The 114,968-nt window shown below is 38.2% G+C and overlaps 1 protein-coding gene across 1 annotated transcript; it reads left to right on the forward strand.

Moving 5' to 3' along the window:
* Positions 1-6,134: 6,134 nt before the first annotated feature.
* On the forward strand, positions 6,135-106,127 carry MLIP (muscular LMNA interacting protein). Its single transcript, XM_062488544.1, has 14 exons — positions 6,135-6,197; positions 48,355-48,513; positions 50,436-50,801; positions 56,950-58,566; positions 64,059-64,130; positions 73,069-73,134; positions 73,217-73,300; positions 73,396-73,455; positions 75,155-75,199; positions 77,688-77,732; positions 83,511-83,636; positions 90,276-90,278; positions 98,543-98,596; positions 106,101-106,127. Exons 1-14 carry the CDS (start codon positions 6,135-6,137, stop codon positions 106,125-106,127), a joined length of 2,787 nt encoding a protein of 928 aa, XP_062344528.1.
* Positions 106,128-114,968: the final 8,841 nt, after the last annotated feature.

A 114,968-nucleotide genomic window follows, 5' to 3' on the forward strand; every position in this document is an offset into this window, starting at 1 on the left:
TACAACAGTTTTCAGTTTACTGCTATTCAGGTTTCTAATGCATCTTAAGCTGTTTAAGAAGAACCATTTGGGAATATTTGTTCTTTATTTGGAATTCCATGGTGCTACCATAATTCAGAGGTGGAGTGTCTGGCCCTGCTGGACTTGAATGCCATGACTTTCTTTTTATGAACATTAAATATGCATTGATGGTTTTTATAATGTTATACAGTTTATTTTTCCTGTAAATGTAATATAGCACAACCCAGTGACCTGGTAAATCCTTATCTTTTATTCACATTCTTGAGAAATATTTCTCAGGTGATCCTTCATCTATAACTTCAATGAAAGCTGGTAGCTGGCTTTTACAGAATTAGGAAGTTCCCAGGAGGGTATGGCTGTCACAAAGAAAATGATATCTCCTACTAACAAAAGGGATATTTTATTTTGAAAAGATGGATTCACACTAAGACTATGATATCAAGTCAATGGCATCCACTTTGTTTTTTATCTTGTACATCTGCATTTTATTTGATGATAGCAATAGAAATATTAAGCAAACTTTATTCACTTGCAAAATAGACATTATCTAATTATCTGCTACGACTGTAATATTAGAGTCTATATAATGTGCGGAAGCATAGGCTTAAATTATATTGATAAATGAAATTATATTTAAAGTATTTGTTTCCCATCTCTTTTCTTCCTGCAAAATATACAGGGTTCTTACACCAGAACTTAATGTTTGATCCATGCATGTTGTAAAACTATCAGTGCCAGAACCCACAAATGCTTTGACACTCTAGCTAGCAATGAACTGTTCACTACTACTTTGTGTCTTACTAGACTGCAAAAAAAGAAAAAAAACCAAAACCAACAAACCCTCAAGTTGTTATAAATCAGCCCTAGATTGCAGAACAAGTTGTGGTTGAAAGCTAGTAAAATAAGAGTTCTGTTGAGAACTTGGTATTTTCTTCCTTTTTACTTCCCTTGCACAAGTGTTTGTTTTAGATTCTTCATTAGATCTTGGAAATCAATACATTTGCTATCAAAATTATAAGCTTTTAACCAAATGCTGTTTTCATTCAGGCAACTTTTAAGCACTGAGATTTTTATCTGTCCTTTTTCACTGATTTTCAAGGCAGATTTCGTACTGCAGTGTTGAGAATTTTGCTGGGAGTATAAACTTACAGTAGTGACGCTCTCTATGGACATGCAGCTTTACACAATGTATCAAAGCCTATGCTTATTCAAGCTTCGATTAAGAAAAAAAAAAAAAGCCAGTGGCAGGATTATGTTTTGCTTTTGCTCTATAAAAGAGGGACAGAGGTAAAGGTCAGATGCTGGTGTCCTTATCAGCACTAAGTAATATCTCTCTTGAGGTTTGATGTTTGATAAGAAAGGGCAGAGACAGAAGGTGGAGAGGCTCAGTGGGAGTTGGTCTGTTAAGGACAGCTCATATCCTGTGCCCTCATTTCCTGCTGACCTGGGAGTGACTAGAAAAAGCTACTGCCTGGCTATGGAGCAGTCACTTGTTTTCTGTGGAGAATGGGCTTCTCATTTTCAGCTGCCACATCATTTAAAATATAGCTGTGAAGGTACATAATACTTTATTAATGTATTTCATTAGCCCCATCTCATCATTGTTGCATCCATCTTTGTGGAGGAAGGCATGGCAATCAATATGGGAGGGAAGATTTATTTTTTTTGTGTAACTAATCTATTGATGTATATTTTACAGCCCAGGATAATTTGGTTTGCTGGGATATAGCAGTAATATTCAGGGACATCATGTATACAGCTGAAGCGATGGATATCTGACAGAAAAGAAGTCTGGTTTTCCATTCCTGTCTGTACTCCTGGAGGACAGTAGATGTAAGACCTTGCCAGCACAAGGATAGTCCACTTTCAAACAACTGACTTAAAAGAATTGCAAAGAGAAGAACACACATACAGCTTCCATGGACTGCCATGTCAGAAAAGGCTTTGAGCTCTTGGACTCTATTGTAATGTTGAAATAACCTTCTTTGTTTTCGTCCTCAAATAAACAAACTTCTCCCTTTGGAGAATATTTGTCAAGGAGCCTCCTGCTCCCTGTACATGGCAGGCAGGACTCTGCTTCCCTGTGTGCAGAGCAGAGACTGGTGGTGTCTGTGCTATTTTCCTTCTTGCACGCCCCTTATCTCCTGCTCTGAATATTTGCAGAGCCAGCGGGGTGGACCAGGGAGTGACAGCAGCAGCTGTCGGGTGCTGCCGCAGGAATGTGCACCCATCTCTCCTAAGGATCAGCTTCCCGCCCTTGGCTCCTGGCTGCCTGGAAGGTAAGCCTGCTTCATACGCTGTCTCTGCAGCTCTGCCACGCTCTTCGTTTCTGCAGGGAACCTGCCGTGGAATAGCAGCTGGAAATGCTGCTGGAGTCCTGTCGTTTCCAGGCGTGTGCGTGTGACCTTGGGTGCCTGTGACCTGGGTTAACACAGGGAATGCTTGTTGGCAGGGCACGATGGGGCTGAGAGAAGGGTGAGCACCAGAAATAACCTGGAAAGCTCAGCTTGTGCCATCTGCTGGACTGGCAGTTCCAAGTAGTGAGGCAGTCTACCGAGTTTTGTGCTTGTTATTCCTTTCAACTTTTTGATTGAAGTGTGAGACAGTAATGCTCTCCACATTAGAGATTTAAAAATCACTGTGAGAGTAATTTCTGTAATAGTCTTAGGGTTTTTTAACTGGTAAATGTGACTTAAGTAGATGGTTTTCAACTGAGCATAGTCTCACTGACCACATCAGGGGGGAATTAACACTTCTGTTGAATTGTTATGATGTGTCTAATGCTGAGCAAATAAAAGCTACAGGCTTAGGAGAGCAGTAGTGCAAATGTGTGACGTGTGGTGCAGCCACTGGCTGGCAGCCCTGGGCTACCTCTGAGCCAGGCTGAAAATGAAAATGTGCAAGTTTAAAGAATTGCAGGAGCCACAAGAGTGAAAACACAGCTGAGAGTAACACCCAACCATCGTGATACTCGCTTCCTTCTCCAGGAGCAACAGATCAAATGAGCACAGAAAACACATCTGCTTAAATGCCTTATTTATACAATACTGTTATTTGGGATATTCAGCACTTAAATCTTACAAGAAAGCCCACTGCCCTCTCCTCCATCAGCTTCTCTTGGCCTCTTGTTTCTCTTCTGCTCTGAGAAGAGAAACAGGTGTCAAGAGATGAGTAACTGTAATAAAAAGAAGCAATTGGAAATAGCACAGTAATTTAGGCAATGTCTAGAACATGCTTTTTACTTAGCACTTGTTTGCTATGTTTCCCCTTGCAAAGTAAAATAGGAAATATACAGTTACTAACAGTATCTCACAAAGGTTTTGGAGTAGAATAACCATTATTTCTCTGTAGGAATAAGAAATGTACTCTCATGATTATATGAAATCAAATTCTCAGATGGTTAGGATCATGGTCTTTCCTCAAGTTTGGTGATGAAATGCCATGCTAAGCAAATTGTGGTAGATAATAAGGTGATGTCAGGTTTTCTAAGCTATCTCCAGGGTCCTTATATAATAGCATTCGCTGCAGAAGAGCTCTGCATCCAGTGTTTCCCAGGCTCCTTGATTTTAGTGTGATGGCATGAAGTTTGGTATCATACTCTCTTGTATTTGTAGCCTTTTTTTCATGTTCCCATCTTCAATGCAGCTTGCTCCAACTGCCTTGCAGTTGCACGGTGAACAGCATGATGCATTCAGAATAGAAATTTCCATTCATGAGAAGTGGAGATTCTCAAGTGAATGATGTTAGATGCTGTTACAAGAATGTTAATGGTAAACCCACTCGTGAAACACTGTCATCACTATCTTATGTTAAATTATTGAGTACAGTTCACTCCATAATAAATTCCTTGTGTCTTTCTATAGTGATTATTTTTTCATATCGGAGGGTGACCTGACACATGGAAACAGTATCAGACCCTGCGAATAAAGACTATAAACGTGGTTGAAGATTAAGTTTTAGGGTAGTTAGGATGAGTGCTAAGTTACAGGCAGCATAAACGCCAGATAAATATCTGCCATTGTTTGCTTGTGTACATCTGGAGTCCTGCATTACTGGTTTCCTGCACCACTCAGAGCCTGCTCTTTTCCTGGCATGGATATCTGTTCCCCAGCCCAAGGAGGAAGTGACTCCCCTGGGAGCTGCTGTTTGGAAGCCTGCTGACATCCAGGGGCTCCCAGCTACCAGAGGGACAGGGCTGGGATGGCACTGAGCCACACAGCTGACTGTGCCCACCTGGAGTGCTCCTGTCCTTGTCTGTCATTTAGAACCATTGCAAATGGACAGATTAAGGGGACTGGAAGGGTTTCAGGTTCTTCACCTACAGGGCAGGAATGGTCAGTAATGTAAGCAGCAGCATAGCTGCTGTTTGGAGCCCACTGAAGACCTCCTTTGAGGTCTTTAAGTGGTGCAAAGCCATTATGAAGTCCCTTGCCACAAAGATGCTTGAGCCTCACAAAAAAGATTATGGTGATATGAACTTATTATTGTTTGCCTTCCCACTGAAGAGTGGAGAACTGGAGCTTTCCTCTGGGTATTATGTCACTTTTGCTCCTTTTGTCCCAGCATTTCCAGGAGACACAGTGGGGTGTATTTTTACTTAATGACATCAAGCTCATATTTATGACCTCTGCTACAGCAGCCCTTGCAGATTTGACTAGTTCTTTGCATTGGCCTTGCCAGATTTACTCTTTGATGGCTGTCTTACACTTCTAAAAACACAGGTAAGAGAAAGGCTAAAGAAAAACAATTGTCACTGAAGTAACTTTTCATTTTTCCTGAAGAGTGTTCCAGAGCAGGAACAGTTTAGCAGCTTTTCATGTATAAGGTATATAGACTGTTGGGAATGACTGGCTACGTTTTCTTCCTATCCAAAGCCTTAAAGATCATGTGGGTATAGCATCTGTCAAGAAACTTGAAGAAAGGAGTGTGCCCAGTTAGTGCTGTTGAAAAATGCTGGATGAAAAAGGGTTCAATATTTATTTATTCATTTATCCTATCTGCTTATTTATCTATTTTATGAGAGTCCTCTGTTACCAATGTGTTGACAGGAAGAGGTGGAAAGGATGTGTGTTTACTAGGGATGAAGTGAGATGCTTGAACAGCCAGATTTACAGCATGTCTAATGAACCATAGATTAGCAGAGAGCACGTTCTTGTTTAACAGTAGCGGACATTTTCTGTGCTACTCTGTGTCTTCATGCTTCCCCTTCCCTTGCTGGTACTTGCAGAGCCAGCCCTGTGTGTGGATCACACCGTAGACGACATGAGCCCAGTGGATGTGGCAGCAGAAGGGTGTGTTGTAAACCTTGGCATCCTCAGCAGAGCCGCCGAGAGGTTCCTCCAGCCCTGCAGTTTCTAATATTGGCCTCCTGACTTTATCACTGTGAACCAGAGCCAGGCTGTTCTTCAACAGTCTGCTCACAAACTACACAGCCACCCTCAGCTTCATGTCAGTTGTTCACTGGACATTTCTTCACAGTACCTGCTGGAAATTTAGCAATTCTTCCTGCATTTCAAAGGTGCAAGATGTCATTCTGATATTAGGATAGGAAAGTAGTCTCTGCTTGAAGAAGTATGGGAATAGCTCCCGTATAGTCCCAAACACTCAACAGGGAAAGACCAATAGTTATGGCAAAACACTTTTTTAAAGTGTTTTTCTGTATGCTTTTGTCTTGACTGGCACATGTGGTGCCAGTGAATTATATTTGTTATTTTTGTTTGCTTAATAATTCTGTGAACTCTGGTTGGTGCTACTAAGAGTTGGTCCTACTGAGACATGGCTATTAATTTTCATGGACTTTTTCAGTATGAGCTTTTGGGATAGAGGGGAACAAGGAGAGAGTGAATGGGGCTGGTAACAAAAATCCACCCTGAACAATTTGCTGTGATACCAAACCAATGTTTATTGTTATCAGAGGCAGCTGTCTGCCTTCTCTCCACGCTTCTATTTGTGGATTTTCGATGGCTATAAATGGAAACACATGCTGACCAGAAATCACCACAGAGCTCCTGATACTTTTCTCTCCTGACTCCAAAAGTACAAGGATATCTAACATGTAGTCAGGTTGAATCACTTCTGCTCAGGATATTAGGTGGTTTTTATTCCCCTGGGAAATGGAGTTAGAAAAACATGAAAGCAAAGCCTCAGGAAGAGAAGCTTTAGAGGAAAAGCAAATGGTAAGATATGTTGAGAAATGTTGATATTTTAAAATTTTTAAATGTAATTGTAAGCAGGAAAAATAAATACCCATTGTACTTTATAGAGTATTTCCCATCTTCCTTAACCACTGATCTTGAAGATTAAAACTTCATTTGTGTATATTAAAATGATTATGACAGTACATTTCTGTGGTAGTTATGGAAATTTGTGAATGCATTTTGTGTGCATGTGAAATGCCAAAACTGAAATCTGGTTAAACTTTGCTTTGTTTGTCATAACCCAAACTGATAGCTAATATCAGTGGTTTTCTTGTATTTTTCTCAAGGGACTATGTTTTTCCACATTATGTTCCATAACTTTAGATCAGGAAATGGCAGAAGAAATTGTTTGTGTCTGGAATGAGTCTGAAACTTACTGAAAAGAGGTGTGACCAAAACAAATTATTAAGAGAAAGTGAGAACCGTCAAAACACAACTTATTCCTAATTAGCTGAAGCTTGCAATGCAATTTATAATTTGCCTTGCATTAATGAGATTTTTTTCTTGATATCACAAAAAGGGCAGTTTATTCTTGACTTTGCTGTGAAGCTGTGAAGAAAAGCGGTCATCACTCTTACTAAGAAACAAATTAGCACTGAATTTTTTTAGCACTTAAATGGTGGTGTTGGATTCGTTTGGTTTCCTAGTGGGCCAACTTTTACTCCTGTTTAATCACAATTTTGGCCTCTACCAGCCTCAGATAAGTTAGTTTCAGCAAGCTTGTTGTGTTAGTAAAGTTTTCAATACAACTTCACCAAGGCAAGAAGCATTGGGTAGGAAATAAGGAAAGCACTGAAACTGATAGTAATTACATGGTTTTACAGTACTTTTTATTTAAAAAAAGCAGTATTTGTCTAAAGAGTAATACCTGAAAGAGCATTGCTAAAGCTTCAGCATTAAGTTCTAATGGGAATATTATTTATTGTTTTAATGGTTCATTTCCTCATTAATGAACAAATTAATTCTTTAGACTGTGACCTCATATTCACTTTTTGGTTGATATATAAAATATGAGGAAAACTTTTCAGAATTAAGAAAGTATAAAATTCACTTGATCTTCAGGGAAGGTTTCAAAGGAACCCTTTGAAATTTTGTTCTAGCTCATGCATAGAGAAAATACATAGCAGGTAATCAGCCAGTATGGTTATCTAATTGCAGACCATATTCTCATGCACAAAGAATTGAGCAGCCAACCTTAAGTAAGGCTTTTCCAAAATGCAGAGTGCTTCATTTGGAACACTAATGATCTGCTGATGACCTTTTGTGCGTGCATCATTTACTAATTTTAAGAGTAGCAAACTGGAGGAAGGAGGGACCCCATGCTGGGAGCCATGCTAACGCCCATGTCAGGTCACACACTGTTCTGTAGTTTCAAAACTAAATCCTCCCAACACGTTTTGCTGTGAGTGTCCCTTAGCAGTGGCAGGTCACATTCCCGTGGATGCTCAGTGAAGGGACAGAGATTCCTTGGTCAGGGGGTTTGGTAGCACTCTGTTGACAGTGGAGGAATGCCTCGACTCTGTTATGGTCCTCCCAGCCCCTTCCCTGTCCCCTTCCAGCTGAGCCCCAGCCTCCTCTGCACCCCACCTCAAACTGTCTCTGCCTGTTTAGTCTTAATGCCTTTCTTGATGTTTGCTAGATTGATTTCCCTTTGCCCCCACATTTTTTCCCTAGTTTTGTATCTCCTTGATTTTTATTGATTCTGCCCTTTACCCTTTGTTACATGCAGGTCAGGTCAACTGACTGCATGGGAGCAGTGTAAATCTGTGGTACAGATACTATTTGTACATGCTGTTGTTGATGTCTGTTCACATATTTAACTTCAGTAGACCAAACACATGCACTATTTCATATTCTCCTTCCACCTCCTGTGCTGCCTTTTTGTACTTCATCTCAGTTGCAAACTCTCTTGTTTTGCCACATGAGTGTCCTGATAAGTCTGCTTATATTCCTGAATCATGAACAGTCTTGTAAGAGGTTGTTTTCAAGGACACGGTGGCTTTCCCAAGTTCACTGTGTTTCCAAGCTGCCTTCTACAGTATCCCACTTACCAGCTCCTGGATAGGCTGAACTCAGTTTTCCTAAAGCCTAGGGTGTGTGTTTTGGTACTTGTCTTCCTCAGTTCCCCACAGGGTCTTAGGCCTCACTATTTCACAGTCACTACAGCCAAGCCTGCCACTGAGTACAACATCCACAGCCACTTCTTCCTTGTTTATGAATAACAGCTCCAGCTGTGTATGACACTGCTTGGCCTGTCCTGTGCCCGCATCAAGAAGCAGTCCTTGACGCCCTGCAGAAATTGTCTGGATTGCTTGTGCTGTGCCATTTTATCCTCTGGAGGTGTCACAAAAAGTTAAGTCTCATGAGTAAAAGCCCAAACAGGGTGTGCAGTCCAGATACTTCCTTTAGTTGTTTAAAGAAATTGTTGTGAGGAGCACTCTCCACTTTCTCAGCCCTTCTGTGCTGTCTATAGCCCACCCTCACTGACCTCTCCTCTGATCCTGACCCACAAGTACTCACCCAGCCCTGTTATTTAACCTGTACAAATGTTATTCACATTTTAGCTGCTGCTTCACAGATAGTGTCTTCTTTTCCCTGCCTTTCTAAAGAGCCTGTGTCCTTTGCAGCACTATAGCCATGTGAGCTGCCCCACCACATTTGTTATTTCTGTAATGTTGTAGTTCTATGACCTATACGTATTTGTGTGTCTAAGACCAATCTTGGATTTGTGTGCCTTGTTAGAAATATTTATAGCTATTTTCAAAAGAAGAAAATCTGTGTCATCCTGAAAATACTCTGATTGTAGCATGTTAAATAGAGACCAGTTCATGCTCAGAATCAAACATAGAAGACAACCTCACAAACAGTTTTATGAAGTGGTATTGTACGTGTACATTCACTCCTTACTGTAGATGAGATAAATAATATAAAATTCTCTACCACTTCAGGCTACTTCATGTAATATTTATGAAATTTATTGTTAAAGAATTCTTGTCCTAGCTTCCAGGAGGAAGACTCCTTGGCAGCCAGAATCCTGAAGAGACTTTGTGTGGAGCTGACTTTGGGAATGGAAGATAATGAAGGGCCCATTTTGTGAAGGGAAAATAGAATGACTCACTATGAAATAAATTGGATGAAGTAGATGGACATACTTTTCCTTTTCATAGCTTTGATAGCTCAGAAGGTCACAGTGATTCTGAAGTTTTCCTACTGAAATGATGGCTCACCTCAAAATAATCTCTTTTCATTCTGAAGTCCTCATCCCATAATGCATATTGCCTTATTTCAATTTATTTTAATTATATTTCACACTTGTGTTTCTCCTATTTGATCTGATTTCTCTTAATGAAAAACAGCACTATTGCATATTATGAACTATTGCATTTAAAATAATGTTTACACTAGTATGTTTAACAGGGCACATTTACTCTTTGTACTTAAGTTTGCATTACAAGGGTTTTTCCTTACTTTCTTCTTACATAGAGTAGCAATAAAGAACAGTTCTATAGAGAAAATAAATCAACCAAATGGAAATATGAATCAGAAAGGATGCCATGCCGTCCTTGAAATGCACTAAGGTTAGGTTTTGATTGACAGGGTTGCAGGACTTCATTCAGAGAATTAGCATTTGCTTTTCACAAACAGTATGTGTATACAGCTTATAAAGAGCAAGGCATTTTGGATCAAGCCCACCCAAGTGAAACAGTGGTTAGTCTTTGGTAGCAACATCAGGAGTCCTGTCAAAATCAGGCCTTCTCCATGGGAAGTGTGGGAAATAGAGATTCCTTGAAGAAGGCAGCCTGTTTCCTGAAGTTTGCCCCCTAAGGGAGCCCAGACAGAATGGAGGATAGTGACTAATGAGGGGATGGCAGGTGCTGCTTGCAGGTTTTGTTGATTTAGCAATGTGTAAACCAGGTGAGACGTGAGTATGAGATGGGAGGGTTGTTTGAAAAGTAAAGATAAGACAGCTGGGTGGAGGCTGGTGGGAGTGGGCAGGAAGCTCTGGGTACAGCCATGCCTCCATGGAAAGTCTTGTGCCAGGTCACCCTGGCTCTTGTGCCGTGAGGGCTGGTGTCAGAGATGGCAGCACTCCTTCTGGGCTGCGGCTGTCGCCTCTTTGAGGGGAGCAGGACCCCACGGCCAGTGCTCTGACATGCTCCCTCTGGGTATGCACCAGGCAGGTCCTGCTGTGACCAGAGAGGTGTGCCAAGGCCTCCTTCCAAGGAAGAGGAGCCGAGGGAAGAGCGTTCCTTTGTGCAGATACAGGGAGTTGAACACCTGGACAACGGGATCATCTTTGGCACAGCAGAAATCTGCGTGGCTGAGTGCCAGCAGAATGGCTGTGTCTGCTCGTAGGGATGAGCCCAGCCTGTGTGCCCACCAGCACCTGAGCTACTCCTGCTGAGGAGACAGCGAGCCTGCAAAGGTCGAGGTGGGGGGAGGTGGTTGTTGCTCCAGGGAAGAACCTTGGAGCCTCTGACAGGGGCAGGTCTTTGAGTTCCTTGTGTATCATGTGTTTGTGCAGAGCTCAGGGTGCCCACCCTTGTACACATCCAGCCGGGATGGTGGTATAGGATCACGGAACAGCACTGCTAAGGTCATATCTTTCTGGGAGAGAGGAGGTGATGGTCATTGCATGTGAGGATGGCAGGGATTCCAAAGGGAGAAGCACAGTGGTACGGCCCAGAGCACAGAACATGCAGGTGCCTCAGCAGGTTGCATGCCATGAGGAAACCAGTGCACAGAAAGCCAACACAAACCTCTCTCCTGCCTCCTCCTCTCTGCCTGTTCTCTCCCCTGGCAAAGAACAGGCTGGTGGCTGCTGGACTGCCAATTTACATCCAGGTGAGAGAGTAAAGGTGAAGGGTAAAGTGAATTTTTGTTTAAGTCCACTTTCTTCACTGGTTTATTTTGCACTTTGACTTTTCTACTTCTGTCTCCTGTAAGAACACCCCTACCCATGAAAGAAAGTCCTAAAAATACATTGCCTGCCTGAATCCTTTCCTCAATTTGATAATTCAGTACTGAAGTTTGAGTATCGTGCTCATCTCATGACATATGAAATTAAAGAAACACAAAAGTATAGAGTTGGAAAAGGTTTTATATGTGATATTTAAATGATTCCTGTTTCTCTAAGAGGAAGGTTGTAGTTCTTGCTGTAGAGGATGTGTGTGACCTCCTCTGGGACGTTTTGTCATGTAGCTGAGTTCAGGTGAGTGAGTTGACACACTTAAGTAATTTTGTACTTTGTCCCAAATCACAGCAGCTTTGGCAAAAAGGCTAGCTCCAGAAGAGCCATTTTCAAATAACCCAGAGCTTTGTAGATCAGAACTGACATTTTGTAGTTGCTACAGCAATAAAATCCTAACATGGTGGCAATTGCATCTTGCTGTACAGGTGTAGGAAAGTGACCAAGGTAGAGTTCCAGCCAGACCAGCATTTCCTTTTGTGTACCTGGAGTTGTATTCCTGACTAGCTGTGTGGAGGCATGGATTACTTCAGCAATCACCCAGAAGGAGGAGGAGGGAATAAACTTGGAGGCTGCACATAGCAGCATATTTTTAGTACTGTTGATGGGACATTAAACAGGACAAAAGAAAGTGGGAAGCACTGAATCTTGGCCTGCACTTCTTTCTAATCCTGTCACTGAACATAAAAATGCAATGAGGCAAGAGCTGCCTTTTCTTTAGGCTAATGCCAGTCTTAGAGACACTCCTGGAACATTTGAGGTAGACTTTGGTTGTATCAGTGGGAAAAGAGCTATCTTGAAGTGTCATCAGTGCATTTTTGGTTGGAGGTTATGTGAAACAATACCATACAATATCACACAGGGGTTCAGAAGAGGAGTGCAGCAGATTCCTCTATGGTCTTGAATGCTGTGGTAAAAAAGGCTTTCCATGAACAAGTAGCAATTGCCTGTTTTAATGTTTTGGGGGGAGGAAAGATAAATAATCCCTGTAACAGTTGTAACAGATCAATTGCTGCTGAAAAATTCAAGTGATTGAATTTTGGATGAGGCATCAAGAAAAAGAATGTTAGGATGGAGAGACAGCCCATGCTGATTAATTAAAGCAGTTCTGGGAAACAGTTCTAGGCATGAAAATCTCTAGAAATCAGTTAAATGGAAAGATTTTTCTGTAGTATGCTATTGGTTTGATACTTCCAAATGAGTGATGCCCAGGGTATAACTTGAGAGTCATAATGAGTGAGAGATCATTTCCAAAAATTAGTCTGGCAATGGAGACTCTTACTTAGAAAAAAACCCTATTTTTTTTCCAAAGATATTCCTCAGGAATGTGTGAGTTACGGACGATACTCGTGAAGCGATTCACTGTCCACTGCTGCTGTTAACACTGAAATTCAGAATGAATTCTAGGAAAAGCTTCTTTATTAGAGGTATTAGGGCAGCACTGGAACAACCAGGGAATTTGTGGACTATCCACTCTGGGAAATTTTCAGGGTTTAACCAAATGAAAACATGGTCTTGCTTTGGCAGTAGTCTGAACTTGAATCCATATGCTGGAGTAGATGATTTTTGGAGGTCCCTTCCAAACATTAATTTAATTTTGAAGCTACACTACAGCATTTGGCATGAAACATGCTAATAGCTTTTCCCATCTGCAAATCTCCTTTAACACATTTAGTATGGATACAAAATGAGACTGTGCTCATCATTAAGGCATCCTCATTCCAACATTTTAAGCCTAATGTTTTCAATTCACTGATCTTTGAATTCTGAAATAATATAAATAATTACAATATAATAATATCAATAATAGAGTGGCAGCATTAAATCTTTTGCCTTTTTTTATGAATTCCTGAAAACAGAGATTTTTGTGGTTTAACCCCAGACAGCAATTAAGTACCACACAGTTGCACCCCTCCTTCCCCTTCCCCACCCCACACAGTGGAAGAGGATAAAAAAACCCCAAAAACTTCTGGGCTGAGATAAGAACAGTTTATTAATTGGAACAAAATGAAACAATAATAGTAATTATAATGACAATAATGAGAAAAAGAGAGGAATAAAAGCTAACAAAGACATGTGATGCACAATACAACTGCCCATCACCTGCTGACCAATGCCCAGACTGTACCTGAACAGCAATCAGCTCCTCCTGACCAGCTCCTCCCAGTTCATATACTGAGCATGGTGTTCCCCTGTATGGCTCATAGCTTTGGGTGGTCCAGGTCAGCTCTCCTGACCATGCTCACTCCCAGCTTCTTGTGTACCTGCTCAGCAAGGGAAACTGAAAAGTCCTTGATTTAGAGTAAACACTAGTTAGGAAAAATGGAAACATCAGTGTGTTACTTAGAACTGTATCCCAGCTGAAAGCAGGACAAACTACGTGACAATGCACAGAAAAAAAAGGAGAGAAGTGGTTAATGAAAGGGATGAAGAAGGCAGATGTTAATGAAGCTGGGCTTGGAGGACAACATGTATGTGGTGTCCCACCCTTAAGGGGAAGAGAGCACCCAAATTTTACAGATGCCTGTGGTTGAAAACGAATGACAAGAGTCAGAGGGTCTACAAAAACTTGCAAACTTATTAGTAAATTATACACATGGCATGGAAACTGGAGTGTTAGTCCCTTATGGCATAAACACACTGCGGTGGATTTTGAATAAGGAGTAGGGTGAAAGAAGAAGAGATCAAAGAGAGGGACAAAGAAGGAAAGAAAGATCACCAGTCCTGGCTCCAGCATCAGTCCTCCGGAGGGAGTGTCCAGGGTCCTGGATGACATGTGTGCCTGGGTTTTGTGGGGGTATATTTTTATTGATAATTTTTGCCTGTTCTGGAGATGTCTCACTCCCTGTGCAAATTAGTTGCCAAATGCAGTTAATTCTTCTAGATCCTTCTGGAAACAGGTTGGAGGGCATTGGGGATCTTTGGTGGTTTTGATCCCCCTCTACTGGGTTGGCCTTTTGTTGGCAGCTCATTCCTGCTTCCAGACCTCATTCCTGCTCTTGTGCTGGGCTATGTTTGCTTGTCTCCAGAAACCAGAACAAGGAAGTTTGTCCCAGAAAAGTGCTGCCCTACCTCAGCATGGCCTGTCTCCAGTTACATCAAGTGAGGTCGCAAGCCTCCTTTAAGTGATAGTTGCCTATTTTCATCTCTCCTTGAGAAGAAGATTCCACTGGATGAGGAGAAGTAGGACTAGGATAGCTTCTATTCCACTTTTAAGTATATAGTCTGCTGCACTGATGTTTGCAAAGGCAGGCTGAAGAAACTATGTGTGGAATGAGTTTGTGCTGCAGACAAATGATGAGGCACTGGTGAGTACCTGTCATTTCCTAACAGGATGGAAAATGGAGCAATGCCTGGTGGTTCTTAGTTTCTAGGACCAACAAAACCTTTCCTTCCTGTTGCTTCTCCTTTAGAGGGAAGCACTACCCTAACCCCTGAGTTCTCTGTATCAAGGGAGCAGAGCTTCAGCTCATCATTGAGCATGAAGGTCAGGCAGGAAACCTTTCTGCACTTAATGCTTCGTTGTTGAAAGTTAACTGCTACCTTTTTTGAAAGGACTGATGGTGACTTGTAGTACATATTGCAAAATACTTTCTGACAGAAATTGTACCATATTAATACCTTCCTAGTAACAAAGATCAGTTCTTGAGGAAAATGAGCAAAAACAGATTTCCTGAACGTAGGTGAAAAATTAATTTTGCTTAACTACTTTTAATTTGTTCAGATTTCTGGAAAGTAGAAAATAACTGGTTGAAGCTTTTCATATCTTGTACTGTACACAAATGCATGTATTCATACCCCAGAACTGACTGAAATCCCCAAAGCAATTTCACATTTTTCCCTATGAGACAGAAAGTGAATCATTGCCATTCTCTCTGCTCTATCATGTTTCTTGATCTTGAAGAACATTTGGAAACCCTACATGGAAAAATTATAGTGTTTTTTTAAAATGTTATGTTTTTAAATTATGTGAAATGAACCAGCAGGATTTGTTTTAAACATTTAAAATTGGAGATTCAGGGAAGAGCCATCAAAATTTTTCCCCTGTTGAATAGAGTTGAAGTTGTTTTCATAGAAACTCCATACATCTCAGAAAATGTTACTGATAGTACATTTATTACCATTTTACTGCTTCTTAAAATACAACTGTTGGTGATGATTTTATATAACAAGAATGTTTGAAAAAGATCATTAGATTTTTCAGCCTCAAGCAAGAATGAAATGGTTTAATATTCTTCTTTAGAAAAGCACTTTAAAATATATCCAGATCAAACCCAAAACATCAATTAAGTGATAATCAGACAGAGTAATTCTTAGCAAAGTTCCTGAGCCAAAACTCAACTCTTTCAGTCTGAGACAACAAAATCAAAATGCAAAGTATTTGTACTTGAAATTCCAGCAACGAAAGGATATGATTTGTCTTTCTCTCTGCTTTTCTTTAATATATCATGTTTTCACTAATGTGATGGAACAGATCTCAGTTAAAAATATGGCAGTTTTCCTTACAGCAATATTATTTGCAATCTTTTAGGTGAATTGACACTGATACATATTAAAAAAAATTCCAAAGAAAATGTCAGTGTTGTGGGTTTTTTTTTTTTTTTTTTTTTTGGGGGAGGGGGGGGAGAGAAGTAGCTATATCTGACAAGAAAGATTTTCTTTTTTTTAATTTAATTTTATTCTTAATAACAATATATTCTAGTTTACAGTGTCTTTTTCTGAGAAAGAAAGTGTATGTGCTGAAGGATTATAATGATAAATGATTCCTGCAATGACTTTCAGTTCTTTCCCAGTTTCTAAGGCTTAGAATTCTGTCAGAGCTGTGAGCCTCCAATCTTGCCAATGACTTGTGGTGACACAGTGCTGCATCATGTGATGGATTACCTGGGGTTTTCAGAGGCTCCAGTGCACTTTAAAGTTTGGGAAATAGAATTATCAGAGCAAATTTAATTTTCACTTTGTTTTATTTGCTTTGTTTTATTCATAAGTGTTATGATGAAAGCGTCGGTAACGAGATTATTACAGGCTGTTTCTTTGTTCTCCAATGGTGATTTTGCTTAGGAGTCACCATGACCAACAACATCAGGATACAATGAGATCTGAAAAAAATAGTAGTTACCCCCAGTGCTATTATAAGTACAATGTGGTTAAATAAAACCTAATATTTCATCCTTCTGTTTCCAATTGAATATTTCTTGCATTTTTTCAGAACATGTGCTTCTTGACATATGCAGAAAATCTAAGTCAAATTGTTGAGATTCCCAAAGAAAGGGAAAGGTGCCATTTTCACCCTTCCACATAATGGCAATCAAAGGAATGTGTCCAGAAAATGGTTCTGCATATTGCAAAGTGCTCTTAGAAATTATCCCCGACAGCAAGTGTGTGGGTAACACTCTCCAAATTGATAGGGACCAGTTAAATCAGTTTCTTAAAAGCAGCTAAATTCCTGGATATTAGTTATTTTTAAGAAGTGTAAATGATCAGACAACTTGACTTCTAGGTGTATGGCCTCTGTGAAGTGCTCAAATACTGCAGATATGGGTGACATGTAAAAGTATGGAAATAATTTTCATGATGCTCTGAGCAGTGTAAATCTTGAAAGGGGTGTGAGATGGGGCATTACAGAATTAGGATATACTTTGACACATGCTGATGTAGATTTTCAGAATATACTCTGGTGTAGCAATATTATATTTTCCTCAAAATTCAAATATTTTTTTAAATATTGTCCCCAGTATTCTGAAGGAATCTCTTTGCTCTTCCTATGTTGGTGTTTCTTGTTAGGAAATTCTATTAAGAACAGAATTACTTAATATGCTCTTGTATTTATTGTGTACTGTAGATTTCTTGTAAAACATTATTTGTCTATGAAGTTGTATATTAAAATTTTCTAATTAATATTCTTGTATTCTGTATTTACAATTTCTCATACAAAATCTTACAGGTTTAGATATTCCTACATTATTGCAGGAGATAGTTCCCTTCTTTCAGATTCCTTAAACAAAAACAATTTGTTCCAATGATGGAATTATATATGAAATAATGGCTTTTTATATAAAACATAAATAGTTGCAGTAGTTACCTCACTGAGCTATCTCAGGGGCTGCCCTGAGTGATTCTCAGGGTGGCAGTGGTTTGAGAGTTATTTGTCTTCCTTTGTAAGTACAGAGATTGTCTTATATTGTAGCTACCCTATTTTTGATGTCTGTGAGAGGATACAATTCTAAATGGATATCCAGCAGCTTACATGTGTAGTCCAAGAATTTATCAAATTTTCATGACATATAAATGATTTAGAGGGCTAGTCACTGACATGAAATACATTTAGGTCCCTTCAAAAGGAGATAGCCACTTTCAGTCAACGTGTGAGTGAGCAGATGATGATTTACCAGTGAATCTGTTGTTACTTACATGTGTATGTCTTCTTGCAAACAGACTGTACTATATGTAAAGTGATGATCTGTGTGGCATGTCTAAAACACTGCCCTACAGTAGAACAGATGAGGAATGAGGAACAGTGTTTTTGAATTTGCAGGTGTGGGACCTGAGGTATTGGACAGAATTTGCAGCGTGAATTGTGAAGGGTGTTGATAGAGTGTTTTGTAAAACCAGCTTTCACTTTTGAAGCAGAATGCAAAGGTATTTTTAGCATTATTGGATGCTTCTGAGTTCAGTGCATCAGCTTTTGCCCTCAAAAGAAGAGACCAGGACTTGTTCAGGGTTTGACTGTGCCTGCTTCTGAGAGAATCAGGCCATTCTGGGAAGTATCCCAACCAATTTTTTTTTTTTTTAATCTGGGAAGTGGAGGAAATTATGAGAGCAATTTTAGTACTCCAGCTTAATAACATAAAAGGAATCAGATAATATTTGAATTCCAAACTATTGTTCTGGAAACCAGTGGAGAATCTAAATCATTGCATAAGTATTAATAATTTTTGCATTGTCATTAGCATTACTAATATTATAATTTTCTATGATGTATGTTACAATTTTACCCACGAATCATCTACATCAAAGCCTTTTTAGCTCAAGGTTAGGAGTAACCAATGGCTACTCACCTGCAGAACACACTGCACATGCTATTGTATGCTAAATTCTTCATATTAATTCTTTGTATGAATTCAGATGTTCGTTTTAAGCTGCTAGTGAATGTGTGGAAAAAGCATGAATTCAAGTGATCTTGAAGCAATCTTCTTCTGAAGTGACCAACTTATTTTTTCCCATCTGATGCATGAATAAACATTCCAAACTGTTATATCCTTGAATTCAACAGATAGTTCTCTTATTAAATGTGTGTGATTTAAAATATGTAGATTTCATAAACAGAAAGTTATTTCCATAATATACAATGTTTTTGTGCTGGAAAGTGAGGCATGTTTTAAAGCAGTTTTAGTGAAGTTTTAAAACCATAATTATATAATAAATTAAAAATGCTTTTTGTGTGGTTGCTTTTATTTGAGAGGAATGAACGTATCTGACAGAAAAATAATCAGAAAGTACATTTGTGTCTGTTAGCTGTGTGCTGAAATCAGTTATTTAGAATTCTGCTGAAATGACTGGTGATGAATTATGTGGAATGGCAAGCACTCAAGGTGTTTGGGGCTATCAACCCACAAAGAAATTGAAAGGCACTTTTAAAATAGACACAGAACAATTAATTCTATCTCAGTAGAGTTTATTTGCACCAACCAGTTACTTCTCAAATCTCTTTTACTATGTTATAACCTCTTAATTTCACTTTTTTGGCCTGTTACTGTGGTGTGTCTTCCCTGCCTGTCTTCCTCCAGCTGAACAGCAGCACTCCACTGTCAGAAACGCCTCTGGTGTGTGGTTTTGTAATGCGGCTTTTCCTGAGCACTGCGTGCTGCCTGTCAGGAGATGTGGTCTGTGACACCTGAGCAATAAATTCCAGTCTGATGTTGGCTGTGAAATGAAAATCCAGGTGGATGCTGAGCTAAGCCAAGGCAGTAACAGCTTTGGATGGGTACTTAAGGATGTTTTATCCCCATAGTTAGGCTCATTGGAGTTTATGGATGTGGAAAAGGGATGAACAGTGAATGGAGGAGCAATAGGTGTTGAAAATCTGAACCTGGGAGAACTTTTGAAGCATAAATGCTATTTTGAGTTATGAAATTGGTTTTGGTATGGAGCTTCAGCCCTTCATTGTTTCCTGAAGAAAGGACTTAGCAAAATCGTTCTGCTCTTTGTTGCATGTGTCAATAAAATCAGTGCTGCTGGGAAAAGTACTGGTGAAGTAAAAAGTGGGGTGAATCTGGGGGCTCTTTCCACTCACTGGTGCTCTGGCAAAATGTGGCATGCACCACAAACCTTTTTAGTACTGCACCCCATAGACATGGTTGTAATAGACACATTAGACAAGACTTGAGAAGAAAGCTGATAGTAAGACAGGAAGTCCTAAAAATTATTAAAAGAAGATGGAGAAAAAGCAGTAAGAGTCTGAAATGGGAGAAATGAAAGAAAAGGGAATAAAGGTAATTATTTTGAAAAATAAAGTAAAAAAATACTACAAGATGGTGGGACTGAGAATTAAATAGATATGTGCAAATTAAAAAAGTTCAAGAAACATGGAAATAGAGGTGGAGAATGAAAAATAGGGGATGTGGTGGGCTGAACTTTCAACAAGCTTATTTTTTAATAATTGATATGTGACTAGGTGTATTTTATTTGTCAATGTAATAATTCCATCATTTGTAACTACTATTAAGTTTCCTCACACTTTTGGTAAATAATTGTGTAGAATTCACAGGTTACTTGGGAGAACACCTGTAAATAGCTTCTAAGTGTGGCTCAACAGCAGAAACTCCCTCTGCTAATACATTTATAGCAACCCTTAGCACTGGTGAAGGGATTCTCCCAACATCTGTTATTTCCCCACTAGACACTAATAAGCCTCTTCCATGAAAAGGTTGAATTGTGGTTTTTTTTCACACATTACAGGATAAGGGATTTCAGTAAGGAGACTAAAACCTTGTTGCTGTTGCATTTTTCTTGCTGGCTTCATCAGCACAGCTTTCCACGTGGGTTGATGCTGACACTAGGGAAAACTCTTCTTTCTGTACCAACACGTTTTGCCATTGATTTCCATACCTGAGCCTAGCTGAACCATGAACAAGATTTCCCTCCTTACCCTCCGGCACTTCACATAAAGCACTCTACTGCACCTGCAACTCATTCTTAACCAATTGTTTTTGTGCTAATCTATAGAAATAGATGTAGATAGGCATACAGAAGACTTTTATATCCTGGGACTGCTGTATAAGTAGAAGATACATTTCTGCTCAGAAAGCTGGGAGTGATACTTTGCATCATATCTTCAAGTGAGACTGCTTCCGCTCTTAGCTTGATTTAATTTCTGTTACTATTTCTATGGTTAATAACTCTCCAGCATTGCAGACAATCCTCCTCTGCTGCTACTCTTTCAGTGATGTGGTTGCCTTCTCACTCGACAGCACTAGGCAATGTGTCACATTTTTGGTTGACCTCTTGTTCTCCTGTATTTTCTGAAGTGTTTACAGGATTTGTGGCACTCCTGCTTGCTGCACTCCAGGCATGTGAGGCAGCTGTTAAGGAAACAGCTCCAGCCTGGCAGGAGCTTTGGGCATTATAACAAGAATTGCCCTTTTACAGCTTTGCAGTGCTCTACAGTCCCATGGTTGGTTCTTTATTTGAGTCTAGAGATAACCTTGTATTTTTTTCAGCATTAGGAAAAGCCTGAAGTCATAAATTAGGTTGTGCAGTTGCCTTTGTTGTTTGTGGGCTCTTACAAGGTTGTATTTTGGTTCCTTTATTTTCATTTTGGTTGTCTTCTGTCACTTACAGGAACAACAGACTGACTGCTATTAATTTCTGACATATTATTTATTTTTTTTGGCATCTGGTTGGCACCTGTTCCTCTCTGATAAGTACTTAGGGCTACGACTTTGTGTGGATCTGTGCGCACACTTCATTAGCAGCACTCCTCCACTGATTTTGTTTGGATTGCTTCTGTGATTTAATATCCATAGGGACCAGAGTTTGCAGTTGAAAATTTTGATAACTCCATGGAAATGATTGTTGTAAGCACTGTGTGTCTGGCTGCTAATACTGAGATGAATGCAAGCACTGACTATATTTCCCTTTAGGAAAAGCACTGTTAATTACTAGTGCTCAGCTTCATGTGGTTCCTTTTCTACAAATGCAGCCAGTTTTGATTATATACCATTTTGTTTTGATTGAAAAAAAAAACAGTAACAAGGCCCCAAACACAACTTTTTTTTTTTTTTTTTAAAGCTTGCCACCACAGAAGGCAGGTTTATCCAGATAGCTGGCTTGCATATTGATATAGTCCCTGTTCCTGCCTGTTATTATGGGCTCTCTGTACAGGCTTGGCTGAAATAAACATAGGTAGAATTTGGGGTAAAAATTGGGGTAAACCCCTCAAACACACACAAACCTTTTTTTTCAAGGATTTTCTTGAAAACACTTGTAACTATTTCCTGGTTTTAGCAGCATTTCAATATTTCTGTTAGGGTGTGTGCGTGTCTATGTCTATTTATCTATTTCTACCCAGTTTTGAAATAACTAATTTACACTGATTGTATTGGAAGATAACAGTAATTCATTTTTCTCTGGACTAGAATGGGATGAAGGGAACGGTGTTACTTAGTGCAAATAATATTTATGATTCCTGTGTTTATTTGGATTTTTCACTTCTTTTTTTTTTCTGTAGTGTGGATTTAAAAGTGCTCAAAAAGAATATGACTTAGCATAATATGGCAGTTTTTATTCCCTAACATAATTCTTTCAGTCATGTAGAAGATATATTTAGTATAAGGGATATATGTCTCCTTCAGCTTGGCATAAGAGTGCATATTTGGTTATGCATAGCAGCAGTGACTGCTGAAATACAGTAGTTAGACCGATGGCTAATTTAAAAGTAAAAGGAAAATGGGATGTTTGGACAGAAGGAAAAAGAATGCCATATGTTAAGTATTTTTTATCACAAACAGGTCAGAGTTTATTTTGTGTTGCAATGATAGCTTACTACTGAGCTCCAAAATATTAGTGGGAAACCCCCATGTGTCTGATTCTTCAGAAAATAGCTAAGGTGTTTAAGAAGGGGGTTTTGAGCCATAGTTTGGTGTTTCACTGCCAAAAATAAAGGGAAAAGGGACAATGTAGTAAAAAGAAACATTACAAAAAGCAACCTTATCTCTTACTCTTTGTGTTTTCCCCTAAAAAGAGGGAGGTAAAAATTCAATTAGCAGCATTGGTTACAGGCTAAGATTTGAGTTCCCCAGAAAAACACTCTGCAGTCAAATTCTGCTGCCATTCTTAGCAATTTTCTGACTTTGCTCAAAAGGATGGAAGATGAGACCACCACTGATGAGTCACGTTGGTGACAGAATGCATAATATCTAGTAGGTGCTTAACTCCAACGCTAACTCTCCTCACCAGTAAATATCTCTACTGAAGTAATGTATCAGGAATGGAGGATTGGACCAAGCACAAATGTTTTGAAGTAATGTGAAAGAAGGTAAGGTGATGGCTTGCATTTTATGTTTGTGCTTCTGGTGCTTCCTGGTGTAAAATAGAGGCTTAACCTGCATTTGTTAATCCTAGAAAAAAAAACGGTATAAGAGAGGGAGGACTACAATATTTCTTGCTTGGCTCACGGCTGTAGGAACAGTGTTGGCAACATGAGATCAGAAAACAAGAATGGATGACTGAATTGGAGGTCCAGTCCATCTAGCTCAGTGTCCTGCCCTCAACTGTTACTTGAGGTTCATGTTTATGGAAAAAATAGGATAGTGAAAAGGATAGATATTCTTGTGTCTTCCTGTTCCCCCTGAGCTTAGTGTAAGTTAAGTGGATCTGTACACCGTGGATGTATTTTCTTGGGTTTTGATCTGTTTTTCTTTTTGGCATCTGAAACGTCCTGATGCAGCAAGTTTCATAATAATTACATGTTATATGAACTGCTACTTTTGTTTGTATGATAAATTAATGTGGTGCCTCATGGCAATTTTGTTCTTATCCAAAATTCATGACATTGTGGTAGAAATTTAGCTTTATACAGATCTGTTTTTCTCTACAGTATTGTAGTGGTCATTGTTCTAAGTACCCACTGGCTCATATTTACAGGGAATCTTGTGCATGAATGGTCTAACTGATGTTGCTTAGACAGGGATCATATCCCCTCTTTGAGATGTCTATAATGTGCATCTGACTGAGAAACTGTAGTGGGCTTAGGTTTTTTTTATATCTGTTAAAAAAATGAGAGTATGATTAATCTGACTCATATTAAACATTTACTTTTGAGTAGGATGGATTCTCAGTTAGCATCTCAGAAGTGCCAATTCTGCTCTATTGCATGTAAAGAGAACATGACTTAGACGTAGAGTTCTCTTCTGGATACCTCTGCATTTGGTCAGATGAATATTGCTTTTGGGGAGTCATTCACTATGGAAGAAGAAATATACGTTATCCTGGGAAAAATCTGCTTTATGAAATCATTCACCATATAATAGGCTGGTAAAATGCATTTTACTTGCTGTCGTTCCTCAGACACTCTTTGGGCAAGTGGTAGCTAGACCCTTTGGGCACTAGCTAAGGTATTTTGCAGTACAGAAGGAAATGGCAAGGAGATTTTATACAATGAATATTCTTAAAGCAGTGTTTTTTTTCCTTAATGCTTGATGTCATTGTGTGCCCACGCTTTTTTTGGTGAAATTGTCTGTAACCTCAAGGGAACCCATTCCTTGGATGATGTAAGTGTTTCATTTAGATTGTAAAAAGGGCTCCCAACAGAGTGTCTCTTCAAAGGTCATCCAGAACATTTTGATTAATGCTATCCTGTGTCTGTTTGGCAGCTAGAAAAAGGGAGGAAAAGAGAACATACAAAAAAAAAGCAAGGCAAGGTGAAAAAAGCACTTTGCTCCTTTAAGTAAAGCAAGGTGGCAGGTAAATGTTATCCTCCCAAGCACATGGTGTGCAGTGGGTTGAGGAAAAAGAGATGATCCCAGGGCCAAGGGAGGAGGAGAGCTGGTCTCTGCACCCAGGAGATAGTGAGCCTCAGCTTGCAGGGGCCTTGGTGGGGTGCCTTTAATTGAGAGCTGGCCATCTTAAATCCATTCCAAAAATTTGATCTCCCTGATGGCTGAGGAATTTGTTCTGCAATACTGAACCTTGGCACAAACATATTGCCTTGCAATTGATGTTGCCCTTCTGATGTCAAGCCTTTCCTGATCCTGATGCCAAATCCATGTAGTTTGATTCAACTAGGTAATTGGAAATTATATTTTTATTTTAACCATTTTCCAATAGGAAAATATGAGAGAAAAATTTATTCAAAGACATAAGCAACCCTAACCAGAGCCAATAAGTAAGCTTCAAGAACCTCTGGCATTTGACTTACCCAGTTATGCAGTTTCTGTAACTAACAGGAAATGGTATTTAGTTCCTAGTTGTGCTTTCTGGCATTCTAGCACTATACTTTCTTAAAAAAAACCCAAAAAATACCTTTAGACCTATTTCTTGATTGTTCTGGTATTCCAGCATTCATTCCCACAAAAATTTATGGTGATATTTCAATACAGAAATTGTAAAGAAAATATCAGAGTACTCTTTAAAGTTTATTCACTACCTATGCTATGAACCTTGGATGTGGAAGGCAGGTTCTAGGTGTTTGAGACCTACAGAAGATTTCAGTATTTTGCTTGCTAGTCTTCAGTAATTGAAGACCACAGGTTACAGTAATTTTTCTCCTACTAATTCAGAATCTGACCTTGCTTCAATTACCTGATTTTTATTCCCTAAAATAAGAAATGTAGAAATTCTTATTTTAGCTACCAGGGCTAGTCAACAGGCTGTGAACCATCTCTCCTGAGTTTAGACACCTGCATTTATATCTGAAGAGGTTGTCCAGGCTCCTGTTGCAGTCAATGGAAGGAAGTAGTGACTTCTTGGGCATTATTCTCTGATTTAGTTTAGATGCCTGTCTTCACTCTAAGAAGTGTCTATTCTCTCTCCTTTAGCCATAATGGAGCCTTGAACAAGCTCACTTGTAGATTTGGTAAATACTTATGTTTCCTTAACTGTCTGTAAGGAAACGTCACTTTAAGTTTGCAGAGACTTTGGCTTTTCATATTATTGCAATGATAAATTTTGTCTGTCAATTCATTTAATTAATTGCTCAGAGTTATATTTGATGTGATGAGAGGTATCAGCAGGCACACCAAAACTTTATGTGAATTTCAAGATATACACAAGTGAAAATGCGGGAAAAAAAAAAGTAGACTGGAATCTGGGCATGGTCCCAAGAAACAGCCGTTGACATTCCTACTCCTGTGGAATGTGTTAAGCTAAATTAAGAACCACTGTTTTTGATTGATAGCAGAGGGGATTCCAGTCTGAAAGAGTATTTTCAGCATGTTAAGTATGTCAGGCATTTATTATCTTACACACTCTTGTCTTTTCTTCATGTTTTCTGAAGCTGTTTTTTCCCACAGCCTCTTTTAATATTCTACTACACCCTATATATTCTTTCTACTATATTGGATGAGCTAACAAGGCTCTGCTCATGTTTCTCTCTTGAAAAATAATGGATCAAATGGTCAGAAGAGCATTCAATTTGTACTGTTAATTATGTGAATTTAAGTACAGTAGTTTCCAGGTTGTAATAACCATAACTCCTTCCTCTTAGGCAATGTTGCCATTTAGACATCACCACTGCACTGGGATTGATCCACAAGACTTGTAGATTCCTTTATTGGATTGTCAAGGAGAATAGTCCTGGAAGGTTACTCTCCTTGCCGTGTTTGTGAATTCAGGATGGCCTCTGATTTAGTAGTTACTAGTCAGGAAAGAAAAAATTGTGAAGGTCATCACATGCCCTGAGAGTGGGCAATCACACCTGCAGAAAATAATGGCTATAGGATAAATGTAATTATCCGTACTTTTCTTGGCAACTCTATTGTGTTTTGGGAAGATAGAATTAAGAGATGTGGAGAAAAAAATCTACTCATGGGATGATTTATATATACTTAACAGAAGCTTTTCACCCAGTATTAATTTGTCAAAAGGAGATGGAACTAGTGTGCATTCCGTTATCATCACAGATGCAGTCAGTGTATCTGCCTTCAAATAATCAATGAAAGCTTCACTTAGACTGCAGAGAAATTTTCTATGCATTTGTCATGAAATTGCAAGACAAATATGTGGAAATATCTCACTTGCATTGCTTGAATCTAGCTTAATTTCATATTATAAATACTCTGTTGAGTATGAATTAAAGCAGTAAAATTATACAGGAGCTCTGCAAAAATTCTTGCAAGAATTAAATGAAATTATAGTGACAGATGAACCAGTTTATTGTTATCATCTAGTTTTCCATTTCTGTTACAAAATCATAATGCAGAAAAATTCAGTTCTAGGAAAAAAACATGCCTTGCAATATAAAATCTTTACAGACAAAACAGCTTTTCTCATCTAAACAAGAGTAACTTTACAAAGGACACTCTGTCTACAAATAAAGCAGGACATTTGTAGGAAGAGAGAGGGTTATATGTCACCTGGTAAACCTTTTTAATTAACAGCCAAGCTGTGCTGCATCACCAAGAGTGATGTACTCAATAACAAAATAATAATCAAACCTGTTTTTTTTGCAATGGTGAGCTGAAGTGTGATGCACATGTACCTATAGACACAGTGACACAGGCAGAAATGAAATCCATGATATTTTTCAAAGACAGTGACCATGGTACCCATCACAGGTAAACCCACTAAGCAGCTCTATGCCTGAACCAGATACTGTGACTCACTGCACCTGGTGTCAGATTAACCTAATTTCCTCTGTCCTTGCACTTATTGGACTGAAATCAGAAGTCATTTGCAGTAGTTTTTTTAAACTATTTTTTCTTAGGCTTTGTACAGAGAAAACTTAATTCTCTGGGGAAAAATTCTGCATTGCCTCAGATAAAGTGAAAATCTGGATGGTTTAAATAAGGAGACAAAGAACATCACTTGCAGGATGGAGCTGAGCTGGAGGAGAGCTGGAAAGGGTGCTGCTCTTTTCCTCAGTCACATTGCTCACTGGATTGCAGCCTCTTCAAATCAAGCTGGCTTAAGTGAGCAATTGCTTGAAGTTGAGTAGTATGAAGTGGAAATTTTTACTGAAACTTGATGTGGAGTTATTCCAGGCTCCCTAGAAGATTTCTGTACCTCCACTTGACCCCAGACATGCATGAGACCATGGAGCTGGCTGCCTTCTTTTTGTTGTGGGCACCCACCCTGCATTTGTAAGAAGATCTTCACATTTGCTTAATTTACAGACCCAGAGGAGTGTATTGGAAGGACATATTAAGTTTTGTCTCCTTTCCCACCAACAAGCCCACTGTTCTAAAGATACTGTAAATCTTAAGAGAGAAGGTAGCATATCAGCACTGAGACAGAGCAGTCCTCTTCCTATTTATTTTCCAGATTTATACCACAATTCTTGAGCTAGAGATAACAGAAGACAAAAAAAAAATAAATGGCTCTTACTGGCCATATTTGCCTGCTAGTTTACTATAGTGCAGGGCAAGGAAGAAATCTTTCCTGGGACCTGAGATGAAAAGCTTTTCCCACCTAAGATTCAGACATAATTCAAATACCTGAGTTGAAATTCTGGAATAGCGATGTTTAGTTCCCTTCAAGTCATGGGCTTTCAAGGTTTTCTTATATGAAAATTTCCCAAGTACATCCATTTCAGCTTCAATGGCTTCCTTTTACAGTATACTCTGATTATTTTGGTGCTGGTCTGAAACCATATCTCTATCACAAATGCAGAAAGCAGAAGTTATTTTGATAAGTCCTTTAATGCTATGAATTTGATCTGAGCCTCCCTCACAAAGCAGACATCCACAGGGTGGTCATTTCTGTTTAATACAAAGGGAAATGAAAAAAAAAAATCCCTTTTAAAAGTCTCCTTTTAAAAGGCATCCTACTGGAGTGGGGCAGGGGAATGTGGGTTTCTCCAGCACCCTGGAGACCCAGTTTTGAATAATTTCTTTAAACCAACCTTAAGATGCATCCCAACTCCCAAATCTCACCTTCTATTAATAATGTCCCTTAACTGTTGGTGGCCAATAAGCAATCAAAAATACTGAATATTTTCTGAATATAAAGCAGTATAATAGAAGAGGGAATCAGATTACCTCTTGCAAGAATGGTTTCTTGCCTGATGGTTGGAGAATACAAAGGTTTAAGTTTCTTCAGGCAGGCTTTATGCAGAAAATGAATGGTTTGAAAAGGAAAAATAACTGCCCATATTACACACCTGCACTTGTTTTTAGTGTAACCATCTCTATATTACCAGCCTTTTCCTAGTGTAATAGAAAGAATATTTGAGCATTTCAAATACTTATTAAATCAAACTACTTATAAATAGCTTCTGTAGGATACAAATTGGATGCTAAACAATATTTAGGAAGGTATTTAGAAATTAGTTATATGCTAATGGAAAACATTGTAACAAATAATAGTCCATACGATAGATTTATGATAATATTAGATAATATTTGATATAGGAAATATTTTTTTGAGCCTTACCTGTTTTCCTGTGCTACTAAAAGCCTGATCACTGAAGTTTGGCACAGAATTTGCATTACTGTCCTGAGGGCTTGTTTCAGAGTGATAGATGGCACTGGAAAATGTTTCCTAATCCCTAGATGAAAATATCTTCCTGCTCTGTTTTTTTTTTTCCCCACTAGTTCTGTAGTGTGGATCAGTGAAGCCACAGGGAGATACAAGGAGTACTGGCAGTGCTCATCAGCTGAAGAAGAAACCCACAGCACTTTAACACACCTTCAGATGAGTTTTACTTCTTTAATGAACTCCTCAGATACTTCAGATTTTTTTATGCTTTCCTGAAACTGCAGGATTCATTCTTTACTATTGCACAATTTTAGCTCTTTTTAAACTTTGCTTCATCATTATTGTAATCCTTTCTCATAGGCAGTGGTGTCAGATTTTTTTGCTTTGCTTACTATTACCAACATATGTAGACAGCTTTAAAGAAAAAGAAGAGACCCACAATGGTTTAATGATGTTGAAGTGCTGCTCTGCAGCACTATGTTCTACAGGAATCGTGCAATATGGTATGTAATGTTTTGTATGGAATGATGCATCAACAGATAGTGTAGATGATAAGTCTGAAGTTGATCACTAGGTGATCTCTGTTTTAGCCAAGACCTGTGTTAATGAACAAAGCTTTACTTTTCTTAAGAGATTCTCCACTCCAAAGGAACAAATATCGTGGTGACTTTGTGGTTAGAAAGCTATTTGCTACTTTCTTTGTCATGTTTGAGGTATAGTTTAGGATTTACCTACAGGTTGTGGGGACTATATTAAAGAATATGGTATCATTAGCTTTCCCCTTTCTCATTGTCATATCCTTGTCAATTCTAAAGCTATTTGGTTTAATTTAAAATGTTTTAGTGTGTAAAGTGTTTTACTGTGGTACTTACTGCATAGATCAAGTATGTTTTTTGGGAATACTTTTAGAGATTTAGGGTTTGACAAGGTGCAGTGATGTTTATACATATTTATGTACATTTAAAATGAAATTGGTTCTTTTTGAAGATAATGGATAGACAGATCCCTGAGGCCATTGGTTTATACCATTGGTTTTCTCTGTCACTGGAAATGAACTTGGCTGGCTGTCATAAAAAAAACTTCACTTCCATAACAGGCAGACAAATGTAATTGCTTTTGTGGAATTGCATGCCATCAGCTCAAGGACTCTTAGTGTGTTTTATTACAGTTGCAGTTGACTGATGGAGATTAACCTCAAGCTAATTATGTAAATGGAAAACCTTCTGTCTCAGATGGTGCTTACTACAAAGATTACTGATGTAATTTATTCATAGAAACAACAATATTTTCTTAAATTTCTTTAGAAGCCATTTTAAAATCTAAAACTAATTCATTATTTCTGACCATCTATAATATTTATGGTGCACTTTCAGTCATACAAGATATACTGCTCCTGAATTTGGACAGAAAAGAGGAAATATCTTCCAAGTTCACAGCATTTAAATCCTTTAAAGCATCAACTTTGTGAAGTAATAATACTGTTAGCATTTTTGTAAGTGATTCTTCAAATATTTTAGTCTCTGTCATGTGTCTTGCTTAACAAGATGGATATTCAATCCAAAAAAGAATAATAACAAGAAAACACTGTTATTCTGGAGGCTCATATAAACGGTACTCTAATGTATATTTTACATTTAGTTCTGAATTTTACATAGTAACAATATCTAGCCATGTTAATGGTGTGGTCTTCTGTCTCATATTTTGGGAGGACCTAGCACAGGATTAGACTAGGTTTTCATGACAGAATAAAACCCAAGTCCACCCTTGCTTTCTTTTCTCATTAGAGAAAGTAAGAGCAGCACATTTGACCTCACATAAACATTTTCATTAAAATAGTCTGGACAAAATTTGATGGCCTTTCTTCACTGAAGGCAATAGTGAAAATCTCAGAGGCCCCTCTAGTGCCAGAATTTCCATCCTACATCTCTCCACCTCAGCACTCACTAATTGGTTTGGGCATGTCCAACACTTCATTGGCCCCCTTTGGTCTCAGTGTGCCATGGACATGCTGGTCAGTGGCTCTGACCTGAGCATCTGCTACCACCACTGCCAGGCTGCCAGTGTTCACCAGAGCCTGTGCAAGTGGGAGTGAGCTACAAAGGACTAGTTCCAAGTCGCTAGAGATTTAGGGATTAGTCTTTCCTGAAGGTGATACTCGGGCCCAGAAAAGCTGCTGTCATGCATATGAGTGTTTCTAAGGGGTATTTTTATTTATGAAGGCTGTCACAGCTGGAAAACAGTAGTCAGGCTAAAAGGATGCTTAGAAAGGTTTCTTTGTCTCCTTTATTGACCATGTAATATGCACTGTATCTCTTGCATATATTTATGGCACGGTCTTTAATAAAATCTTCACTGAGAGCAAACCTGTAAAATTATTTCAAGGTCTTCTGTAGGTAATCAGACATGTTTATTATACAGCCATTATTGTATTACTAGATGGTATATGGGGTACTAAAAAAAAAGATATATTTTCATAATATAAAAGCTATTAGGATATCCAACTGCAATCACTGTCAGTCTTTTATAGTATCTACATTGACAGAACCTTAGTTTGCTCATAATGTTTGAAAGTTTATTACTTATTCATCAGCATCTTAAATTAGACAGGCTCAGCATCTCAGCTCTCTGTAGCAGGGCATGTTGATTAGTGTTTCTAGAAAGATTTGGCATAAGTTAGGTTGATGCTGGCAGAGAGAGGTGGGCAGCATATGTAGTTCATTATCACTATATGTTTTCAGTGTTGACAGGAGCAGAAGCAAGCTGACATAACACATCTTGATAAGTAATACTGTTATTACCAATGTCACTTTTATCACCAGCTACGCAAAACATTGGCCTAGGACTCTGATTTGATGTTAAAATAACATTGGCATGTATTGACATATATATCATATTGATTTTGTCATGACATTCCTTGGCAGGAGTAAGGTTATTGTGTATTGCTTCAGTTTATTGTCAGCAGTGCCCTTAATATCTCCTTCAGAAGGCAGTAGTTATTTTTGTGCCTTTTTTTCCCCCTAGCGACAAAGCTAGCATTTATTGGTTTGGATATGAAATGCTTATAAGGTAATATTTTTGTATGAGAGTCTGTCATACAATTAATTTCATTGCCAGCAATTCAAGTAGTGAACTGATTCAATGTCATGCCAAGATTTTTTTTTTTTCAGAATATAAATCAATTTTTGATATTTCCATCAAAATTTGATGTCTGGAACAGCATACTTTTTCTGTTAAAAATGATTTATGCATCTTTAAGATGTGCCAATAATTTGATTGCAATTTAAAGTTGATTAGAGCTTGCTAACTTCTGAATGTGAATGACTGGTATCAAAATACTAGGCTGATCTAGTGGAGGTAGTCTGGAAAACAGCATGCTGCAAATTGCATAACGCTTCAAAGTACAGGAATTCTAGGGTGATATAACTGGCATGGACTCTGAATGGGTGGCGGGAACTTGAGCTTTGAGGCATTTACTTGCACAAGTTCATGATGACTTAGCACTCTAGATCTCAATGGAGTTGATTTGGCCATGGACTTTTATTTTCACCATGTAGGTACTGTGGAAGGGTACAGAAAGTATGGGGTTTTGTCTAGTGCACAAACAGCTCAGCAGTGCACATTTGGACAAAAAAGATATTTTTTGAGAACTGAGAGGTGCATGCTGGAGCCTGTGAGTCATGAGAGGTGGGATCATGGCTCTTAGTCCTGCGTTGCCTTTGCGTGACTCATCTGCAGGTGCTGTGCGGTGTTTTATCCATGCACACTGGCACATCCCCTCTAAAGCTTGGAAGGCCATGTTTAAAGCAAAGGAGGCCCCTCCATGCTGTGACCATCTGGATGGGAGCCACTTTGGTGTGGAGGATGAGTCATTTGGTTAGCACAGAGCCGTGCTCTGCTTATTAAATTAGGTGACGTGTTACACAATTAGCCTGTATTTGTGTGGTTGGTGACCCAGACTGGCTCAGGTCTGCCTAGCTCTGGAGCTTAAGGAGGGATAATTTGGATCTCTCTGTAGTAATCACCCAAGAAAGTGACGACCCTGGAGTTGTGAAGCTGCCTCGAGGAGCCATCAGGAGAAGCTGTCTGTAGGAAAGAGCCCCAGCCCTGGGCCTTGAAAGCGGTAAGGATCAGATGCGGAGCCACGGGGGAGCAGCTCGCCTTGCTCGGCATTCTCAGCTGTGATTCTTTCCAAATTTAGGCTTCTAAACCAGGGATCAGTTTCTTACAAGAACAAGACTATAAAAACTGCCACACTAGATCATCCAGGGTCCTGGCTTGTGCAGTGTCCTGTCCCAGGCTGTGTCTGAGAGCTGACACCTAAACAGTGTGAGAAAGGGGCCAGCATTATGAACTGAGCTCACATCTCTCCATTTGTGAGGCAATTACAACACTTCATCATTAGGCACAGATTATGTCAGTGAGTTTCTCCTAATGAAAGTCTTTCATGTTATTTAACTAATTGAATATTCACTGGGACAGAGCAGGGGACCTAAATTGTCCTTTCCATTCCCATGTCCTGATCAACAGCTAATCCTTAGCTGCTTCTTCATCTCACTAAATATTAATTATTTATATGGGTTTTTTTGGGTGGAATTTCTATGTATTTGTTAACTGAATCCCTATTTGTTGCCTTACACAACCTAGTGTTTTAACTTCTTTTCCTTAAACATTATTATGGGCTTCCCCCCCCACCCCCAATGATTTGGTTTTCCTTTCCAAGAAGCTTTTAATGATTCTCTGCATTCTGAACAGAATTTAATTGAGTGTTTGAAAATCTCTTACATTTGATATCAAAATCTAACAGCAAACCAATTCTTAATGACTTTTTTGTGCACCTTCCTTTGCTAATACAAGAATAAATGACATTCTTTGCGTATTCTTCAAAGATATCATGCCTCTGTTTTATTTAAGATTTCATTTTTCAATAATTGTCATTTTATAATATTAATAATTATGAAAAAGCTTTTGCATTTAAGTAGCTCTCATTAGGCTCTCAAAAGTTGTGTTTGATAATTTAGTGAGTGCATTTTTACAATTCCTGGAAAAGTGTGCAGTCATTCTGAACAGAAAAGAAACATGAAGTTTTACCAGAGGGTTTACCTTACTGATCAGTTGCAATGATGGATGCAATGTATAAGAATTCTTTCCAAGCATGTACTTTCTAAAGAGTGTATTTGTGTACCAGATGTTTTAAAGTGATGACAAACAGCAAAGAAAAATAAAGAAACAACAAAGAAGTTAAATATCTTAGAAGGGATGTAGAATTCAATGCTGCTGACTAAGAAATACTGCAGAAGAGTTTTTTATGATGTTTCAGGCTAGTTTTGCCAGGTACGAAAGGCTGCATGTCTGCAAATGCTTGACTAACACATTCGGATGAGTTAGCAGAGAGACATTCTCATGCTATCCAGGGAAGAAGTTATGGTAAGCTATTAAATAAATCCACTTACACCACAGTAATTTTTTTTTATTATGCAGTTGTGGATGTCCCTAGATTATTGGTTTACTATCTGTACCTGACAGATAATAACCTTTAAAAATAGTCTTGCAATCAGGTGCACATGCTCCAAGAGAGATAAACTAAGTTTGGATGAGAGAACAATTTCTGAAGTGTGCCACATGCACTTGATTAGGTTTGAAACAAGCTGATGATTTAGAATGTGGTCTTCTGAAGTGATACAGCATAATTCTTATGGAACTATTCCTTTCCTTAGTCTTCATGGAACAAAGTGTGTTTTTAAGTAGCAGGTGCAAAGGTATGAAAGCCTATTTTATTTTTATTTTGATGTGATCTCAAAAGAATAATAAAATCTTGCTCAAGTATAATTTTTTTCATTTAAAAAAAATCCATTAAAATCTGTACAGTTCCATGTGAGCAAGGCCTAGTGTGTTGTAATAGGACAAGTATATAGTCTGCTGACCTAGCTATGTGCAAAAGCAAATCCCAAATTCTTGACACTTCACCTCCGCCCACATAGCATTCTCCTGTCTTTCATTTTATGAGCAAACACACACACAAATACATACACTTTCTACAGAAACCATGCCAAAGCCTCTTAATCCTGAATGCTCTATTGAATGTTTGAGGTTCTAGTAAATTGGAGTGAAAATGCAATGACTAAGAATTTGTTTGTGTCTTATGTAGTAGACAGAGAGTTCTTAAGCAGACCTGATTTTGATTTTGTAGCACAAATCACTCTCTATGAACCTTTTTTGCTGTTTAATTTTGCCAAGAACAGCTGTGGGTCAGTATAACCTTAAATCTTGTGTTTATTTAGCATTGGTGAGGAACCAAACAAAAGTGTATGCCAATTGCTTCAAATCTGTGACCATGTGCATTTCTCAGATGTGTTGTTTTGGAAGAAGAATAAAGGCTGATGACAGATCAGATGTGCAGATCCTTTACCTGCAGCCTTCTGGCTTGTTTGTGACCGTCAGGTGCTGCAGTGGCTCTTGGCTGCTTGCAAAAGGCAGGTTCCAGTGAATGCTGCAGAGCAAAACCTCTCACTCACAGTTACCTAAAGCTCCTTGCTCCTCAAATCCTTCTTCCAAGGCCTTAGAGTCAGGATTTTTTAGTCAAATTCTTCCCCAACTCCGGAAAGTTGTAACACCATTATAACAGTCAAAAACCGAATCTGACAATTCTGACAAGGAAAAGACTTTATGAAAAGGAAGGTTTCAACCTTTGGCAATCTATTTTTTTGATGCTAATGGTGGAAGACCTCTTTCAAAGCCTATGCTGAAAAACAAATCGGAGAAGCAGACATCTGAAAATAGACTGGTAACTGGGTCACTCATCAGCACTCTAGGAAACGTGGGGTGAGTTTCCTTCTTGTCATTCAAAGAGAGACATATTCAAAAGCAGTTCTGTCTATCCATTCTGGTGCTTCCACTAATCATTCCCTGCTGGATTCAAGGCACCATCCTGATAAAATGAATGAAGCCAAATATGTTTTGTTAAAAGGTTTTGTTCAAGAGAACTGACATTGTTAATATGGAAGAAAATACTTAAATGAAATATTCCTGGTCCACTGCAGAACTGCAAAGGAGATGGGATTTCCTATATACAATGGCAGTATAGAGTCTGTTAAAGCTACATGCAGCAAAACACAGCATCTGACTTCTACTGAAATTAAAGGCAACCTTTTAAATTAGTGGAATTTCATCCTCTACTAGTATATTTGGTAATTTTCGAAAGAATCTTTCTTGAAAAGCGGAGAAAAAGTAATTTTTTTGGTATAAGAGGGGTTTTAAGTTACTTCCAAAAATAGCTTTATTAATTTCCTTAACCTTTAAATTCTAGCCAATTTATGGCTAGTTAGCAAACAAGACCTAATAGGCAGGGCAGATGCAAAGTCAGAGGCTGGAGCTGTGAGACAAATACTGCATGAGGGAATGACTTTTTGGTAGAACCTATGTCACTGATCACACTAGCTTTTCAGAGAATGGAGGACTGGGTATATCTGGGTATATCTGCCTTTTGCTTTTGCCTGAGCACTCCCCTTGACCTCTAGTCTCTGCTATAATGAAAACCTCACCTTTATTTGCTAGCCATGGCATGACTGAGCTCCTCATCACATTTTTTCCTGAACAAAGAGCTGTAGTCAATAGGAACATAAAGTCTAACACTGAAAAAGAATTTGACATAAGTAGTACAGCAGTGCCTTTTTTGCAAAAACTGAGTTAAGAATATTTTAAAGTAATCCAAAGGTTTAGTCTAAAGTGTGCATAATTAATATTTTATTGGATCGCCAATACATTGCTGTTGGGATGGTCTCGATACATGACCTTGAGTTCTAGGTAATTTTTAAAGTTTGAGCCTAGATATACTTCTGTGTTATGTAAACTAATTAAGCTGTTCAGAAGACATTGATTATGAACCTTTCACAGACTGCTTGGTGCCTTGTGCAGGCAGATAGGGGAGCTTTATTAAAAATGCTTGTCATTTCTTAATATTGTTCACAGGACATATAATCTCTGGAATAAAGAATACTTGCAAGAGTCATTTGCTGATGCAGAACAAGGACTTTTATTAAGTCCAAATCTGTTTATTATCTGTAAATCTTCTAACTTGTCAAACATTGGATGAAAAGGTAATGCATGAGTTATAGGATTTTCTCTGTTGAATTTAAATGAAGGATATATATTTGATGTCTGGTTTAATGATCCCTGCTCTTGAAAATTAAAACTATAAGTGATATCTCTAACTAACAAAATGATAACTGAAATGCTTTCATTTGTTAAACTTTATATTAACCTCCTATTTTACTTAATTTGAATTTCTATTTCAGTCTTCATCGAAGATACCTTTCTTCCCTTTTCAAAGTTAAGACCAAGTTCAGAAACTCAGAATCATACTCGTTTATACTCAGTTCTTGGGTAAAATTTGACTTATTTCAAATAATCTTAAGAAAAAAAGGTCCAAAGCAATTAAAAAAAATAAATAACCATTTCTTCTGAAATCTTGCATGATTCTCTTCGATCCATGCATTTTAGAGCACTGCAATGAGCAAGTGATGTTTTTATTGGAATTACTGCCAGGGTCAACCTTGATTGTACTGAATTTGGGGTATTATAGGACATACAGGCTTTGAACTATTTTAAAGTGATAAAAATATTTGTAAATTCTCTGGTGTTGTATTTCTGTCAGTACATTGATTCAATTGCTTCTTTCATCTAAAGCTATGATTATTACATTTATGCCTTCCTCCAATGTCTTAGAATGAAGATGCAATATGACAGTACAAATACACAGGAACTGAGTACTGAATCGACATTGTTTCCTACTACATGCCAGTGTTTTACATTGCATTGTCACCTATATTCTAACAGGAACTTAGAAGAAGATCTTAGAAGATCTTAGGAACTTCTGAAGAAAGTATCAGCAGACAGCATGTAGATTTTTGTTCATTTCAATAAGGTCCCCTCCCCCTTTTTATAATCCTTTGATCCTCTGATCCTTTTAGTTAGTTCCGAGCATCTCTGGAGTGTTATTTATACATTTTCAACTGAAACTCCAAAGTAGTCTTTATAAAACTGACTGGTTTTGCTTAAATTTGGAAGACTCTTCTTTAGAACCTTAACATTAGTAGCATACTTGGTCATGAAGTGTTTTCTCACTACCCAGATTTGTTGGCTAAAGAAATTATGCTTGTTCTTGGTTCAAAATGTACAGTCTGCTGTTCTCCTACAGTTCTTCTATTCTTTCTCCTACACTCTGAAATATCTGAGGAATGGTACATGACTGTATTTAGTGAATTATTATGCTAGAGTGGAAAAAAACCCAATTTTTAGTGAGACAAAGTCAAGTTTGTATATAGAGTGTAAGATTATTGAGTAAGTAAAAAAAAAATGTTATTTAATTGGAGCAAGTGTAGCTATTCTTCCCAACAGATAAAATAATAGGAAAATGACCCCAGTACTGTTAGACATGCAGTAGTCTTGATATCTGGGAAAGCTCAAGTGAAATGTTTAAAGACAGCTGCTTTTCAATGATTGGCACAGAGAAGAAAACAAGATTCTAAGTTTATTATCTTGCCCTCCTGTGAACGTGCAGAAGAAGCCAACAGCCATTCAGCTTCACCTTATTGTTTGCTAGTAGCTGAGTGCCAGAATAATTACTCTTTGTAGCCAGCATTCTTCTGGGCCCACACAGACCTACTCAGAAAATAGCTCATTAAAAGGGCCTCTGAAAATCCTTGCTGAGAAGGGGAAAATATGACCTCTTCTTCAGTTTTATCACAGACATTTTGCTGCTGCTTTTTTTAATGTTCACATTTTATTTATCTTCCAACTGTGCTCTACGTACTACAGGTAGCAGTCTGCAGAAGGAGGAATCTGAATTACCAGCCCTCTGAGTTTTATTAGTAAGGGACAGGTAAGAATGCTTGTAGATGAGCTTGTATTGATTATTGTTAAATGCCTGGCACAGAGGACTGTAAAGAGTGCAGCTTCTGATGGGAAGACTATTACTAATAATACAAGATGAAATAATAGATTTCTTAGAGATTAAAATAGTAACTGCCTTCCCCTCTGTGTGCTTTGTTTAAAAGCTGGTATTTCCAAAGTATTCTATGTATCCCTGATGTACCATCAGTGAGAACTCTGTTCTCTTCTTTATGGAAAGGAGCTGAGGAATATGGGCTAGCTGGTATTGCAAGACTTTCACTGCTTTCTGCTGGAATGACAGCAGGAAACAAATGGTGGCAGATTAACTAGAAGCCCTCAGTCTGGTCATATACGAGTAGATAAAGACTAAGGTTTTAATCTGACTGTGTTGAAATCTATGACAGCATTGCTTTTCCTTTTTTTAAAATACCCTTTTCTGATTGATAAAAAAACTTGTTAAATCCAGAGGCCAGATGGCTTTTTGAATCTTGAAAAACATATTTGAGAGTGTGTCACAATCATTTAGCAAGATAACTCCAAAACATGAAAGATGTCCTATTATCTGTCATTGGCATGTGGGTGGCAGCTGTATGGCCTTTTGAAAATCTAACACAACCCTTTCTTAATATTCTTTGGATCCCCTCCAAAGGTATAGTTCCTCAGCTGTACTAGTTCCCAGACACAAGTTGTAGCAGTTTGGGAAAGGAGATATCCATTGAATATGTGATTCTTATTTTAAAATAATAGTAATAGCAGAGTCCAAACACAGGAAAGGACTTTATAGAATCTATGCTGCCAGAAGCCAATCACATCAGCCTTTACATTCCTCCAGGCAGATGAGCTATTTTTAAACTAAAACTTACTTTCCAATTAAACAAAACTTGTCCAAAACCTTTCAACTCTCAAAATCCCTTACTTTCTAAAGTTTTAAAAAATGAAAATATTTTAGTAAACGGAACCGAAAAGGCCATCAAAAACTTAAATGTACTTTTAACAAGTTTTGTTTAGCTGAGAACAGACAGCAGTAATAAAAGAGGAAAATTGGAGGAAAAGGAAACTTCTAGGAAATCAGAAAATCAAAATGAGGAAACAGCTGTCAGTGGAGACATTCATGTAGTAGCTGCAGGTCGTGCATGAGCATATCAGTGCATTGTGGTGTTTTGATGACAGCAGGTGGAACTGGTTGTTTGTATCAGGGGCAGGAGGTAATGACAGGATCTGTTAACCTGGGGCATAGGAATGGGCACATTAAATCTTACAGAGGTAGCTGCAGTCTCTGAGTGGGGACTGTTGGAAACTGTCTTTTATCCTCTCCTGGAAAGAATTTTCTTTGCTGAAAGTGCTGGCAGTGAGAATGAATTTGAACCTGAAGCTGTAGTCCTTCGGGTGAGGACAATTTTTCTCGGAGTAAATGCTACAATTAGCAGGTGACCGTGGTACAAAGGGTCATAGTTGTTCATTTCTTCCTGTCAGACCTGGATGACTGGGGTGCTCACACTGTGTTGAAGTGTTTTGGATAGGGTTATACCTGGGGAAACAGAGAGAAAATGATGTTGCGAAACAAATGATGTTGTGTTTGCCAAAATATTGCTGAAGCACTCTTGCTAACAGCAGGTTTGCCCTGAAGCACTGAGAGCACTGACATCCAACATATCCTCATAAGGGTCCAGGAGGGATTTCACACACAACTGTTAACCTGGGGAAGTTTGAGATGCAACTCATCTGCTAAAGTGAGGCTGTACCAGTCCTCCTTCAGTTGCATCTCAGCAAACCAGCAAGTGCTTCAAAACTGAGCAGAAACCTTGTACAGGTGGGAAATGCTTGATCCCATCTGCTGCAGCCAAATCACTACCAAACCTCAAGAGTGGTCAGACCAGATACCTTGTGCAACCTAGGCAAGCTAGAGAAGCACATATAGAGATGCAAAAATTTGTAGTTACTCTAATTGAAAAATTAGCAGTCTAATCACAGTTTTATAATGTTGTTAATTCCCTTTTCCCTGACAGGAACAAGTTGACGGAAGCACTTCTCAAAAACAGCATGTACATGAACCCTTTTGCTATTCAAGATATTATAATTATGATAATGAGTCTGTTGTTATTAAAGCAGATCATTTTTCATGGGGTGCATTTGGTTACTCAAGCAGCTTTCTCAAACCCTCATGCACTAATGTATGCCCAGCTGAAGCCACAGCTGGCAAGACAGTCCTTTGTGCAGAAGTAAAGTGGGATTCAACTTGTTTGTTGCTGATTCCAGTGGTCTTGGGCTGACGCTTGATATTCTGAATTTATAATTTATTTTGTGTTAACTGGACCACTAATCCACTGAGTTTATCCATTTGGGAAAGACTTTTGTGCACTACCTCTCACACTTGCCCTCTCTTCAATCTGTTTTCTCTTAGCAGCTCCTCATTGTACTGTTCACTCAAGTGCACACAAACTCTCACATACAAGGGACTTCTATTATCATATAGTCTAGGTACTGCCATACTCACACCTAAAGTCCAACTGGTCCTATTGTTGCAGCTCATTCCCAATGATCACACAGCTGAAAACAACCTGGACAACTTTCTTATTTCTACCACTTCTATTTTCTATGCATTGTTATGGAAGCTGCCAGCATCTCCACTTGTTTGCAGGAAGGTAGATCATGTTGATGGTGGGGCTTACCCCGTGCTTTGGGCCCACTAGAAGCTACTTTACTGTCTTTGTTAATAGTTTACTTGTTCCTCCTTCATTGGCCAGCACATCCTATTCTATATCTAAATTTGTTGGTGTTTGATATGTTTTATGTATGCCAGACACTGGTTCTTTGCTTGCTCTGTTATCTTTAATACCAGCACACAAGGTTGCATTCCTGTAATGAGTAACAGCTTGTTATTAATGATTTGTGCTTGTAACCCTAGGGCTCCTATTCCACATTTGCACTTCCAAGGCTTCTGCTATTATCTTGTGCATATACTTCTAGAAGCATCTTTTAAAATTCCTTGTTTTTCTTCAACAGCCTTCAAGCTATGATAGCATGAGATGTAGTATCAGCACATATGTATCCTTTTTCTGGAGTCACTCTGTACAAAATTAATGGTCTGCTAGGAGATTAGCTCAATTGATTAAAACATAAGAATGCCAAGGTTGGAGGTTCAATCCTTGGCTATTCAAGAGTTGGACTAGTTGATCCTTATGGGTCCCTTCCAACTCAGAGTGTTGTGTCATTCTGTCAATAAGAATGTGCAGTTTTCAACACATGGAGGGATATGTGCAGGCACAGCTGTGATGCTGGGCATCACCTGCTTCCAAAAGGTATTGCTTGCAAAATGTCACCAGTGTCTTACCAAACTTGCTCTGCAGTGTGTTTTTCAAAGGAGAGCAGTGGAGATGCTCACCTGTGGTGGCACCACCACTGGGCTTGGATCCCCTCTGGTGTGGGCAGGACTGGCAGTGCCCAGTGTGCTCACTGCAGGTGAGCCTCACCTCTGTGGAGAGGGAGCTGCTCTGGCTGAAATCCCTCTGGCCCTCAGCTGCTCAGACATTTCGTGACACAAAAGGCAAATGGCTGATGTGTGATGCTATATTAAAGTTCCTTGCTAGCATCACCCTGCAAGACTGATGTCTCAGCTCTGACAGGTGTAAGTAGGGATTTATTTATCCTCCCAGTGTTTGATTTAAAAACTACACCTTCTTATTGATTGGCACGGCTTTTGGGAAAAGACAATGAAGGGAATGATGTCATATAGATTAATGAGAACGTGCTTCAAGGTTGCTGTGAGGGTGACAGCAGCATTTTGGGACTCTCTTACAGGGTTGAAATTGCAAGAAACTCTTACAGGAAAAAGAATAAATTCTAACTTTCAATTTCTCACTGAGTAATCAAGACAGAATTGTTCAAAAGTGGACTGGAAAATATTGGGATCTGTTTTGCCTCACTGCTATACTAATGTGACTAACCAGTGTGCAGACTTTTTTGTTGGGCAGAGGTATCATGACATTGCATGTTATGGACACTGGATTTGATCTGGTCTCCCATTTCCCAAGGAGTCTTCTGAAAATGAACAATATTAAAATATTTGATAAGCAGGCCATGTGCATGTTAGATACCACCACTCTTTTTCTTTTGTTTTGATTTTTTAAAAATTTTCTTTTGTAATCAGCCTTCAAACTTTTTCAGTCTACTTTTGTCAGTCCTTGACTGCCTTCTATGGAAGGCCAGATGGCAAGCCTGGCCACACTAGTGCAAAATCAGCAACAGTATTTCAGCTGAATTTCTGGTTGATCCACACAGCAAAATGAACACAGGACAGCCAGAAGGAAGTGGTGATTACCTGCCAGGGAGAAGCTAGGGGCATTCTGGCTGTAGGACCACCCAGCTGTGGATTTGTGCATGGGTGATGGACTAGAGCAGCCTGGGATGTTACAGCACAGTTTTAACTTGGGAGATGTTGCTTGTTAGGAAGTTTCAGAGACTGGAAGCAAATAAGGGGTATAAGGGTGTCAGTGATACTATAAATATGATTTAAAGACACAGGTCATCTTAGGATCTAATGTTTTATGATAATTTAGTCACACTGCATTTAATTAAATCAAGTCAGCATAACAGGCAAGGTATTTTACTTGCCCTTAGCAAAAGGAGGAAATTAAATATTGTTTTTACTTACTTTTTATCAAACTTAGCTGCATATGTGTAGAGCAGTATCAAAGAGCAATTACAGTTGTATTAAGTCTGCTGGGCTGAAGAGCTTATTAAAATGATGTTTGAAAAAAATCTGAATGAGCTCTTGCACTTTGAATAATAGATTAAAATTTGTTACTATTATTCATTTGCTCTTTCTAGTGCTTCACACACATCACACATTCATTTTCAAAAGATGCATTTGAGTGTGTATTGATGTAATGAAAGAAGCACAAATTATTTGCTTAAGGTGATAAAATGGGCACATCATAAAGCTTGGGGAAGCTTCTGGACCACATCTGTCCTTGGGAACTTTGCCACAAACTTCATATTGACTGTAATTTCATTCTGGACTTTTGGAATGACCTTAGCTTTTTCCTCTGAAGTTTCACAGAGAGAAAGTTGATGTTCAGATGATCATCTGCTGCTATTTGTAAAAGGTTTTGGAAAAGCCAGGTCTCATATTACACAATAAACAGCTAATCCATATTAGGTTACTCTGATAGCTGTAATAAGTCAGGATATGAAGATAGGCTGAAGATTCTCACATCTCATTAACTGATAATTCCATCTGACTAGATTTGTCTCTGCTCCGAGGAGGAAGCAATGTCTCTTTGTGGTTTGACTTTAGTCTGAACATAGAAAAGGAGTTTAAGGAGAGATTCCAGAGCTCGGGCTGTGTTTTTGGATGGCTCCTCCCCCTGGCTGCGTGAATGGTGTTAGCTGTGCTCTCTCTGCTTGTCAGAGCTATATTTATCACTCAGGAATTGTGGGCATGTGAATTTGTGCTCTGACCAAAACAGTGCTTCAGTCAACATCTTTCTATTTCATGATGTGCACACTTGCTATTTTGATATTATTTACTCATAATTTCCTTTTCTGTCCTTTAAACAAATACATATTTTCAAAGGAAGAACTAGATGCTTCAAGAATGAGGTTTTCTCAGGGTGTTGTTTTCTTAACAGAATGACTTACATTAACAAATCAGTGGAAGAAGTGGTAACGTGAACCAGCATATTGAATTTCACTTTAGCAATCTGTATTCCAGAAGGAAGTCCTGAGAAGCAATCATTGGCAATGGAACCTCAATTTAAATTACAAAATTGGCAGTATGCTGAATGCATATGGAGCATATGAGAGATTAAATGGAAGTGTTCGTTTGTGTTCATAAGGTAACCAAGACAATAAAAATGGGCTCTGCAAGTAAGGACTACTGAAGTGGTGGTAATGAAAACAATAATTAATATAATTTAAGTTACTATCCCCAGGGCAGCTGTAAATTGATGGTATTAATTATGCAACAAACCTGTTTGTAAATTGATGACATAGGAGCTCATGGGAGTCATCTAGAATAATTTTTTTGTTTTGAAGCTTTTTGGCAATATGTTATGCAGCTGCCGACAGCCACCAACAGATATTCAAAGGTTATTTATATTAAACTCTATAATTTGTATTCTTCAAAGAACTAATTAATGTGAAGGCTGAAACTACAAACAATCAGTTATTTCATGTGCATAAGATTGTTTATATAATATAAAGCAGAATTCCTTAGAATTGAGTTCAAATAGATGTCACATTTGGTATTTTCTGCCACTGTAACTGTATTGATTCAAGTGAATTCCAGCAGCAGGGAATGTGTGGTATTGAATTGCTTCTGCTGTTACTGCTGATTATGGAGAAAAGATAATTCATACATTTTATGTATAGATTTCATATATAAAAGAAGTTTCATATATTTTTATAGATATTTGAATTTTAAGCTTTTTTCTTTATTATTTGCCTCTACATATCAGAGTGGCTATTAATAGATGTTATGAAGTGCTGGGAGTCTAGCCTGTTAGTTTCTTTTCAGTTCTTCAAGGTTAGAAACATCAGTCAGAGATAGAGATGGTAAATGAGATGAGTGTATGAAAAAAGGTGCAAAAATCTTTTTGCTACCTTAAGAAAGGAAGTGGTGTGTAACAGTTCCTTCTGCTTCACACTGTTCAACTAAAATTTAAATTTTAAAATGTTAACTTTTTTTTACTCATTTTTTTAAAAATCTATAAAATAAAAATAAGCACTTAAAATAATTCAAAGCAAGAAATATTTCTCTTTTGTTTTCCCTCAGTGGCAATGTTTGTGTTTCCTGGCTAGTCATGTGATATTTGCTTGTCTAGGTTTCTGTGAAGCAGCTTAGATTGCTTGACCAGTTTTACCAGCTGGAAGTTCCTGTTTCTCAACTGTTATGAGTGAAACCAAGAGGAGCACAGTCCTGTCATTGCTTAGTGCATTATCTAACAACTTAAAACTGTCTGAAATGCAGTAATTATATCTGCTTGTGTATGCTTTCTAAACTCTAAGAAAATAATATACACTAGGGGAATATGAATAATGCCATGATTTAATTACTTCTCCTACCTGAGAAAATTATCCTTTGTCCATTTTTATGTATTTTCCAATCATAGTTTCAGCTTGCAAGCAATTTTGGTAACTATTTCCACAGTGTCTTTAGGCCACATACAGCAAGGTTTTCTTTGTGTGTTCTGTAATTTTTCCACCAAAGCAATAAAATTGGAAGTGCAGGATAAGACACATACAAAATAAGGTGATATCAAGACATCTCCATTACTATGCAACAGCCTGGAGCCTCTAGTCTTATTTCTTGTTTATATTTCCTCATTACAAATATGTAGATAAAATTGTGTGTTTAGCAATGCTGCCACATTATATTGCAATTTGCCATAAATCCATTTGTGCTCTATTTGCACACTTATTCCCTTTCTTCCTGTTTCTTTTATAAGGAATATTTTGCCCTCTGACTCAAGAATGTCCAGCGATACAGAACAGCTGTTGTCAAGTGTCAAAATGAGAGAATGACTAGAGGGTGAAGTAGGGGGGGGGAAGTATTTTGAAAGACAACCAAGGTAGCCAAAGTCATCTGCTGCACTTCCTAATTAGAAAGAGAAGATGAAAGCAAATCTACAGATCTTCAGGAAAGCAAAGGCCATCTCTAGCTGATTTTAATGTAGACCCAGGTACTGTGTAAGACTGCAGTGGATTGTGTCAGCTGTACAGAAATCACTAATGCTAATGTGCTGGGTGCTCCTGCCTGTGTGTAGGTATCCTGCACCTTGGAGGCACATTTGGGTGCAGCAGGGGCTTGGCTGGAGGCTGCATTCCTGGCTGTGTTGTAGGGACTGGCAGCTGATCACTAGTGAGAGCATCCTTGAGTACTGATGGTACCTTGCTGGCTTTTATCAGGTGCAAGGACTGAGTATTTAATGTGCTGGCTAATAATATTTAAAGATGGTGTTGCTCTTTTATGAAAAGCAATGATCAGACTCAAGTACCTTAGCTCCTGAGAGAAGGATAGAGCTGTTGTTTCTCCTTCACATAAAATAACAACCCCAGCTCCTGGCATGGTGCAGCATTTAGCTGTTACTCTTTAGCTGTGGATTCAGGTCATGCATTATGTATTCCAGTGCTTGGTCACTTGTGTGAAATGGAGGGGGAAAGTAAAATTAGGAGAGCACCTTGTACTTGCACACCTTGATGTGTCTGAGAGAGCACAGTTCTTCCAGACTGTAAAGGAAAGAGCAGTTGACAGCATTTCTACAAATAACCTGCCTCTGTTTTGCCCAAGCACTCCAGGAAGCAGGTGTTAGTAGGAGTAAATAATATTTGCCTATAGTTTTTTAAAACTGGAAATCTGTGTCCATCATTTTAATGTTCCAGCCAGAAGATGATCAAGTAATGCAAACCATAATTCCACTCTGTTCCTTAATTGCTATTTACTTATGGATGCAAATTACAAAGAAGCATAATGAGAATCATAGCTCTTCAATTTGTTTCACTTTAAACAAGCAAACAAGAAAAAAAATATCTGAAGCAAGAATCCTGTTTTCCTCTATAATTCAATACAGTTCAAGCCTCTGCAAATTAGAGTTCATTGAAAAGACAATTAACAGTCATAAGGATTACATCATATAATATAACAAAAGAAAATCAATGTACTTGATAGTTTTGAATCAGAAAAAGAATTCTTTTTACACCACAAGTAGTAGGGAAGTCAACATGTCAGGTTCAGTGGTTTGGGGTGTGATTGCCTCTATTTACCTTGCGAAGGCACGTTCAGCTCCTCTTCCTGGTATCTGGCAAAGCAACTGAGAATTTTACAATGACGTGGACTTCTTTTCCCTGTTCCATCTCCTGTGAGGGAGATTCAAGTGATCAGAGAGCACAGGGATAAAATTGAACATTTAGGTGAAATTGTCTTTGTTTAGTCTCTCTTGTCTTTAGTGCATTCAGGCCCTATGTACACTGTTCTATTGAGAGGGCAACAGGGAAAGGGAGAAATAAGCAGCCAGACAAGCAATTAGTTGGTGTATGTGGCTGGAAAGCCCAAAGAAAATAGAGAAGGTACTTAAATCACAATTTATTTCAGATATTGCTCAGAATTAGCTGTATTTGCATTAGAAAATGTGATTTTTTTTTTGTTTTGTTTTGTGGTTTTTTGTTTGTGTTTTGTTTTTTATTTTTCTTCAGAGCAAAGGTTTTTCCAATTTGGTTTTTGTTAAGAAAATACTCTAGGGACTATAATTTGCCCAGATACACTGTCTAATTGAATTGTTGTCCTACTAAAGTGGAGAAGAACAAGGATAAAAACAGCCTTGAAATGGATTGAATATGGTTATCTGATTTTGTTATGGAAAAACTGAAAGGATAGCAAGCTATTAAACAAAAGTTCTCCTGTCTGATGCCCCATACCTCTAGAATATAGAGAATGTTGATGAGTAAAACCAAGGCAGTATTTTGGCTGTTAAATAAGACTATAATACACAATTAGCCAATTAAAAGACCTTACCAAAACAATGACCAATAGACTTAATAATAGACATGTAAGTTATGCAGATTAATTATTTCATGTTATTCATATTATCTCTGATAAAAATAATCTTTATTTGGACATAGAAGTAGAACTAATTTTGTGTTTTGTAGGTCTCTTCTCAAGAAGCTGGAACCAAACCATTGACCTTCACATTTGTACCATCCATTGGACGACTTCCTACTCATTTTGAGGTTGTGGATATCTCTAAGTTCCTTGTGACAATTCCAGAGGAACCAAAGGATCTGAGCAACCAAAAAATTGTAAATAAGGTAGATTTTTGTTTGCATTACTTTTTCCACTTCTTCTAAAGATACAATTTTATTTTGAGCATTGTTCAACTAAAGCTCTTTCCCCTGAATGGTTTCTTGGCTTGTGGTAGGTTTAATCACCAAGATGTGGAATCATTGTGCAAGAGAAAGCGAGCGTCTGGAAGGAAACCCTTGATCATCTCAGTTCTGTCCTCTGTCAGTCATGCAATGGCAGATGAGGGGGACTCCTTCTAAATCTTCACAATAGCAAGGGTGGTGTGCAAGGAGTGTTCTCACATGGAAAGTGACCAGGATTTTTTCACTGGATCCTGGTTTCAGCAAATGCCAGTGATGTGGCTTCCAGAAAGGTGCCAATTCCTTTCATAGCTACATAGTAATGCATCAAAGTGGAAGTGAGCTTCTGATTTTTGAAAACTGGTCCCTGTGATTTTCTGCAGTGGTGAAACCAGCAGCACAACATTCCTGTGTCTCCTTCCTTTAGTCAACTCTTTGTTTGTTATTCCTTTCCTGCCTCTCAAAACTTAATGCCCTCTTATTTTATTCCATGCTGCTTGAAGACTACCACAATCCTCAGGTTAATATTAATGCTTATGGCGATTCTGCTTTTGTGTAACAGCTCCTTCCCTGGGACATTGTGGGGGGCTGCAGTTCTGGGTGCTTTTCCATATAATAAGGAGCTCACAGCCCTCTGACCTGAACATGTTCCAGCATTCCAGTGTCCTATCTGTTGAAAAAGGGGTTATCTCTGGGTAACGGATGGATGTATTTGAAGAGACATTCACTGGAATATTATTCCCAGGTGGTTTAACTCATTAGTTACATTTACAGCTGCTCAGTATTGGTTTTGTTATAAGTACTGCCCAGGGTAAAGCAGAATGAGGTCTTCCTGTCATCCATCTCCATGTGTTTATCTGTGGACAGAAGAAGCTTTTCTGGCAGTTGATGCAGTTGTGAGGCCTACCTAGCACAGATTAGTCCCTCTTCTAAAATGTCTAGAACCTGAACATATTTTAACAACCAACATCAGATAATCAAAATAACATTGTCAAACTCATAATGGTGATATATCCCTTTCTGGTCCAATATTTTTTTAGAGAACTGAACTCCAGGTCTCATGGAGCTGCAAATGAAGTGGAAATTTGTAATTACCATGTTCCTCAAGCAGCATTCAAATATGAGCCCCATCTGGATGCTTCCTCTTGCAGTACACAATATGTCTATTCATTTACCTGATTCTTCCTCTGAGGGAAATATGATTTACAATAGCAGTTTCAATATTGAATGATTTAATGATATGTGTGTCATGTGTGCAGTCTGCATGATTCCTGCTTTCATCCAAAGCATGCTTGAGAAGTGACATACTGGATGTGGAAATTGCAGAAAATACGAGAAACAATTGTGGTCTGTGCTGCAAAGCTTGAACATACAGTAAAGCTCTCTGACCTCCGAGTCTGTTTGCTCTCTTCAGAGAATGCCTTGTCTTAAGGGCCTTTGTTTCTTCATTAATATGTATAGGTTTTGTCCCAGATTTGCCTGTCAGGCTCCTCTGAGGAGCATTGTCTGCTCCGTGGATCCCTCGCTTGGGATGCCTTCCCATCATGTCTGGTGTAGTGTGGTCTGACAGCTCATTTGGCTTGACTGCACCCTCCTTCTTGGTTCCCGGGCCAGGGCTGTGCTCAGAGCCCCCTGTTTCTCTGTGAGTTGATGGGAGGGCAGCCCTCACAGCATTGGCTGAGGGCTGGAAGCTGGGACTCCCTGGGGAAGTGGCTTTGACTATGTACTCATCCCTAAATTCTTCATTTGCCTACTGCACTTTTGGTAATGCAGGGACAGACACTACCTAAAGCCAAAATTGCTTCACATTTTGGGGGACACAAATAAAATGCAGTTAATTGGGATCTTTTTCATTGTATCTTTTGCAGTCTGAGGCAATTTCTGATGAGCTGGTCTTAAAGAGTGGGGCCAAACAAGACTGTGTGTCCACTGTCTGTACAGACAGCACCCGAATGGCTTTCCAGTCCCTGGGGTGTAATTCAAGCAAAGGAGAAATGCAGAATGACCTTTTTAAGGCTGAGTTTATCCTGATTACGGACTCCGGTGATGAAGATGAAGTAGCTGCTGCCTCAAGCAACACTCATCAGCCTTCCAATGGCTACAGTCCCATCAGTGCTCAGCTGCTGACCACATCCCATGTTTCCCCTGGCACTGGGGCAGGGAAACCTCCTGGCGATGGGCACCTTCCAGGTGTTGCACTTTCCCACAGTACTACTGATCCACAAAAACATCAGGTAACGAGCTCTTTAGACTCTAGAGATAACCTTTACTTTCTAAATCTTTCAGGATCTGGAGCCAGTTTGTACAGCAGCTTGGTCAATTTGTTTTTAATTAACATTTTCATTGGCCATTTCTGCAACATTTGGACCTTAAGGAGATGGCCCAGCCCTTCGGACTCTGCCTCTCCATATGATTCTGGTGTATGTGAGGAGCAGATGAGGCAGATCTATTCTTTCTTTTAAAAGCAGCTCATCATGACAGCAAGTTAATCAGGAGATGTTAGATTCCTAACTAGTCTAAACTGGGTAAGGTCACTGAAATCAATGGAGCCTCAAGACCATTTGAATTATTAGCATCAGATTTCCCAGAACTAGATTATTTTTTATCCTCAGCAGCTCTTGCAGTCCTTTATGCAAGAGAAAGAGGCTGTAAAAATCCTGTTATTCTGATTGTTGGTTGGTACACTTGACTTTGCACAGGTGTAAAGAATTAATGGAGATGAAATTTCTGTTTTATGTGGTGCATTCTGTTTTATAGGTGCATTTATTGACTTATTAAATTTTCAGTTCTCCCTGGGGCATTTCCAAAAAGGGTCTTTCCAAAGTGTTTCATTTGCAAAATGCATCAATCCAACCTACTGCATGAAAAGTTAATGTTAATTAACTTTACATTATAAGTTAATTATCCCATCTTGGGGAGAACACTGATGTATATTGAAGGGTGTATATGCAATGGAAAATTCCACCTTTAGCAAAACAGCAACATCCTTCTCACATGAAATAAATTCAGGCATTTCCTTTGACCTTTACTGGGTTACCATCACTTGAAAATGCAATTTTTCATTGATATTTCAAAACAAATATTAAGCATGGCTACTTTGTTTCTGAAAAGAAATAGAATTTCCTATCTTGTGTTGAATTACTTTTGCCACTCAATTTTTCATCAAATTCAGTGTCAGTTTTGATTGAAGACATTGTGAATAAGAAATCCACTCTGGTCTGGGATTCACAGCAGTATGAAATGTTCATTTCTTCAGAGAAAATCCCAATAAAGTCAGTGAGAATTTTCCATGAGGAAGGTTAAAGTCATAGGTAAGCACACATAGAGGAAGCAGCCTGTAAGAGAATAATTGTCCTGAGGAAATGAAAATTTACTTAAGCAATGTTCAGGCTTACTTGGGTATTTTTTAAAAAAGCTTTTACAGAAATTGGATGAATTTTGGAGTACTATACAGAAGAGTTCCTATGTTGGATCTTTCTTAAGCTTCTGGTGACTTGAAAAACAAAGAGAGGTTTGGCTGATGAGGTAACTGAAGATAAAGTTTGAGCAGAACAAAAAATTATGCCCAACTTTGCTCAATATTCACCTGAACAAGAAGAGAGGCAGTATGTAATATGGGTAATTGCATATCTTGTCATTATTCTTTAGTCACAAGTTTTCAAGACCATACTTCCTCAGTCTTCATTATCTCATTATCTTTACCCATCTCTATAGCTTCATAAAAAGGTGTTTTTACTAAGCTGCCTTTCACTGTTGTTCTGGTTCTAAGGTGTTTCCTTAGGCATCACTCTTTCTGACTTGTTATCTAATGAAGGATCATCAATTCTGAAATGAAGGAAAAACTATGAAAAGATTAAAGAGATGCATGGTTGTTCTGTTGGTGCATTTCCTTTTTACAAAGGAGTCCATCCATATATGGGCTAACATTTCAGTTCTTGGATTAAAAGTATCATGTCCTTTTTAAAAGTTATTGCATGTAACATTATGTTAACTTAAAACCATAATTAGATCATGATTTTCCTGTCAGATGTGAAAAAGCAAGGACCAGTATTGGGGTCCACTGTATTGCAGAAGTGATCACTCTAACTGACCCAGAGGGCTCATTCAGCTTCATTCATTTCTGACTTTGTTTAAACAAAAGGAAAAAAAGGAAAGCATTAAAAAAGAAAAAAGGAAATTTCTGTTCTGTGAGGCATAGAGGTCCTGACTGATGTTGGAAAATGACACACTATATTCAACGTCTGAAAAAAATAATCTGTTATTCTGGTCACATTTGGAATTTTTGGTAATAGTTTAATGTTTACATATTGTGTTGGAGTCTTTTTTGCCTTTTTTTTTTTCAAATATTAAAAAGAATCTGGCCATGTAAGAGAGTCAGACTGACTCCTGCCTTTGGCAATTTACCCTTTGGGTTGAGTGGAATGTCTGCTTCCCTGAATGTCAGGGCATGAGCTCAACTTGGAGAAATTTCTCGACTTGCTGTGGGGGATCAGTAACCGGAAGGATTTTTAGTTACTTGAAGTCTCTTGATGTTCCTCTGACCTTTGAGTGCTATCTGGTTTGGCTTTTCCAGACAAATAAGTCAGGAGTCCCTACAAACTCCTGCCATTGCTTGGGCAGTGCACCTTCCTTGCTGGGAGAAACTGGATGGTTCTAAATAGCATTTATATTAATTGGTTCTCAGCTCACAGTCTGATTTACTGTGTTGTCTCCAGGGATTTTTTTCAAGTTTTCAACATTTTCCAGTGTTTCCTTCTGACTTTCTGTTTCTCAGGTTGCAGTTTTTATGGGTAATTTGTTTTCATTTTTCCTATCTATAAGCAGATTCTACTGAGATGGTTAACTGGGCCTAGGATCAGGTCTAAATTGAAGACATAGTTCACTCAGACATGATTTCTGCTTTTTGGGGTCTCAGTTTGCCCACTCTTTCCCTTTTTCTGTTTGACCAGCACTTCTTTCAGGGTCTTGCAGGTATAACTAACCACATCTTTTTTGCTGTCCCAAAACAATGTGACCTCACCAGAATGACAATTTTCCTTATGTCCAGCTCAGTTTTGCCATTTCAAATGTGCTGAAGGTCTCCTGGGCAAGGCTCAATACTAGTATTATGTCCACTTTGATAATTCTAGAATGATTAACTACAAGGCATCAAGATATTTTTCAAGTGCCTTTGTCCCTTTTGCTAATGTAACCTTGCCACCTATTTCAACTTTCTTCATACAGTTTTGGGACATGTATATATGAGGTGCTCACAAGAAGAGAAAAAGGCTTGCAGTTGAATCACAGACCAAAGAAACACAAATCTACTTTGGTCACTCACTTCTTCTGCACTAATCCAATTCACCTACAGGAGGGTTTTAAACCAGTGGAGAAACTGAAGAGAAAAAAAATCCACAGACTGAGGGAAGTTGTTATATCTCACCTGGCAGTGTTGAGGCTGCAACTGTAAAGCCATGCTCAGTTTGGTGGCCAGCAACCCTCAAGTTCAAGAGAGATGTGAGGAAGGGAATGGGGTCCATATTTACACAAAAGTAAAGGAAAGGGCATGGATACTATGGTGAGTACTTGGCTGAACACTACACAGCAGTGAGCTCCCATCAGAAACAAACACCAACTAGACTACATTAGAATTATAGCCAACAGATCAATGGAAGTGACTATATCCTATCAACCTGCAACTAGTGAAACCACACCTGTAAAATCATTCTCAGTTTCATGTGATGTTCTGTCTTGCTCCTCAACTCCCCTGTTCCAGTGATGAGGGTCCAGGAGGAAGCTATCCAAGTGGCCAGAGCACATGTGAGCTGAGGCTGAAGGAGCTGGCTTTGCTGACTCCCATCAAAAGAAAGCCAAGGAGGCATCGAGGAACTGCTCAGAATCACTTGCAGGGTGGTTTACAGACATAACAGAGCCAAACTCTTCTCTGCAGGGGCAGGTGAGGCAGCAACGGCTGTAAATCACAGTGTGGGAGATCCCATTTGGACATCAGAAGCAGCTTCCTCAGTGGGAGATGGTGCAGCACTGGCTCAGGCTGCTGGGGGTGCTGGAGTTCCATCAAAGCTCTGGAGGCTGGGTGAGACATGGCCACATCTGACCTCAGCCTCTGGTGAGAGCCCTGCTTTGAGTCTGAGGCTGGACTAGACGACCTCTGGAAGTCACTTCCAACCCACTTTGATTATGATTTCCTGATCCTGTAAAATAAGAGGTTGATCATCTATAGATGTGGTTATTAATACTGTGTTGCAATAGCAAAATCATTTCTGAAGACTTGATTAATGGCTCAATTAGCTCAGCACGTAAATGTTCAGTAGTATTTAAACTGGAAGAATACTGCAAAATGTCTTTATCTTACTTGCTGGAGCATATTTGTTATCTGTTACCATGGACATTTTTGTAGCTGCTTATAAATCTTATTAAGTTTCAACTAATTAGAAGTCACTGCACATCCTGTGCTTTTATTATGAAGTTTCATATTTGTTCCTCACTTTCTTTTAATCTGTTGTTCTTGTAAGTGAAATTTATCTCTTCTATTTTGAAATATAGAGATTTCATATTCCAGCTCTGTTTTGGTAGCTGATTAACTTCCAGAATTCATTAATAAATTCAGGAGGCTGATCCAAATTATCAGATTTATTGTCACACTGTTTTTCATCTCAGTAAATAATTTTATCTTTTATGACATGTTTAATATTTTTTCATAATGATTAAATACCGGTAAATTATTCTCAATTTCCAGTATTTTTGCTTTTTTTAATTAGCAGCATTTTCAACAAGTTCTAATTTCTTAATCAAATAGAATATATATACAATGATATAAAGAAAATTAATTTTTATATTCCAGTATTTGTCCGGTATACATCCATTGACTTTCCACTTTGAAATGGGAGACCTAAACACAAAAAACAAGCGGAAGTTAGTGCTGTTGTAAAGGAATTCAGAGGTTTTGTGTTTATTCCTATAAATCAAAGCATTGACCTGGCTTTTCTGAAGTTACCTTTTACAGAAAGTGTCTTTGGTTTAAAAGGCTTGCTATTTGTATGGTATCATTTAGCAGGAAGAGCTCACTGAATTTAAGTTATAAGGGCTAATAAGGTTTTGAAGTGTGTGTTTATCCCATATTTAGGCATAGTTTTGCCTTTGAAAGCTTTTAAGTGTTGCTCTTCCGTTGCAGCTTCTTCCAGCATGTGCTCTCACTTGAAAATTAGTTGTTTTGTGATATATCAATACTATAATACATAATAATAATCATCATCACCATCTTAATTCCTCTTTATTATGGGTAAGACATATGTATTAAAAATATAATTAATAGCCTGAGCCACAGCCATGAGCAAGTCGTGTGTTAAACTGAATGACGGCTTTTATAGAGCTGCGTAATATTTTCAAGGTATCTAACAGTAGTTAAATAGATGTTCTTATATTTACATCAAGTTTGATGAAATTGGAGTCAATTTCCCTGCTTTCAAATTGCTCAATCAAATGTTAGGTGACAATTTGTATCCTTTTGGTTTTACTGTTGACTTTAATCACTATTTCCTACTGATATTTTTTTTCATATTGTGTATACCTCAGTTTTTAATTTCAGCATTATAATAACTTGGAAGATTTTGAGAGAATTTCTTTCTTTAGAAGCATGAAACTGTATAACAAGTTGATAATATACTTGTATGCTCTAATTAGTTTTGACAAATCCAAATTAGAATAGACCCAAGGAAAAACACACTCATGAAAGAGCTCATTACTGTTTTGTTAGTGTATCGAAAGACTGTGGAGAAGGGGATAAGGAGTCTTACATGCCTGCAAACTGTCAAATGCTCTGCTCTTTGAATGACAGGAGAAGTGAAAGGCAGACTGGATGTCTGATTTAAGTAGTTCCAGGCAAATTTCTCATTGTGGTATCACAGTGCTGCAGAAGGGGTTGTTTACTGCATGAGAAAGAGAACACTTGACTTGAAACCTATTTTCAGAAAGGCTGCTTTCCTCTGAACTGGCAAAGTGAGATGGGACACTATTGCAATTTTCTTCCCTTCCATTGTGTTTATGTAATGTGGATGGCATCACGTGATTCCAGATACTCATGGCACTACTGTCTTGGGTTTTACCTAAAATGAAGAATACTGTAGCCTTGAAATTTGTTTATATCAACAGAGGTGTCATAAACCCGAAGTACCACATAGCTTGTCTGCCTCAGTCACCTTCCTGTGAGGGCCTCATCCATCAGGCTCTGTGTCCAAGCTTAAAACAGCCCTAAGCTTTAACCCACACAGCAGTACTAATGGAAACCCTATAAGCATGACCACAGGACTGAAATGTGAGGTGTTTAACAGTTCCACAAGTTCCACCTATTTTAACAATTATGTTTTGTTTTTTTTTTCTCTCCAGTTAATTTCTACTCTTTCCAACTCTGATCATCTTTCCTCTAAACCACCTGCTGTCCACTTAATTTCTCCAATTAATCAGAAAGTAGTGTGCGGTGCCATGGTTAACATGAACCAAGCCTCTTCGCTGGAAGATTCCTGTAACAACTGGCAGTCAGCAACTGGGTTTTCTAAGCAAGACTCATCTCTCTACTTTCAGTCTGCTTCCCATAGTTCACCTCCTTCAATGTCTAAAATATCCTCTTCTGCATCAAAGAGTTGGCACTCCACTCCTCAATTGTCTGATAACCTACAAACACCAAGTCCCTATAGCCCTGGCTGTGTTTGCAAAATGGGAGGCTTCACCACATCCTCTGTTCCGGCAAGGAGTCCAAGTCGTTCCTCCAATCCTTCATGTTCAACTGAAATTCAAGAATCTTTAGCTCAGTCTATATCCCCCAGTTCTTCCAAAAGATTGAATGCTTCATCTCCCCTCCCTGTACATATAATAACACATTCATTATCTCCTAGCCCTAAACCTTTGTCTCCACCCTCTCTTTATGGGTCCTCTTCAACCATATGTAGTATAAATGAGCCTTGCACACAAACATTATCCAGAGGAAATTCAGCCAAATCAGGAGTCAAATCCCCTCTGCCAACCAGACTGACTCTCTTAACTGCTATTTTGAGATCAGGCTCCTCTCAGCGGAGGCCACTTTCTCCTGCTTCTTGTCCCACATTTTCCCCTAGCTCCCTTAGTTCCTCAACACTTGGAATAGATCAAAAGTCTCCCCCGACCCCCAAGAAATCTGTTTCAAGTCCTCCTATAAGGTCAGATTCCCCTAGCAAGGAGGATTGCCTTTCAGGATGGGCTCAGCATCTACCTTTACCTTCCAAGCCTCATCCCACCCCTCGAGCGAGGTCCCTTTCTCCAAAAAACCACCTTCCCGTTCAATTCCTTTCTCCAGACTGCCGAAATTCTTTGTCATCCCCCATCTCCTCTCATAGAAGATCAGTTGCCTCTCCAGATTTGCAGTCTTCACTGCCTCCTCCTTGTGCCCCAGCTCCCTCTTCCTTTGCATTCCCCACCTCTCCTTCTCCAGAAGGGCTGGGCTATTCTGGCTCCAGGTCCCAGGCACCTCAGAAGTCTCAGAGGGTGCGCACTTACTCACCCATCTTTACTTGCCGTTCATATCCTTTGCTTTCTTCTACTAGTGTCAGTGGTGCATTGTCTCCCACTCTAGAAAAACACTCATCTCCTTCCCCAAGTCTTTTGCACTCACCTTCTAGATCTAAATCAGGTTCATGCCAGACATCTGTTCAGGAGATCAGTGCCTCCTCTCCTACCCCTTCTAGCATCTCAAAGCAGTGGTCTCTCCCACGGCCTCACTCAACCCCTCCGATCCCACAAACTGGTGATATTTATTCCCATCCACTGCGATTTAATTCTTCATTGGTGCAAGCAAATTTTAGATCTAACTCCTCCCCTCTGAGACCTGAGAATTCTGCCACCTCATCAGTGTTAAAGAGCAGATCTCCCATCTCAGACAAGCCACCAGGCACACTGCCATCAAGACCCAGAGAGCTGACTTCACCACAGTCTTTTTCCCTGCCTCCTGACCATGAAAACATCAAACCCAAGGTACTCTTGGTGCATGCTTATTTTATAATAGTTCTTTGTCCCTGTAGGAAAAAAAAATTACATCCATGTTGTAGAATACTAGTAAAATATATGTGATGTGGAAAAAATGTGGAAAAGGAATGGGTTTTGTATCAATAATGAGGATAGTAGAAATGAAATCCTACCCTTCAAATTGCTAGCACCGTGTTCTGTATTATGGAGAAGATTTTGTAGGATTACTTTAACATAAAAAGGAAGATACTTTATTGTTGATGTAAGATGATTTACTACTAAATATGGATTTGTGTCCAGTGGCTCTGATGTACATTTTGTACATCATATTTTTGAAGCTTGCCTAAAATCCTGCAGTACCAAAAATCAACCATGAAGCATGTTCTGTTCACCCCATTTTAAAGTAATTCCATTTGTGTTCCCAGGGAAAGTAATAGAAGTGTGGTGATCTTAGGTGCAGGGCAGAGCAAGAAGCAGTTTAATCTAATTGATGTGAACTAGGTGTTCCACTGATAAGTGATTCTCAAGCACCCCATCCTGCCTGTCATCCTCATTTCCCAGAAGGCTTTCCTCACCCCAGCCACCCTGGGACCAGCCCAGAGGCAATAATGAGCTCAGCTTGAGCAAAGACTTTGTGGTCAAGGGCCAGCAAGGGAAGATGAGGACAGTCCCCTGCTTGTTCCCTTTCTTTTGTACATCCTCTGAGAGGATGAGGGGGAAAGAAAAGCCAAGCCTCCTGCAGCCCAAACTACTGCAAATACAAAAGTCTCTCACCTGGCAGATTAGCCATGCTCCTGCTATTTTTTATCCACCTGAAGGCAGGAGAGCCAATGCAGAGTGAGAATAAGCAGTGATGGGAATTGCTGCAGGAGGGCTTGGGAACCCAGCACACAACTGTAGATTTAAAGGGAAAGGAAAGGAAAGGAAAGGAAAGGAAAGGAAAGGAAAGGAAAGGAAAGGAAAGGAAAGGAAAGGAAAGGAAAGGAAAGGAAAGGAAAGGAAAGGAAAGGAAAGGAAAGGAAAGGAAAGGAAAGGAAAGGAAAGGAAAGGAAAGGAAAGGAATCCAAAAACATACAGCAAGTAGGTGAAAACAAGAGGCACTGCTATGCAAAAAGGAAGAGTTAATTGAAGAAGGCACCAGAGCTGCATGAGGCTTTCCAACCTCTTTTATCTTATCTTGGCACTCTGTGCTTCACTTGTGCTGTGTTCCCTTCCTCTAACTCACATCTGAGCTCTGTCCATCACACAGTCTGTCATAGTTTATTGATTTATTTGCTCACAGCACAAAATTACAGCCTGGTCTGCAAAATCAAGTTGCGTCAGATGTACTTCTAACAGCTTGGCTATGGCAGGGGTGACTTTAAAATATTAATTGGAAATGAGACGTTAAAATCAGCACAAAGTAACAATTGTCATGAATGGTTCTTTTAAAATCCAAACAAGCCAAGAGGAACCAATGTGCTGAGCAAAGCTGTACAGTATTGTCACACCCTGTCAGTATTAGTTAATGAAACAAAAAGAGATATGAAATTGTAGACATTCCAAGAAAAAAGCCCCTGAGACTAAACTGCAATGCATGACCAAGCCTGCAGATTGCAGAACAGTTGCAGGTCCTGCTAGCTGGTGCATTGAGCGCTGTGAGGTCTCTGGCAGTAAGGAAATTCTGTTTGTGACCCAGAGCTGTTGCCTGGGTTTATATTTGCAGAGGTTGTTATACTCCTTCAGTCTTTCCTACTGTCCCTTTTCCTACTAATTCTGCTTCATCATGCAATATGGTGGCACTTTTGAAACTGCCCCACCATTCCATGGAGACTGGGAGAGTGTCCACCAGTACAACAGACTTGGACCATTAGTCTGGTCTAATTTTTAATCATGTAGACAAAGCTGACTCAGCTGACTCAGCAGCTGGGTGTTCAGTGCAGGAAAGGTCTCTCATGGCTTTAAAATGTGAGTCTGAGACTTCATCTACTGTTACTAATACTGTGCATTCAACTCCCCTCCTGCTCTCACTTACTTTCATCCCTAGATTATGGTATAGCTCAATGAACTGTGCTGATGTGTTAATGGTAGCAGGTTGTCCAGTGATATTCCAGCCTCAAATCTCAGTATATTTCCAGAGAATAAAAAAGAAGAGTATTGAGGAGAGACAACTTTAATATCCTAAGCAGCATTAGGTGTCTTTAGTACTAGTCAGCTCAACTTTATAACTAAACAAAAAGCAGATTGCTCCATCTGATGACTGTTGATGCATGACAAAATCTTTTCATGTATGAATGTGCTAAGTGAACATCGAGGGAAAAAGACAAATATAGAAGTGCTTGACTTTGGTGTGTATATTTTTTCAACCTTAATGTTGCTTCAACAGTCATTGCAGCAACATTAAGACACACATTAAAACCAACATCTATTAAACCAGAATCTGGACGCGCACTGATCAAAGGATAACCTATTCATTTGTTTAACTGTTTATATATGTATATATAAGCATGTGCTTTGCCTTGGTTTATGTTTGTTAATGATTTAAAAATTGGAATGTTTGTGCAAAGTGAGTGTAAACATAAATCTACAGATCAGTGTGAAGCATGAACTCTGGGTGACCACAGAAAATAAAAGCCCTCTCCCTAGACTTTATAGATACTTTGACAGTGTCCTCTTGGACATAATATAGCAAAATGGACAGTGAGACAGAGTAGGGACAGATAAATTCTGCAGGAACAGTTCTAACAGTTGTTAGAACAGCTTCTAGCTTTCTGGTTTGAAGAAACTTTGTAGTGGTTTCATGGGGTATCATTCTTCCATATTCTTTGATTTTCCCATTTGAATGTAGCTCAGGAATGCATATGGGTCTACCCAAAACAGGGAACAAACTGACTTCAGTAACATGGAGCTCAGCACAGCTGCAAAACCTACCATAAAGCAGGAAAGATTACTCATGAGGAGCTCTATGCTACCATGTCTGGTCAGATTTTAAGCCTTTATAACATATCTAGCACATTTTACAGTGACCTGTGGGTTCTTAGGTGATCATTTGAACAAAAAAATCTTGGATATTTTCCCCCAAACTCCACAGACTGACATTTGCCCAAGCTCTGATGTTGGCATTGGTTTGCTTTTGGCTGTACCGTGGTGCAGGCCAGCAGACCTAACTGTCCACAGCTGTTTAAAGTTACTGCTAGATTCCTATGAAGCAGATTATTAAATGTATTTGGACATTGGAAAAATAATTTAAAAAAACATGAAATAATGTATAAAGAAACATATATAGATGAGAAGCTGAATTAAAGACTTTCCACTCATCTCAGACCTGAAAAAATTAGCACATTGCTCACAGGTTCTACAATATTTGGAGGTCATGAAGCAAATGAAAGCAGTATATAAACTTTTAAATTTTAAAAGTCTGTTAAGTCTGTTTAGTTCATATAATAGCATAACTAACCTCAAAGTGATCATAGTTCTCTTTTCATATAATATGCACATTTCATCATATGTAAAAGCCTATTTTCTAGTGAAAGCATTGTATTTCACATGTTCAGATATACAATTTTAGTTGGTTATCAATTATAATCAAACCAGGATACATTTTGTGACTATGCCCATTTTAATATTTGGAATCTGATCTTCCATCTCAGTGATCAGTATTTTATTTTAGTTTAAAATAAACGTAAGTTTAGTTATGGATATAATTCTTGTATATGCATAAATGTATCTATGGAGCTATGCAGTGTTGCTATCTAAACGTTCAAAGGGCAGGATTCATCTCACATGACTTTTGACATTTGAAAGTTACATATCCAAGCACAATTTAGGTGATTCTATTACAGCTAGTGGAGAGAATATGGTGTGTTTAGAAGGTGATTTTATTTTGCCTTTTTACTTGCCTACTTTGGGATGAGATTAATTCTGTAGAAATGTCTCTGATTATAAAAAGCATTAGTGTTGACTGTAGAAACTGAATGGTAGACATCCAGGTTAGAATCACTAAATCTCATAGGAATTACTATCCCATGTTCTAAAGCCCCTCCCACTAAAAAAAATAGAAAAAAAGTTCAGTTCCAGCATTTGCATTCATCTGCTCATCATCATCTGAATCATTCAATATGATTGCTGTGATTACTGACTTCTGGAATGACTCATTCTCCAGTTTGACTGAGTGAAGTCAAAAGCAAACAATATTATGTATAGAGGGAATTAAAAGGTTGTGCCCTACACTATTTCAAGACAGGTGTGTGGGTAAATTTCTTATCTGAGTTAAAAATTTGCCCGCTCCACTGCCATCGAGATCTTTAGCAGATATAAAGAAAATAAAAAGTAAACAAAAGAACAACCCAAAGTGCAGCATGTTGATTTAGACTGTTATCTCATAACATCAGTATTTTCTGTTGCAGGTAATGGTACATTAAAAAACCTGACCTGATTAAAAAATAACTTTATTTCTGGCTGACTGTTACAGAAATAATCAATCACTAACTTAAAAATCTATTGTGTGAATTTATGACTTTTTTGTCAGATTGTTGCCTAAAAGGGAACAATGTATCAAATATCAGTATAATAAATATAATATAATAAATATAATATAATTAATATAATATAATATAATATAACATAATATAATATAAATAATTCTAGCAGTCATGTGATTAAGCATTCTACTTCTTGAACTCCTATAAGCAAAGAAGAATCTTATCAATCTTTTAAGAATTACTGAACTCAGCATCTATATTTGCAAAGAAAATGTAAAAAATATGATTTGTAAAGATTTAAAAATAACTGAGCAAACTAATATAGTCTAAAAATTAAATTATTTGAAAAGAATAATATGTAAGGTTGATCTTAGAACTTTCATACCCAAACCCATACATTTTGTATGGTTTAGATTGCCAGTTCTGTCAGTTTTGTTAGAGTGTGAAAGTTCTTATACTTATTTTGTTTGGGTGGTAGAGTTATTTATTCAGGAGATGAAAAGCTGCATGAAGATTTTAATGATCTATCCACTCAAACCAGCAATTCAGCATTTAAGGATCATAATCAGTCTCATGAGAGCCAATCACAGAAATCCCTCTGATTTCATCGTTCAGGATCACACCACTCAGCAACGGTTGTTGAGGTAGATGTACTGACAAAAGTAGCTGTGCATTTTCATATCAAATCACAAGAAAACTTGGAAAAAATTTACAGCCTCTCCTGCTATTCATTTAAGGGTTGTAGTCAGCAGAAAGTGCCTAAACTTACTTTGGAAGCCATAAGGTAGAGGAAATTAGCTTTGTCCTACTTCATCCCTAAGAACAAAACATGTACATTACCTGACTTTAAAAAATTTACAGAAACACTAGATTAGTTTTAAGAAATAGTTTTTCTGGGAAATACATAAGCACTGTTTTGTTGCAATGTGTCTGCAAGAGGATTGTAATTGTCTTTCATTCTGTCGTACCTTTCCCCTCTCTTCCCTCTCTCTCTTCTACCCTGTTTTACTTCCCTTCCTGCTTTCTGGTTTACCCTTTTAGCAGTACAAGATCAAGACAAGCTACAAGGCATTTGCAGCAATCCCTACAAACACATTGCTTATGGAACAGAAGGTTAGTGTTTGCTCAAGAACATGGGCATTGCATTGTGTATTTGAGACCATTCAACTTCATGTAAAAGTTCTGACATTTCTGTTGGGGGATACTGCAGAATATAAATTCTGGGAGCTAACTACTCAGGATTATAATTCCGCCATTTTTCAGGGCCAGCCACTTTCACTGAAGATCAAGGACTTCACTAATCTGAATTTCTGAAAATCAATTTACTATAAAAAAAAAGAAAAAAATCCCAGTGTCCGAAAGGAATTGCCTTTTATGGCGACATCTCAAAATCTGTTTTGTTATTGGAAAGTGTCTGAAGTGCTGCTGTTCTGGGAACTGACAATCAGTAGATCTTGGTCAGTTAATGATTATTGGACAGCCATGCTTATACCCATAAATTTAACATCCCAAAATATGCAATTTTGACCATCTGTCTTGTTAAACTGTGAGAACCATCCTGGTCATTGTTCTGACCTCTGTTAACTTCCATTCTTCCTGAACACTGTAAGATCTAGCCAGTGATCTGTTCCCAGTATGTAGTTTGTGGTAACAATAATTTTCTGTAGGCAGGCAGCTGGATTCAAAGCCCAGACTGCAGTGCATTGATTTACTACCAAAGTCACAGTCAAAAAAAGTTGGACTGTGTAGTCTTATTTAGACAATTCAACTTGGAAAGTCAATTGAAAATTTAAGCTTTGAATGAGGGTATCTTGCTTTCTCAAAATACCCATGGATATTTATTTTAAAAATATTTTTCCAAAATTATTTTTACTCAAAAGAATAGCTAAGTTTAACAAAAATTTTCTCCAATGATCAATGAGCTAGGTGCCTTGCACGTTTAAAGACATACTCAATCATGCTAACATTCAGTTTGTAGGTTATCAGAAAAAGCTTTCTCTTCAGTACCTAGCTGAGGAACTTAGCCTCTGATTAATTTTTTAAGCATTCCTGACTACACATCTAAATATTTATTCACATATACTGCTGATTTCATGAGTAGTTTGCAAAGCTGAAATTTATTATTTAGGGTGAACTTAACTGTGTGCAAAATTTGAAATTTATAATTTTTTCCTTGAAATATTACTGATTGTGATCTAGTAATTATGAGTTAAGTGCTATAAATCAGATTCTTTTTCAGAAAAAAGAGACATAATCTCGAACATTTTTTTAATACTTTGTGTAAAACCTGATCCTTCCCTTACTTAAATCTTGAATGCTCTAATGAAGGTTATGTTTGCTTTAGCTTGCAATGTGGTGCAATAGAAATGGCTCTGTAAAGGAAAATAGCTGATGCAGGAGATTCTACACCCCTACAGAATGTATTTTGGGAGGGTTTTGTTTGAGCAGAAAGCCTGTTAGCAGGTGGAAGAATTTGGTGGACTCCTGCAGTACCACTTCATGGTTGACTTCACCTGAAAGGTACTGTTTGTGTGCTCTGAGACTGCACCACTCTGCAACCCAAGCCAGGTAGGTGATTCTGAGCAGGGTACTCACTCTAAGATCACACTCCTGATGTGAACTAGTGGGTGTATGTCAGCTGTCTGATTGCACTTTTTCATAAGAAAATGGATTTCTTCTGTTGGTATTGCTGGTGCTCTCTGGGGCATTGACTCACAGCCTGCATGTTACTTATCCCCAGTACATAAAACTGATTTGTGCCATCTCAAGCCAGCATCTGTAGAAAAAGTAATGACCCAAAAGATATCTATATTTAGATAGACTTTTGGTTATCCACTGATTTACTGAAAATTGTAGCCTTGGCATATCTTTCAGTATGAAAGTGGTCATGTAGTACTAATAAGAAGTAAATTCTCTGTTATAAGATTTGCCTTCAGGAGAGACTCTTAACAAAGTAACTTTGTAAGTGTATGTTTCAGCAATGCATGAGTACATACTTTCTCCCATCTTGGGAATTGCGGATAACAATCTCCTCTTGATCTGCAGCAGCAGCTAATTCTAGTGCTCCTAAACTAGTCCCATTGTGTTAGCTGATAAGAGTTTATGACTCTTATGAGAAAGCATGAAGTATTCACATGGCACACTCAGGCCCCTTTGGGGCAAGCCTTAATATCCAAGTATTCTCCTCAAAAGTATTGGGTGGGGAACTAATGATACATTCTAGCTCAATGACAATAATGATGTTCCCATTTTATGCATAGTGTTTTATACACAGCATTAAAAGGAGTGAGATTTAGGACAATAAAATTTTACCTGTGTAAGTGATGTTTTATTAACATTAAAACAATTATTATATTATTAGAAAACATAATTTTAGATACAATTTTTAGCTTAAGGCTAAAAAAGTGTTTTGCTATGTAATTAAATTAGAAATGCACATTGTCAGAAGTCAACTTTTTCCCACTGTGTGAGTAATTATATTACTTAATTTAACTGGTCATGAGAAATAAAATGAGTCAGAATTGTGTTGTGGGTTATCTTAGTAACAATTCATCTGCAGTATTAATTAGGTCCCATGACAGAAAACTGCCACTCGTGTGCCATGTAAGGTGCAGTAACTTGTCTGCCTCTAAATTCTGCTTCTAAATTTTCTCCTGGTGTCTAACTTTCTTTCTCAAGTTTTCTTTTATTTGTGTAGATGCTTTAATTTAAACTGGAATTTTTAATCTTCTGCTTATGAAACCATTAGGCTGCCATCACATCAATGTTTTTTCTAGAACATGTTCTTCGTTTCCTCCAGTACTCTTACTCAGAGAGTTGTTCAAGTATGTGCCCATTAGTAGAGAAGAAAAGGCTGATCAGCTATATATGTGTATGCTTTGAGAAACCCAGAAGTGGCTTAACCTCATCAAATCTCCTCACTGGGAAACTTCCCAGCTGTTTGAGTTTGCATGACCCTGACGTTTGTCACATCACCTGTTCTATGCTCAGAAAAAGTGCTATCCAGGATGCCTCTTGGAAGATTGGGCTGTAACTTCCTTCACAGCTGGGAAGTGAACAAAAATTGGTTTTACAGAACAGAACTTGTTTTTCAGGGATTTGCCCTCAGCATGGTCAGGCACTGTCAGGGAGCAGCAAGAGGGGGTTGCTCCACAGAGAGCTGAGATGGCAGCGAGGATGGCAGGATGATGTCCTTGCCAGCAAGGTCACAGCTCCAGTGCCTGAGCAAGGATGGCAGAAATGCTGATAATGAGCTGATGATAACCAGGGTCAGTCAGCAGTGCCATCACAGCCACACAAATCCAGAGCTTTGAGGCAGGTCCAAGACTGCGATGCCAAACTCTTCAGCCTAGTGGATGATAAGATCCACTGGCCAGAAGCGGAAGCTGAACAAGTTTAATCTAGGCATAAGGCAAAAATTTGACAGAAAACATTAATTAAGCATTAGAAAAAAATGTTGGAGACTGAAATAGGCTTTTTATCACAGAAATTGAAAAATCATGACAGGACAATTTTCTGGCTCCTCATATTCCAGATAGTCCTGTGGTTTAAAGACGTCATATTAGGTGAGCACTGTCATTTCTTCTGCCCTTATTAACACTAAGACAGTGAGTCACCCTTCTGCAGTCACTCACTCTTGTGTAAGTTCTACAGTTATATGGATATCTACAATTATATGGATGTGGTCACAGTCTAATTCAAAATTCCCTTCTGATTTGAGTAATATTTAAAAAGTAATGTGTCTGTTGTTTAGAGGCTGTATTTATCAAATATCTAATGCAATATCTTTCAGTCAAAAATGGATAGATAAAGAGTTTATTTCCAGGAGCTACAGAAAAATCCATAACTTTAAATACCTTGTGTTAAGAAAGAAAGGCAGTAATTTGTGCAGATGCAGAGTGACAAAGGACCTTGTTTGTCTGTAATAATAGCCAAATGTGCCAATGTAGGAGCAGCCTATGAACTCCTTCTTTCTTTCAAGGGTCGTGAAAATAGTCTCTGAAAACAAGTCTAATTTACTCTTCAGGATTATTTAAAATCTGAGATGTAACCCAAAAACCGCTGTAGGCTTTGAATTTACAAACCAAAGAAATCTTCTGCAGGGGAATATTGGTTTGCTGTATTTGTCCACTTTCACATCCCCTCTACATACTGACTGGGGTGAATTTCCCTTGTCTGTGCGTCATTTTAGTGGAAATAAAACGTGGGCATAGAGACTTGGTGCTGCAAATGTTCTGCTCAGATTTCCCTCAGCCTGAACTGGGGGTGAAGTGTGGCACACTTGTTACAACCCAGGATGATGGAATGTGTCATGAAACAAACCAGCTGAGGCTTATTCCACACTTACCAAGCATTCTGAAAAACATTAGGTATGGCTGGCTATAGATGGAAGAGGTGCAAATGTTGTCTTATCTCGATTGCATTTATCTACTAATTACAGGCAGACAGCAATAATTTCAGTTCTAAGTAGATGTAGAAAAAGTAAAACAGTCTTTTCATATTTTGCTGCACTTCTTGGAAAACTCCAAAGACCTGGTAATTGCATCCCATCTCACCTACAAAAACAGAAAAAAGGCAGTGCAGCATATTCTCCTTGCAAAAGAAAAAAAGTAGAAAAAGGTATTTTCCCCTAGATGCAGAAGGAAAAAGAGGGTATGTTGGGTTTTGGGTTAGGGTTTTTTGTCTGTTTGTTTGCTTTGTTTTGTGTTAAATGAAAAGAAAGAAATGCAACTGACAAAATATGGTAGCATTTGGCTACATTGAAGATACAGCTTTAAGTTCTTGCCTTGAGTGATGCCTTAAGTTTTAGCTTTCATATTTTCATAGATTCTGTACTGCATTAGTATGCAACTCTGAACTTCACATGAAGTGTTAGCAAGTTCTCCTCACAGTTTAGTTAGACAGAACAATCCTTTTCCAGCCCGAGAACCAAGGACACCATGGCAGCTTCAGGCCCAAAAAGTGCAAACAACAGTGAATTGAGGAGAGCAATCCGGGAGGATGGGACTTCACAACCTGGTGCTGTAATTGGACAAATAACCCCAATATGTAAATGGACCTAAACTTATAAAAGTGTGAAAATGTATGACCTGTTGCCCATTTCGGTGTAGACTCATCCAGGCTCTTGTAGTGCCCAAGATGTATCCACTGAAGGCCTTTTTAATAAATACCTACTTTATTCCTTTAACACTGTCTAGCCTCTGTTCTAAGTAGGCCAGTTTTTGGTGGCAGCAAGGCATCTGGAAAACTCTTAATTATTGTATTTTCAAAAATCCATTGCTACAGGAACTGATCATGGCAAATGCAGCTACAGGTTGTTCCTTGAAATCATATAGCAGGAACCTGGAAGGCAACTTTTCTCACTCTCAGATGACTGACCTAACTGCTGGACAATTGGCTATTATCAGCCATGTCAGAACTTTCTGGACCTGGAAAGCATTTCTGACAATACTTATGAGAATTATTTGTTGAGAATATATTGTTGAGAATGTTTTGATAAAAATAGGTTTTTATTTTCCTCAAATATTTCTGGTATGCACTTACTAGGTGAATTTTTGCATCCTGATTATGTGTTCACATCAGAGTGTTTCTCAAGGCTAGAGACAAATACCTTATGATAAGAAAGAAAGCCAATAATTTGTGCTGTTGTAGGACTAAATAAAAGACCTGGTTTGTCTGTAATAATGATCAAGTGGGCCAATGTAGGAGCAGCCTATGAGCTCACTCATTTTTTCATGGGCCTTTCAGTTTTCAGTAATAATTATTACATAGGAAAGAAAATAGTCAGTATAATTTCAGTAAAATATTCATTATAATCCCCCAGAATCTTCAAGAAAGAAGTTAAAGGGATGAATGGTATGTGAAATTCCATTATACAGTGGGATGTTTTTGCATGGCCTTAGGAAAAGATAGTGATGGGAAAATATGCTCAGTACAGGGTATTCTTAATACAGTAAGAAGAAAGCTATGTCAGATCTAGGTCACAAAATTAATTTATTCTCTTTCTGTTGGTATGGTCTATTGGTAGATGAAGTGATGTTCAATATTTCCTAAATGTTGCCCAGATCTTCCAGACTTTTAATGAAATACTGGCAATTGTGTTTGGATCATTTACCAGTATCTTTTCAGCTCTGATACTGTTTTAGCAATCAAAAAGAAAGAAAGAGGAGGGAAGGGTTGTAGACATTAGTGATGTCACTGGCACAAATGCATCACACCCCCAAATTTTCCCTTTTCAAAGAAAAAAAATAGTGGTTCAGCTACTGATTATTTAATTTAAATTGAAATTTTCATTTTCTAAATTACAATGTTCTTTTAAACGGTGGTACCACTGTTATATCATACATAATCAAAAATTTGAATGTCTAAATAATAATGTTCCACTTCTAATATTGTTAGATCATCAGCATAGGAAGTGAATCTTGAATATTGTTGGTAGTGCTAATCAACATTATGTAGATAGAAATTAATAATAATATTTTTGCATGATAGCACCAGTAATTAAAAAAAAAAAAAAAAAAGCAGTTGTACATTTTTATGTAATATTGTTTTCTGTATGGAAGTGTGAAAATAAAAAGAAGCCATGCTGGAAAAAAAATTTAGATGTGTTTTGAAAAGCTAACAACAGATTAAACAGAACCATTTATCTTTGTAGAGGTGCTAGGGATAGTTATAGAAAGTATAGTTTCCTGTTTTTAATCTTTCTATGGAGAACTCATCTGTTCAAATAAGAAAAAATTAAAAATAGGAGAAACAAAAAGAAAGAAACAAAGAAACATTAAAGAGGTGAAAAAGTGAATGAAATCAGATTAATTGGCTTGAATATTATAATTTTCTTTTTCCCGGAGGTACAAGCAAGGAGAACACTGCAGCTTTTTCTAGCCTGGCTCCTGCATGATGGTTGTATCTTGGAGGGACTGTGGAGAGCACAGACCTTGGTGCTGTGCTCACCTGAATTCCTTAGTCACTGAAGGCTCCAAAATGGAAAGATATTTGTAAACTCAGTTTCTGAAACTGATAGATTCTTAAATTAGCCAGTCTTGGTTCTGAACAGAGACTTTTGGATGTAGCTGTAATTCCTCTGGAAAGATTCCCCCAAATCTTCAGGGTAGTTGTCTCTTACCCTTGATTTTGTTCACCCACTGTCCTGACGAAGTGAACATGAAACAGAAACACGTCATTTTTTTCTTAACAATCCCTTTATTATGTTTATTATCTCACTGGTTTCTTGGGGGTTTTGAGAAGCTTAGATAATTCCTTAGATATTCCAAATCCATGATTAATTAAAAATTTTCTTTTTTCCTAACACATGTTCAAATTCACGATCCCTCTACATCAGGCTGCTTTGTCAATCCTGACCCTAATAGGTACTGAAATGACTCTCCTACTTAATTTTATTGCTTGTTGAACCAGGGGCACTGTATTTGAGTGCAGTGCTGAGCTCTCTTTGGCTGAGCCCTCCTCTTCAACAGTACTGTCTGTCTTTTGAAACTCTAGCTGGGTGACAATGATGAGAATTCAGAGATGAGAAAAGCTATTTATCTTTTTTTTCATGGTCTGTCCTGGGATAAGATTACAATAATTTATATATACCAAAGTAAATCTCTTTTAGTTTTTACCTTTTGAACTACAACTACTCTAAGGCCAACACATTTGTCAAGAGATAGAAAGGAAAAAATATTTGGAAAGAAACTACTTTTAATTTTATTAGAACACATGGTGTACTGTAAATGATCTTTTGTGAAAGATCATTTGTGGATGGTATTATAATAATATTAAAAGTAAATTGTCATTAACTTTTCACTTATGTGTACACAGATGTATGCTGCCAGTGGCTGGACAAGGAAAGAAATCAAATGTACTCAGCCAAATAAAACTCAGAACTAAATATGCTTCTTTTCCCTTTTATTTTTTAAAGATTCTGATGTTTCCATCACAGGTTCACATATGTCAGCTGTATCTGGCAGCCCTCATACCCACCTCAGTGGGACCAGTCCATTCATGCAGAATCCCACATGCATGAAAAAGGGCTTTACTGGAACGCTCTTTTTTTCTCTTAAACTTAAAAAAAAAAATTGAAACCTTACAGAAACATGATGTGTTAAACAAAAAAAACCACTCCACAAACCCTGCAGTTCCCTTCCCTGTAGTACAGCTTCAGCAGACACATCAGCAGGCTTCCAGAGTGACTTTTGGTCTCAGCACGGTGTCTATTTGAAAATCACTTCAAAGCAAAAATGGGTGATGGCAAGGAGAATGAGCTTCACAGATGTTGGATGAAGATGAAAAGGGAACTGAGCAGTGGATTTTGGCTTATGAGGGTGTTTTATGACCCTTATAAAGTGAAGGGATCGGCAAACTGATTTCCACTGTTTTCAGACCTGCTCCAAGTACTGGTATAGGAAAGTGAGCAGTATAGCAAAGCACAAGAAGCTTTTGTTTTGTTTTGGAGAGATTACTTGCTTAGTGTGAGATCACAAATAGAGTATGGAACATATTTTGCTTCATGTATTTCTGATTTCAGGCTAAAACCCAAGAACGACAAGAACCCTTTTTGTTGTAAGGTGAAATCACCATCCTCTTTAAACAGGTGACACTTTTTACAGAAAACATCTTCTGCAGTAAAAGAAAGGGCCTCCTGTGTGTTTGGGTCCCTGCTTTGTCTACCTGCTCACAGGTGGTGGCTCTCTGTTAGCATGCAGCAGGCAGGTCCCAACACCTCTGTGGCACACTCACTGTGTCACATTTACTGTGAAGGAGGGGGCATGGTTGAAGGAGAAGACAATTCAAACTGGTAGTTTCTGATTTTACAAAAGTGGAGGTGATTCACCCTACTTGAATACTGTCTTTTCTGTAAACCCATATCTACATTGTGAATCAGATTTTTGGTAACCTAAAGAACATCACTAGGTCTGTAATTTCTTTTTTCCCCATCATTTCATGGTGAAAGAGAAAACGCCACCTTTGGAAACAGAGTATTGGAAGAAGTGTATGTTTGCTTGGTTTTCAAAATTTTCAACTCAGTATCACACCAATACCTCTTGATTTGCAGGCATTAGAAGAGCCGACCAAGCCTGCTAGTGTGACTGAAGGCACTATTTTGGACACTCATTCAGAGGTAGTGATGTTATTTATCTTTCAGATCTATATTTGAAAGCAAAAAGCAAAGTTTAACTGAGTGATCCATCCTCCCTTTTCAGATGTGCTCCCCTGCCCAGCTCAGACAACAAACAGAAGAGCTGTGTGCTGTCATTGATCAAGTCCTGCAGGACCCCTTGACTATGGTAACCCATCAGTATGTGAAATGGACTTATTCTCTTCCTTTCCTTCTGTCTCTTGTCATTAATTTGTCCATTCTCTGTTGAAAATAATTTTCCAGCGCCGGTGTGAGTCTTCTCCAAGTTTTCTGCAGATGAGCACAGAGTCAGATGTTGGCAAGGTAGGTGAACAAGCCCAACCTCCACAGCAAGGGCTCTTTTCAAGTAATTATAAAGGCAGGCAAAATCAGTGGGCAGTAGAGAGTGCTGCAACAGTAAAACCAACAGCAACTCAGAGCTGCAGCTGAGAAATGCAACATCAAAACTGTTTGGTGGTTAAAAAAGCATGGAAAGACAGAACTGTAACCCTGGAGTTAGTGCAGTCTTTGCTGCAGGAGGCTTTCCTGAAGTCAGGAGATATATTATGAGAGAGAAAGAGTGTATTAAGGTTTCAGAGGCTAAAAATCTCTCATGCCTTCCCTGCCATATGGCAGGGTCTCTGGCCTTCTCCCAGACCTCATCCCATCCATGTGTCCTTGCTGCAAAGTAGCCAATGTTTATAGCTTAGATGGCTGGAAGAATCTTTCAGAACACAGGGTTTTTTCCAAGTTAATTATTTATTTTCAGATAATGGGAGTATTAAATTAATAGTTGGACTTGCTCTGAAGTTCTGATTTCATTTAAAGTCACACCACTCCCAGAAGGAGGATGTCTGCAACAGCCCTTTCTCCTGGATATACAAGAAATAGGTAGTGAGAGGCAGAGTTAATTTTCTGTTTCTAGACTTTTGGCTTCATTAAGTTATACTGATGTGCCTTCTGGGCTCAGAAGGCTGGCTAACCAAGGGAAGAAGGTTTTGTATTCAGTTGGATACAAGTAAATTTAAGTTACTCTTTGTAGCTATAGGAAAGTGAAAATGGCAGAAATCCAACTAAAAGCTGGAGGAAAGAAATTTCTGGCAGATGAACACATCAAAAAGTTAATCCATGCAAAATATCCTGCTGAATGTCCAGTCTACCATGCAAGAGTAGGGCACAGGTCCAGCATTTCTCAGTGGCTGTATTGAATATACAATTCAAATTTAATTTCAGTTTTTGAAAGTGCTTCTGTCAATCAGCATGCAGCAGTGAATTGGACTCCAGGAGGCTGAAAGACAGAAATGTAATAGCAGAAGGATGGACAGACAGTGATATTGAACGTGTTTTCCAGTGCCTGAAGAATATGGAGTGTTCAAAATGCTGCTACCAAGCCTAGTTAGAGTATCCAAAAACCACTTCCATGGGTAATTCAGAATGAAAGCCATCTTTTAGCAGTCATGAAATCAAATATGGGACGGGGAAGGTGAACTTAACAGGATCAGCGTAGGAACCAAGCTAAAAGTGGTGAGGATCTCAGAATGAGGTCACAAAGTGCTTCACAGAGGGTAAAAGAAGGTCATAGATATGGAAGAAAAAAAACCAGCTGATAAGTAAATGCTTTAGAATTGTTATGGATTAGTCAAATTAAAGTAAATTCTTGCAAACAAAAGTATAGAGGGGTAATATTCTGTATTTTGTGAGCAAATGCAACTTCAACTTCATGGGGCAATGATACCTATGGGTATCTAATAAGAAGAGTTTTGTTATGAAAGTTTTCATATTAAATGTCATCCTCAATAGAGCAGGATCAATGTTTTTGAGAAGTAAAATTAAGTAGTATTTTCTACAATAAGCATACAAGAAAAACTTAAATATGCCTTAGTCTCATGGTGTGAATCCTTCTGGAAAACTTAAATTTTCCTGAATTTGAGCAATTCAATTCTCAGAGTGTTGAAAATCTCTTGGAGTTACTATTCAGAGTAACTCATCATATCGATTGTATATCTATTTGTCTTTTTACAAGATGTCAACAACATTGCAGAGAGCAGCTGGGCGTGAAACCAGATATGTAAGTACTTTTACAATTGCTCTATATTTTGCATGTAAAAATGCTTACTTTGTCTGCTCCTAAACAATCCTGGGTGAGTCTGAACATGCATCTACATGTGATATCAGATGTTGACTAGCATAGACAAGCACATAAATTACTGGCTGTAATGTAGTGCCATATAGTGCTGACATTTGACACTTGAGGGGTCTTCCCACTATAGCAAAGCCAGACACTTCTGTGCCTGTTGATAATTTTACCTGTGTGAATATGACATAAAAATTGATTTCCTTACACAATTCTTTATTGTTGTTTGCTTCAAGCCTGGGGCAAGAGTTCAGCTGTTTGCTAAACAGATTGTTTGTTGTGGGTGCTGAAGGGTGCATTTCCTTGGACTCAGCCTGCACTGTAGGGGGCTTGCATTGGTAGAAGTCCTGTAGTTCTTGCTTATCCTTCAGAATCTGGGGTTGATCCAAACTTTTCTTTCCAAGACACAGAGCTGGCTGAAACCCCACAGTTTAGAGGAATTAAAGCTGTTTTGTCACATACAAACACATTCCAACATATGATGAAAATATCTATATTGAGTAGTTTGTTCAGTTATTGAAACGTTAAACCCAATTAACATTTTAATTCTCTCTAGCGTATGCAGTTACTGCAGGTTCCACATTTTACTTGCAACTCATTGAGTCATGTGGTAGGAAATCTCAGTTTGCTATTCATCATTCAGCATTTCTATTGAACCTCAAATCAAAGCTGTGCTGGCAAAGCAACAGAGGTCTCCCAGTTTTATGCCAGCACAATGCCTGACTGATCAATTCAATTTTGCTTCCTGAATGTGGCAGTATGCATATTTTATTGCATACTGTGATTTTTGCTTGACAGATTGTGCTGGCTCTTACTAATTAGGAAGAATATCAGAGGAGAGCTCTTTAATGAAATTAAAGAGTGTACTTCAGAGGTAGTCTTTGAGAACAGAGTGTATTTAATAACACTACAGTGCAAATCTCCAGCTCCCAAAGCTGAAATATGGTCATATACCATAAATTCAGGCATCCAGCTAAGGGAAGCCTAGGGATGGCATGGAAAATCACCCTCACAAACACTTTTTTTCCGTTGCCACTAGAACTTTCTAGATGAATGAAACAAATCAATATTTAAAAATATGTTTGGGAATAACAGAGAGGTTTATTGGAAGGCTAATCTGTCCTATAAATTGTACAGGTGTATTGAATTTTTGTGTGTCAGGAGACAGACTGGGGTCCCCAGGCTGGGCTGTGATGCCTGAACTTGATGGGTCCAGGCTCTCCTGTGCTCTGCCATTGCTGTACTCTGCAGCAGAGTCTCCTGAGGGATGTATCAGGTGTCTATAATAGTATAGGTGCATCACATCTCTTTCTTCCTCTCTTGCTTTGCTTCCTTAGTAGGCAATAAAAAGGCTATTTCTGCCCCAGTTAATAATCCAGGTGGTGGTTTGTCCTCTGGACATTAGGGAAAGAGCACACAGAGTAGTTTTCCATAGAGTTATCTTCTTTTTGTATTTACGATATCTAATACTGAGATGATTGTCAAAATGTTGCTTTGAGGCCATTTTTGGTTAAAAAAGGAGCTTAAATTTCTTTATGAGTAATTCTAAAGTATTATTTATAGCCACCACATGTAAAGTTATGTGTACACATGGTAATATTGCTAATTATTTCAATAGGTTATATAGGGTAGTAGGTTATAGAAATATGTTGAAATAACGTATTATTTAACAGTTAAAATGTTATAGATTTGATTTGGCCTCAGCGATCTTTTATCTTCTCATGAACTTCAGAACTTTTTAAGGATGTAAATGATTTTACAAACAGCAAGGGAATATATAAAAAGTGTCAAAACTAACTTCAGTTTGTACCAGCTGACAACTGAGTGCTACAGTTGTAATTTAAAAACTTTTAAAACTTTATGGTCTTTGATATGATTCTATTCACCATTTAATAATAATGCAACTCAGTTGGCTTTAGTGACAATACTGCTGATTTTTAATAATAATACAATGATTCTCTAGATAGGAATTTCTCATGATTAACTGGAAAATGATTGTCTTTATTATTGGCATGTATTCTTAAGTAGGATTGTTCTGGTTCCCCTACTGTAAAGTGAGAAAAGGTTGAGAAGGTACTCAACCCAGTACTATTCATAATGTTAATAACATTGATGCTTCAAATTAACAGACAATGGCAGGCTCAGAAAAACAGGATTTAAATTTCAAGACTAGATTAAGATGAAAAGAGGAAATTTTGTTGCACTTGGAAAAAAGAATCCCTAAAATCTTAACAGGCATTTGATTATATCTAAAAGTAAACTGAAAATGAGAATGTTTTATATTCTCTTATACCACTGCATCAGTGGGAAAAGTTTCTGTAGCTGAGCTAACCCTAGTGCTGTACCTGGATTTTTTTTCCTGTCATCATTATAATCACAAAGATATTGCATGTAATGCTGTATATATTCATCTTTTTTTCAGGCCAACCTTTACAAATCGGTGCCTATAGTAACTGAGAGTCAGATGGTACGTATAGCACAGCAGCGATACACTGTTTTTCAAAATTTGCACAAGTACAAAATTTTATTAATTATTTGTTTTCTTAGTCCTTTGAAAAAAAACTGCAGTCAATATCTTTTTACAAAACTGCATTGCTTCTACAGAGCTGTGGTGGGGATTTTTCTGCACTGAATACACACCTGTTTTAAGTAGATTTATAGCTACTTGTAAACCCAAGGGCCAAATGCCAAATTACAGAGTTGTGCTGAATCTCGAGGTGTATGACAGCAGTAGAGTCAGCTGCTGGTTCTTGGACTCTTAATATTTCACTTGTACGATTTTGTTTAAATGCAAAAAAGATTCTAGCATCTATTTTCCTCTTACACTCTGTTTTATGTCAAAGCTGCTTTAACGAGTGAAAAGGAAGGGTAAGATCAAGTAAGAAAGGGAGATTATTCATCAGATGTCCACTTTAGCTCTGATCACAGTTTCATCTTGTTGGAGCCAAAATTTCTGAAGAGTCAGAAGAGAAATCATGGAGCCTGCCCAAGTAGGAGTGACCACTAATGAATGCTTAGGGAAAAAAGGAGATGTGGATGAGAATTTTTTCCCTTATATTTCAACTAATGGAATCCCAGGGACTTCCTGAATAAATTTCTTCACCTAGCAATCTTTGACTATATCTTCTTTCATTATTTTTTCCAGTTACTTTTTGAATTTTGTTATATTTCGGTCTTTATAACATTCTCTAGCAACAGACTTTATTTTCAAATTAAGCATAGTGCAAAATAGTACTTTATTCCTTTGTTTTAAACCTCTGACTTGACCTCAGTTCTTATACTGAAATAGCAAATAATTTTTCTTTCTTCACTTTCTAAATAACATAATTTTTTTTTTCTAGGTATTAACAATATTGCCTAGACCTAACACTACCAGTCATCTCTGTTTCATGTAAAAAAATAAAAATTGCTTGGTTACTCTTTGAAAAGTACGGATACTGTTCCATATCACTGATGATCCTTCTTGCCCTTTTCTATATCTTTTTCAGGTTTTTGTTTTTGAGATTGGGAGACTAAAACCATAAAGTGCTCTTGTATAGCTCTGAATACAGAACTTTCTATTTTCATGAAAATGTGATAAGGTCCTTTATTGCTATTTCTACTCCTTTGTTAGTGATTTATAGTGCTTTATTTAGTTCTTCTTACTTGCATTGAGCAGCAAGCCAATGTTTGCACAGAATTGTACACAATAAAGTCAAGATATATTTCCTCAGTAGTGAGAGCTGGTTTCTCAGCTAATTAGTTAATTGGTGCATGAGCAAATTTAGGATGTAGTTTAGTTTTTTTTTGTGGTGGAATGTATCAATGCTGAATTCAGTTATCTTTCGCCTGCCTTTTATCATTCATTCACTCAGTATTGAAAGATCTCTCTGTAACTCTTTGCAGCAATATTTTTAGTGCAAAATACTGCACTAAAAAAAATTCAGGGGATTAATACTACCTAATTAGTATTACCAACAAATTTTGTCACCTTACCAGACATTCTTTTCTATCTGATCTGCATGCATAATTCAAAGCCCAGATTCCCAAGCAGATCTCTGAGGAACTCTTGTTTGTGACTTCTGTGTTCCAACCCTGCTGCTGTGGACAGGGACCCTTTAACTAGACCATGTTGGTCTGACCTCCATCCAACCTGACCAGAGTTGGAGCATCCACAACTTCTCTGGGGAACCTGTTCCAATGCCTCACCACTCTCACAGTAAATAATTTCTTCCTAATGCCTAATCTAAACCTGCTCTCTTTTCATTTTAAGCAAATCCCCCTTGTTCTGTCACTGATGGAATGGGGTTGCAACTGGGAGGTGACCCACCAGTTTCAGCAAGATCTCAGGGGAAACCAGTGTCATAATAACAGGGGAGAAAATTAGACATGAACATGCCCATACATCTGCCAGTGTTCAGTCTTCTGACTTTTCGGACAGATATTATGCAAGGCTCATTTTCATGCAAAATACCTTCTGTTTCTGAGGGAGGATGGCCCTATCCATGCTGCCTATAGAAAAACAACAAGCACCCTGTAGCTTATTTCTAATTGTTCACTTGGTGACCGGGGCCAAACCCATGCCAGAGAATGCCCTAGCACTGGGTCAGTATCACTGGTTATGGGTCAGCTCTGGAACTTGTGCTTTGGTCCTGAGTAATTTGCTGAAAGTTCTGTACACATACAATGGCAGCCCAGTGCTACTGTAACAGCCTTTATCATTTTTTGATGTTGTTGTAGGAAGACCAAGTTTCCTTGGCAAAACTTAGTTTCAGATTGTTTCTCAGCATGTCAGCTGTGACGTTTGTCATCAAAGAAAGAGTTCAAATTCTTAGTTTCAGATCAGAGATTTTATGTAGCTTGTCAGGGTGCTAATAAAGTGTTTAGAATTCTGGTTGCTGGCTGATATCTGTCACTCTGTTAGCAGAGTTTCACATAAATGTATTACTCAGTCAGCACTTGAGTGTTGTTTAGAAAATGCTTCCTTAAAAGCATTTCTAAAGCATGCTTTTGGAAGAGGTTTCTTACAAAGGGAGACTATCTTATCCTTGATGATTTCAGGTATGGGAGTGGGCTTTTAATTGCCTGGTGTGGAGGAGTGCCAGAAGGTCACATGTCGTTTGCATAATAATGACTTGATAACAACGGGACCTTTCTTTGTAAAGTTCTATTTACCTTTACATTGAAATCCAGACATTCTGCAGATACTTTTCAGAAATGTTGATAGAAAAATAAGTATCTTTTGGTGAATCCTACAAAGATAGAATCATTAATTATGGACTATAAATTCATTAAATAAGCACTGCATGTTTGAAAAAGTTGATCTTTGTAATTAAAACGTTTTTGATGCAGCTTGACATTTACTACTCTTTAAAAAAATTAGTATCACTGTGTGGCTAATATTTTTGCTTTCAGTTGAATGTTTTTCTTACTTGATGAGACAAATGAAGGGACCCCAGTCTGTGGAGAGGAGGGAGAGTAAAAAACACAAATCTAAGGGAAGATATTTTGCTCCCTGGGCCCTGCTCTGCTCAGGTGTGTTGTGCTCCAGCCTGCCTCTGCTGCCTTCACCGCAGACCCAGGGCTGTGCTCTGTCCTTTCCCAGGACAAAACACCCTCTACACCCTCCCCTACAATGGACATCCCTCTTGTCTTGTCCTTGCTGGATGCCTGCAGTTCTTGTTTTAAGGTGGTCCATGACTCACTCAGCTGCATAATTTTTAGCTTACTTTCATAGTAAGCTTCTCTGTTTCCAGACTGGCTGATGAAGTGTATTGCTCTTATGATAGACAACATATTGTTATTAAGAATACATATTTATTTTATAAATAAATCTAATAGTGATTCAAGTTTCCTCTCTGCATTTTTGGATACCTCTGCCTGGATACTGAGGATGGGGAGCTGTGACAACACTTATTTCTCAGTCCCAGCTGGGCAAGCTGGCCCTCTGTGCTGCAAGCACAGAAGGAGCTCAATGGCAGTCCTGTTGTTACCTATGTAATTTGTGTCAGAGACCATTTATTTTCCATGGGTTAGTTGTAGCAGAGGAGAATACAACTGGCTCATTTAAAAGTTTAAATTCAATCACATGTCTTTGAAGGCTTGACTAGTTTTAAAATTCCAGTGAGGAAGTATACTTTTTCTTCCTTTCTTGGCTCACTGAACATGTCTATTTTAAAATTATGCCTTAGCCTCCATTTGAAGTTTATGCTACAATCCATCTTGTCAGATTCTACTGTAAGATTTTTTTTTTTAAATCACAGATATACTAAATTGAGAAGTTAATAGTCAATTTTTTGTGGTTGACTGGTTGCTAACCAAGGAATTTTTTCTTGATTAAATAATCCAATTTGTCTGAAATTATGGGTATCACATATCCGTGCTGATCAGATTCTCTAAAATTGTAATTTTCCAACTGAACTCTTAAAGATACTGTCACTCTGTCACCGAAGTGAGTGGCTGTAGTGCTGGCATTATCAGCAGTGGAGCGCTCTAGAGGGGGTGCACAGAGGAGATCCCTGAGGTGGGGGAGCCTCAGAGGGAGCTGGAGAGAAAAACTGACTGGATGGCCAAGCTCAGAGATTGGTGGTGAATGGAGTTAAATCTGCTGGTGGCCCATTCCCCAAGGCTCACTATTGAAGCCCATCCTGCTTAGCATCTTTACGGATGATCTGTATGAGAGGATTTAACACACCCTCAGTCAGTCTGAGTGTTGATCTTCTGGGTAGGAGGGTTCTGTGTGGAGGGATCTGGACAGGCTGGGTGGATGGATGGGCTGGGGCCAATTGTATGAGGTTCAACAAGGCCAGGTGCTGGGTCCTGCCCTTGGGTCATGACAACCCCAGGTAGAGCTGCAGGCTGGGGGAGGAGTGCTGGAAAGCTGCCTTGTGGGAAAGGAGTTGGGAGTGCTGGTCAACAGCATCTGAACATGACCAGCATGTGCCCAGGTGGCCAAGAAGGCCAGTGGCATCCTGGCCTGGATCAGCAATAGTGTGGCCAGCAGGAGCAGGGCAGGGATTGTCCCCCTGTACTCAGCACTGCTGAGGCCACACCTCGAGTGCTGGGTCCAGTTCTGGCCCCTCACTGTGAGAAAAACACTGAGGGGCTGGAGAGAGTCCAGGGAAGGGCAATGGAGCTGGGGAAGGGTCTGGAGCACAGATCCTGTGAGGAGCAGCTGAGGGAGCTGGGGGTGTTCAGCCTGGAGAGAAGGAGGCTCAGGGGAGACCTTACTGTTCTCTACAACCACCTGAAAGGAGGATGTATTGAGGTAGTGATAGGACAGGAGGAAACGGCCTCAAGTCATGTCAGGGAAGGTTTATACTGGACATTAAGAAAATTTCTTCAGGCTGCACAGGGAAGTGGTTGAATCACCATCCCTGGAGGAATTTAAAAGATGTGTAGATGTGGCTCTTAGTGATATAATTTACTGGTGGACTTGGCAGTGGTAGGTCACTGGTGGGACTCTGTTATCTTAGAGGCCTTTTCCAATCCAAACAATTCTATTCTACATTTGTATCATTTACAGTACCTGAAAACAATAGTATGTCTCCACTTTTGGTACTCTGTCTTAAAATTTCCACTCATTGGACATAATATTGTGCAGGTATTTAAAAGATGTGTAGATGGAGTGCTCAGGTACATGGTTCAGTTGTGAACTTGGCAGTACTAGGTTTATGGTTGGACTTGATTGCAAGGCTCTTTTCTTACCTACGTGATTCAGTGACTCTATGACTCTATACACTCCAGCATGCAATCACTGGTATTATTCCCCAGTAAGACTTTTCCTAACATGCTTCTGCCTGGGTGTAAGTAAGCAGCATCACGGATTGTCCTTCCTTGTTTCACAGTTACTGTTTTGAGAAGCCCGGTGTGAAAGCAGATGTGTGGCTCTGCATAAAGTGTGACTTGAACTTATCAAGCTGCAGCTGAGCAGCCAGAAAAAAAATAACAGCCAGCAAAACCCACAAACCATGGTCTGACAGCTCAGTAGCTATTTTTTGTCAGTAATAAACACATGCCAGTGATGAAGTTCTGTGCCTAAAAGCAGCTCATGTCACTTTTGCCCACAATCTGTATTAGTAGTAGTCCAGGCAGCATGACACCTGAATAATTTTGGTGGTTAAACATGTCATTAAGAAAATATTTTAAAATACAGTTAGTACAGCCCCTCCAGAATTGACTTGTCTAACCAATATTCTGTAAAAGGTAAGGTATTTTATGTGGTTCTTCTTTCATCTCTTTTCTCCTGGGTGTGTTATGGGTCAAGACAAAGCCTGGTGTCATTCGTCCTGTGCTGGTGAAAGGAAAGAGTGCACAGCAAAAGGAGGAGCCCTATCAACCCAATCCTTTCAAAAAGTACCTGGAAGAAATCAGCAATAAAAATATTGAGCAGGTGAGTAGCTCCCACTCTGAAGGATTTTGTAACCTCAGCTAGTTTCCTTAAAGATGAAGGATTAAACATAGATCTTTTTATTGTCCTGGTCTTTTTTTTTTTTGTTCGCTTTTTTGTTTTGTTTTTTTTGGTTTTTTTTTCTGCAAAGTTAGATGATTCCCCAAGGGCCACCTAGCTCCTAAAGGTAAGTCTTCAAGCTGAGATGGGCAGCTGGGCTTTCTACAGGACCATTTTTTTTCTGGTGATGTAAAAACTTGTATCTTGAGGAGAGGACCTTTTCATGAAGTCTGTAAGAAACATAGTGAAAATGTGGGTTGAAGTGCTCTTCTTCCCTGTCAAACAGGTGTCTAGATCACATCTACTAGAAAGTGCTTCCTTCATCTGGGGCCCAGACCTGTATCCTCTCTGAGGAGAAATGACAGCAAGGACTGGGCAAGGTTCACAACTTCCTTTCCAAGGGAGGCTGCAGAGGAGCCCCAGTGTGTTTCTGTTTCACTTCCAGTGCACAGCTCCCCCAGGTCCATATCTCCCCCAGGTCTGTATCCATGTCCCTCCACAGACTGAGGGAACAGTTCTACCACATTTGATGGTGGGGCAGCAAAGGCGCTGTCTTCTCCCACAGCCCTCTGCATGAAGCCGTAGGATCACGTTGCAAAAACACGTCTTGAGCTGTGCTGACCTGTATGAGGCATTATCTCAGAGAAAGTCCGGATAAATGGCTATGACAGCCTTTCCTCATGCATTTGTGTTTGTGTGCATTATTGAGAAAAAACCCCTTAGATATGATTAACAATCTGAATGTCCCTGTAAGAGTTTGTACAGGGACATTGTACACACTACCCAGTGTGTTCTGAATCTTCCATCTGGAGGGAAGTGAAATGAAGCCAATAGTTCTCTTGTCAGACACAATGTGAATAAAGTACCTTGCTAATTGAATTTCATGTACATCTCTGCCTCTCTGCTCACATTGGAGATTTTAGCAATGGTAGCACTCTCTTCGTTTGAAAACATAATTTAATTAAGGATTTAATTTTAGCTCTTTCCATTCCTCTCCACAGCTCCAACTTGATGTAGAAAAATCCAAGAATTCCTCAAAGAGTACTGTAGCAATACAGAGGAAAATAATTGGGGTATGAGTGGGGTCCAGCACAACACATAGGTGGCATCAGAAGGTTTCTACAGAATGTAGAGTTTATCTAAAATATAAGAAAAAAATGAATAAAAATAGTGATTTACAATTTGACACTGAACTTTTGAGGTTGAAAGTGTATATTTGAGCTCAGTGACTACAGGTGAGTTGATAGTGAGTTATTCATGCTTTAACTTACTGAAAGCCTTCTGATGCCAAGGTACTGTGCTGCCATTTTCCTGGGATGAAAGAGCAGGAGAGTTATCTAGACTTGTTGCTAGAGAGCTTTTGCCCTAGGCCACCTCAGGAGAGCCTTCCTGCAAAGGCAGGGGCAGTTCAGACCTCCCTGCCATCAGGGCTGGACACTGATTATGCTGGCTGTAGTTTTACTGATGAGAGGATTAGGTAATCACCAAACTTCATCTTTTCAGACAAATGCAAACCTGGAGTTATTACCAGAGCTTGAAGCATTATGACATTTGAAGCTAACTAGTGGAAACTAAGCAACTTACACTTTATAAATTACTTGTGGCACATATTACTGAAATACTGACAGCATAATAAGTCCAATGTTGTTGTTGTTACAAGAGAAGGCAAAATTATTTTATATAAAAACTACACATTAAAATAAACAACAACAAAAAAACAACCTGCACTGTCTTTAATAGATGGAAAAGTTAATGTCACAATTAATAAGTTCAGTTTTGCTTCCTCTATTTAAACAAATTATGTTGTACATTTTATAATACTGATATATTGGTATTTTGTAAGTTGATACTAAGATAAGTAATATTACAAGTTGATGTAAAGTACTTGTTATTTTAGGAGATCTTTATTAAGACATCTTTGTTATGAAAAAAGAAGTAGTGACTTGTATTCAGATGGATTCACTTAACAGAAACTGGTTTTGTTTGTGTGAGAAATGGCTGTGTACTCCCATCGTGGTCTCATAGAAGAAATAATAGTATAATAATATGTGGATCTAGGGAAAACACTAAAGTGCTGAACAAGACAGGATACGCTCTTAATTTCAGCTCCTGGCTCCCAGAGTAGCTTCTTGGTGCTGATATTATATCCCTCGTGGGTGGAGGAGGCTTGGATGCCCAAGTGAGGATGTGCACAATCTTACAGCATCTGTGAAACTTTCCTGACAGGTTTTAGTGCCTGTAGGAGGGTTGCAGCACTGACTGTGGAACTGGGCTTGGTGCCAAGACAACAGCTTGAAAATTGCTCTGTCTGTCTCTAACCATGGGTTTTTTAGCCTGTAAAGTCTAATGACTCATTCTCCCCCTTCACCTGCTCTCAGTAAAAGCATTTTTGGCTGCATGGCAGCTGAATTCCAAAGAAGGGGAGGTCTTCCTACCAATATTTTCCCAAAACTGGGTAAATTTAATGCTTTCATGGGATCTAAGGGCTGGGAATTGAAACTAGGAGACTGGGAGCTAAGCATTCTGCTGTCTGTGAAAGAGCCAGTGCTAATCTCTTCTCAGATAAGAATTTAGCAGGCGTTGACTGTGGCTGTGGGTCAAAGCGCTCATACTGTTACAGATTTTCCCTGTTTTTCTTTGAAGATTTTCCCAGCCATGCTGGGAGGTTTGGCTCTTACGTTTCTATTCTCTCCCTCTCTCTGGGTTTTCTCTTTTCTTTTTTTCTTTTCTTTTCTTTTCTTTTCTTTTCTTTTCTTTTCTTTTCTTTTCTTTTCTTTTCTTTTCTTTTCTTTTCTTTTCTTTTCTTTTCTTTTCTTTTCTTTTCTTTTCTTTTCTTTTCTTTTCTTTTCTTTTCTTTTCTTTTCTTTTCTTTTCTTTTCTTTTCTTTTCTTTTCTTTTCTTTTCTTTTCTTTTCTTTTCTTTTCTTTTCTTTTCTTTTCTTATCATTGCCAACAACATCCTCTCTAGGTAATGTTGCTGCCTCTCCTTCCATAGCTCATCTTGAAAGGACAGAGCCTTTCAGACTGCATCTTTGAGGAGGGTAGAGAGTAGATGAGATCCCAGATGGGCTCAGCTTTATTAATTTATCTCTTTTGATTTTTCTTAGACCTCTGCAGTACCTCCCTGCCCTGCTGAACCTCTCAGTGTGACACTGAGCACTGGTGACTATGTGGGTGACATTCAGTTTGAGACATAATGATGCAGCCAGCTGTAGCTGCTGACCTTCAGCTTCACACCTCTCTGTTGAACACACTGTGTTTTCTGCACACCAGAGAGTAGCTTGTTTGCTCTTCATTTCATTAAGAAGTGTAGCTGTGTGGAAAAGTCCATTTCTTTTAAAAATAAACAGTAGTTTTTCCTTTAACAGGTAGATGATCTCATGCAGATAATCCAAAGTAATTCACAGAGAAAAAAAATATTTAAATTAGCAAAGATCATCTGGAAAGGATGTAGTTCAGCTTACAGATATCTTTCATCAGCTGCATTCTGGGTATAATGTATATAGATTTACACTCATGTGCCAAAAGAATTTATAAACCAAGGAAAAACCCTGATTTATCTTGGATTTTTTTTTCTTATTAGCATGCTGCCACCTTTCCCGCCCCCCTGAGGGCCTATACAACTGGTATTATTGTTACCTAGTGGATATCCACCCCTCAGACACTTTTTGCAGACAGAGTGTAATATTTTTGAGGTTCCAATCCAACAGTATTAATCTTCCCACATTTTTATATGCCTTTACTGGAGATTGCATTTTTCACATCATAAGAAAGAAATTTTTTTCCTCTTAGGACATTTCAGTATCTTCTACGTATGTTCCACTTGGTTCAAAAGAGAACCATGAAATACACTGGAACTGGATATAACTCTGTAGCAGTGCTGATATGTCAGCTTTATGAAGATTTTAAATTTAAATTGGGGAAGCAAAATTTTTTTTGGAGTAAGATTAAGCATTTTGTTACATAATTATATAAAATTACTCATAATGATCATTAGACAATTCATGTGCTTGCAAATATTTATTAGAAAGAATGTTTAAAGGCCCCTTTGTCATTTAAAAAATAAATTACTTTGGGCAATGCAAGAAGAAAGATAAGGATGAACAAAAGAGATATTAGCTAAATTTGGTGTGAACCTGTGTGACCAGTTTGCAAAGGTTTATTATTAACAGAAGCAGGACTGTTGCCTTTGAAGAGGCTTGGTAGGAGGCAAGGCTGGTGTAAAGTGGCTGGGCTGCTGCCAGGCTCTGCTCTGCTCTTTGCTCATGCTCACTCTTTTGGTGGGTGATGCATTAGCTTCTGCTGGAACTAATCACAGCTCTTGTCACAAATTTTCTGGTTCTTTGGCTCAAAGGCACAGCACAGTGGAGTTCCTGGTCTAGACAGCCAACCGAGTGAGAATCCAGGATGTATTGTGTCAACAGTCTTGACAAAATCAAAGTGCAAGATGTATGCCAAAACCTGGGTATGCCTCCTTGACTCTATCCCAAATCTTTTGAAAAATCTCTTTTTAAAAAGGATTTTATCCTTTTAGATGCAAAAAGAGCTTACATATTGGGTTTTCTTATCCAGAAAAACTATTAACTACAGACAACTTAGAGCAGCAAAAAATATGTATTCATATTTGCTGGTTTAACACTTAAATGTCTCAAAAGCCTTGTTGAAGTCTTGCTAAAAACCCTGGAGTGCTCCTGCTCATACAAAGGTCTTTTGTACCTTTCAGACACTGTTTTTACATGGGTTTTGTTCCAGTTTCATTAAATTTCCCAAACACGATAATTTTATCCTAGCGCACGATCCTTCAGGGATTTCCTGTTCTGTCACTTCAGCACCTGTTGAGCTGCAGGAGGGAGATGCACTGGACCCCAGTCAAAGTGTAACTGGTTTAACAGGACGTACTGCAGGTTTTTGTGTGCCTGCTTTCATGCCATTGAAAGCTTTTAGTGTAGATCAATTGTATTGGCATGAAAGCTCAGTACCTTTCCTGGTTAACCATCAAGACCTAAGAGGCATAAAAAGGTGCAAGACAAGCACTTTGCTTTCTGCCCAAACTTCTTTTTTTCCACCCATTATTTTTTTTCTCTTTTTTTTTTTCTAACCTAGAGGATTGGTCTCCTACACTCTCTGTATCCAACTAAACAGATCCCTCCAGCTAAGTCCCCTTTGTGTCCTCCATCCATTTCCCCCACCGACTGTCCAAACCCTGGACCTTTCAGCTACTTCTCTTTCATTGTGTGTGATGTTCATGAGAATCCTTACAGCCCTTACAGACACAACCTTTTGTACAATAAGGTGAGCATCAAGTATAGTGTGAGTCAAGATCTTTGTAGGCTGTTACCCTTTTAATTCTAGGCAAGATTCAGCTGAGTCACGAGGATTCCATGCTGGCAAGTGCTATGGGAGATGCATCTCAGATGAGCCTGTGTGTTCAACTTCCCTGGAGATATTAAAGCTTTTCCTTTCCTTGACACAGCTTGTATTTGGTCTTGCTTTCTCTAGACCAGCAAGGACAGGCTCCCACCACTCTTCATTCAAACTATTTCTTCTCTAAAGCAGGAATAATCTATTTCCTCCCTCATGCTCAAATTAGTTTTAATATTTACACACACTAAAGTAATAGTTTATTTTTTTCTAGGGAGACTAATCTGAGAGAAATACAGATTTTTCCAGTAGATCTATCTGTCACCCTGACAAGCAGTTTTCTCTTGCCAGTACAAAGTGAACGATGACATTTTTATCTTCTTTGAAACAGCATTGGAGAAGTTGGACAAAAATCTCTGTAGTCCAAGGTGTGTGGTTAACAGGGCTGGCTAATGAGTTTGTAAGGTGAAAATTGTGTCCTGTGCCTTAACTGAAATCTTTTTGATGAGCAGCTGACACAAAGTATTTACAGTACCTCAAGAGAGCCCCTGCCCTAGAAAAGAATCATTTGTAAAAGTTCATAAAAATGCTGTTTGGAACCTCTCAGATGCATCCATTCTATTTCCTCTTTTTCTAACTTAGAATCTGGCTGCAAATGATCAAACCTTGTTTCCAGGAGTGACTATCCCACTCTGAGATGTAGAGTGTACTTTGTTTAGGGTGCAAGAGGTTAAATGTAGGCATTGGGTGCTGTTTCTTTAGGCTATATCATGGTTTCCTCTTTGGGGGAGTACGAGGGTGAAGTATGTGTTGCTAGTTTCAGGCATGCTGGACAGGGAGTCAAGACTGCTTTTGAAAAATGTGTCATTCCTGCAGAGAATACATGTTGATCAGCTGTCAAACTCTAAAGAGATACCTGGAAATGCCTTTCTCTCTTCATACTAGAAGCATAATTTAGGTTAATAGGCAATGTCAATAGTGTTTGATATTGGCCCCCCAGTCCTGTGGGATTTACCATTTTGCCCACTTATGAGGATGAACCAGAACTAAAACTAAAACTAAAATCAACCTGCCATCCTGTCTTTGAGACAGCCTGAACAAAAGCACCTTTTCATATCTGAGAGACTGGTTTAAACAGGGCAAAAGTTCTCTTAAAATTTTTACTGAACTGGGCTGTCATACTTACTTAGCCAGAAAAGATTTTACAATCAAATATTTTAAGCAAGTTTTCTGGTTCATTGAAGGTATTCACACAAACAAACAAATAGTTCATATGACCAATAAAATAATTTTTATAATGAAAATGGGTATTTACTGTTGCTACTGAAAACAATGCAAAAAACTCAGAAATTTGAATAGAAAAGTGAACAAGTCAGGAAAAGGTGTCTGAAGATAAATAAGATAGTGTAATTTTTTGGTATGTCATATCAGTTGTTCTTTGTCAAACAAAATAATCAGATGTCCATACTAGGATATTTTAATATAAACAGAGGTTTTTTCACCCTAAAAGAAAATATTCATCAGTTATAATTTTCAATGTTTCTGCTTTCATCGGTGATATTAATAATAATTGATAACCAAAGGAAGATTAATTTTGATTTGTTTTCATGATCAATATTTAACATTTGAATCAGTATATGCTGATAGACTTCCTCACAGTATTTCCTGTACCACCCAACTGAAGTCTGAGGTATTAATGTTTTCAAAAAGAATTTATTTAATTTATAGTCATAAATACTTTCACAACAGAAATAGCACAACAGACACAGGATAAGGTGTTGAAATGTCAAACAGTTAGACCCATTCTGTAAACAACATCCCAACAGCATGGGAATTTTGTTCTGCTCTCTACTAAACCTGGACTGTTTTCTCTGTTAGCTCCCTAGAGTTTCCCCTTTCCACTTCTCATCCTTTAGGATAAGGACTAATATGCAGTGACTCACCTGCTCTCTCTCCAGCCACCCAGTAAACACGTGGTCAGTGTCCACAAGGTCAATCTATGGAATGTTCAATTTCTAATTATATGTTGTGTTTTGCTTCACCTTCCACTAGAGGGCAAAACGTGCTGGTAGAAATTCTTATATCCATTCTTAACATGTTAAAAATACAGTATTGAAAAGGGGCAGGAGGTCACAGAGAATGAAGTTGTTCTCCACCTGCACTATTGTTAAAAAATTACCTTAAGCAAGTTTTCCTTCAGAAATGGGAAATGGAAACAACCACAATGATTACCTATGTCTTATATTAGGGAGGCTGGATATGGTGAGGACCTAAAACCAGGAACACGTCATGTGTTGGCTTGGGGTGTAAGATAATATCAGCTGCATTGATCTGAAATGCTTATTGAAAGGGCACTGTAGTGTTGTTTAGGCAGGCTTGACTTGGTACCAGATTGGGTTTTCTTTAATTACATGAACCTCCATAGGTGATGAAATTACACACATCAAGCTGAAAGATAGACTAGTCAGTTTTTGTGGATTATAACTGTTTGAAGTGATGAAATACATTACATGTGTACCAAATCATTCCACAATGTGGTTTTAAGGTTTGATAGGAGGAGGCAGTGGGAACCAAGGTATTGTGTCTCCCTCCTCTCATCTGTGCATAGGCTACTTCTGAAATAAAAATTTTGTCCACTTAAGTGACTGATTCTGTTCTTACTTTGCCTTGTTATCTCTCTTGTCCTCTCCTTCCCCACTCTATTGCTCGGCCATCAGGTGCTGCTGCTCTTATTTAAAGTTCTCGGGTTCAATTAATTACATGAGTTAAAGGTTTTATTATTAAGAAATCTTCTTTTCCTTTTGATTGCAAAAAAACAACTCAGGAAAAAGGAATTATATAAAGTATTTCAGTGATGGAGAATCTGAGGAAACGTGGAGCTCTGTGGTTTACTCTAAAGCATGGTCCTGATGAGAATCCCTCCAGTCTGTAAGGGAGAGCTGGGTAGGGTGGAAGAGCACAACCCTGCTCCTGGGATACTGTGTCAAGTTCCGGTCTCCACAATTCAAAAAAGATACAGAGAGACTGGTTGGGGAGAGTCCAAAGAAGGGCCACAGATATGACCAAAGGCCTAAGAAAGAGAAGCTGCCCTATGAGGAAAGACTGAAGGAGTTAGATGTTTTTTTCCTGGAAAAGGGAAGGCCCAGGGAGGACCTCCTTGCAAGATACCAGCACTCAAAAAATAGTTATGGAGAGGACAGAGGCTTTCTCTTCTCGTGAAGCCACATGGAGAAGACAAGGTACAATAGATTCTACTAGCAGTAGGAGGGGATTCATCTTGTAATATAAAATATTTTTATGTGAGAAGGACCAATCACTGGACCAACCTCTGTAAGGATGTGTACAGTCCCCACCACAGGTGGTTTTCAAGATGTGTTGAGCCTAGGTAACCTCACCTAGGCTCTCTTTCCCTCGAAAGGCTGAACCTTTCCAATCTGTGCTGTTCTAAGATTCTATGATTTATAGGAGGCACAGTAGATATAATTACCTGTCACGGCAGAGACCACTGGATTTTAGAAAAGCAGCTATTTTCTGGAGGAGAAAGGAATGACCTGCACAAGCAAAGAGGCAAGAAATAAGTGGGTGTAGCTCCCTCAGCCTCCAAGTCCCTAGTGACTTTTAAAGTTTTCTTTCTGTCAGCAAGGGCTGAATACACGATTAATGAACACCCCTATGAAAATCTCCCTGTTTGTTAAATATTTAGCAGCACAGCCTTGAAAATGGATTGGAACTGCCTTTTTGCAAGCAGTGTGAGAAATGTTAAAAAATTACCATTTCTGTCTGGCCAGGCATTACTTATAACAGTAGCAGAGGATAAGTTCTCTTTAATGTCCAACTTTGTGCTCAAGCCAATCTAATTTTTTCCCTAAATGGTCTAAATGGAATTTTCTTGAAACCACTAAATGTAGTCATGCCAAAAGTCTCAACTTTTCATAATCACTTGCAGGTCTCCAGGCTCATAGGTAAGTAGAATATTTAAAGGGAATCTTTATTATTTTAAAAATGAAATCTCTGGTGTTTACTTCATCATCCAATCTCCTACTCATTGGAGTTTGTCTTTGATTAATAGTAGCATAGTGGGAACTGACATTCTGTGAATACAGCAGCCTTTCAAGGTTGCTATGGAAAAACACTTTTCTCCCAGACATCATCCCAACAGCTTTTATTTTCTAGGAGACAGTTTCTTTCTCTCTTTTGAACTTTGATATTTAAATGTTGCACTTGTGTAGGTGTATTGTGGTTGATCAATCTACTATCTGTGATCCAGAAAAATTGCTTTGGTGTAGAAAAATATATCAGTGGTAAACAAGTCAGTTCATTAGTGCTGAGCTACATATTGGACATCCTAGTTGGTAAAATATTAATGATTAATACTGCTGTATCCTCTTTGTAAATTATTTTATGGCATTTTTGGGATTAATGATTTATATTAATGATAGCATATTCAGATGACATTTCTATCACTTTTGACTCAGTTTGATAATGCCTTCAGAAAATGTGTCTAGAGCTCCTGCTCAGCTCATCTTTAAAGAAAGATACTTCTCTTGAAGCACTTTTTAGGAAGATCACAACTTTCTAAACATAATTAATGATTGCTTCAAAGCCATTGAATTAGTGATGGAATGTGAAGGTATCTTAGGCTCAACAGGAGACCCAGGAATATGCACTTAACATGGAGGTGTTGTCAGTCTGGCACCTCCTGGAATGAGCTCAGCTCTGGAGGTCAAAAGAATGTCACATTTCTCTGGAGATAGCTCGTCCAACGAAAGAGAAAAGAGTTGATTACTGTGTCACTGTTTTTGGCCTGGGTACTCAGACAAGTTTGAGAACCTTTCTGTCCTATTTCCAGTAGGAGAAGCTGCTGATGATGGCACCCCGGCATTTCTTTGGTGTGCTTCTGTTCACTTAGAAAATGTGTGCATGACGCAAAAGGATCAATCCCCAGCAGGCGCTTCCTATAGAAGCTTAGGAACAGAGCTTCCCAGGGAACACACCCAGAACTGTTCAAGTTTTCTTTCTGCCTTTCTGCCTTTTCCTTTATACAGGCTGTCTCTGCTGGGACAGATTAAACCAGTCCTAAGCATCAAATAGTGCTTTAAGATGCTTGGTCTTCATTCTTAGAAGTCTCTACATAATAAAAATTTGAGCTCATCCTTATATCTGTCTTTCTAGGGTGATGGCATCTAGTCTTCCACATAGTGGATTTCAGTCAGACTTTTTTATACAATAAACATTCCCAAATATAATAGAAATTCTGGCCCTGGCTAACAACTTGCTTCTAAGAACAGAAGCAACCCAGAGGTAAAGGCTGTTATTAACAGGATTAGCAGAAATAGGCAATTGATCAAAGAATACCAAACCAGATTTGGTGTGCATGAAACCTGTATAAGAAACAAAAATTATATTTGTGCACTTTTTATTGAAAATAGTATAAAAGCAAGGCCTGAAGGAAAAAGAAAATACAAGGATTTGCAAGTCTGTCAGGGTGTTTTACTGCATAAGTCTGAAGGGACATTGTAAATCTATATTGTGATTGTTATTTCTACTTTTCCTTTTCATATAGGTACAAGATGCAAAAGAATTTGGTGCTTAAGGACTGAATCTTTCAAATAGATTTTATACTGTGTCATTTCAAAGAGACTAGAGACATTATAATCATAAATTGCCCCTTTATATTATTTTCTACCCCTTAGTTGAAAGTATTCCTTGCTCTGCTGCTGTGGGTATTTTACCATTTATTGGTACTGAGTATTTAATGTTCATTATCACTCAGATAAAACAGAGACACATAAAACTGTTTTATAAAATTATTTGCTTGTTGTACACATTGAAATAAAAGGTCTTAGTCTTTGAGAAATCAGCTGTTTTTCCTAATGTGAAGGCATCTATCTATGTTTAATAAGGGTCTAGAGTACCTAATTTCTTTTCAAAGGGTGTTAAAGTCTTGACAGAGTAGTGTAAATGTGAATGTTCTCAGGTTACTATAGTTGAAATATTCTTACTTCTTATGTATGCTATGTCTCACTGGTTCCAGTTTTAAGCCAGTGCCTCGATTACCAAAGGTTGCAGACCCCCCAGAGAGTGACTTAGATTTATGAGAAACATCTTACATGGAGAACATTTCAGAAAGCTTTATATTAGTTCGGAGGCAGCTGTGATTCATAGCACAGTGAAGGTCAACTGACCTTTTAAAGGCAAATATGTCTTGCTGATTACAGAACTAAATGAGCAAAGGTCTAATGAAGATATTATATAACCACCTTATTCTATGCCTTGTCTTAGTCTGTAAAAGGTTATTTTGGGCAGGTGTGTAATTTCTCTTTGAAATTACATGCTGCTAGTACTTATATATTGTAAAGATACTCTGCTCCTCAGTACAATTTTGCAGCCACAAATGCATATTTGTCTATTTTGGTCTTTCACTGTTCTTAGAAATAATAAATAAAAAATGCCACATTAAGAGAAATCTGAGTAACATCTGGAGAAGTTAAAAACTGTTGATTAACCTTGTGAGAGTAATGCAGAATTTTGTAACTGTCAAAGGAAAAAGAGAGTAGTCATTATAAAAGCAGTATTTGTCTCCCACTGTCAACAGACATAATATTTTCGCATTTGCATGGGACATAGGGCTTCTTGCCAGATGCTTTGACCTGAATATGAAAGAATGCCAGTGACAGAGTTTGATGAGGACTCACTGAGACTACACATCCATAAAAAGTATAAAGTCCTGACAGATCTGGTGGACACAAGCACATTCCTATATCACTCTGAGGGGTGATAGTCGCACAATGTCCAGTAAGAAAGGGCTAATCCAGCCTCATTCTGCCTGCTTCATATTCTGGTACTTTTAAGTTGACTGTTGTGTGCAGTCAAGAACACAAAAAATCATATTTTTAATGAAAAATCAGGAAGGAAAGAACAAGATTCTGTAGCCTTTTGGTTAAACTCAGGACAGATATGGGACATTTTCTACAGCGAGGCAGACACATTTTGGTTTGCGCTGACACTTGATGGAAATAACACAGATAATCAGCTTTCAGGTCTTTGGGATAAAGTCACCCAGGCAAAAGCATTAATTTCCTTTGCAGCTGGCAAAGGCTGGATTGTATGATTTCAGGCCAGATCTAAACACCTTCCTTTCAGGGATCTGCAAAACTAAGTGTTATTTCAGCAGAAAAAGGGTACAGGACTTGGCTTATGTGCTCCATATTCACTAAAGTACTATTTACAGGTCTTTATAAATGAGCCATATGTGACTTCCTTAAAACTAGACTCACCTGACTAGTAGAGTGCATAGACTCTTCTATGATAACTTCAAAGTTTTTTGGTCAGAGAAGACTTGTGGAAACATAAAGGACTCTATATTGTTGACTAATTATTTTTCTTCATTAATAATTGGTGAATTCCTTGCCTTCTTTTAATTAAATCTCTCCAAAATAAGTAAGAGTGTCTCTCCAAAAAATAAAAATAATTTTCCTCTTTATGGAGACTGTTACACAGTTTGACTCTTTAGTTTGAAAAGGGGATGTTGTCAAAATAAGGGAAGCAAATATATTTATTGGACAAAAAAGTTAATTACTTTTGTCAGGTCTAAGGATGGATTTGAGACCTCATATTAAAGAAAAAAGGTAAGGAAGAATCATGACTCAGAGGGGCATTTCAGATTAACAGGGCAGGCAGTGAATGCCAGCAAGAAAGGCCAGGGTGAGATAACACAATAGAAATGTGTTTTTATTGATTTTTTTTTTTTTCTCTGTGCAATTTGAGAAAAAAATCTGTTGCATTCTCAGGTCACTGCCTGACCAAGGAACTTTTCCTTCTTGTGAGCAGTGGAGAATTCTCAGAGGGCTTAGCATCAGAAAGTGAGCAGAACATGAACAATACTTTCCTTCTTCTCCTTGTGGTTGACCCTTCTTACTTTGCCTGGGATACAGACGTGCCATATTCTGATGAGGCAATGAAGATCTCAACTGTAGGGTTTCTTTCAATGGAATACTCTTGCCAAGATGCCACAGGTGTTGCTAGAACTTTGTACCTGTGTGTCATCAAGGATGGCCCAGCCTTGGTAATCGTGGGGTGCTGGGTTTGGAAGCAGAACTTTTGTTCCATGCAGAGCATCAAACACCTCCTGTGTCTGCTGCAGTGGGGGCTGGTGTAAGGTCTGGGGGATGCCTTGGCTTGATTGACATTGGGAACCACATTAGTGTCAGAGGGTGTTGCTCTGAGAGGATCTAGGCACCTTACCCCTTCCTTACCCTTCTTTTTGCCTAAATTTATTCCTCTGGAAAAATTGGATAAATAGACTTGTTGCCTAAAGTTATTGATTTGCCTTTTCATTTTTGTGAATAATAATCATAAAAAAAAGAAGTTAAATGGTTTGAAGCTTTTGTTGTTGCTAAAGTAGATTCCTTCTTCTCTGGAAAGGAATCGGCAAATTTACAAAGGAAGAGAGAAATATACAACATATCCATAAAGTAATAGCAGAAAATTAGAGTATATTCCACTTCAGTGTATTTCTTTGTGTACAAGGGCCAGTTTAGTAGATCAGTTTTGCTTCTCAAAAAGCACGGTGTAAAAATCAATTTTCTTAGAAGAGCAATATTTTTAAGCAACACATAATTTGCTGATTAACTATTTGATCTAAATGTCAAAACAAATTAATGCCTTTGATACACTGAAAATAGCACGTTTCTTCCAATCTTTTGGAGAATTCTCAAACACCCAAATCCCAAAACTTTCAGCAACTTTTTCTTTAAAGATGATGTCTCTGTGTCACTCTAGAAGAAAATGTCACAAGCTTATGATCTTAACACTGGCTTTATAAACTCCAGCTGATCTATTTACCTGCATTCTAATTAAAATCTCATTGAAGTTGCTATGGTTCTTCACTTGAGTCACAGCCAAAAACTTCACTACTCAGACACAAGATATATAATAATCAAAATGATGGAACATTACCAAGATTGGAAACAGTTTTCTACACATACTAATTCCTGTTACACAGCATTTTTAATGAAATATTTGTTATTACTTATGTCTGTGAAATTTCAGATTAAGGAAAGCTCTTTTGGAGGAGATTTGAGAACACAGACATACAAAGTGACAGGAATATGGTTGCAGTTTTAGATAACTTTGTGTGTTATCTCATACTAAATGTTTCATAAAGTAGGAGCTTTTGCTGTGATTTTTACTTGAGATGCCTCTTTGAAATTCAAAAGGGATTTATCCCTTCCCCACCCTTTTAATTATGGGAATATAATATATCAGAAAACAGGCCATACCTTGAAATAGATTTTAATACAGACAAGAAGTAGTAGGAGTCTGCTGAACACAGATCTCATTGCCTTGCTATCCTTAGTCTGTCTGAGGGTATTTGTTTTAATTTTAAATTTTAGTGATATTTTATATAGAAATTGAACTGATAATGGATTTCCTTTTCCTGTGTTTAACCTCATGCTCTCTCCAACCTGTGACATCTTGGCTCGGCAGCCCAGTCTTCCCATGGTGCCTATTCCAGAAAATGAGATGCTCATCTCCAAGGAGGTAATCAGTTGACATTTAATGGGTTTAAACATTTGCATGGTAGCTTTATATTTTATTTGCATAGCTCATGTAAGGTTGATCAGTAAAAATGTGCTGAGTTTCCAAACCTGCTTTTTTTCCCAGTGCAGAAACTACATAAACATTAATTGTTCCTAATCATCAATGAACAAAAAAACCTCAGAGCGGTTTTGCCAATTGTGTTGCTTATGCGAATTTGAAATAACAGTAACACTTATGCTTCAGGTTCCTGATACATGATGTTGGAATATTAGCAAGTAGGAATGGTTAAATTATACTGTTTGTTAAATTATGCAGCCATATTTAAATAACACATTCCACAATTTTTAGTCAACGATATAGCTTCTGTTTTAAATATTAAGTACTACAAGAGCTACCAGAGGCACTTAGGATAATTAGTTATTGAGAATTTCATAAATGACAGTCAAGAAAACAAAACATATTTCAAGTTTGCCCAGTATCAAAATTCAGAGACAATTTTTTTTTTTACTTTGAAGAAGGATTAAAATTTTCTTGAAGTCTAAGTTCAGTGGCCAATTCCCTTCTAGGTTTATATGTCTAAACTCTAGGACCATAGTGGTTACCAACCTAAACAATTCATTCAGTGAGAACAGAAGCAATCTATTAGTCATTATCAATTTTCTCTTGAGACAGAGCATATAGAAAATTAAAAATATTCAGCTGGCACTGGCATGTCCTTTGTTTGAACCAGAACATGAGCATGAAGATGAATTATAGATTTCATGTTGAAATAAACATATGTATTTCAATTAATAATCACACTCTTTACTCTAGTTTTTTTGAATGTAATGGGACATCGCTCATTACAGGACATTTTCAATACTATTTTAGAAATTCACCTATGAAGGTATAACTTAGTACCAATAATAGCAGTATGAGAATATTTGTGACACAAGAATGAATTTTTTACTGCCAAGACCTCTTTTACCAGATGCATTCCCACAATTATTTCACTAGTTTTTTAATGAAAAAAATGTGTAAAAATACACATAGGAATGATAATTACATATTTATAAACAGGTTATTTTTAATTTATTATTTTAAAATTAGATTCTAGTTTGTCTGAAAGTAGCACCATAATAATTTTAAAAACAGGATGTTTGCCAATAATTTCTACCAAATAAGTAACTTCCTTTTAGTTTTGAAAAATATTGTGGGAGTTTTGGGGTCAAGCCCTTTGCATTTTGGAAGTGGAGGATTTGCCTGAATTCTGAGTTTGTTGACAACATATCAATATATCCTCAGAGTTTGTCTCAACTGAAAAGAAAAAGGCGGGGGGGGGGGGGGGGGAAATAGAAATGCAAATAGATTGATATCTCACTTGTTGGGTGGATCAACAGACTGTGGTTCTGTGCCAGGAGAATATAGGCATGACTGTAGTCTCTTATTCTCATGTGCACTCCTGGCCTCTCTGCACAGGGTGTCAGAGACTTGGAGCCATTTCATATCTCTTTTTGTTTGAATCTCCATCACAGCCCTCCAAATCTCCTCCTTTGTTCATTGCCTTTGACATTTCTGCTTGTTTCTACACCATCAATCCCCTTTCCTCTGCCTCCCAGGAGCTACTTGATTCTCTCAAAAGCAGGTGTCTGCTATGGAACTATTCAAAGAAAGACCCAAAATGCCCTCACAAAGTGAAGTTAGACTAAGAATACCTTTCAGGTCTTCTCAGATAGGTTGTTTTTTTCCATCTCAGCTGTAAAATTTCAGAAATACTGAAGTAATGGTATATCATTAGAAGGCAATGAGAGGGACTACATAGTTCTGAGGATAAATTTGTTTTTGAGATTAAGCAGGAACACTAAAACATGTTGATATATACACATATATGATTACAAGTGTATTTGTTTAAGTGGCTGTGTATACATTTGCAGTCTCTGATGATTCAGATGATTTTCCTGTATTTGAAAACAGAGGAAAGCAAGTAGCTAGATCCTTGTCTCTCATCCTTCTGCTTTGCAATTTGCACATTAAGGAAGAATTTTTCAAAATCTAATGGAAAGACAGATATTTTCAAAGCGAATTCTCTAAGAGACAAGACACATAATTTAACTGATGTATTATTAAGATCAATTCAGTAAGTGAAGGATCTTATACTGACATAGTAAAGTCAGACACAAAAAAAGTGCAAAAATTCCTTTGGTTAGAGGCCAATGTGGCCAGTTCTAAGGCAGGTAAAATATATTAGAACTGTCTTCTAAAAGTTCTCTTATATTTTAAACAAGCACTTTGAACAGAATTTCTATCTGCATTTTTTTTTTAAAAGTGTAAATGTATTACAATAATGGGAGAATTTGTACCATGGCCTGTAGAACAACTATATCTGATGAAGCTGTGGTTGCATTTGTAAGGACCAAAGGCAATCAACGGGAAAGAAGATTCATAAGTGCTTTTATCAGTGTGCTTTGTATTTCCTTTCATTTATGTCTTTTTGGATGACTTAAAACAAAGTTAGCTAGATACAAATAATTAGCTTTAAAGTTGAAGAAAAAGTGTCAGACACCATTTTGTACAGCTGAGCAAGCTGTCTATTTGTGCTGGTTCCCTGGGGCCTGACACTAATGTGACTTTGTAACTATGGCTATGCAGGTAGACTCCAGTCCATGTAGAAATATCAGGAAGAATTGTGTCAGGCTTACAGCTCAGATGCTCAGGAAGTAACATCAAGAGATGACACATTTACTATTTTCTCTATTACAAATCAAAGAAAACATTTTTTGTAGAACTGTTCAACTCACTTGTACAGAGCAAATGATCTAATATTTCCCCCAATTTTAAATCACATTTTTAGCAAGAGGAGATGACCAGAGCACATCATGTTGGCCACATGAAGGCTGAGCAATCTCTTTGTTTGTTTAATGGGTGTCAGAGGAGACACAAATGCATCTAGAGATGACTCCCTTTTCTCGTTCTCAGTCAAGAAGGACTGAGCAAAGGCATCTGATCTTGAGATCTATTGCTGGAAATGGAAGCATACAGCTCTGATATCCAGAAGGAGAACAACATTTATTCTGTCTTGGAGACTGACAGGGGAGCAACACAGAACTGGGAGAAACTTAAGTCATTTGGGACAGCCTTGTGAGCTGATCTGAGCATAGTGGCTCCTTGGAGATAAGTTGTTGTGTCAAGTTGTCTCTGAAAAGCCAACTCATTTTCACCATTTTCTCTTTTATGTGGTTGGTTTTCAGAATTGTATGTCATAGTGCTTTCCCTTTCCAGTACAGTAAAAAAAGCTAGGTAGGTCTTGCTTGATGATTTTTAAAATCACAACATCTTTCAGGGACCTGCATTGTTAATTTTTATTTGGGAACCTATCTTGACTCTAGGAACAGTGCACACCGTATTTCCACCTTATGAGTTTCATAACCCACAAATCCCCATCTAATTTAATGTCTTCTTTTTATCAGTGAATTCTGTTTGGATGATGAACTGATTAGGAAAAAAATCTGCCAAGTCATAAGCCCAATATTACTCTTACTGCTATCATAAGACCCTTAGATCACTTTCTTATATTATCTAAATTATTATCTGCCCTCTTTATCTAAAATTATATATAGGCTCATACTTCTCCTGCAATGTTTCTCCCTCAGAATGAGAAAGTAAGTGTGATTCGTGCAATTTAAATAAAATCCAAATGGATGGGCAGATGCTGTGTGAAATATAAACACCTCTAGGAAGGAGTGAGAGAGGAAATGAGGGAAATATGCTGGTAGTTTCTCCTCAGTAATTTGTATTGTTTTCCTCAAAGCAAAGTATTCGCTAGAAATGATAATTTAGAAAAAAAAACCAACAAAACAAAAACAAACCAACAAACAAAATGGAGGTACCTTTGTATTTAGAAGAATAGCATTCATGTAATTTTAGCATCATTCTGTTATGGCATGTACCAAGTAAGACCTGTGACTTCCCTGTGAAAGTAAGAAAATAAATAAGCTGCATTCTTCTCCTTGTGAAATCCTCTTCTACAGCCAGTGCATTTTAAATGGAGGAGGTCTGAAGCATACTGTTTGAAACATAACCAAGCAATATGCCAGTAATTTCTGATATGTACTGTCTTCCTTTCAAGCAAAGCTAGTGTTTGCCCAGGATATGATGTGTGAATGGTGTTATAATCAGTCTCAGAATTTTTCTGAGTCAGAACCTTTAGAGAGAACTTGGGGCACATGTACCTGTATAATCGGAAAAACCCGATTGTTTGCAGGGGCTAAAAGTATGTCCTCGTTACCCTTATTCATCTATGATTTACAAAATCCCAAGTCTAAAATTACAATTACTAATAAATGACATTACAGTTACCATTACAATTACTTCAGGTCCCATGTAATCTTTTGCTGCAGTTGAGTAATTTCTCAGTTTTATCTGTTTGTTGTTTATGAAAGATCTGCAATATTTACTTGAGTAATCAATAGTATTTCTAAAGTCAACATCCATAAAAAGACCCCATGAGAGAAAGCAGATTCTATTGACTTCACTGGCGACAGGATTTTACTGACTCTCTTTTTTGCAAAGTAACAGAAGTTCTTGAAATGTGAAATTCTGTGAAAACGTCAATATGGTCCAAAGTTCTGTTATACGCTGCTCTTAGTCTTTATTTACTTTAGGAGTGTTTCTGCTCAGAAGTCAACAGCAGTATTAATCATTGATAGATGCTACATATAAGAGGAAAACGCACCCATTTTATGAAAGTGTCCTTCTTATAAAGAATTTATGTAAAGGGTTTTGCTTCAAACAAAAGCTCCAACCTAATTGGCATTATCACGGCAAAGTGATGTTCTTCTAGTTAAACACCCTCCTCACTGAACCCTGAATTATTCTTTAATGATTCAGAGCTTGCCTACTGCCCAATACTTTTTCAATTGTAAAGAGGATTACAACCTGTCAAAGCAAGGACAGGGATGTGATAGATACTTGATGGAAGTAGGGGGATCTCTACTGGAAACACTTCCACTCAAAAGCAAGCACCTACTTTTCCCGATTGGCACTGGAATAGATCTTTCCAGATGTGTTGGGAAACAAGAGTGTTGCTTCTTGTGTTTTACTAGGAGACAGCAACATGGACTCTTCATGTGTCACGTCATGGATGTACTAATCACTTCTTGCTTTCAGTCTTGCACAAGTTTGCAGCCTTGTTCCCCAGACAGTGGAGAACTGGTGTAGACTGGTATGGCAGAACATTGCTGCCCATTCCTCTCTGGAGTAGTGGTCTTACCACCCTTTGTTTATTTTGACCAAACCAAAGACTGCAACCCTAAGCTCTCTCCATAGACTTAGAGCAGTCCATTTAGCTGAAAACCTAATGACCTTGAAAATGAACATTAAAAATAGGAATAACTACTGCTTTTACTAAATGAGTAAGATTTTCAGGTGTTAGCTGTGGCAAATTCTCCAAACTCTACATCGAGTAGGCCACTGAAACAGTAAACTGTTGTCTTCTGATACTGTAAATAGAAAGGCAGGTCAAAACAATGCACACTTCTAGAATCTCAAATAAAAACTTTAAATATCAGCAGAAAAACTTTATACTTACTTTATACCTGAACAATGCTTTAATTTTTTTTTCTTTAAGATTTTACATGTTGAACAGGAAATTTATATTGCAACAGGTATTTGGGCAATACTTTAGTCAGCTTCAATTATATCTTGTTTTAAGTAAAAACTTTCAGTTATAGCCTACTGACTTGAAAGGACATATTAGATCACCATACTGTAACAAGGAAAAAGCATTATACGCATTTAGAGAATTTTATTTGAAGGGTGATTGCATAAAAATAATTACTGTAAATATTTTAGTTTTATAAGTTTACATTTGAAAGTCTGAAGGGGTACTAATATAAGAACAATAAAGAGAAAGTTTGAAATATAAGTATATGATTCAAACTGCAATTTGAATCTAATTTGACCTGGCATTAAGAAACAGCTGTTTTATTAGTCCCCCACAAAGAATGGCAGGAGTTCTGAGAAATAGTTTTAGAGGAAAAGAACTTGCCATGACTAGCTAGTTAGAAAATAGTTGTAGGCTGAAGAAGGCTTTTTTAAATTATTCAGTAATTAAGTAATGCATAAGTAATTAGAATCATAGAATCTGATTAAAATCAGCTATAGTGTTTGATCACTCTTATGATATAAAATATTTTTCCTTATGGCTAATTCAAATTTTCCCACTTTCTGCCTTGTTTTCTTTCACCATGAAAATCTCAGTTAAATTTTTCTTAAATGGCTGGGAAGGGAAAAAAGATTACCCTTAATCTACTCTTTAGGTTAAACAAGTGCTATCTGTAGCCACCCCTCATCTGTCACACATCTTTCCCAGAAATCAACAAACATTTGTAATCATCCTGATAGTTGTCCATTGATTTCTTCTACTTGCTTGACTAAGCAAAAAGCTATTTGTATTTTGAGGGCTCAAAAATGGAAACTGTGTTCCAGATGCAGCCTCTCTAGTGCCCAGCAGAGGGGAATAATTTCCTTCAACCTGCTGGCTATGCTCTAATTAATGCAACTGTAGATGAGGTTATCCTTCATCACAACAAGGCTGGACTGATGTACATTCAGTGTGGAGTCAGCTAGACCTCACATCCCTCTTGGCAGAGCTGCTTGCCAGTCGGTCTGTCAGTCGGTCTGTCAGTCGGTCTGTCAGTCGGTCTGTCAGTCGGTCTGTCAGTCGGTCTGTCAGTCGGTCAGCCACAGTCCTGTGCCATTTGCTTGGGTTATTCACTTCCTCCATCCCTCCTTGTCCCCTGCCCCATGCAGGATTTTGTTTTTGAATCTTCTGCTAGCCTGTTCCTGCAGTCTGGCAAAGTCCTCCAGAATGGGAGTCATACCCTTGTCATACCAGTCTCTCTCACCCTCCAAATTAGGAACATCCGCAGACTTCCTGGACATATAGGCTCTTCAGATTTCTGATGGCGATGTCACCCTAGCATCTTCTGAAACACCACCTGGAACAGAGATTTTGAACTGTTGAATACTATATTTTTAGACCTGTTTCCCAAATAGTTATTGATCCATCCTGTAGTCTGTCCCACTCCTTCGTTTGGGTGCCAGGCTATTATAGGAGACTGGCAAAATCCTTGCTAAGGGAGAAGCAAGTAACACCTAAGTCACGCGAATACAAGGGCAGCCACATGCACTGTCCTCCCAGCACGAGGTTCAAAAAAGATGTGGAGAGTGGATAACCAGTGTGAATCTGAAATGTTCTCTGATGTGAAATTAGTCAAAGTGATGCTTGTCTGTTGAAATTTGCTGTGTGTAGAAGAATTCCCTGAGAATGTAAATGCATGAAAAATAATTCTTGGTTCAGTAAGTAGAGTTGTAAATTAAAAGTGCAGCAAACCAGTGATTAAAAAAAAGAGAAGTGCTGCATGAAGTTTTCAACCAGTTTTTACAACTCTTCCTGCATAACATATTGCAGTTCTTATTCTCTTCACTTTGTTTTTGCTTTTTATTTTCATTTTTTTTTCTGTAGGTTTCCAATGAAAGAGGTTCTGTTTAGATATGATGGTAAGTATCACTATCTTAAAAAATTTGATTACAGTCACAATTTGAATATGTTACTACTTCAGTGTCACTTTATGATTTCATTTGAAAAGATGATAGGATTCTTTAGGTACACAATTCAATAAAAAAATGTTTGAATAATAAGATGACTATATTTGGAGAATTATTTTCTATGAATAAATGCCAATTCAGAATAATTCAAATTCTTAGCATGACAGAATAAAATCACAATATAGTTAATTTTCAGTGGGATGCAATCAAAATAGTTAGAAGAAATTGAGGTATACTCTGGAATTAGATTTTGAAAGGATGTCAGGGAAATAAGGTGAATTTTTTTATATTTGAGCACATAACCACATACTGACATTAAGTGAATGGTTTTCTAGAGTTAAACAATACCACACTGCAAATAATGTACTATGCTTGAGAGCTAATTTAATGTAGTACTTAGCAAGAGAGGTCAGCAAATAGGTGATACTCAAAAGGCCGAAAGGTTCAATGCCTTTTTTTCTCTTTCCTTGTTTCAGTCTTCACAAGAAAAGAGATTAATTATCACTAAAAGTTTATTTCAATTATTATTAAGAATTTGAGAATAGAATCATGGAGAGAAATGGAAAATAACACCTGAAGGAATACTGGGGTAAATTGGAGTAATCAGGATGGAACAGCTTAATGAAATTTACCTTTAAATTACTTAACCTAAGCAATTTCTCAAACACTAGTGATTAGCAGTATGAGTAAGTTCCCAGAAAACTGGAGAAAAGTAAACACAATGTTCTGTCTAAGCAAAAGAGGAAAGGAAAACCTAAAGAATCACAGAAAATTCAGTCCTAACAGCATTTCCAAGGCACTGGAACAAAGTATTAAACAACACATTTGTAAGCATCTAGAGAATGGTAAGAAGATAAGATTATTTGCACAGGAACACATCAGAAACAAATCCTATCAAGTTGATCTCATTTCCTTCTGTGACAGCAAAGCAGATATAAGGATGTGCTTTATACGGTGTATCTTCAAGGTAGTCTCACATGACATCCCTAAGCGAGCAAAGCGGATACAGACTAAATTAAATTCACATAAGGTAGATAGCTACTTGATTGGAAAGCAGGACTCTGAGAAGAGTTGTTTGCTGCCTAAGTGGGAGAACATCTCACAGACTTCCAGAATGCTGTATTCTAGCTCTAGCACTATAAAACTTTGCCATTAATTACTGTCTCAATGACATAGACAATAGGCTTACCCAATTTACAGCTAATGTCCACTTGGGAGGACTTGCAAGCAGCATGGAAGCCAGGATTTTAAATTTTTAAAAATTCATTTACATTTACAAGAATGGCTTGAAATAAAAATGATACAATTAATTGAAGAAAAATATGAAGAAATATGAAGGGTACAGACAAAAAAGGAATGGCAATAATACTGCAGGTGAGAACCTGAGGTTTGTAGGGGAGGAAAAACTGAGTCTGAGTAGAGGAGGTGATGCTTTCAGGGAGATGTTGAAAGGAATGCTTTTAATATGATGAAGATAATTACTATTTTTTTCACTATTAGTGCAAATCAGTGGCATAGGATGTGGAAACAGATGGGAGATTTAGAAAAGATGTAAAGGCTTCAGTGTCTTCGCACAGAAGATAAGAAATAAAGACAGAGTAGAGGCACAGCAGTTTCTCTCTTCATAATGGACTATTATAAAGGGATATTAGTCACTTTTCCATCTTTCCTATGAGTAGGAAAAGAAGAAATGGGTCTAAATTTCAAAGAGAGGGATTTAATTTGAAATTGAACAGTTACAGCTCTGTGAAAATTTAAGTCCTAAAAGCAGTTTGCCTCAGGCTGCTGCAAAGACAGGCAAGCTTCTCACAAGATAAATACAATCTACCAGCTCTCATCTTCTCCCACAGCTATAGGACAAAGGAGGTGGCTGAATATATCTTTAAGGTGTTTTTTTTTTTTTTTTTTTTTCTGTGAAACTATTAATTCTATTTGTTAGCCAGATCATCAGGTTGTATAAATTAGGAAAACTAAGTGACCTCAGTATATGTTATGCATTTTACTAAAGTGACCTCAATATATGTTAGGCATTTTACTAATCTGTATTTTTGACAAATTGTGTTCATGCAAAAATCCTTCTTTTGCAGCCCCAAATTAGGATCAAGAGCTAAACCTGAATTTTGAAGCCTGTTTCTATATTAAGGAGGAATCCAAGCACCAGTCTTATCTAAAGCATGATTTTAAAAAATTTTGCTTCCGGTATGCTAGTTGCAAGGCAGTAATAACAATCAAATATTCTTTCAAGAAATAATCTCATGTACAAGCATAATTAACCCCAGAGATACACATTGAATATGCCATTTCTTGAAGTGCTTGCTGGTTTAAGAGATGTCCAATATAACACAGCAGATTTTCTTTAGAAATAATATAAATGTTGAAATTAAATAAAGCTGTATTTTTATTGCAAAGTTTTTTGGTTTTTTTATTTTTTTGGGGTGTTTCTTGTTTTTACTCCTGTAAATCTGGCTCCATGGGTTTCAAATAGCTGAGAACAAATGCCAGCATCGCTGGGGAAGGAATACTCCTGTGTGCTTAAACTCGGTCACATTTTGCCACCACACAGACACTTTCATTTTGTGAAGCAATCCAGGGATTATTCCTGTTTGTGTCAGCACCCACAGCAGTCAGCAGTGAGCATGCACAGCGATTTTCCCTGCCATGCAATAACCATAGCCCCTTTGACTGTGCCAGGTGCTGAGTGCAGGCAGAATTACCATCTGTATTCCCAGCACACCAGGAAGAAACACCACTTCCCAGCTTATGCTACTGGGTTTTTGATCTTGCACTGCTTCCACATGATATTGTCCAAGCCTGGACCTTAAAGACTTTGCTTTCAAAATGCATTCTGAAAGTCTAAGGAAGCTGGTTGTCTATGCTAGCATGAGCTACCTGAGTTCTCCCCAGTGTCCTGGTCCTTTGGACCACAAGTCACCCCTCAGGTGACTCTGACATCATGCTCAGGACCTTTGCACTGCAGCCCTGTCCCACAGTGCAGGAGCATTTTATCTCCTGATGCATTGTGGTTAAGATTGATGTTTTAATGAGAATCCCTGCTGTTTTCATCAGAATTAATGTGACAAACTATTTTATGAAATATTACCATAAGGAAAAACATTAAAATTAAAACCAGCTTAAGTGTAGTCCATAGGCTACTCAGCTTTTTGCCCTTTTTGATTTGGTGTAACTTCAATCCAGCCTGTTTTTAAGCTTTGGACTCTGTAGTCAATCAATAGGTCTTTCTCTCTATAGGTAATATATAATTTTTTAAGAATAGAGTGGAAAGATTGCTGCACATTTAAGGGTGGTGTTTTTTGTATTAGTTTCTTTCTCAATGGAAAGATAACAGACATTAATTGTATAGATCTTGTGAATGGCATACCTGTTAACCAGGTGGTGGAAAAAAACTGAAAAAGCATTTCAGTGAGTTCAAGAGTGAGTTTGTCGGGACAGAAATCAACACATACAAATAGAACAAAAAAGATATAAAAAAATAAAAATAGATACAAATTCATACATATAAAAACATCTATAACTATAAATGTGTTAAAAACACTATAGAAGCTGTAATAGATCTACCCACCAAGGGTACCCACCTAATAGTATTTCTTGGTTTCAGTGAAGCGCTGAAGTGGGAAAAAATCATATTTAAAGCCATGTGATCTGTGTGATTCTCAAAAGTCTTACTCTGCTTTCCTGCCCATTTTTTTTCAAGGCATTTGTCTTGTTCTGAATTTGTTCCAACCCTAGATTTCTTTGCCTCTTGAATTTCATTTCTGTAGAGCCCAGATCCATAGCTGAAACAATTGTTCACATGGCTTAAGTTTAAGTTGAAATTATCCCATGAGATAGACTGAAGCTCATAGGTGAAAGGAACACAAGCAAGAGAAACAACTGCTGGGATTAGAGGAAGTACAAAGGAGAAATCCTTTTGTTTACCTCCAGGTTTGTGATTTTGTTCATCTATGCATGCTTTAAGAAACAGTTTCCCTCTCTGTTCAAGCAGCTTCCACCTATGAATGAAAAATGATATTATATTAGCAATTACCATCTAGAAGTTATATCCTGGGAAACTGATGGAAAAAGTATTAGGGGAAAAAATATTAGGAGAAAAAATATTTCAGGGGAGATTATACAGAGCAAAATAACATGAAAGTGATTGCTTTTTCTGTAGTACTAGAAAATTAATAGATGCTGCTTAATCAGTAATGTGATATATTTAGTCTGTTCTGTTCTAAAGGTTCTGTTACCTTTACCCTGATTTTAGTAATGATTTTCTGGTAAAATACACATTGCCATCAGAATCACAATGGCTGCATATATTTAGTGAGGGCTTATGATCCCCTTTTTGCCTCACTTCTCTTGCAGTCTGATATGCCATGTTCACCCCCCTCTGCATGCTTGTGATGATTCTTTTGTTGCTACGTGCTACAACTCAAGCCATCAAGAAAATGACTTATTGAAGTTGGCTCAAGTGGTCAGAAGGGAAATGTGTCCAGCACAATAGGTGTATTTGGACAGTGCCATACTTGAGAAAATCTGGTTGCTGATCAGAATCAGGACAGCCCTTGGTCCCTGGATTCAACTGGCTGGCATCCAAAGCCTGGTTTGGTATGGCACAGGTCTGTGGTCTTGACTAAATTTTAATGAGAAAATTGCTTAAATCTCAGGGAGTTCACAAGCTAAAGCTATGCAAAGTGAGAAAAAGCACAGAGAGAAGGATTTTGTTTGGATGGTAAGAGTAGCAACTCAGGGAAAGAAAAGGAAAAAAAAGAAATCTGTACCTTAAGGTATATAAAAAAATCCTTGAAAGCAGAGAATCAGAAAGTTGCAACTAGGCAACACTGAGGATTGGTCTGTTAAAAGGATTAAGATACAGACTTACTAGAAGCAGCTGAGGGAGCTGTGTGTGTTTATCCTGGAGAAAAGGAGGCTCAGGGGAGACTCATCACTCTACAACAGCCTGAAAGAACGTTGTAGCCAGGTGGGGGGGTCAGTCTCTTCTTCCAAGTAGCAAGTGATAGGACAAGAACGGCCTCAGTTTGTACCACAGGTTGTTTGGATTGGATATCAGGAAAGCATTTCTTCACTCAAAGGGTGGTCAAACATTGAAATAGGCTGCTGAGGTTAGTGGTGGATTCACCATGCCAGGTACTGTTCAATAGGTGTGTGGATGTAGCACTTGGGGACATGGTTTAGTGGAGAACATAGTGCTAGACTCAGTGGTCTAAAATGTCTTTTCCAAAATTAATGAATCTGTGATTCTAAGATTCACTGGTGGCATCAGATAGGAGCACACAGCTGAGATGAACTACAATATGTGCATTGCTTCCTTGCAACACCAGCACAATACTTTCTGAGAGCTTGTACTCTCAATGAAATACAGGACATATAGTCCTTGTCTCCCTCATCTCTGACACTGATGAGGTTTGGGATTGGCAAGTTCACATTCAACATCATCTCTCTGAAACTAAATGCAGCCATGCACAGATTAATATGTTCACAATAGTTAATATGTTCAGTGTCTGCACTGATGGCATAATGAAGGTGGCATGTGGTCTATCCTATATTGAGGTCACTGCCAAATTTCCATGCCTGATTGTGTTTCCTGGGAGGTTCCTATTCAGGTATGAGCCACAATGACTGCTGCTACCTGTTCTGCAAGTCCTAGTGAAACACCATTTAGGAGAGCACCTGCAGTTGTATGACTACATGGGCACTGTGCTGGTTCGTGCACAGGGTGCCCCACTCTTCACAGGCTTCACTGGGCTGAACCCAGAGTGGCCTGACCTTGACACAGGGCAAGAGCATGGCTGGCAAGAAGAATGAGATGGCACCTGCTTCCTCGAGGTTGACCAAGTGAGGCATCTGGCTTGGGAAATATGCATGGTCAATTACAGTGGTGGGTAGAGCAAAAAGGCTGTGAGGCCATAGCAACCTCATAATAATAATGATAATAATAATGATAATAATTGCAGATGAGACGAATCCTTCTGCAGACATCCCTGTGAGGGGCCCCTGGCATCTCCTTTGAGATAAAAAAACTATCTGCTTAGAATGACTCATGTTAGAAAAAATGTAAGCTCTTCTTCTTATCTTTTTAGAATATTATTGGTTAGGTTTGATTCTTTATAATTGGTTGTCCCAAACAAAGAAAGATAATGTAGTTGGCCAAAATGTGTTAACCCTGTTTTCCATTGGTTTACTTGTGATCCCCCCAAACCCTATAAAAGTACATGTGTGATCCCCCATCTTTGGATTTGTAGCCTGACCCCTTCATGGATGATAATAAAGCCTGTGGAAAAAGTCTGAGCTGCTCTCCCGGTGTTTTTCTGCTGGCTGGAAACTACAGGTTTCTGTGAGAAACCATGAAGCCGAGTGCCTGAGAGGCCAGCACTAACAAACCTTGTAACTTTCCCCTGCCCGAAAACAACTGGGCAGGGGACACAAGAAAAAGTTACAAATAATGATGATAATAATAATAAAAGATAGTAAACCATGTAATGTATATATGTAACACCTATAAAGTAATTTCCTTTTACCTGTGGTTGTTGGCTCTGAACTCTTGGACATTCATGTGTCTGCATTTCTGTGTGTGAGGAATGGGATTTTTTTGGCATGCACAGTTTGGGTCAGTTGCTCTTCCTCTGCCTCTGGCCCTGATCTGTTGATTCAAATATCTGATGAATTGGGAGAACTGGTGTCAGAGACTGTGCATAAGGCACACTCTGACAGGACTCAGACATCTGATGAAATTTGTCACATATGTGACCGTTATTCTCAGTTACATGTAACTCTATTAGCATCACAAGACTTGAGATAAGCAGCCCTGAAATTTTGAATTAAAAGTGGCACTGCTTTCTACCACACCAAAAATGCACAGCAGTGTGCTGCCAGGCTCTTGTCAAATAAGGTGAAGGCATTCCCCATTCTTATTTCTGCTCCAAACATACAAAGACTGAATTGACAGTGAGAAAAATCACTTCAACACACAGCTTGTCTCTGCATAAACACATGTAGGAGCTAGTCATTCACAACTTGGGAGGCTGAATCCTATTCTGCCATTAGTACAAGGCAGAGAGAATACATTGTGTAATACAACATTTCTTGAAGTAGTTTTGCCTTGAAAACTTCCACTGCATTGCTACCATTATTGAAGAAGAGTAGTAAGCATAAAGTATTGTGGCCATTAGAAACCAATGATGCATCCTGTGCTAGGAGTCACCAGCTAAATTTCCATTTGAATTAAATAAAAGGGATGGACGGTATCGTTACAGAGTTTAAACTGGAGATAAGAAATTACATGGATCCTCTGATGCACTGAGCTCTGCCTCCTGGTAAATGACTGACCTGGGGTCTGGCATTGTGATTTCTTCCTTAGCTGGCCAAGTGTCCCTTCATTTTCCTGGCATAAGGAATAAATCATAGTACTGCAATTCACCCTGCACAAGGCTTGGCTCGTCTGCTTGTGGCAGCCAGGAGAAGGGAACATGTCATGGTTGTCTGATGGGGTGGGCCCTGCTGTCCATCCTGGGAGTCACCTTCAGCACCAAAAGTCTTGCCAAACACTACTATCCTACCCTTCTATGAAGGTGATGAGATTTTTATGATGCCCAGTAGGCTCAGTCAGACAAATTTGGACAGATTTTGAAAAAAAGGCTGTGAAACAAACCTGGTCCAGCTTTAAAGAGATTCTTGGACGTTTTGGCTTTTTTTTTTAAATTATTTTCAATTTGTTACTTTGTCAATCATTCAGTGGTATTAATATTTGAATTTCTGCAAAAAGTGTGGTGTTTTCTGAAGCTTGAGTGTAAACATTGAGAACTACTGAAAAACGAACTAGACAAACATTCTTGCACTTAACTGTGCCAACTAGAACTAGTACTAGGACCCTAATTCAAAATCGTAGGGGAGCTGTTATGCTTGGAACAGACTAATCTTCAACAGAATAAAAGGATTACATATAGCTGTTTCTAAATTGTTACAGATAATTCAGTGCATGCTCTCACACAGCAAAGACAGAGCTGCTTAGCTTACAGAGGAAAATACTAAAAAAGTCAGTTTGCTGAAGCACAACAGAATAGTTTTGTGGATTTGTGGGTTTTTTTAAGGTATGATCAGAAGCCATCAAGTGGCAAAAACGGGTTAAAGGTGCTTAGAACACAAATTCATTTTTGTGTTCATTTAAAAGAAATCTAACTCCTGTGTAAATGAGCTGAAATTATTTCCAAGCAAATTCCTTGCCTGTGGTTTATCATCAGCAGGTCTTTAAAGTTAAAAAGAGATATGCCTATTCAGTTAATCCAACTGGCAGACATTTACCACTTATTCTTTCTATGCTTCCAGAGCAAGGAGATAACTAGATAAAAGTATTTCTGAAATTTTGTAATACAAAGGAGATTTGAATTTTGCTAATGTCAGTGCAAATCAGAGGTCATTCTCTTGGAGCTGACGGAGCTGACAGATGTAAGGAAAAGAAATGAGTTATAATTTCCAGAGAGCACTTCACTGTTTCCATGAATATATCCTTTCTCATATGCCTTATATTTGCTGCATCATTGCAGTCAGTGACAGAATTAAGGTTGTCCAGATTTTTCTATTATGAACAAAACAGTAAAAAAAAAAAAGGCAGAGCAGATGTGAAGGCTAATATTTAAGTACTATTAATGTGATGGACAGTGATTGCCTGTTCCTGACCTTGGCCTCTCTGTTATCTTTCACACAGAAGATTGCCTGCAAGTGAGAAAAACAAAAATTTTGTGGTCAGATGTAATTTGCCCTCATCTGC

The sequence above is a fragment of the Cinclus cinclus genome, chromosome 3, assembly GCF_963662255.1.
Source record: "Cinclus cinclus chromosome 3, bCinCin1.1, whole genome shotgun sequence".
Lineage (NCBI taxonomy): Eukaryota > Metazoa > Chordata > Aves > Passeriformes > Cinclidae > Cinclus > Cinclus cinclus.

What these genes read in the sequence shown, in the direction of transcription:
- MLIP (XM_062488544.1), top strand. Translation starts at nt 6,135, where the DNA reads ATGGAGTTAGAAAAACATGAAAGCAAAGCCTCAGGAAGAGAAGCTTTA. An exon ending in ACCAAAAAATTGTAAATAAG is followed by an intron (nt 48,514 to 50,435) that starts GTAGATTTTTGT and finishes TATCTTTTGCAG; the next exon opens with TCTGAGGCAATTTCTGATGA. An exon ending in TGCAGGACCCCTTGACTATG is followed by an intron (nt 73,301 to 73,395) that starts GTAACCCATCAG and finishes ATAATTTTCCAG; the next exon opens with CGCCGGTGTGAGTCTTCTCC.